We start from the raw sequence: 144,179 nt of genomic DNA on the forward strand, positions 1-144,179 counted from the left end.
CGAACGCCGAAACCTGCCCGAACAAGGAGGGGAGGCAGCCTCGGCGGAAGTCGTGACACAGTGATTTATGATGAAAAAGACAGAATAGCAAAGTCTATTCATAAAATATTTGGAAACCAATGTTTTGGGGTATAAATATACACAAAAGACTACAATATTATGCAACGTTAGTATTGATCATATTGAACAATATGTATTTATTACCGTTTACATTCTGTATAGAGGGAGTGCTATTTGTGATACTTGTGACGAGTACTGGGTATACGAAGAGGCAGGACGCAGACGCAGGAATTAACAAGGTCAAGGTTTACTTAACAATGACAAAGAGAAATAACAACGATAGCGTAAACGACACGAAGCTAAACAACCACACACAACATCATCCAGTCCAGGGCTAAATAGGGGTGGTGATGAAATGAGGTGCAGGTGCGCTGGAGGTGATTAGGGTGCGTTGGGTTTCCATTCCGGTGTTGCCGAGGTGGTGCACTCAGTCCGGTGGCTCAGTAGACCGGCGCTCGGAGGGGAGCAACGGGAGGAGACGTGACAGTACCCCCCGGACGCGCAGCTCCAGCCACCGGCCAGGAGGACGACCCAGAGGAAGAGGAGCGGGCCGGTCAGGGCGGCGACGGTGGAAGTCACGAATTAGGTTGGGGTCCAGAACGTCCCCAGCCGGAACCCAGCTCCTCAGGACCATACCCCTCCCAGTCCACCAGGTAATGGAGCCATCCCCCACAGAACCTGGAGTCCAGCAGGTCCCTCACCGCATACGCCGGACTCCCATCAATGTACAGGGGCGGAGGAGGCCTACCCCGGGGGACGGCATCCGCCAGAGGACCAGGAACCACCGGCCTGAGGAGATACACATGAAAAGTGGGTGAGACACGGTAGTGAGGGGGAAGGAGCAGCCGGTATGATACCTAATTTATCCGCCAGAGGACCTTAAACAGCCCCACAAACCGGGGGCTCAGTTTCTTGCAGGGCAGGCGGAGAGGGAGGTTTTTTGTGAACAGCCAGACACGATCCCCAGGCTGGAATACAGGACCCTCACTGCGGTGGCAGTCGGCTTGGTCCTTCTGCCGACAAATGGCCCTCTGGAGATGGACGGCGTCCCAAACCTGTCCGGCCCTGTGGAACCACTCGGTCTGGCTGGGTGTCCAAGGGGCCAGGGCGCACTGGAAGGTAGTGAGCCCCGTGGAGGAGTGAACGATGGAGTTCTGGACATATTCTGCCCAGGGAAGAAACCTCGCCCACTCACCCTTCCGGTCCTGACAGTGGCAACGAAGAAACCTCCCCAGCTCCTGGTTCACGCGCTCCACCTGCCCATTTGACTGAGGCCTATACCCGTAAGTGAGGCTGGCCGTGGGCCCGATCTTCTCCAGGAATGCCTTCCACTCTCAGGAGGTGAATTGGGGGCCACAGTCCGAGACGATGTCTTCCGGAAGTCCATAATGCCGGAAGACCTGTTGGAACAGGATCTCAGCGACCTGGAGAGCAGAAGAAAGACCAGTTAGTGGCAAAACACGGCATGATTTGGAAAACCGATCTACGACCACCATGACTGTGGTGAAGCCGTCAGAACGTGGAAGTTCGGTGACAAAGTCTATGGGCAGGTGTGACCAAGGTCGCTGAGGCACTGGGAGAGGAACTAGTTTGCCTGCCGGGGCGTTCCGAGGTGTCTTCGTTTGGGCACATACGGAACAGGAGTTGACATAGCGGGAGACATCAGAAGCCGAGGTGGGCCACCAGTATCTTTGGGCTAGAGAATGCAGGGTGCACGTAATACCAGAGTGCCCTGCCGTAAGGGTAGTGTGCGCCTAGATCAGCAGGTGGTCACGGACACTGGTGGGTACATACACGCGCCCCGGTGGGGCGTTGGCAGGCGTTGGGTCCTCCTGAGCTGCCAGGTGGATGTCTTTGTCCACATCCCAAATGACAGGTGCAACGATGAGAGACGAGGGCAGGATAGGACCCCCCAGATCCTTCCTCTCTCCGGTATGGTGCATCCTGGAGAGTGCGTCAGCCTTCACATTCTGGGATCCTGGGCAGTAGGACAGAATGAATTGGAAGCGAGTGAGAAATTGGGCCCACCTGGCTTGACGAGAGTTCATCCGTTTCGCTGCCCGTATGTGCTCCAAATTCCGGTGGTCAGTAAGAATCCGGAATGGATGGACTGCGCCCTCCAGCCAGTGTCTCCATTCCTCCAGAGTGAGGACCACCGCCGCCAACAGCTCCCTGTCTCCAACTCCATAGTTCCTCTCTGCGGGGGTAAGCTTTTTAGAGAAAAAGGCTTACCCATGTCTTCACTCCTTCCATGAACACCCCCCTGAGGACTGATCCGGTATCCCAGGAAGGAGATGTCCTGTTGGTGGAATTCGCATTTCTCCCCCTTCACCAACAGGCTGTGTTCCCGGAGGCGGAGTAGGACAGCTCGGACATCCCTGACATGTTCCTCGAACGTAGCCGAGTAGATCAGGATATCATCAATGTACACCACCACCTGTCTACTCAGCATGTCCCGGAACACGTCATTGACGAAGGACTGGAACACAGAAGGTGCGTTGGTGAGGCCGTAGGGCATGACGCAGTATTCATAGTGGCCTGAGGTAGTGCTGAATGCAGTCTTCCACTCGTCTCCTTCCCGGATTAGGATCAGGTTGTAGGCACTCCTCAACTTGGTAAAGTACTGGGCCCTCGTAGCTGCTCGATGGAACTAGAGGGAGGGGGTACCGGTACTTGGTGGTGACTGCGTTCAGCCCCCTGTAGTCAATGCATGGTCTCAGTCCTCCGTCTTATTTGGCCATGAAGAAGAAGCTGGCGGAGGCAGGAGAGGTAGAGCGTCTGATGAACCCCTGTTTCAGGGTCTCTGCCACATACTTCTCCATGGCCTCAGTCTCCGCCATGGAAAGGGTGTAAATGCGACTCAGCAGGTCAATGGTGCAGTGCCAGGGCCTGTGAGGAGGGAGACACGTAGCCTTTAATGAAGAGAAGACATCGGAGAGATTTGCGTACTCACGTGGAATGTTGGGCTGGAGGGCGGACTCCGGACTCTCCACTGACGTGGAACAACAAACTACTGGCAGGCATGTCTTCCGGCATGAGGTGGACCAGGCTGTGATCCTCTTGGTGCTCCAATTGATGGTGGGGTTGTGTAGTCTGAGCCAGGGCAATCTCAAGACGATCCGGTGAAGGCGTGACATGACGATGTGGAATGACAGCTCCTCGTGGTGCTCCGGTAGTGTGGGAATGGTGATGAGGTGAGTGACGTGCGTAATGGTGCCTGATCCAAGGGGTTTATTGTCCAGTGAGGTGACGTGTAGCGGAGATGGTAGTGGCACGGTGGGCAACACCCATTCAGAGACCAGCTCCCTATCTATAAGGTTCCCCGCTGATCCGGAATCTATCATTGCAGTAGAGATGGAAGAGAAGGAATAACCAGTCACCGTTATGGGAACTAAAAACATTGGTTTTGTGATAGGAGCTGATGTAACACTCACGGAGGGGCGCCGGGAGTCATACCGCCTAGATAGGGAGCCGCCAGGAGATCTGTGGTGGTGTAGGGGGTGCTGCCCATCTCCATGGGTGAGGACTTGGAAGCAGGGCGGCTTCCATAGCTCAGATGGGGTGAGCGTCGAGGCTCCGGCAGGTGTTGGGAACGCTGTCTCTCTCAACATGTCCTCAAGACGGATGGACGTGGTGATGAGGGTATCAAGGTCCACCTCGTCGTCCCGACATGCGAGTTCCGTCTTGATGTCCTCCCGTAAGCCTCTCCTGAAGGCCGTGCGCAGAGCACGCTCATTCCAGCCGGAAGATGCCGCCACCGTGCGAAAGCTCAGAGCGTACTCGGATGCGGGCCCCTCTCTCTGTTGTAGATGGAGGAGATGCTCACCCCCGTCCTTTCCCTCCGTGGGATGATCCAACACCGCCCTGAACCGAGCGAGGAAGGTGGGGTACGGTAGTGCCACTGCCTCCTCTCCTTCCCAGACTGCCGTGGCCCAATCCAGCGCCTTTCCTTTAAGTAGCGAAATCACCAGCGCTATCCTGGCTTGGTCAGATGGATATGCCCCAGGCTGACACGGCAGATAAAGTGAAACCTGTAGCAGAAAGCCGCTACATTTAGTAGTTTTACCGTCATAGCGCTCCGGTAGGGCGAGGGTTCCCGCAGAAGTGGGTGATAGCACGGGAACAGATGGATTGGGGGCACTTGTCGCTCCCTGAGGTGGAACCGGAGCGCTGGGCAGATTATGCAGAGTTTGGAGCACTTCCTGCATGGCGGCGTTCAACTGGGTAAGCTTCTGCTGGTCGTGGCACTGGGAAACTCCTGCTGCGTCCATTTTCGTTTGGTGTGTGATTCTGTGACGAGTACTGAGTATACGAAGAGGCAGGAATTAACAAGGTCAAGGTTTACTTAACAATGACAAAGCGAAATAACAAAGATAGCGTAAATGACACAAAGCTAAACAAACACACACAACAACATCCAGAACAGTCCAGGGCTAAATAGGGGTGGTGATGAGGTGCAGGTGCTGGAGGTGATTAGGGTGCGTTGGGTTTCCATTCCAGTGTTGCCGAGGTGGTGCGCTCAGACCCGTGGCTCAGTAGACCAGCGAATCAGAGCGCTAGAGGGGAGCAATGGGAGGAGACGTGACACTACTATACCCTTTAAGCCCACCTGAGATAAATGTCAAATTTACAAAAATACAATACAACAATGCAAGGTTCATTTAACAGTAAAATAAGAAAAAATGCATTTTAAAATGTAAGCTGTGAATGCCTGAAATCTATTATCTTGTTGTTTAGTTCACCAAGTGATGCTGCTACTGTGTTACTGTGACATGCAGGCACAACTGCTAGTGTAACAGTGTTGCTTCCGTCCCTCTCCTCGCCCCTACCTGGGCTTGAACCAGGGACCCTCTGCACACATCGACAACAGTCACCCTCGAAGCACCGTTACCCGTCGCTCCACAAAAGCCGCGGCCCTTGCAGAGCAAGGGAAACAACTACTTCAAGGTCTCAGAGCGAGTGACGTCACCGATTGAAACGCTACTAGTGCGCACCGCTAACTAGCTAGCCATTTCACACCGGTTACAATAGCATGAAAAACACATATTTTCAATTGGCAAGAAATAATAATTAATGCCCATTAAATATGCTATCATGTGCATATATCAGAACATTCATCTCTTAATTGTACATGAAGTATGGTCACTTATCAAATATCTGAAAAATGAGTTTATCTAAAGGGTCGCCTCACGCCAAAGTTTTTTTTGCAGCGTACAAATTGGCCACTACTGGGAGGTTACACATAACTGTCAATAACTTCATAATAATACATCTGATTGGCTTAGAATCAAAACCGTTATAGAACAACCAGATTAATTGGTTGAAACATTACACAGCAGGAAATGTTTTTCTTTTTTCTTTGAATCCAAAGATGGAAGTGGCTTTAATAGGTACGTGGGCGTAATAGGTACGCTTACCCTAGGCCTTTTTACATTGTTTAAATATCTGTATAGATACTATATTTCAACTCCTAAATGTTTTATTAAGAAACATGTCTGAATATAATCTGCAGATAGGCGTTTTTAATTTGACAATCCGACTTTTTTCACACTAGTTTAGAAATAAATAATGCATGGTTGATACTGTGGCGAAGTTTTGTTTGTCTATTGTGTTGCATTGAAATGTTCACTCTTCCTGTGGGGTTTTGCGTTTCTGCTACGCACTGTGAAAAGAGTGGAAAACTAAAACAGCGGGATGTCTTGAAGATTGTTATGTTACGCCCGCTTGTGTCGATTCTCGGGGCTGCATCCACTCGTACCTTTTCCTAGAGTCGGCACATCATCAAAGCATCCTTCATACGGAAGTCGATGTAGAGATTTTTTTTTTGAAGTTTTGACTTGCGCAGTAGATGCTAGGGTGTAGTCGGATAGTTATTTTCATTCTGAAGTTTCTCCATGGCGGTGGACAGAAAGCACTGAGACCGTGGAAGTCTGCGCAAGAGCAAGGACAATAATTCTGGAAGGAACATACGCATTTTTAAAGGAGAAGCGATTGAAAGTTTCCCGCATGGTTTTACTTGTTTTATCAAGATCGCGGTAACTGGGTAGTTACCAATACGTTTGAAGTTCAAAGGTGTAGAAGAGGGATTCGTGTAGTTGTAGGTTAAGTTTGAAACGTTTGCTTTTAGAATAGCTGAGAATGCGTTGGTTTATTCAAGTTTTGTTTTCATGTACTTGTTTGGCTGTCTTCAGCCACAGTGCTATGGATGAATGCACTGATGATTCGAGTCGTCCTCAGCGATGCATGCCAGAGTTTGTCAACGCAGCTTTCAATGTCACTGTGGTAGCTACCAATACTTGTGGCTCTCCCCCAGAAGAATACTGCGTACAAACCGGGGTTACGGGGGTCACCAAGTCGTGCCACATCTGCGATGCCAGGGATCGCAGACAACACCACAGTGCTGTGTTTCTCACCGATTACAACAATCAACAGGACACCACCTGGTGGCAAAGTCAGACTATGTTAGCGGGCATCCAGTATCCACACTCAATCAATCTAACTCTTCATCTTGGTAAGTGTTGTTTTTATTATGTTTCAAGCACATAAAACAGTCCAATATGTTTAGCTACCGTTACCATAAGAGCACTATTCATCATCTCATCTGCAGACGGATTAGGTGGCGACTTTTTAACTCTGAGCAAAGATTGACCTCGAAACAACTGTTCATATAAACCATGAATAGAATAGGTTTGATGATTACAAAGTTTCAATTTGAAAACAAAGCCTAGCTGACAAGCCGAGATGTGCAACAATGTTTGTCTGGCAATCACACACTGACTGCTTAGTTCTTTGTGGCAGACATAAGACAGCTTCTGACACCATCAGTAGATACACATTGAGTTCTATCTGTGCGTAAAATATGCCTTAAATATATATTTGCGTTTCCTTTGTGTATTCAGAGTCATGAAAACAGTTATCATGCTCTTCATGCCTTACATTTAACCAGAGGAATGGATTCCTCAGATATAGTTCTACTTGTACGTAATGGGATTTGCCTGAGCTGCCGCACAGCTGAACGTTCTAGACTCAAGCTATGGATATCGGGGGTTTGTCTAACTCCTAATGCTCCATCTGGGTCTTGTTAGTTTTGACAAATTAGTATTTTAGGGATTTTGTAGAGTACGCCAGATGAAATGCACGATGAAGCAAGACATTTTAATTTAAACTGGGGGGGTCACATGTTGTGGAGACCCATCTACAATGTACTGAAAAATAACTGTCCTTCCAATAATGATTGGAATGGGAATATTAGTGCTTATTCCAGAGATACTTTATGGAAAGTTTCTTTTGAAATTATTTGAGAGGAGTTTCAGTATTCACCCAGCACTACTGTTTTTAATAGTGCTGGACATTCCTCAGTGGTGTAGTCATAGGTCTCCTTGTAGCTTATTTGTACCCTAAGGTAACAAACTTTGATAAGCTGGTGGAGGCTGTAATCACCTATTCTATGCTGAAAAAATATATAAATGCAACATGCAACAATTTCAAAGATTTTACTGAGTTAGTTCATATAAGGAAATCAGTCAATGGAAATAAATTCATTAGGCCCTAATGTATTTCACATGACTGGGAATACATATATGCATCTGTTGGTCACAGATACTTTTTTTTATTTTTTTAAAGGTATCAGAAAACCAGTCAGTATCTGGTGTGACCACCATTTGCCTCATGCAGTGTGACACATCTCCTTAGCATAGATTTGATCAGGCTGTTGATTGTGGCCTGTGGAATGTTGTCCCACTCCTCTTCAATGGCTGTGCGAAGTTGCTGGATATTGGCAGGAACTGGAACACGCTGTCGTACACGTCGATCCAAAGCATCCCAAACATGCTCAATGGGTGACATGTCTGGTGAGTATGCAGGCCATGGAAGAACTGGGACATTTTCAGCTTCCAGGAATTGTGTACAGATCCTTGCGACATGGTGTCGTGCATTATCATACTGAAACATGAGGTGATGGCGGCGGATGAATAGCACGACAATGGGCCTCAGGATCTCGTCACGGTATCTCTTTGCATTCAAATTGCCATTGATAAAATGCAATTGTGTTCATTGTCCGTAGCTTATGCCTGCCCATACCATAAGCCCACCGCCACCATGGGGCACTCTGTTCATAAAGTTGACATCAGCAAACCACTCGCCCGCACAACGCCATACATGGGGTCTGCGGTTTTGAAGCCGGTTGGACGTACTGCCAAATTCTCTAAAACTATGTTGGAGGCAGCTTATGGTAGAGAAATTAACATTACATTCTCTGGTGGACATTCCTGCATTTAGCATGCCAATTGCACGCTCCCTCAAAACTTGAGACATCTGTGCTGTGTGACAACTGCATATTTTGTAGGCCTTTTATTGTCCCAAACACAAGGTGCACCTGTGTAATGATCATGCTGTTTAATCAGCTTCTTGATATGCCACACCTGTCAGGTGGATGGGTTATCTCTTGGCAAAGGAGAAAATGCTCACGAACAGGGATTTGTGCACAAAGTTTGAGAGAAATAAGCATTTTGTGCATATGGAAAATGTCTGTGATCTTTTATTTCAGCTCATGAAACATGGGACCAACACTTTACATGTTGGTTTATATTTATGTTCAGTGTATAAGTGGACAAAAGCTGGTGTAAACTGCACTTTGTCTAGTTTATATTTTGCTGTGAAAGACTTTATTCTATGCTTTGTAAAAGCTTTGATACAAACTAATCTTGATATTGGTTAATGGTTGGTCTACACAATCCTCCATATAACACACTCAAAGCACAATATACTTCAGGACATGTACACCATAGCCAGGGGTAGGCAACTAGATTCAGTCGCCGGAACACATTATTAGGTGAATTCCTGGTGATTTTAGTATTTTTTGACCCAAAACTAAAATCAGAAAAATTATATATAAATATATATATCTTTATTTATATTTATATGGCAGGGCTCGCCTGTTGCCGACCCCTGCCATATGCCATTGTTACTCAGCTGGGAGGACATATTCTGGTTTGGCGGTAACCCACTTGATAATACAGTGTGGTTTCTGTCAGTTTCAAAGATACCGGTAGTCACATTGACTGGCCCGTGTGATTACAGTATCTAGGCTATTTGATGCGTAAAGAGGGAGATTAGATTGAGCTCTGTAAAATGTCACTTCCTTTTGTGAAGTAGCACTCAAGTTTACAATTCCAATTGACTGTTGGCATTACCTAAGCTCCTGTTGCAATGAGCCCTAACATTCAGGATGGCTGATGCTGTCTTAGTGATATTAGTGTGATTACTAGAAATGGAATTAACACTACTGTGTTATCTGACATACAGGTAACTACCAAAATAATGGAAACACTTGAGTAAATGAGGGATACAACGTATATTGAAAGCAGGTGCTTCCACACAGGTGTGGTTCCTGAGTTAATTAAGCAATTAACATCCCATCATTCTTAGGGTCATGTGTAAAAATGCTGGGCGGGGCCATTATTTTGGCTACCATGGCTATGCCCCCATAGGATGACAATGCCCCCATCCACAGGGCACGAGAGGTCACTGAATGGTTTGATGAGCATGAAAACGATGTAAATCATATGCCATGGCCGTCTCAGTCACCAGATCTCAACCCAATTGAACACATCTGGGAGATTCTGGAGCTGTGCCTGAGACACCAAAGGATGAAAGAGTTCTAGCCTGCGCTTGGGCGATATACAGTTTAAACCGGGGTATTTCGAAATAACGATGGTATAATTTTCAATACCGTTAAAAATAACTTATTGTGTGTGCTACGCCACTGCTTATAACTATAAGTTAAGTATAACTATAAGAAAATGATATCCAGCTCAGGGCTCCAGCTAACTTGCTAGCTAAGTGGCTTGATGTCAAGATCAAGCTTCTTGGTTACAGCAGAGACATTCAATCCAAGATCCCTGTTGCCTAAATAGTTTTGTGCGTTTTTATTTTTAAATAGCGCCCCTCATGTGCACTCTGGTAATACCGTATACCCTGGTATGGGATAGAAACGGTATGACGGTATGAAAATATGCAATCAGCCAAACCCTACAGTGGGGAAAAAAAGTATTTAGTCAGCCAACAATTGTGCAAGTTCTCCCACTTAAAAAGATGAGAGAGGCCTGTAATTTTCATCATAGGTACACGTCAACTATGACAGACAAAATGAGGAAAAAAAATCCAGAAAATCACATTGTAGGATTTTTAATGAATTTATTTTCAAATTATGGTGGAAAATAAGTATTTGTTCAATAACAAAAGTTTCTCAATACTTTGTTATATACCCTTTGTTGGCAATGACACAGGTCAAACGTTTTCTGTAAGTCTTCACAAGGTTTTCACACACTGTTGCTGGTATTTTGGCCCATTCCTCCATGCAGATCTCCTCTAGAGCATTGATGTTTTGGGGCTGTCGCTGGGCAACACGGACTTTCAACTCCCGCCCAAGATTTTCTATGGGGTTGAGATCTGGAGACTGGCTAGGCCACTCCAGGACCTTGAAATGCTTCTTACGAAGCCACTCCTTTGTTGCCCGGGCGGTGTGTTTGGGATCATTGTCATGCTGAAAGACCCAGCCACGTTTCATCTTCAATGCCCTTGCAGATGGAAGGAGGTTTTCACTCAAAATCTCACGATACATGGCCCCATTCATTCTTTCCTTTACACTGATCAGTCGTCCTGGTCCCTTTGCAGAAAAACAGCCCCAAAGCATGATGTTCCCACCCCCATGCTTCACAGTAGGTATGGTGTTCTTTGGATGCAACTCAGCATTCTTTGTCCTCCAAACACGACGAGTTGAGTTTTTACCAAAAAGTTATATTTTGGTTTCATCTGACCATATGACATTCTCCCAATCCTCTTCTGGATCATCCAAATGCACTCTAGCAAACTTCAGACGGGCCTGGACATGTACTGGCTTAAGCAGGGGGACACGTCTGAAACTGCAGGATTTGAGTCCCTGGCGGCGTAGTGTGTTACTGATGGTAGGCTTTGTTACTTTGGTCCCAGCTCTCTGCAGGTCATTCACTAGGTCCCCCGTGTGGTTCTGGGATTTTTGCTCACCGTTCTTGTGATCATTTGGACCCCTCGGGGTGAGATCTTGCGTGGAGCCCCAGATCGAGGGAGATTATCAGTGGTCTTGTATGTCTTCCATTTCCTAATAATTGCTCCCACAGTTGATTTCTTCAAACCAAGCTGCTTACCTATTGCAGATTCAGTCTTCCCAGCCTGGTGCAGGTCTACAATTTTGTTTCTGGTGTCCTTTGACAGCTCTTTGGTCTTGGCCATAGTGGAGTTTGGAGTGTGACTGTTTGAGGTTGTGGACAGATGTCTTTTATACTGATAACAAGTTCAAACAGGTGCCATTAATACAGGTAACGAGTGGAGGACAGAGGAGCCTCTTAAAGAAGAAGTTACAGGTCTGTGAGATCCAGAAATCTTGCTTGTTTGTAGGTGACCAAATACTTATTTTCCACCATAATTTGCAAATAAATTCATTAAAAATCCTACAATGTGATTTTCTGGATTTTTTTCCCTCAATTTGTCTGTCATAGTTGACGTGTACCTATGATGGAAATTACAGGCCTCTCTCATCTTTTTAAGTGGGAGAACTTGCACAATTGGTGGCTGACTAAATACTTTTTTTTCCCCACTGTATATATCCAGACACTTGTAGAATATATGCCAAGGTGCATTAAAGCTGTTCTGGCTCATGGTGGGCCAACGCCCTATTAACACACTTTATGTTGGTGTTTCCTTTATTTTGTCAGTCACCTGTACTTTTCAAGCTTATTGAGTTGTTAATATTAATAAATGTGAAGCAGTATGTTCAAGGGGAAAAGTGAAACATTTCTGTTCAATCATATTCTCAACTTATTTCTTGTCATTAGCAACATTGAGCTTTTAATATCATTTTATTATTGACTAATATATTACAAAGCCTCACAACAAGACCACACAAGGCTGGCACTCTTGGCATGAATTGACCTCTGTTAGTTTCCCATTATCACTAAAGGCATAAGTTCACTGATTAGAATGTTCACATTACTTGAATCACTGATTTTCTGCCTCCCAAGCAAAATTATATTGTGGGGAGGTGACTAAGGGAGTGGGGAAAGATGTGCTTGAGCACCTACTCTGCTTGTCAGAAACTCAAAGCCACAATGGGTGAGGTGGCTGGCCTGTCTTCTTTTTAAGGCAGGCAGCCCTCTGTTTACATTCTGTTTGCCAACCTCACTCGAAGTATGGTTGTTGCTAGTTGGCATGTTGAGGTCAAATCAAATATTTTCATTCGAAATCTTGCTGTTTGTGTAGCTATGCATTTGATCATATTCTTTAGAGAATAATTGGCCTAGATGCAGGGCTCGACATTAACGCTTGACAAGAAAAATATAGATTTAAGGTGTCAAAAAAAATCTCACATCACAATATCAAACAATTACTCCAATCAGAATTTGTTAAGGGGCAAATATTGGAATAATATTCCAATCAAATTTGTTTGTAGGCCTACATAAATATAAAAGCTTACATGTCAAAGTGTAGGTGATATGCATATTGGCTACAGCCTCATGTCCAAACCGATGCTGACATGAGGGAGGCGCCAGAAAATGTAGCCAAACTTTAATGAGACTTTTAATTGCATAAATGTTTCTAAACGCCAGTCATGTTTGACAAGTATAATAAAGGATAATTAACAATAATGTCTAAAGGCTTGATTCTGTCGGCATACTCGAGGCACGGTTCGTTCAGATCAAACGGTCACAAGACCGAAGAGTGAAGGACAGTACCTGTTGTGCACCTCACCCACCTTGAATCTGAGCGGAGGCGGTCAGAATTTTGAAACTATTTAACCATTAACTTAATTGTTAAAACCTGGCCGTTTAATGTAATTTTATGAAGCATGTCTTACCTTGTTTCAAAATACAATACAACCATAGAAATGTTGAGGGAATTATTGAAACACTTAATATGCCATTGAAACCAGCATTTTTCTCATGTTCTATTGGTTTCCAAATCAACTTTATTGTATTGTCCAGCAGCAAAATGCATAATCCTATTTGTATTAGTAACCCATGCTAGTTGATACATCTTTAGATCTCCCCTCTTCTTTTTATTTCTAACAGATATTTTCATCTCTGTCACATGAAACCGCTCGCGCGTGCGGTGCGCTTTTGAGAACAGTGTTTTCCTGCTAATTGCATTTTGGAACATTTTATTTATTAATTTATTTAACCTTTATTTAACTAGGCAAGTCAGTTAAGAACAAATTCTTATTTACAATGACAACCTACACCGGCCAAACCCGGACGACGCTGGGCCAATTGTGCGCCGCCCTATGGGACTCCCAATCACGGCCGGTTGTGATACAGCCTGGAATTGAACCAGGGGGTCTGTAGTGACGCCTCAAGCACTGAGATGCAGTGCCTTAGACCGCTGCACCACTCGGGAGCCCATTGGCGCATAGCTTACAGCCATGTGCGCATTGTTGAGCTTAAAATATGAAGAATTGTATCAACATTTTAAACTAAACGGACTGATCTGTTGCATCAGCCTCATTGCTTTAAAAAAATGTTTTATGTGCAGTGGTTGTATGAATTTTGGATCTGTCGTCCCAGAACTGTCCCAGAGTCTGTTTTGAACTGTAGACATATTTTAAATCGGCCCAGGGATGACGGGTCGCCCTTAATTTCGAGCCCTGGAGGGAATTATTTTATAAAATACATAAAGTATTTGGTTGTAATTGTAATGTTGCAATATTTTATAGTCTACCAAAGGTGGCTGATCATCCACCAGGAGAGCCTTAAAGGGGCAGTGTTGTATTTTGAGACAGGCTTGAATAGGCAGTGTAGCCTACATTTTTGTCTGATTCTCTATGGTAAAAAAGATAGTAATGGATTTTATTTTGTACCATGATGTAAAAATGGTGTTAGACCTTTTTTGGGGAGGGACAAGTGACTTGAGCTTTTGGACAAGTAAAAAATCTATCCTACTTGTCTGTCCTACTTAATAGTGTTAATAGTAAGTCACTTAAGATAAAATTACTGGTTAAATGACCATATTTATTTTGTTAAGATTTAAGCTTTTGTTTGTATATATTCAAGGCTTTGATGACTTTCATCTCAGTATGCCCTTGAAGGGCTTGTTTGGGCAGGAAGAAGGCATGTCCCGACTTGTCAACATGGCAGACATTTAACTAGAGGTTGAAGATGTGTCCTGCCTCTCTGATATAGTATCCTCCACTCTTGAATCCCTAGGCAAATTATGTTCCCCAGTTTAGCCCACACTCAGTGCTGAAGATAAATTAATATTCATGGTGTGCCCATTTCTGAGGGGAATTCTCTTCACCTATGCCCTGAAATGTCAGTCTCTATGAAGAATGTGAACAATGAGGGAGACATCCCCTAGAGGTTTTTGTTTGAAATGTACTTTTAAAGGCATTTGTTGAGATCCTTAAAGGAGAAGGGAAGCTTTTTCCTAAATAGTGTGGATTCTCCCTACTTAGGCTATTTAACAGGGCACAAATGGTTGCCAAGGTTGGTTACAATTTGTATTCCAAGAAGCAGCACCATAATGTAGTAAAGGAAAAACTAACAAAGCAAACTGAACAATGTTTTACTCCTATGAACGTGCAGTGAACACCTGCAGGATATGAACAGTTCTGCCTATTATCCAGATAACAATCGTAAAATAGCTTATTAACCCAAGTTAGTGACTTTAATATGACAGAGACATGTCCACTCAAAAAAGCCATTCATTCTTATGTGTACGTCAAATAGTTAATGCTACACAGTTGTAAGATTGCTTTCAATGTACCATTGGCCAAATCTACTGAAGTTGTGCTTGAACTCTTTTGTATGCTCTATCCTCTGTAGGCTTACTTCTGAAACCATTCAGTATCAGGATGTGAAAAACTCTTCACCATAACTTACCCCTTTGTTTTGTTAATGTGACATATAGTAAAATGTACAATATGTCTTTCTCAGTATGTGAATCCTGTTCTTGGATTCTCCTGTGATCTGGGAGGTGGTTAACGGCCAGACTATAGCTTTGGCCAGCAAACAGGAAGTGGTTTGTCTGCGCCAGAGATGAGATGGTGCGCAGCAGTGTGGGAAAGCCTTTGGGAAAGTCATTCTCTGGTCCCTGGGGGTCTCTAGTCATAATTTTCGTTGTAGGCTTTCCCAAACACCTTAAAAAAACAGTCATTTTTTAAGACTGGCCAGCTGTTGCAAATTATACCAATCTGAACATGGTGGGGAATGGGGGGGGGGTGAGACGTCATCCTGTTAGATCCTATTGTTTTGCTGGTGAAGGAATTATCTCAGCGTGGGAACCTTATATTTCTAATGCCCTAGGTTTTTCTGATGGTCACACACAGGTATCTGAATTTAATTTTGAATTAGGAAAGGCTAAGGTACATTTAACAAAGCGCAAATAAGCTCCGAAACCCAATCTACTGAACCTATCCCAGTAATGAAGCTACTGTATCCTATATTTGACAAAATCGAGTTGATGATTAAACAGATAGCAGATCAGCTCATGAATAACAGAGCGATGAAGAGTGTAAATAGTTTAAATATCAAGTGATCTTAACGGGGACCAACTCTGTTTTTAAAAATATCCATGTCTATCTCTCATTGATCACAAATTCTTTACCAAAGCTCTCATATGGGCAGCAATTATGAGACAGCGCAGAGAAGCGGGGGAAATGTTATGGCGGTATTTTGACATGCATAGGCGAGAGACGTGCTTTGATAATGCAACCTATGGATTACAAAATAAAGTTAGGAAAGGAGTCGGGATTTGGGGTTTCAGTGGGATTGGGACTGGATAGGAAAGTATCCTCTCTAGGACAGGAGAAGATAGAAATCTTCCTTCATGCCTCTCTGAATTGTTAAGATTTCTTGTCTGTGACGGAGATGCCTATGTAGTGAATTGTGCATAGGCCTATCAAATTTGTGACTGTCTGAAGAGTCAGAATGAAAGCTCAAAGAGGCACATGTTCTTTTATAGGCAGTAGGGGTTTCCTGTAGGGTTTATTAACTACATTTGGGTTGCGTGTGCAGTCCGGCAGTGTCAATTATGCGTGTGCTTTGAATTTATAGCGATTTTGTGTGAAGTAAATCCGCTAGGCTTAAGGCTTCCACGCGACAACCTGTTTGGATAATTTGCTTCTTTTTTTTGCTAATCTGATGCTGCGCATGTTGTGTATTTAGTGGAATTGCATTAGTGCCGACATGGGGAATTTGTTTTGTAATTTCCCGGGTCTTGTCATTTTATTTTTGGGGAAATTTGAAGTGTTCCCGGTTACCCATGTTAATCCCTACTGTTGTTATTTTCTCCTCTGTATACAGTTTTAAGTAGAACAACAGATACCGATTTTTCAGGTCAAGGAGGGCAATGGCGATTTTATTTTAGGGCGATATTCAATATCATTAAATGTTAAAATTTATATGACAACATTTTCCAGAGACGGCTGTATATGCATTAATGGATCACTTTTAAAATCAAACAATACATTTGAAATGATTTTTACCAATCTAACTACATAACAACATTATAATTTTATTTGAATGTTAAATCTCTTGATAAACTGGGTAAATTAAGTTTGCATAGGCCTACTCACAATACAGGTGAATGCATATTCAATAGGAGTGTGTGCATGCATTGAGTTATTGATCTTGTTTTGGCTGTTCAGTGGAGTCTATGGTGCTACAGATGACAAACAATCTGTTTGCCTTCCATTTGGGATTTACACTGAGTGTACAAAACATTAAGAACACCTTCCTGATATTGCGTTGCACCCCCGCTTTTTCCCTCTGAACGGCCTCAATTTGTCAGGCATGGATTCTACAAGGTATCAAGTGTTTCACAGGGATGCTGGCCCATGTTGACTCCAATGCTTCCCACAGTTGTCAAGGTGGCTGGATGTCCTTTGGGTGGTGGATCATTCTTAATACCCACGAGAAACTGTTGAGCGTGAACAACCCAGTAGCATTACCGTTCTTGACACAAACCAGTGCCCTGGCACCTACTACCATACCCCGTTCAAAGGCACTTCAATGTTTTGTCTTGCCCATTCACCCTCTGAATGGCACACATACACAATCCATGTCTCAATTGTCTCAAGGCTTAAAAATCCTTCTTTAACCTGTCTCCTCCCCTTCATCTACACGGATTGAGGTGGATTTAACAAGTGACATCAATAAGGGATCATAGTTTTCACCTGGTCAGTCTATGTCATGAAAAGAGCAGGTGTTCCTAATGTTTTGTACACTCAGTGTACATCAATGGTGGTCAACCATCCTCCAGGAGAGCTAATGGGTGTGCAGCCTTTAATTTCTTTACTCCTCTAACAAACCACATTTTAGAAATTAGCTGCTCAACCAGACCTATGTTGTGTTTGAGCAGGGCTTGATCACTTGGGTTTCCGCAGACTAAAGTCAAGACAGGGGTATAATCAGATTCACTGCTGTGACTTCCCTTGTCTGCCTGGCCAAATATAATCTCTTCCTGTGGAACAACAAGGCCATTTCTTCACTTTGTTGTGACATTCCCTCCTTTGTACAGAGGACCACTGGACTTCAGTGGCTGATCACTGATATGTACAGTGGGGAAAAAAAGTATTTAGTCAGCCACCAATTGTGCAAGTTCTCCCACTTAAAAAGATGAGAGAGGCCTGTAATTTTCATCTTAGGTACACGTCAACTATGACAGACAAAATGAGGGAAAAAAATCCAGAAAATCACATTGTAGGATTTTTTATGAATTTATTTGCAAATTATGGTGGAAAATAAGTATTTGGTCAATAACAAAAGTTTCTCAATACTTTGTTATATACCCTTTGTTGGCAATGACACAGGTCAAACGTTTTCTGTAAGTCTTCACAAGGTTTTCACACACTGTTGCTGGTATTTTGGCCCATTCGTCCATGCAGATCTCCTCTAGAGCAGTGATGTTTTGGGGCTGTCGCTGGTCAACACGGACTTTCAACTCCCTCCAAAGATTTTCTATGGGGTTGAGATCTGGAGACTGGCTAGGCTACTCCAGGACCTTGAAATGCTTCTTACGAAGCCACTCCTTCGTTGCCCGGGCGGTGTGTTTGGGATCATTGTCATGTGAAAGACCCAGCCACGTTTCATCTTCAATGCCCTTGCTGATGGAAGGAGGTTTTCACTCAAAATCTCACGATACATGGCCCCATTCATTCTTTCCTTTACACGGATCAGTCGTCCTGGTCCCTTTGCAGAAAAACAGCCCCAAAGCATGATGTTTCCACCCCCATGCTTCACAGTAGGTATGGTGTTCTTTGGATGCAACTCAGCATTCTTTGTCCTCCAAACACGACGAGTTGAGTTTTTACCAAAAAGTTATATTTTGGTTTCATCTGACCATATGACATTCTCCCAATCCTCTTCTGGATCATCCAAATGCACTCTAGCAAACTTCAGACGGGCCTGGACATGTACTGGCTTAAGCAGGGGGACACGTCTGGCACTGCAGGATTTGAGTCCCTGGCGGCGTAGTGTGTTACTGATGGTAGGCTTTGTTACTTTGGTCCCAGCTCTCTGCAGGTCATTCACTAGGTCCCCCCGTGTGGTTCTGGGATTTTTGCTCACCGTTCTTGTGATAATTTTGACCCCACGGGGTGAGATCTTGCAAGGAGCCCCAGATCGAGGGAGATTATCAGTGGTCTTGTATGTCTTCCATTTCCTAATAATTGCTCCCACAGTTGATTTCTTCAAACCAAGCTGCTTACCTATTGCAGATTCAGTCTTCCCAGCCTGGTGCAGGTCTACAATTTTGTTTCTGGTGTCCTTTGACAGCTCTTTGGTCTTGGCCATAGTGGAGTTTGGAGTGTGACTGTTTGAGGTTGTGGACAGGTGTCTTTTATACTGATAACAAGTTCAAACAGGTGCCATTAATACAGGTAACGAGTGGAGGACAGAGGAGCCTCTTAAAGAAGAAGTTACAGGTCTGTGAGAGCCAGAAATCTTGCTTGTTTGTAGGTGACCAAATACTTATTTTCCACCATAATTTGCAAATAAATTCATAAAAAATCCTACAATGTGATTTTCTGGATTTCTTTTCTCAATTTGTCTGTCATAGTTGACGTGTACCTATGATGAAAATTACAGGCCTCTCTCATCTTTTTAAGTGGGAGAACTTGCACAATTGGTGGCTGACTAAATACTTTTTTCCCCCACTGTAGGTGATAGTAGATAAGGTCTCCCGAATGGCGCAGTGGTCTAAGCTGTGCCCACGGGGGGCCAGTATGAAAAAATAAATAATGTATGCACTCACTAACTGTAAGTCGCTCTGGATAAGAGCGTCTGCTAAATGACTAAAATGTAGCCAAACTCTGGTCTTTGTTCCTACTAGTTCATTTCACATGGATTAGGCCCAGTCTTCATAAATTGAAGTGTAGGCTATTCTTTCTGTCCATTAGGCAAAATGTTGTGCTTCTTGCAAAAAAAATCCAAAGTGAGCTGGCTAGCCTTTGCTTTACCTGTACTATTATGTTTTTAGCGCAAGTAATTGAAGCACTCCTGAATATTAGTCATTATAGCTTAGATATTAGGCCTATTTGATTTGAGTTGTTCGACGCACTTGCATTTGTATTTGAGTTGATGACCACCCTTGGTGAGCAAATCACTGCTCAGGGTCACTTAGTTCTTCAAATATTGTCAACCAGGAATAACTTTTCCAAGGACACATTATTAAAGCAAAAATGCAGCCATTTTAGGATTTCCACCAGTGGCAGTTTAAACTTGTAACTCTTTGAATAAACCCTCTCTCTATCAAAGGTGCCGCCAGAGTCTCTGACGAAGACAGAGTCCTATCTTTAGATCTGAGGCATGGGTGACTGCTCCCCACCTTCCCCTCCTAAAGTCATACAACCTCACAAAACTCCTTTGTCTTTTTCCTTTACCTGGGGAGGGGTTATTCAGTTGCTGGATTAGCCTTTTTGTTTAGTCATTCCTATCCGTCTGACCATATCGTCCCCTCTATCCCGCCCATCCTCCTCTCTTTCTCTCCTGGATCTCTCTGTTCCTTTAATTTACCTGCCTGTCTTTCCATCTTATAGGGAAAGTCTCTTACGCACAGCCCTCAAGACAGAACCTTATCTTTTTGGAGACCTTACACTCTCAAGATTCATTCTGTGATGGGGATCCCTAAAAAGCTTAATTACACCCTATGTTTGCTGTCCATTCATCATTGTTTACTTTGAAGTTGAAACTTAACATTCTTGCCGCTCTGAGCTAATTATAAGGGCAGTGGAAGGTTTAGGGGCAGTCCTTTGCACTGCCAAATCAAAGCACCTCTTGCTGCATTGTCACATGCTGTCACTAATGAGTTGTTCCTGCCAAGGTAGGCTGATAGCCGTTCGGTCAAATTTTTCTAGTTTGAGAGAAAAAAAGCTAGGAAGGATGCCTGTATCTTTGTAGTGACTGGGTGTATTGATACACCATCCAACGTGTAATTATTAACTTCACCATGCTCAAAGGGATATTTTATGTCTGTTATTATTTAATTTTTTACCCATCTACCAATAGATGCCCTTATTTGCGAGGCATTGGAAAACCTTCCTGATCTTTGTGGTTGAATCTGTGTTTGAAATTCACTGCTCGACTGAGGGACCTTACAGATAATTGTATGTGTAGGGTACAGAGATGAGGTAGTCATTCAGAAATCATGTTAAACACTATTATTACACACAGTGTGTCCATGTAACTTATTATCTGACTTATGTGCAAATTTTTACTCCTGAATTTATTTATGCTTGCCATAACAAAGGGGTTGTTTGACATTATGGGGTATTGTGTGTCGGCCAGTAACACAAAATCTCAATTTAATCAATTTTAAATTCGGGCTGTAACACAAAATTTGGAAAAAGTTGAGGGGCATGAATACTTTCTGAAGGCACTGTATGTCAACAATTTTCATTCAAAAGCCAATATAAAGTGGCAAGGATAAGAAAATAAAATGCTTTGAAGTCTGTGGCCGCAGCTATAATTACATTGGTTGGGTCTGATTTGCGGGAAATTTGGCCTGTGCACTCTCACGTAAGAGGCGTGGCCACTTGCCTCCTAAAAGTGGTTTTCCACAGGTGATGACAAGATGTGAGCATCGGAGAGGGAGCGTGAACAGGGCGGAATCAAAGTTGGGGAAAGCGGAACTTTATGCAAATACTCTGCAACATCGCGGTGCTATTGACCAGTCGAAGCTCATTATAGTTTCCAGCCCCTACTGGATTGGCTGTTGATACCTAGCCTGCTTGCTAGCACCAACATAATAATAATAATATGCCATTTAGCAGACGCTTTTATCCAAAGCGACTTACAGTCATGCGTGCATACATTTTTTGTGTATGGGTGGTCCCGGGGATCGAACCCACTACCTTAGCGTTACAAGCGCCGTGCTCTACCAGCTGAGCTACAGAGGACCACAACATGAGCATGGCTATCCAAATTATCGTATTATGTGGAAATCCCCTGTAAGGACCCCAGTCACTCACCCCACAACAAACATGGACAACATTACGGAGCGAACGAAAATAAGTTTCACCAAGGACTATGCTGTCAACCGCAAACAGATGGCAAACTATTTGCTAAAAAAAAGTTTGACCAGCAAAGAGTAAGTTGGATGAAGGTTGTGGAAAGACCAGGGTGATCGGAAGGAGTGGATAGGTACTTCGGGAACTGATGGACGGACCGTAACAATAATCCACTCAAAGCTGGTAAGCTAGCTAGAACTCAAAACTAACGTTAGCTTAGCAGCATTTACTAACTATTCCTCTCTGTTATAAATCATACTAGTCATCTAACGTTATTCATACTATGTTCCAGCTAAGCATTATATATTTTACTGACTTGATGTAAAAAGCTAGCCAAGCTAGCTAGCAAAGCCTAAAATTAACATTTTGGTCCACCAGCCACTGTGGCAGCCACAAAGATTTTTTACCAGCCAAATTATTTATTTTTCAATACAATTACACCAACAAAACACACAAAAAAACATGAGTATGCTTTGTAATGTTTCTAAAACAATAAATGTATTACTAGTAAGAAGTAATGTGGTGTGTTGTTTCATTTCATTTTTTTTGACCTGAGTCTTTTAACCAAAATATCACAAATGAGACTAACATTTTCATCTGCCCCTTTAAGGGCGGGAGGTTACCGTGGTAACGCGACTCGAGTCATGTTTGTGCCTGTGAGATTGAGTCTGACTAGTAGAAGCTCTTCCCTAGCAGTTGAAACTCAAACATTGAAAAACAACCTAGCTTGTGAACAAAACAATGTAAATAGCCAAGAAACACAAGGACAAAGTCTCACTGCAGTAGACTTTCGTTTAAAGTAAATTAGACCAACTTTTATGCATGGGCGCAGCACTTCTAAAAAATAATATTACACTCAGCTCTTCACGCACCTTCCCCAGCCAGGCATTGTTTCAGCGCGAGGTGGGATAGGCTATATAGGATTCGTAGTTCTTTGACTTTGTGCGATTAATTTACCAGCTATGAAACAAAACAGCAGAAATACTTTGAAAACAGCTACTGCAGCATTTATTTTACTATAAATGTGATCATACTTTACTATTTTTACTCACAAAGGCCAGTGGAATGCTCGCACTGTGTATCCCTGACCACCCACCAACGTGGCTAATGAAATAGACATCTTACCCGCTAATGCCAAAATCTACCCGCATTTGGCAAGTGGCGGGGTGTTAATTTGAGCAAAGTTAGCTAGCACACTTTGCTAAGCACCACATAAATTTGCTATGCAGACTGTGGTTTAAATATTTTAACAAATTAAATTTTCAGAGGTCCATTTCGGCCCATGTAATGTATTTAGCTAGCTACCTAACTAGCTAGTTAGCCAACTATGTGTGTAGGCATTCATTAGTAAGCAATTAAGCATATCACTCTGACTGTCATATTCCATTCCATTCCATTGCAGCCTTTAGTCTGGTCTGGTCTTGGCCAGCTCTGAAATAACTAGCCTTAATCGAGATAAGTTGTGTTTTATAACATTAGCTAGGCCCTTATAACAAGTGTTAATGTGTGAAGAGGTGATCTCGTTAGTAATGTAAAGGGGATTCCATTTAGAATCCGTTTCTAATTTATTCCAGAACCACATCCCCATTTTGGCTATGCAAGTAGCAAAGCGTGTGTATTTGTAAGACAAATTATCTATGCATTGAAGACACAACAACTGCATCTACACCCCAGACCTCCACAGAGCAGTTTTGGGGGAGCCGGCCAACATCTGACCAGGGGATGCCAAGATACCTAGGCCTGATAACCTAACTACTGCCATATTGTACAATTTATGTCACTCACATATGTCACTCAGAGCAGGGTTTCCCAAACTCGGTCCTGGGGTCCCCCCTCGGTGCACGTTTTGGTTTTTGCCCAAGCACTACACAACTGATTCAGATAATCATAGCTTGATGATGAGTTGGTTATTTAAATCAGCTGTGTAGTGCTAGGGGAAAAAAACAAAACGTGCACCCAGGGGGGCCACAGGATCAAATTTGGGAAACCCTGACTGAGGATAGGATGGTAATACAGTAATGTTACTGCTACTACATAAGATGTCTAAATTGTCTGAAATCCTATGTTGAGTTGTGGGTGGTTAAATTTGATCAATTGTTGTGTGTCTGTATAATTTGCTAGTCTTCTTTATACAATGTTTTTTCTTATGCAATATAGGCCAATATATAGCTTTGCAAAATAATTTTCATTGCTAAAGTATCAACATTTCTGGCATCAGATTGGATGCACATTTATTTCATGTTCCAAATGTATGTTGATGTTTTTGCTTTAGCCAATTGTTTCATGCTAAAATGTATTTTTTTTGCCAACGACAGACAGCTGATAGGGGCATGAGACAGCCAGGCTGCCGCAATAGAAAGTAGTTTCACCAAAGCTGTAAACTTTAATGTGTGTGAGATGTTATGTCATCAATTTCCATTATCGAACTTCTGCTCGACGAGAGCCCAAACATTTTTCTCCGTCAATGGGAAGTCCACGCATTCTAAGCAGGCAGTCTGTCAGACAGCCCTGTCAGTCTAGCACGTGCTCGCAAAAAGCATGGCGGGACGAGATAAGCACGTTCCAGAGTCCAACATGCAATTACTCTCACTGCCACCAGCGTTGACATTGTGCCAAAGTCCATCCAGACTTGTCTATTGTACCTTTAAATCTCAATCATGTGTTGATGCTGGCCTAAATGGGTTAAAAGGTTTAGGCCTATCTCAGTATTTAGTACTGGCACGATCTCCTGAGAAATCTGTGAGAATGACACCCTAAGGCTGGAGTTACACAAAGCAACTTTCACGCAATTTGAGTTGCAGTTGCAAGTGACATCTCAAGCAACTTTGCTGTTACATGAAGCAACTCAAACCCGATGAATCTAAGTAACATTTGTAAAAAAATCCCATCAAAACCCATCAGTTTAAACTAGAGAAATCAGGTTTTTTGCACGGGCTGCGTCTCAATCCACAGCATCTGCCTATGCGCCTTCAGCATATGCGGTGAAAGGTGGCAGAGCTAGAGCGGTGTTTGTCAGACCATGAGACGTCCTGAAAATCGGTCTTATCACCTAAACGTCTGTAGAGTCCGAACGGTTTGGCCTACAAACTATTATTGTTTTGCTCTACAACCCCCACGTGTCACGGGACACGTCTGAAGGTAGCCCATTCAAACAAATGGAAGTATGGAGGTAGTTTTGTGCCAACAAAAATAAGGGGTTAAATATGTGTCCAAAAAAACAATTAAAAGCCTTATTCCGTATTATTTATATTTTTACTATATATTTAAAAATGTTGCCGCTAGCTAGCCAAAATTACATTGCAAACACTGACACAGCTAGCTGGTTGGCAAGCTAGCTAGCTAGCAACAAGCTAACCAAGCTAGCAATGAACTAAGCTAGCTAGCACAGTTCATGGTGGACACTTTCAGTTGAAACTGGTCAGGGAGAGATTTGGGTTCACTTCGAAATTACATTTATTGACTGCTAAACCATGTACAATAATTTGCATACATCTCCTGTTGTGCTAGTCTCTGTTCTGTCAACGCTGATCGTGGGTTGTGCTGCGCAGCACTGACAGCTGTGTTGACATGACAACTGGGTTGGAATTCTGAACCTTTCAATGGATCATGTGACAAGTGTTGGTTTTGATTGGCTGTTGCTTGCAACTAGTTGCATAAAGTTAAAACGTTTCAACTGGATGCAACCAAGTTGCTTATTAGTTGCGGGGGGAAGCAACTCATGCAAGCAACTAGAAGTGCGTGCAAGTTGCGCCGTGTAATGGCAGCCTAAGAATGATAGGATTTGAAAGTGCGATGCCCTCAAACCTGTCATTGTGTTTGGCAAACAACTGAATACCTAATGAAGGAGCTTTTCTCTGACCTCTGTTTTAGCCTCCCCCTACCAATTAGCATGGGTTGATTGTCAACTGTTAAAGTCCCATGTAAAAATATATATATATATATATAATTGGATGACAAACTACTTCAAAATAATCTAAATAAAACATGTTGCGTACTCTAATTGGTATTAGATGATCTAAATGCTTATTTGATAACAGTGCGTTACACCCAAACACATTTATCTGGTTAGCCTTGTTTTAGTCTCAGCAGCTGTCCAATGCCCACTTATTTATTCATAGACCATATTTAGCAAGGAATGGCCAGTGAATGTTTGGAAATGCTGTGCCATCTAATTCAAGGTGTCTATCATGACAGCTCAGGTTTTTTTCTGTGCGCTTGCTTCTTTTATTCATTCCTCACTGTAACACAACATTGATAACAGAAAGCCTTTTAAACGGTGCATGTTAAGTCATTAGCTAAGTTGTGAAAGCTTCTATAAACAAAATGATTTTATGACCAGTTATCATATACCTGATAATGTCTAGAAAAATTTGCAGGTCTACTGGGTTAACTAAATATTTTTTTTTTTTGTGACCACTGACTGAAAATGTGAATCCTCTCTTTTGCTTTCCTCATGCTGGTTTAGACTCAACAATCTCTGTTCAAAAGATGCGACGATGGAATCTGAAAGCTCAGAAGTCAAGTTCATCTGCTGTGAAGCGGAGGAGGGTGTGCTTAACATTTTTGATTTTGTCTAGTAGGGAGAATGTCTCCTTGCTTATCTCTTGGAGAGGAGCCTTTAAATAGTACTATTCTCTTGTATCTGAAATTAAAGTTTTCTCTTTTAGTCTAACTTTTATCATGGCTTGATCTGTTCTCTAGGTTTTCTGTTATTTCAGTGGCTGGATTCACTTTTTGTATATTGCAGGGTTTTTAAACGAGCATTTCTCGGTGGAGATCTGTCAATAAAAATGCCTTGCTGGATGAAATTGCCATCTTTGTGCCAACATAATGTATTTTAGACCTTTGCTTGGCTACTATCCCTAAGGTGTGTTATCTCCAGGGGGGTATTTTGGGCTATGGTCGTCGAAGCTGGTAGATCCCAATTTCTACCAGCAGAGTTTAAGTTCTTTACCCCAGGATCCAAAACATATACTGTGGCTTAAATACATTTTTGAAAAAAGTGCTTATTTAAACAACATTCATATTTATCTATATATCCTAGACCAGTGGTTACCTAGAAAGAGCTACTGGGTGTGCCAGTGTTTCCAAGCATTGACATGTAATCTTCGCTCCAATGTGTAATCAGACCAGCAGTTTTTAATATGACTTACCATATTGACACAGCATTAGTAGCTGGCGACCTTGCTATGTGACTGCGCTTGTCGCCCTTTCCACACACTGACTGAACCTGCATTGCTATCCACTTCCGCCCTGCCAGAACCTAAGGCTGTGGGAAATAGACTTGACAGACTTGGCTTAGGCAACACACTGACCTCCCAAAAAACAAATAGGAAGTGCACTTGAACTGTGTGGTGGGGCCAGGTTGTTGTTGTTGTCTACATTGAGAAATGGGTATTTTGCTGTGCCAGGAAATGATTAAATCCCTAAAGGAGAGGATTTTCTATTATTTTAGACTGTGTGCGTCTGTGAAAGAGATGCATTACACAGGCATGCAGATGCTTGCAGGGTAATTTTAGCCTGTGCTGAGTGTGGAAGGATCCCCTTGTGGGGGGGAGGGAGGGGTCTTTCAAGGCACACTGCAAATAGTAGTAAACAGATAATTATGGGTATGGTGTCAGGCTTGAACTGATTTATACATAACCCAGGTAGAAACGTGATATTTGGAAACGTGATATTTTCCAGCTGCATTTTATAATTGTATTAATTGATGGAGATGGGCGATAATACAGAAGACCTCCAAACTTCATTAATTTCCCACAAATGTTTTGTTCATTTCGGAGAATCCCAAAGTTATTACGTTTTGATGCTTCAGTGAGATTGTGGTGGTGGCTTGGGGTGTGTGACAGTTTTGTTTCCTGTCTGAACAGGCCGTTCCATCAAAGGACGTGAACTTTCATGATGCCCTGTTTTATTAGATGATCAAGATTCTTCCCTTTTGAGTAGTGTTCAAAACCCATACAGCCCCATACAGCTAATGATTGAATCTGTATGTTTGTACTGTCAACATTAGGCCAGTTGTTTGTAGTTAGTCTGTGACACCTTTATCTGTGTAAATGTGTTATTGATAACTGCAGGCCTGGAAATCGGAAGTAGAGGAGTATTTCATGCATAAATCAGGGATTATTTCTTGCTACGACTCCCACCCAGAGGCAGTGATGGTAGTCTCACTGTCAACCCCATTAGAATGGTATTTGAGGAGGCCGGACATAAGGTTTGGCGTGACTCAGTAACTGTTTATGCAGCTGTTACATGTCTGACATCCATGTTAAAACATGCGTCTGGGAAAACGGTTTTGTATAGTAAGAACTAAAGACCCATGTTTGTTTGATTATCTTTTGATTTACTTTGATGCATTAAAGTCTGTCCTCAATTCTCCCCAAGTTCAACACTGGTAAGCCCGTGCCTCTAAACAATTCTTATATGGATTGTGGGTCTGGGTGATAGGTCAGGGAACGGAAATATCTAGGTCAATTAATGCTAATACTTTGTAGAGTCAACACTAGCACCCTTTTGGAATATATTTTTGTTCTTGAAGTGCTTTTACATTTATCTTTAACTATGAGGCTGGCTATGCAAGTACAGACAAAGTCGAGAGGAATGGAGTGAGGCAAAACCCCTTACCACTCCTGTCTTCCTCTAAATGAGATCCTCATTTTACATTTACATTTTAGTCATTTAGCAGACACTCTTATCCAGAGCGACTTACAATTAGTATATTCATCTTAAGATAGCTAGGTGAGACAACAACATCACAATTATAGCAAGTACATTTTCCCTCAATAAAGTAGTTATCAGCAAAGTCAGTGGTAGGAGGAAAAGACAAGTGCCTTTTCTTTTTTGGGGGGTGGGGAGCACCGTGGGATTTATTTAAGATACTCTTTAAAGGGGCAGTGTAGTCAAATGTAATTTGCCTGTTTTTTATGATATTACCACACTGAGGTCGAAATAACACTCTGAAATTGTGAAAATGATGATAATGCCCTTTTTGTGTAAGAGCTGTTTGAAAACAAAAATGCCTGGAACTTCAGCCTGTTCAGGTGGGATGGAGTTTTTGGCCCAGATCATGACATCACAATCTGTTCTGAATATTCTGACCAATGACCACTCACCTTTTATTTGCATATGTATCCTCCTACTTTGAAGGGGTAAGCAGAGTAGGCTCTAGAGTCTAGACGATCCTATCCGCCAATCAGGGCTGTGTATGTAAAGATTTAAATTTGTATCAACACGCCAACATGATCTGACTGAGCATTTCAATGGCAAATGGAGGCTCAGGTCTGAGCGGGAGCTGCTCTTCCGTTGGGGTGGGAGGGCCAAGAGACCAGATGTGGCAGAACAGAGTTATTTTACGAGCCTATTAGTCTATACTACTACATTGTTTGTTTGCTGTAAATTCTCTGCATGAACAGTTGAAGCGGAAAGCATATCACACACTTATCACACCCATCGCTGGCTTGCCCTCAGTCTGCCCTTGCTTGAGCAACTTCAAGAAAACTGCAGATGTATGCAGCACTACTGCCAGATGTGCCTTATCAGACCTTGAATGTTTCCATTTAATCTTTGTGGCATACTTCTTAATTATTTAACATCCCTTATGGTCAGCCTCACAAGTACCCAATTTTGAAAGTCCAATGCAGCTGTTTTTATCTCAATATCAAATTTCTGGGTAGCAATGAAGTACCTTACTGTGATCTGTTTTCAATTAAAATGGTCAAAAATAGCTTAATAGCAAAGAGCAATTCTTCAAGCAAGAATTGTGCTAGGACTGTTTGGGAGTGGTCTGAGTGGGAACTCTCTTTCTTATTGGTCTATTAACTAATTTACCGCATGGTGATGTCACAATGGAAAGGCAAAAGCTCCATCCCACCAAAACCGACTGAAATGTCATGCAGTCTTTTCAAACAGCTCTTACATTAAAAGGGCATTGTCATGATTTTCACAATTTCACAATATAATTCCAACCTCTTAGGGTGGAAATGTATATAAAACACAGGAAAATCACGTTTTTGACTGCACTGGGTCTTTCAAGATCAAATGTGATCAGATTGTGATTTAATTTGAACAAGGAAACAAAGCACACTGGCATAACCTTTTACACTTACACAGTACAAGCAGTTATATATTATTACGTTTTATTTTTACAATTTTAGACAATCCAAATGTTTCAGATGAAAGAAAAACCACATAGTAATTTACAAATCCCCTGGCAGTCTCACTGCATACCACCAGCATGCGTATTGTTATACGGAGCAGAAAAGCCAATTTTTATGACTTGTTTGGCTTTCTTTCTTTTTTAGAAATAGATATCTGGTGAGATGTCTGTCTAATGTGGTTTTTAAAAGAGATTGGCAGACAGTGAGTGAGCATTCATCAGACTACTGTACGTGGCCTATTCAGTGCAGCGCTATAAGATTCGAGGCATTAGGCTATTCATACTAACGTTAATATATAATTAAAAGAAACATAAACGCAACATGTAAAGTGCTGGTCTCATGAGCTGAAATAAAAGATCCCAGAAATGTTCCATACACACAAAAAGCTTATTTCTCTCAAATGTTGTGCACAATTATTTTTATATCCCTGTTAGTGAGGACCACGAGCACGCAGATGAGCTTTCCTGAGATGTTTTCTGACAGTTTGTGCAGAAATTCTTATGTTGTGCAGACTCACAATTTCAACATCCGGATGGCTGGTCTCAGACTATCTCGTAGGTGAAGAAGCCAGATGTCGAGGTCCCGGGCTGGCGTGTTTATACGTGGTCTGCGGTTGTGAGGCCGGTTGGACGTACTGCCAAATTCTCTAAAACGACGCTGGAGCCGGCTTATGGTAGAGAAATGAACGTTCAATTCTCTGGCAACAGCTCTGGTGGACATTCCTGCAGTCAGCATGCAAATTGCATGCTCCCTCAACTTGAGACATCTGTGGCATTGTGTTGTGTGACAATTTATAATAATAATAATAATATGCCATTTAGCAGACGCTTTTATCCAAAGCGACTTAGTCATGCGTGCATACATATATATTTTTTTTGTGTATGGGTGGTCCCGGGGATCGAACCCACTACCTTGGCGTTACAAGCACCGTGCTCTACCAGCTGAGCAACAGAGGACGGATTATCTTGTCAAAGGAGCAATGCTCACTAACAGGGATGTAAACAAGTTTGTGCACAACATTTTTGAGAAATAAGCTTTCTGTGCATATGGAACATTTCTGGGATCTTTTATTTCAGCTCATGAAACATGGAACCAACACTTTACATGTTGCATTTATATTTTTGTTCAGTATAGATACATTTGTTGTTCTGTAAGTTACCTATTCCATAGTAGGTTTTCATAAAGCCACATACATTGATTACACTTGTCCAACTATAGTATTCAGAGGGCTGTGGAGCGACGTTGTGAGCAAATTGTTCCTGCTGTGTCTAACTGAGATCTTTTGTCTTGATTAATTTAGGTGGGGTGGGCAACGCGGGCCATTTTTAGTTTGTCCTGTCATCCTCGTGTTGTAATGCCTGTCATCCTCGTGTTGTAACGCCTATAGGCTGAGTGGCTTCATCTTAGGTGGCCTGAGCAATTAAAGCTTAGCCAAACAGGGTCTCCGTTTTGTGACCCCATGGATCTAAGCCTACATCAATGACAAAACAAAGCAGCGTAGGGTTTTAGTTTGCTAAGTTCTTAATATTTTGAAACCAAATAAATCTGTTTTTGTGTAACTTTGTTTGTTTGTTTCCGGTAATGCATAAATAGAATGGCCTACAGCACTGTCTGTAAAACTTTCTCACAGGTTTTATTAACCTAGTTTGCTCAAGGCATATACATATTTTAATAAATCTCTGTATTTATCGGATTACCTCGATCTTCCCATGATGTAGCCTACCAAAATAATTCAGTAGTCAAGGGACAGTAGCTAGTGGGACAGTCACAGGCTTGCCAGCATAGCACAGCTAGTCTTTTTCTTTTCAGACTGGTAACTATGGAGATGAGATCCCGCCCAAAGTTTGAATGAATGATGGGGCACTGTCTTTAACCATTAAAAGCAATCATTACCTCCCTTCCACCCTTGGTCCCTGCCTGTCCTCCTCTGCCTTCCTTAATTGGAGACCCCATGGTGGACACTGGTTGTATCCCAAATGGCACCCTATTCCCAATATAGTGCACTACTTTTGACCAGGGCTCCCAAGGGTTCTGGTCAAAAGTAGTGCACTATATAGGGAATAGGGTGCCATTTGGGACGTGACCTCAGAGAACCTCTCCTCCACCCACCCCCCAGGATACTACATTGTTGTTCAGTATTCTCACCTCAACAATGGTCCACTACGACTAGTCTACCTCCGTCTTGGGAGGATGTGCAATGATTTTAATCCCCTCACCACCAATCTGTTCCTGCAGGCAGGCTGCTTCTGTGTTTACTGCTAAAGCAGGGGGGAGATTGAGTTGATAGGAACAGCATTCCACTATCATGTGAAGGATTGCTTATAAGTACAAATAAGCCTACATTTGTCCTAAAAGTTTCCCACTGAATTGAATTAGACTAGAATTAGGCAAATTTAACTAGAATGCAAAACATGTAGCCCAAGTCATGTGAGAAAGGAACAAATTGAAACTTGGTTATATATTTACAAGAACATTAATGTGTAACTATCAACAGTATTACAGGATTCCACATGTCTCTAATATACCAGCCAAGTTACTCAGAACCCAGGCTTAGTTAGTCTGATTTCCTCTGCAACGTACAGCAGTGTTTGAAAGATAATAGCATGGCAACCTTTTCATGTTTGCATGTTGTTGTCCCTTGGATTTCAACTGTTCGGAACATTTTGATTGACCACCTAAAGTACAACAGGGGCAATGATTCCACTGTTTGGTGGAAATAAAGAGCTGTCAGCTTTTTGGCATCATTGCGATGTTTCTCATATCCCTTTCAAACCAAGAAGAAAACCTGCCAACTTTAGCATTCTGCCAACTTTTCTTTATATCTGAAAGGTATTGCCGGCAACAAAGCCTAGTTTATTTCCACCAACTGACCTAGTCCCGCCAACCCCTCAGTATAAATGTCCCCTTTCATCTTACCGGCTTTGGCACGCATCGTGAACATTCTATTGTTGTTGTCCGACGTCATCAAACTTGTCGTTGTCATTTGTGAAAAAGTATAAACAAAATGGCAGTCTGCATGCAGCAGCCTGTTTCAAACAGCAACTTCACCTGTTAAAAAAATTGCATTACAATTTTTATTTTTATTTTTCTCAATCTAGCAAGTCAGGCAACTAAAAGCAACTTTCTAGACAACGTTTTGGTTTGTTGCTAGCTTGTTAGCAGAACATATAATTACCAGAACATATCTGAAAACGTTTTGAATTTAACAGTAACCAACTTTTTATTCCCCATAAAAGGAAAATCATGTATGGCGAGCTGCTAATTTACTGTCGTGAATGTGAAGAAACGAACGCAGTGCATTCTGTCCTATCGGAGGAATTTAGAACTTGATTAATAGAGGCGTTAAAGGAGTCAATGCAGACGTTCCATTGACCAGATTGACACACATTCAACATCTGATCTAACAAAGTGGATATTCGTCAAATCCGTCATGATTTATGTATTGTAACAGGCCCACAATGTGGTTACTTAGATGTATTTGGCTGTTTTCGCTGCATAACATGTAGAAGTTATCCCTTTTCATTTTTAGAAGAAGTGACTGCTAAATGCTAACTCTCTTTCTTATAAGTTGGTTAGCATAGCTAGCATACAGAAATCGGAGATCGTAGTCAGTTGTTTTTAACTGTAATGCAGTTGATTGGTAACGATGACATGAACATGTGTTAGTGTTGAAATCCATACAAGCATTATACTTGGATTTTTACCTCAACATTGTGTTGAATACACATACAGTGGGGAAAAAAAGTATTTAGTCAGCCACCAATTGTGCAAGTTCTCCCACTTAAAAAGATGAGAGAGGCCTGTAATTTTCATCATAGGTACACGTCAACTATGACAGACAAATTGAGAAAAAAATCCAGAAAATCACATTGTAGGATTTTTAATGATTTTATTTGCAAATTATGGTGGAAAATAAGTATTTGGTCACCTACAAACAAGCAAGATTTCTGGCTCTCACAGACCTGTAACTACTTCTTTAAGAGGCTCCTCTGTCCTCCACTCGTTACCTGTATTAATGGCACCTGTTTGAACTTGTTATCAGTATAAAAGACACCTGTCCACAACCTCAAACAGTCACACTCCAAACTCCACTATGGCCAAGACCAAAGAGCTGTCAAAGGACACCAGAAACAAAATTGTAGACCTGCACCAGGCTGGGAAGACTGAATCTGCAATAGGTAAGCAGCTTGGTTTGAAGAAATCAACTGTGGGAGCAATTATTAGGAAATGGAAGACATACAAGACCACTGATAATCTCCCTCGATCTGGGGCTCCACGCAAGATCTCACCCCGTGGGGTCAAAATGATCACAAGAACGGTGAGCAAAAATCCCAGAACCACACGGGGGGACCTAGTGAATGACCTGCAGAGAGCTGGGACCAAAGTAACAAAGCCTACCATCAGTAACACACTACGCCGCCAGGGACTCAAATCCTGCAGTGCGAGACGTGCCCCCCTGCTTAAGCCAGGACATGTCCAGGTCCGTCTGAAGTTTGCTAGAGTGCATTTGGATGATCCAGAAGAGGATTGGGAGAATGTCATATGGTCAGATGAAACCAAAATAGAACTTTTTGGTAAAAACTCAACTCGTCGTGTTTGGAGGACAAAGAATGCTGAGTTGCATCCAAAGAACACCATACCTACTGTGAAGCATGGGGGTGGAAACATCATGCTTTGGGGCTGTTTTTCTGCAAAGGGACCAGGACGACTGATCCGTGTAAAGGAAAGAATGAATGGGGCCATGTATCATGAGATTTTGAGTGAAAACCACCTTCCATCAGCAAGGGCATTGAAGATGAAACGTGGCTGGGTCTTTCAGCATGACAATGATCCCAAACACACCGCCCGGGCAACGAAGGAGTGGCTTCGTAAGAAGCATTTCAAGGTCCTGGAGTGGCCTAGCCAGTCTCCAGATCTCAACCCCATAGAAAATCTTGAAAGTCTGTGTTGCCCAGCGACAGCCCCAAAACATCACTGCTCTAGAGGAGATCTGCATGGAGGAATGGGCCAAAATACCAGCAACAGTGTGTGAAAACCTTGTGAATACTTACAGAAAACGTTTGACCTGTGTCATTGCCAACAAAGGGTATATAACAAAGTATTGAGAAACTTTTGTTATTGACCAAATACTTATTTTCCACCATAATTTGCAAATAAATTCATAAAAAATCCTACAATGTGATTTTCTGGATTTTTTTTTTCTCAATTTGTCTGTCATAGTTGACGTGTACCTATGATGAAAATTACAGGCCTCTCTCATCTTTTTAAGTGGGAGAACTTGCACAATTGGTGGCTGACTAAATACTTTTTTTCCCCACTGTATAAACAACCTGAATGTAGGCTAATTTTGCTGGGGGGCAATGAGGAGACTCTGGATCTTTCCCCCACGCCCCTTTTCCTGACGCATTTCCATTGCAATTCCATTGTTTTGGTTGAGTTCGATTAACCTCTTTGAATGTTTCTTGCTCATTTGCCGCTAAGCAATGGCTAAATAAAAGGTGAATGTCGACAAGAGAGGTAAAAATGGGGCTGTTTGAAAGGGGATCATATAAACATTGCCCAATTGTTTTTACAAGCAACAGAATGTATCAGAATGCTGGGAAAGCAACTCTTTCAGACAGGGAGGGGGCTCCCTGTGAATCGCTGGACCTGCCCGGATGAGGGGGGGATCTTTACACCCATCTGACAGTTCTCATAGAGGCAGTTAGTAACGGGCTATCTGCCCTTCAGATGATGAACTCAGGCACATTCCTCAGATTCCTCAATTGTAATGTTGCCCTCCCCCATCCTTTCCGACTAGAACTCTCAATTTGTTCAGGTTTTTATCTCGGGAGGTTTTACTTGTCAGACTCTGACCTGACATGACACCTGTTAGAGAAAAGGAAAATAGCCCTAATGAGTTGGCCTTTTCTCTTCTCCTGTTGAATGCAGAAGCACACGGCCATCTTCTCCCCTGCAGCTCACGCTTTTTTTCTTTGATTACATAGACGGGGGGGGGGGGTTGGGTATACAGTGGGGGAAAAAAAGTATTTAGTCAGCCACCAATTGTGCAAGTTCTCCCACTTAAAAAGATGAGAGAGGCCTGTAATTTTCATCATAGGTACACGTCAACTATGACAGACAAAATGAGAAAATCACATTGTAGGATTTTGAATGAATTTATTTGCAAATTATGGTGGAAAATACGTATTTGGTCAATAACAAAAGTTTCTCAATACTTTGTTATATACCCTTTGTTGGCAATGACACAGGTCAAACGTTTTCTGTAAGTCTTCACAAGGTTTTCACACACTGTTGCTGGTATTTTGGCCCATTCCTCCATGCAGATCTCCTCTAGAGCAGTGATGTTTTGGGGCTGTCGCTGGGCAACACGGACTTTCAACTCCCTCCAAAGATTTTCTATGGGGTTGAGATCTGGAGACTGGCTAGGCCACTCCAGGACCTTGAAATGCTTCTTACGAAGCCACTCCTTCGTTGCCCGGGCAGTGTGTTTGGGATCATTGTCATGCTGAAAGACCCAGCCACGTTTCATCTTCAATGCCCTTGCTGATGGAAGGAGGTTTTCACTCAAAATCTCACGAACATGGCCCCATTCATTCTTTCCTTTACACGGATCAGTCGTCCTGGTCCCTTTGCAGAAAAACAGCCCCAAAGCATGATGTTTCCACCCCCATGCTTCACAGTAGGTATGGTGTTCTTTGGATGCAACTCAGCATTCTTTGTCCTCCAAACACGACGAGTTGAGTTTTTACCAAAAAGTTCTATTTTGGTTTCATCTGACCATATGACATTCTCCCAATCCTCTTCTGGATCATCCAAATGCACTCTAGCAAACTTCAGACGGGCCTGGACATGTACTGGCTTAAGCAGGGGGACACGTCTGGCACTGCAGGATTTGAGTCCCTGGCGGCGTAGTGTGTTACTGATGGTAGGCTTTGTTACTTTGGTCCCAGCTCTCTGCAGGTCATTCACTAGGTCCCCCCGTGTGGTTCTGGGATTTTTGCTCACCGTTCTTGTGATCATTTTGACCCCACGGGGTGAGATCTTGCGTGGAGCCTCAGATCGAGGGAGATTATCAGTGGTCTTGTATGTCTTCCATTTCCTAATAATTGCTCCCACAGTTGATTTCTTCAAACCAAGCTGCTTACCTATTGCAGATTCAGTCTTCCCAGCCTGGTGCAGGTCTACAATTTTGTTTCTGGTGTCCTTTGACAGCTCTTTGGTCTTGGCCATAGTGGAGTTTGGAGTGTGACTCTTTGAGGTTGTGGACAGGTGTCTTTTATACTGATAACAAGTTCAAACAGGTGCCATTAATACAGGTAACGAGTGGAGGAAAGAGGAGCCTCTTAAAGAAGAAGTTACAGGTCTGTGAGAGCCAGAAATCTTGCTTGTTTGTAGGTGACCAAATACTTATTTTCCACCATAATTTGCAAATAAATTCATAAAAAATCCTACAATGTGATTTTCTGGATTTTTTTTCTCAATTTGTCTGTCATAGTTGACGTGTACCTATGATGAAAATTACAGGCCTCTCTCATCTTTTTAAGTGGGAGAACTTGCACAATTGGTGGCTGACTAAATACTTTTTTCCCCACTGTACACTTTACAGTGAGGACTAGGCTACATAGTGTGTAAGCACACAAGCAAGTAAAAATCAACTTCCAAAGTGCTTTAGTTGCCATTTTAGAATTTGATAATCATTTGATATGAATACATTTGCCCAATAGGTTACTAGGTCCTACTGTGATCATATTAGCGAGGTGATAACTGAATTGGATTATGCCCTGAAATAAATTGATCGCTGTATCCTATCCGCATGTCTGTCCGTGTATTGGTTCAGCCCGTGGGAGTGTTGAGTTAAACAGATGTTCTACATATCTCCCGAGCAGATGGAGAAAATCGTGTACAAGAAAAAAAAGTTGTCATGCCCACACATTAAAAGTCAAAGCGGTCATTGTTCATCTCCCACGTAAAGCATATGATGAGGTCATGGGAGGAAATCTAATTGGACAATGCTGTGGCTTGGGGCCTTCCCCTGGACATTAACCCACACCCCACAACAACCCGTAATATTCCCTGCTACTCACCCCCAGGCCGTGCTCTACTGGGTGTAAGGGGATGGAGGCCCAAATCACACAGGCAGATCCTCCCAGCAAATCCTGGAAAAGGTGCAAATAAGAACACACCTTATAAGTAGCATGTAGAGGGAGAAGTTTCTAAATGACACCTCGATGATATCAACCCAAAGATTACTTGAAAATGTATGTCTTTTAAATGTCTGATTTGGCTGTTTTCCCCTTAAGAATGTAAATGGTGCTAAACATATTCAGACAAGAGTTGAGTTTAGGCTATTTCTACTCATTTGGCTGAACTAATTATGTTTTTCTAATGATTTTCTGAAATAATTAGGCAAAAAATCAGAGTTCTCAGCCAAAAAAATCAGAGTTCTCAGCCATTAGAAAGGGTGACAATCATCACCCCAGTTTTCAAATCAAATTTTATTTGTGTAGACTAACAGTGAAATGCTTACTTACGGGGCCGTTCCCAACAATGCAGAGAGAAAAATAAATAATAGAAAACTAATTACACAAGGAATAAATACACAATGAGTAACGATATCTTGGCTATATACACATGGTACCAGTATCGAGTCGATGTGCAGGGTTACGAGGTAATTGAGGTAGATATGTACATATACAGTGGGGAAAAAAAGTATTTAGTCAGCCACCAATTGTGCAAGTTCTCCCACTTAAAAAGATGAGAGAGGCCTGTAATTTTCATCATAGGTACACGTCAACTATGACAGACAAATTGAGAAAAAAAAATCCAGAAAATCACATTGTAGGATTTTTTATGAATTTATTTGCAAATTATGGTGGAAAATAAGTATTTGGTCACCTACAAACAAGCAAGATTTCTGGCTCTCACAGACCTGTAACTTCTTCTTTAAGAGGCTCCTCTGTCCTCCACTCGTTACCGGTATTAATGGCACCTGTTTGAGCTTGTTATCAGTATAAAAGACACCTGTCCACAACCTCAAACAGTCACACTCCAAACTCCACTATGGCCAAGACCAAAGAGCTGTCAAAGGGCACCAGAAACAAAATTGTAGACCTGCACCAGGCTGGGAAGACTGAATCTGCAATAGGTAAGCAGCTTGGTTTGAAGAAATCAACTGTGGGAGCAATTATTAGGAAATGGAAGACATACAAGACCACTGATAATCTCCCTCGATCTGGGGCTCCACGCAAGATCTCACCCCGTGGGGTCAAAATGATCACAAGAACGGTGAGCAAATATCCCAGAACCACACGGGGGGACGTAGTGAATGACCTGCAGAGAGCTGGGACCAAAGTAACAAAGCCTACAATCAGTAACACACTACGCCGCTAGGGACTCAAATCCTGCAGTGCAAGACATTTCCCCTGCTTAAGCCAGTACATGTCCAGGCCCGTCTGAAGTTTGCTAGAGTGCATTTGGATGATCCAGAAGATCATTGGGAGAATGTCATATGGTCAGATGAAACCAAAATATAACTTTTTGGTAAAAACTCAACTCATCGTGTTTGGAGGACAAAGAATGCTGAGTTGCATCCAAAGAACACCATACCTACTGTGAAGCATGGGGGTGGAAACATCATGCTTTGGGGGCTGTTTTTCTGCAAAGGGACCAGGACGACTGATCCGTGTAAAGGAAAGAATGAATGGGGCCATGTATCGTGAGATTTTGAGTGAAAATCTCCTTCCATCAGCAAGGGCATTGAAGATGAAACGTGGCTGGGTCTTTCAGCATGACAATGATCCCAAACACACCGCCCGGGCAACGAAGGAGTGGCTTCGTAAGAAGCATTTCAAGGTCCTGGAGTGGCCTAGCTAGTCTCCAGATCTCAACCCCATAGAAAATCTTTGGAGGGAGTTGAAAGTCCGTGTTGCCCAACGACAGCCCCAAAACATCACTACTCTAGAGGAGATCTGCATGGAGGAATGGGCCAGAATACCAGCAACAGTGTGTGAAAACCTTGTGAAGACTTACAGAAAACGTTTGACCTGTGTCATTGCCAACAAAGGGTATATAACAAAGTATTGAGAAACTTTTGTTATTGACCAAATACTTATTTTCCACCATAATTTGCAAATAAATTCATAAAAAATCCTACAATGTGATTTTCTAGATTTTTTTTCCTCATTTTGTCTGTCATAGTTGACGTGTACCTATGATGAAAATTACAGGCCTCTCTCATCTTTTTAAGTGGGAGAACATGCACAATTGGTGGCTGACTAAATACTTTTTTTCCCCACTGTACAGTGCCTTCGGAAAGTATTCAGACCCCTTGACTTTTTCCACATGTTGTTACCTTACAGCCTTATTCTATAATTGATTACATTATTTTCCCCCCTCATCAATCTACACACAATACCCATAATGACAAAGCAAAAACAGGTTTAGACATTTTTGCTAATTTATTAAAAATAAAAAACTGAAATATCACATTTACGTAAGTATTCACACCCTTTACTCAGTACTTTGTTGAAGCACCTTTGACAGCGATTACAGCATTGAGTCTTCTTTGGTATGACGATACAAGCTTGGCACACCTGTATTTGGGGAGTTTCTTCCATTCTTCTCTGCAGATCCTCTCAAGCTCTGTCAGGTTGGATGGGGAGCGTTGCTGCACATCTATTTTCAGGTCTCCAGAGATGTTCGATCGGGTTCAAGTCCGGGCTCTGGCTGGGCCACTCAAGGACATTCAGAGATTTGTCCCCAAGCCACTCCTGCGTTGTCTTGGCTGTGTGCTTAGGGTCGTTGTCCTGTTGGAAGGTGAACTTCGCCCCAGTCTGAGGTCCTGAGCGCTCTGGAGCAGGTTTTCATCAAGGATCTCTCTGTACTTTGCTCCGTTAATCTTTGCCTCGATCCTGACTAGTCAACAAGTCCCTGCCGCTGAAAATATCCCCACAGCATGATGCTGCCACCACAATGCTTCACCGTAGGGATGGTGCCAGGTTTCCTCCAGACGTCACGCTTGGCATTCAGGCCAAAGAGTTCAATCTTGGTTTCATCAGACCAGAGAATCTTGTTTCTCGTGGTCTGAGAGTCTTTAGGTGCCTTTTGGCAAACTCCAAGCGGGCAGTCATGTGCCTTTTTACTGAGGAGTTGCTTCCGTCTGGCCACTGTACCATAAAGGCCTGATTGGTGGAGTGCTGCAGAGATGGTTGTCCCTCCAGAAGGTTCTCCCTTCTCCACAGCGGAACTCTAGAGCTCTGTCAGAGTGACCATCAGGTTCTTGGTCACCTCCCTGACCAAGGACCTTCTCCCCCGATTGCTCAGTTTGGCAAGGTGGCCAGCTGGTTCCAAACATCTTCCATTTAAGAATGATGGAGGCCACTGTGTTCTTGTACCTTCAATGCTGCAGAACGTTTTGGTACCCTTCCCCAGATCTGTGCCTCGACACAATCCTGTCTCAGAGCTCTGCGGACAATTCCTTTGACCTCATGGCTTGGTTTTTGCACTGACATGCACTGTCAACTGTGGGACCTTATATAGATAGGTGTGTGCCTTTCCAAATCATGTCCAATCAATTGAATTTACCACAGGTTGGACTCCAATCAAGTTGTAGAAACATCTCAAGGATGATCAATGGAAACAGGATGCACCTGAGCTCAATTTCGAGTCTCATAACAAAGGGTCTGAATACTTATGTAAATAAGGTATTTCTGTTTTTTATTTTGAATAAATTAGCAACAATTTCTAAAAACCTGTTTTCGCTTCGTCATTATGGGGTATTGTGTGAAGATTGCTGAGATTTAAAAAAAAATGTAATCCATTTTAGATTAAGGCTGTAACGTAACAAAATGTGGAAGAAGTCAAGGGGTCTGAATACTTTCCGAAGGCACTGTAGGTAGGGATAAAGTGACAAGGCAACAGGATAGATAATAAACAGTAGCAGCAGCATATGTGATGAGTCAAAGGAGTTGGTGTAAAAAGGGTAAATGCAGAAAGTCCAGGTAGCTATTGGTTAACTATTTAACAAACAATTTAGCAGTCCTATGGCTTGGGGGTAGAAGCTGTTCAGGGTCCTGTTGGTTCCAGACTTTGTGCATCGGTACTGCTTGCCGTGCGGTGTCAGAGAAACAGTCTATGACTTGGGTGGCTGGAGCCTTTGACCATTTTTAGGGCCTTCCTCTGACACCGCCTGGTGCAGAGGTCCTGGATGGCAAGGAGCTCTGCACCAGTGATGTACTCGGCCGTACGCACTACCCTCTGTAGCGCCTTGTGGTCAGATGCCAAGCAGTTGCCATACCAAGCAGGGATGCAGCCAGTCAAGATGCTCTCAATGGTGCAGCTGTAGATCTGAGTGCCCTTGCTGAATCTTTTCTGCCTCAGAGATTGAACAAGAGATTCTGAAGGGATTCTCTTATTCAATAAGAGATTCAGTCTGCAGAGATTGAATAAGAGATTGGGTATGACTGAGACTTTTCTCCCAGGAAGGCGCTCCGACTTTCGGCACAATTTTCACTTACAGCCTCGCTCTTGATGCTAACACACTCAGCCTGAAGCCATCAACTTTGTGGGATGTCAATGAAACCTTATCCCAAATCCAATCACTAATCGTACGTTTTATCACCTCTCATCTCTGACAACTGAGAGGTGTGTTGAAAGACCCTTCATCAATTAGCCAACAGTGAAGGATACCACCTTTGTTTAACCCAAGGATGTCAACAATAATACATTCAAAGGAATTTGACATCAAAAGAACTGGCCTCGTCTCAAGGGGTGGGAAGCCACCATATCATAGCCACTTTCAAAAAACTAGCCTATAACCACATATTATTAATTCTCTATAATCCATTGTTATGGTTGACAAATAAATGCATCTACTTCCCCAGAGTCCGATGAACTCGTGGATACCACTCTCTGCATCCAGTATGAAGGAAGTTATAGGTAGTTTTGCAAGCCAATGCTAACTATTGTTAGCGCAATGACTGGAAGTCTATGGTAACAACTAACATGTTCATATCACTCTGGGGAATTAGATAAAGAGCTTCATTGCCAAAATAAACTGTTGTCAAACATTGTAGGTAGTGTCGAGAGGGGAACTATGGCAGAAACCACCTGGCACTGAAAATGTCGGAAAGAGTCTTCCAACAGCCACAGACCGTCAAGGACAAAATGTTATATATATTGAATTAATGGCAGTGTGTGGGATTCTTCCTCTTGACTGTTATGTTCTTAAGGAAGGATATCTTCTGTGTTAAAATAGATTCATGAGATTGTCTTCGGAAAAAGCTACCATCTGTTTTCGTCCTATGTTCACGGCTTATGAGTATAGAAATTGCCTATGTGATTAACAGATCATAAGCTCAACAAAGATATTTCAACTTGTGACAGTGACGTCATGCTATGATATGAATCTACTGCCTTTTCAAAGACGCCCCCTGCTGACCCCCTGGAATGTCCCCCTCGGTAGTCATCTACAGAAAGGTCCCAGATCTGTTTGTTGAAAAACTTTGGTCTTATGAGGTTTGTCTGCTTACAAGTCCAAGCTTGCAGTGATAACACACAACTCGTGTTCTAATGACATGTTAGAGACCCTAGGAAACCACAGTGTGGCTTGTCAGAATGTTTGGAAATGTAAATGCGGATTTCACATTTCCTCCAAAACCAGCCGACTGCATCTTTGAGTGTCGGAATATATGAGTGCAATGTGCATATAATTACATGATGAATATTACATTTTACTTTCTCTTAGTATGTGATAAAAAGTCCTTGTTTAGTTCTGGCCATTCATGGTTCAGCAATTGTAAGCCAGGCAGGAATTCTATGATTCAATCAATGCTTGATTTGTTGAACATGCATGTCTTCTTCTCCAGAACTTTTGAATTGCTGATCAAAGACGATCCTCTTTTTAGAACAGTCATGAGCTTTCATTCACATTTCAACAAGAAATATGTCTCCCAACACAGCCCCTTTTCCCTAACTTAGTTGTCTGTGTTCTCCCTCTCGAGTCCTTCTCTTGTCAGCCCTCCACTTTACTGGCATCACTCTTCCTAGGTTAAGGAGCGTTGAATTTGGTCAACAATTTTTTTTTATTGCTACATCAGGCTTATTTGATCGAATAGAAGTTTCAGAATGGTTAGGTTTGGTTTTTTCGAATGCACGGATATAAGTGGACACGTGGCATTTCGACAACTTTGGAAAACAAAAGACTATCGGAGTTGTGCCAGTTGTCAGAGATAGATGGAGGACTCATGGATATAACCTGTTGAAATTGCCATTGAGGGCTTCCACCATTTTAAAGTAGTCAACTGGATGGTGATTCCTTTGAGTTGGGAGCAGTCAGCCAATGATAAATAAGAAAATTGACTACTTTAAAATGGAGATAGCCTCAATGATGCTGCCAATGCTGTCGCAGACGCTATAATGGCACAGATACAAAGATGAGTCCTCTATCTATCTCTATGGCCTGTTGTTCACACACATCTGCCCTCTCATTGGCTAGAATGGTCCTACCTGATCTCGCCTCCTCCCGCTTGCCTTTCATCTTTGAGTACATGTACTTCCATTGTTAGAGCAGTCACTTGACTATCTTGTCAATATAAAAGACACTCTTTGATTCCGGACAGTTCACGCTCAACCTCCCCTCCCCCAATCACCACGTCACAGCCTCACTCTACTGGAACATGCTTGAGGAGTGGGCAGGTGCACACATGGTTGAAGTCCCCTCCTTTAGTTCTCAGCTGTGACTCACAGGAGTTGCTTTTCATTTAAAACATTACTGAGTTTGGAGCCCTCAAGTATTTCACAGGGTCAGCATCTTACAATGGTAGGGTTTAAGTCGGGTTTAACCTATACCAGTTTATTGAGTATTAGGCTATAGCATAACTAGAGCCTGACCGATAAATCTGTTGACAGATATTATCGGACGATATTAGCCTTTCACAGAAATATTTGTCTGTCTTTATTCCACCGATAAAGCACCGATATTATATACATAGAATTAACAAATACTTGTGCTCATTTGCTGTCATTTTTTGAAATGTTCAATGGTTGCGTGAAGACGGCGCTCTACGAGCTGCTCATTGAACATCATTCAGCCTGTAAGTCACGAAGTGAGAGTCAGAGTGGGTATAGTGGTTTGACGGTGAGTAGGTTGACAGCGTATTTGAATAAGTAAATAATCAAAAGTACACTTCACCAAGCAAGCAGTCCTATCCTCATCACACGCTCACTTGGTTAATGTTAGCTGGCTAGCTAACCAGCATTGTAGTTAGGCTCTATCTAGTCAGCAAGGTAGATAGCCTAGCAAGCAATCTGTGCTACTTATGTGCAAACACTGGACTGGCGCCAACAGACTCCTGTGGTGTCGTCGGATGCTGGTGGGTATTGCTGTCGATCAAAGAATCCCTTACGCTGTATCGTTGGTTTAGAGACTTTTATTAAGACCACGAGGTTACAGCCTAAGTACAGACGCGATGTCCGGAGAACCAGACCCAAATAAATCCTACTGCATTCTAACTCTCCGTCGTTGCTCCCCCCTTTATATAGCCTTCCAAGAGTTGAATGGCTCCCTCTACTGTTCAATCCCCGTATCTTACACCCCACTTCCTGTCTGTCATATATGACGTCACGCTAAAACCTTCCCTCGATAGCAACAATCAACCTTCTTTCAGTTCCATTTAAACAACATTTAACACCATCATATTGTCAATACACTACATTCCCCCCTTTCGAGACAACCTAAACGTCTCGAAACCAAACAGAATAAGATTATACCAAGTAACAATTTATCTCATTGAATATCTTTAACATTAAACCAAAACATTCTTCTCTAGAGCGTAAATTCCTTTCTATGCAATAACTGTTTATGAAGTGGGAATACATTACTATGGCATATGAAGAAATCTCTATGAAGTGTAAGAGCGAAAAACTGTCCGGCAGCCATCTTTTCAGATATCCATCCATCAATCAAGACAGTAAAATTCTCTTACGGTCCCTCTGCCCCAGGCAACCACCTCGGTACTCCAGATAACCTCATAAACCATGTAAATACATTTAAACTATGATGCAATTAAATACACATGTAAGGCCCTGCAAACAAAATCCTATCCATAAACATCCACTCTAAAGGCTGGTCAACCCATTGGACCTCAAAAGTGGACCTCTCCCTACCTAGACTTTCTGTCCCTAAGCATTCACCGAAATAAACAAAAACATCTAAGATCCTTACATGTAGTCAATAACATCAAACATCATTCTACAAAAATTAATACCTAAAAATATGACACAATTATGTATTACACATGTCTATATTTCATTGCAGACACTGGAATGTAGACCACTACACTTCATCTCCCTGTAGTCCCGACTTCCAATGGATTTGTTGATGGAATCGGCCACACCCTCCTTGTTTCATCTCCTCCAGTCATATTGTCGTTTCATATTGTCTTTGTTTGAGTATTTGAATCTCCACGTCATCCAAATGCTTCTGGAAGAAAAAGAAAAAGACCAAACAGTATCTTTTCCAAAAAAACACTTTCAAATTAAACATCAATATCCACTAAGACTATAAAACTGATATATAAATGATGCATGAATCACATAAACCCATTCCCCCCTTGATTCATACATCATACTAAAAATCACACTAATATTGAAAAAAAAATTGAAAAATGATCAAATAATCAAAAAGGATATTTATCCATCAGTAGTCCATCTAGACCCCCTCGTCCATCTTCGTCCAGATCAGGAACAATCAACAACGGCATCTGAGTGTTGTCTCCAGGCATCACAACACCAACCCATCTTAATATCATAGCTTTTGCAAAGGTCAGTAACAAAGTACAAAAGCAAAACATGACACAACGCTATCAGAGCTGCGACTAAAATCTGAACCATCACTGCTCCTATTGGGCCTAACTGATCTTGCAACCAAGACTTCGCTGACCATCCAGCTTTCTCAGATCTCCCAAAAGCATCCCTTATATTCTTCAAGGCATCTATAACACTCGTGATATTATCGGAACTATCTGGGATCAAAGTATAACAATCATCCCCCGTCAGATTCATAGCCAAACATAAGCCACCTTGTCTTGCCAAAATATAATCAAGAGCCATGTCATGTTTCAACAACGTCAGTCTGTGACTTCTTTGAGCATTTGACAGAAGGTGAAACCCTCTTATTGTTTCATTTGCAAAGCCCTGCAACGTATATGTAATATTATCAATATGATCTGCTAAGAATGTTACACCATACCATGGAAAAAGACCAAGTCCCCACTTCTCTCCCAGACTTATTCTCCAATGGTAAGCTTCAAGATTAGTAAATTTAGCCATGTCTCGTTTAACCCTATTTTCAACAGTAGTTTCAGATTGATCTGGGGTCGGTGCTACTCCTCTTCTTATTGTAAAAACCTCATATGGAAGCTTCAACGTGGACATGTAACAACACCCTTTCCATCCATAGGGTAAAAATATATATGCTTTATCACCACAAACCCACCAAATATCTCTAAAATTCCCAATAGTTGCATTGATAGGGAAAAATTGATCCATCACCATCAAAGTCTTGCCCTTCTTACTACCTGGTGCATAAAAAGTTACATTATATTTGTCACCTTTACCCTTTCGTCCGTGTTTACCGAACGTCAACATATACCCATCACAATCTGATATTCCCATGAACATACCATTTACCTCATCTGTATTATTAGAACAAATACAAGTTTTAGCTCTCACTGCTCTCACCTCAAATGCTTCAGGGATCACTGTCACCTGACTTTCTTTACCACCCACCATATTCACATAGGGAAATTCATTTAACCAAGAACACTTATAACTAGGCTTATACAAATGGTGTGACAACGACATGTCTTTATCTGTCAATACTCGTTGATGATACAACAGCCATCTCAACGCATAGGCCTGACACCCACCCGCCAATGGTTGAGCGATCGTCTGTAAAATTGAACCCCACGTCTCTGGTGCTGGAATTCTCAACAGACATGGACCCTCAAGATTCCTCACTGATCTTACAGCATGAGTTAATTGCTGGAACCAAAGATTTCTCCCTGCCCATTGATCTTTAATTTTCAAAACCGCCGAATCAAATCCATATGCTTTCCATTTAGCGTCTCTTTTCCCTACCGAGCGGGATTGATCAGATGTATCTTCTGATGTTAAGTTGAACCCAAAAAACCCATCCTGTTCTTCCATGATATTATCCTGTACTATTTCAGATGAACCTATATTGTTTTCAATGACTACTTGCTGAGTCATTTCAGTTACATCGTTTACTTTTAGAAAAGTTGTTGTTGGTGTCGGTATCATACCTCCTACATTTGTTATTGCCGTCGTACCCCCAAATCCTTCCAAAGTCACCATTAAAGTAGTTGATTTAGTTAATGTCTTTTGTTCTAACATTGGTGCTGACACTATTGGATCCCTTGTAATCGAATGCGCTATATTTATGGCTTTACCAACTGTCAATGTTGAAAGAGTTAAATTGCTTCCCACTGTTGTTCTAACAGACTGACGTGTTGGTGTTATTGTTGTTACTTCATTCCTAGTTTTCGTAACGTTTTGGTCTGACTTTTCTCCTAACTGGTCTAGGCCTATTTTGTCCAACCGAATCACTAGCTTCTCCTTTACCAGAGTTGCCCTTGGTGGCCTCTGCTGCTTCACATCCCACTGAAATATTCCCTGTTGCTTCTGGGACGTATTGGAAATCAATTTCTCCAAATCCTCCTTCCTTTCCATCCCCTGCATAGTCATCTCTGGCATCATCAGAAATGTCACCATTATCAATGTTAACCCCAACACTGACAATCTCTCCCTCTTCCTGTTCTCCCCTATCTCCATCCTCTCTCTCTGCACGTGGCACCTCTTCTGTAGGTGCTTTAACACAATGTGACAAATGATACCACGTAGGAGACCCCTTAACCTGGACAGCTGTTCCAGTACTACGAACCACTTCAAATGGTCCTTCACGACGTTCGTTATACCACTTCCTTCTGAATACCTTTACAAATACTTTGTCTCCCGGTTGTACTGTATTCCTCTTATCCTCCTCAGGCGCCTTCTGCACCTCTTCTTGTTTTTGCCTGTCAGAAACATATGTGGACAACTTTTTATGAAAATTGGCCATATATGTAACGTACGCTCTCATTTCATCTTCCAACAGGGCCAAGCTTGGACCCTTTCCGTTGTTCGCAAAACAAGGCGTTGGCATCCTTCTTCCTGTTACCAACTCATGGGGTGTCATCGTAGATCACGTAACTCACTTGAGCGACACACCATTAGTGCTAAAGGAAGCGCCGCTATCCAGTTTAGACCTGTATGTTGACAAATCTTCACAATGCGATTTTTCAAGACACCGTTCATTCTTTCACACATCCCCTGACTTTGTGGGTGATAAACTGCTCCAAGACGTTGCTTAATTCCCAATTTTTGCAACATCAATTTTACTGATTTATCCACAAATTCTCTTCCATTGTCTGAGGATATTCGATCGGGTAATCCCCACCTGCTTATGACCTCTTTACATAAGAACTTGGCAACTGACTGAGCATCCTTACGCTTGGTTGGACAAGCTTCCGTCCATCGTGAAAATCTATCTACAACCACCAACATGTATCTTTTCCCATCAACTGGTTTTATCATATCAACAAAGTCAATGACCAACTCACGCATAGGACCCCTGGGTGTAGGAATGTAACCTGGATGAACAGGTATCCCTCTTCGAACATTATTTTTAAGACAGATAGTGCATCTTCCTATCAAATAATCAATTTGTTCAAACAAATATGGAGCCCAAAAACCATATTCCTTTGTGATCTTTCTGTGAACCTCCCCCTCGCAACATGAGCTAAGCCATGTGCTTCCTGAATCATCAGACCTAGAAGGTCTAGAGGCGCTACTATCAACCCCTCATGGTTTCTCCACAGACCAGTAGCATCTTTGACCGCTCCTCGGTCTAGCCATAACTGTTGGTCGATCATAGAAGCGGCTTCTTGCATCAAAATTACATCTCGAAGCGTAATTTTGTCTTCCAAGTCCACTACATGAGTGACCAGAAAAACTTTCCCCAATTTATCCGCTCCTGCGACGGCTTTTGCAGCTTCATCAGCAGCTTTGTTCCCTTGTGTCACCCTTGACATATCTGTCTTGTGAGCTGCACACTTAGCTATCGCTATCTCTGTAGGCTTCATCATAGCATGCAACAATTTCATTATTTGTGCATGATGTTGTATCGAAGAACCATCCGATTTCTTGAACCCTCGACCTTTCCATACCGCCCCAAACAAATGACATACACTATGTGCATATGCTGAATCAGTGTATATGGTTACTCGCTTACCTTCCGCTAACAAACATGCTTCTGTTAGCCCCACAAGTTCAGCAAGTTGTGCAGACGCAGGCTGTGGTATTACTTCAGCCTTTTCAACAACAAATCCCGTCCTCTGCCTCTAACTACTGCATAACCAGCACATAACTTATCTCCTACCCGATAGCAAGACCCATCAGTCCAATACTCCAGGTCTGCCTCACGTAATGGAAAGGCTTGTAAATCTGATCGAAGCCTCGAATATCTCTCTGCCTCTTGAATACAATCATGTGGCTCACCATCCTCGGAAGTTGGTAAACTCTCGGCTGGATTTATTGTATCACATCTCACAAGGGTGACATCCTCCTGCTCTAAGAGTCTATGATAGTCTCTGAGCCTAGGCATTGTCAATGTATACTTCCCATAGTTCAAAAGATTTCTGAGACTATGATGGGTAAGAATTGTCACGGGGTAGCCCATCGTGACCGATGATGCTTTGTCATACATGGAATACACCCCCACCATTGCTCTGTAGCATAATGGTAACCCTAGTTCTACCTCTGAATAAGCAGTAGAGTAGTAGGAAATAGGCTGAGGATTCGTCCCCATGCCTGTCGGTTGACAAAGAACCGCGCATGCATATCTACCTCCAGCAGAAGTAGACACATATAGCAAAAAAGTTCCTTGAATAATCTGGTAGTGCAAGTGCAGGTGCCTCCTGCAACCTCTGTTTGATAGTTTCAAATGCCACATGGCCTTCCTGTGTCCAGGAAAGATTGCTATGGAGTTGACCACTCTCAGTACCCCTCACCATAGCCCTCAATGGGGCCATCAAACTAGTATAATCCTCTACCCAAGCGGAGGAATAACCAGCAATACCCAGAAATGTCATCATTTCTCTGACTGTTCTAGGTTTTGGAGCCTTACGAATAGTTTCCACCTGCTTGTCCGAAATGTTTCTGTGGCCATGAGTTATGTTTTGACCTAAATATACAACTTTCTCCTGACAATATTGCAACTTTTTCTGTGACACCTTGTGTCCCTTTTCTGCCAATACCTGTAGTAATTTAATTGAGTCCCTATGACATGTTTCCTTATTTTGTGAGCAAACCATTATATCATCCACGTACTGAATGACAGTGCTCTGCAATATCTGATCTATCCCTACCAAATCTTCCTTCAGTACTTTATTGAAGATATGCGGCGAATGCCGGTACCCTGTGGCATTCTATTGTACTCATAGAACTGTCCCTTATAGGTGAACCCAAATAAATCCTGACTCTCTACACTAAGTGGAACACTGAAAAATGCTCCACATAAGTCCAGTACTGTAAAATGTGTCGCATCTGGAGGAACTTGAGCTAACAAGGTATGAGGATCTGGCACTTCTGCTGGAAAGTCCATCACTATTTCATTTACTGCTCTCAAATCATGAGCTACACGATAACTTCCATCTGGTTTTTTTACAGGCCACAAAGGCGTGTTACTCCGAGGGTGTTTTGTTGTCCTTAAAACCCCTACTGTCGAAAGTCCATCAATTTGTGGTTCAATCCCTTTGATTGCTTCCTCTGTCAATGGATATTGATTTTTCCATGGAGGTTTGGCTCCTGGTCGAAGTTCAACCTTCACAGGTTGGGCTGATTTCACAAGTCCAATATCAGTACTATGTTGAGACCACAATCCTTCTGGAACTTGTTGCAACATCTCCTCTTTCATAGGATCTGAATCAATCTTCATATTGCAAATAGATTCATGTGTCATTCCTACAGCCTGTGGCTCTCCTTGTCCTTGAGCCGAAATCATTATTTTGAGAAATCGTTGATCTTTACTTCTCCAAATCGCCAAATTTTCTTTAGTTGGTCTGAAAGTAAGTTTCTCTGCTTCTGTCATCATTTCTCCTATTTGCTTTTGCTCATAGCCTTCTGAAACCAACAAGGTAACATGTGGCACACTCTTCTCAATCTCAAATTCTCTATTCAGATAATCATCGGTGTTTATCTTCATAGCTGCTCCTTGTGGTCCTAAAATAATGCAACTTGAGCTAAGTTGAACATTCTTCGGTTGATGACTCAACCATTCCTCTGATTGTGGTTGAGCAGCCTTCTTGAAATACTTAAGCGTACAATGGAATGGATATTCCGGAAGCTTCGCATCCGGCATATTTGCAACAATAAATCTTTCCCATATCTTAGCCTGTTTCATAAAATCTTCACTGAGATTTCCAATCCAGAATACTGAAGACGAATCCATCTCCGTCATCATCGACAATTGGTAAACCCTTTTCCTTTGGCATTTCTATCAGACAGCCGTCTGGTGTACATCTGATTGTACAGTTCAATTTACACAAGGCATCTCTTCCCAATAATGCAACAGGTGTATGTTCTGATACCAGTATGGGTATTTTAATTTTGTGATCTTTATAGCAGAGCTCAATTGGTTCCGTAAGAGGAATCAGCTGTTTTACTCCTCAAATCCGATTGTCCTAACGAGTTGATTGGACATAGGGAGATGTGTAGCATCTTCAGGTCGAACACAGGTGAACGCTGCTCCGCTTATCCGCCATTACTTCCAATGGTCGGTTGTTTATTTTCACCTCAATTGTTGGATCTCTTTCCGATCCTGACGCTACCAGCTGACACCCCCCCCCTCGAATCATCTAGGCACCTCTAGAATCCTGGCTCCGGACCCCTGTAGGGGTTCACCGGTCCTCTAGATGATTTTGCCTGGCCCCTGTATCTTCCTCTGAAATTCCCTCTGATGTTTCCTCCTGACCAATTGCAGTGCCTGGCATAGTGACCATCCTGTCCACAATTATAACACACATCTTGAGATTGCTGGAAGTGTGGCTGAAACCTTCCTCTTTCTTCCAAGCCTTCTCGTCCTCCTCCTCTCCAATTTGGTGTCTGTCCAGAAATTGGCTGTGAATATGACTCAACTGGTGCCGTCCTTGGTGACTGATACACTTGCGGTTGGAACTCTTCTGGTTGAAGCTGTGGCAGTGATTGTTGGTTTGGTGCGTACTGACTCTGCATCACCACAGCTTGTTTCTTATCCTTTTTATTCTCCCCCAGTTGTAGTTGATTGAGTTTTCTAAGAGTTTCTTCGTCCTGCTCTTTCTGGTTGAGTTCCTTCTTCCTGTACAGATCCACTTGATGAGCTATGTGATCTGTATAGACACCTTTGTCATGCTTCCCAGTCCAACCACTTCTGCCAATTTGTTTCTTACTGAGGTGGGCAGTCCCATTTGCAGTTTAGCTCTCAAAATTGACTGCTCAATTTGACTCACATCTGGATCATTTCCAGTAATATTTCTCCACACTTGATGAACTCTTGACACATAGGCTCTCGGATTTTCTTGTTGTCCTAGTGGGTCAATCAGAATATTATCAGGATGCACATTTGTTGGAAATGTATCTTTCAATGCTCTCCACAGACGATTCCTACTTGCAGCCAACAATTCAGGATCGTTCACTGCCGTCCCAACATATCTCATGAGTCCAGCCCTCTGGAAGACTTCTTCCATATCCGGAATCCCAATGAGATTAGCCAACAGTCTCTTAACGTCTCCTATGGCAGACTGTGTTCCCACCGTAATTTCCTCCAATTTCGAAATCCAAGGATAGGCCCCATTCTGAAGAATAGGCAGCTTCTCAAGTATGTTCGACATATCGGTATTTTGCAACGGCTTATATTCAAAGTTTTGACCTCGAATGATAACTGGTACCATTTTGCTCGGGGTATCTTTCCTTGACCTTAATGCATATTTTGTCTCATCTTTTTCAGATTCTCTTCTCAGCTGTCTCTCCTTCCGTATGGTCAGCGTCTGAAGTTCTTCCTGTAACTCTCTTACTTCTCCTGCAGTCCTTGCACTCTTCAGTTCTGATAAGCATTGGTCTATATCTCCATCTATTTCTTCTGCAACAGTCTTTGCCGGAGAAACTCCTTTCGAATACGCAGCACCTTCAGTCTTCTCTTTATCGCTGTCTTCATCTTTGCTTCCCTCAGCACTCGAATATATTGTATCCTTCTTCTTCGAATCTTCCTCAGCACTGTAATATCTTGTATCCTTCTTCTTCAAACCTTCCTTACCCCTTCTCTCCGTTCTGGCCAACCTCCGTTTGATGACCGGATCATATCCACCCATGATCCCCTCTAAATCACTCTGATCATCATCGTCCTTCTCCAATTCCATCCTACTTAACCTCATACCACCCTTAGTTTTCAGACTTCTCGTTTTCTTTCCACCTTTGGTGCTTGGATGCATTTTTACGGTCGTTTCTGCTTGTCCTCTCTCTATAATTTGTTCATCTTCATCTCTGATGTAATAATCCCCCCTGTTGGAGGATTACTGGAAGCTGTGGATAAGCATCCCTAAGCTCAACTTCCTTCTCATACGGTGGGGGTCTTCTCGCCGAATCCGTATGTGAGAAAGGTATACCGACCTCTACCCTCAGTTTCTCTGTCGACGTCTCTTCCTTTAGCTTTTTCTCCATACCTTTGCTTCCCTTGTCTTTGGTATCTTTCATCAGTTTTTGTCCTTCCTCTTCAAACAATTTAAGAACACCCAGCTCCCTCTGTCTCTTCTCTTTACGTCGTTCCTTTTGTTTTCCCTTCTTCTGATCTGCCTTGTAAATTGACAGAAGTACTTTCATGATGTTGATAACATCCGGATTAAGAGTCCCTTCCTCTGGCCAGGGTTGTTCAATGTCAGGCCAACGTTTGTTCCATTTGCCGGATAATCTCGCAATACCCTTAACTAAAGGATTACTATGTTCGACTATATTAACTGGTGTAATAACTTTCATAGCCTTGCTATCCTTTCTCCCCATTGTAAGTCCTCTTTTATCTTCCTTTATTGTGAACTATTTATTTTAACCTATGGCTTCCCCCCCTTTAATTATTAATATAACCTAAACAACCAGAGAATTACTAAATAAAAATAAAAATGAAAAAAATATGACTATTAAAAAATTTTAAAAATCTGAATTCAAACTTTTTCAAAAAATATGAATATTAATTTTTTTTTGAAAAATATGAATAATTAAAAAAAAAATCAAAATATGAATATTAAAACTTTTTGACAAATATGAATAATTAATTAAAAAAAATTAAAATATGAATATTAAAACTTTTGGAAAAAAAATATATGAATAATTAAAAAATTTAAATATGAATATTAAAATTTTTAATCAAAAATAAACCCCCCCCCAAAAAATCCATTAAATTATTCAATTAAAATTTTAATTAACAACTATGAACAATTATGAATAATCAAGACCAATTTTTATTTCTACACCTATTTTACCAATTTAGGACCCACTTACCTTAACCCCTCCGGAAAGTGAATACCAGTAGTCAACTTCCACAGCAATCCAAACAACATGGAATTCCAATCTACAACACCATCACCCCAATAAATTCCATTGTTTAATCTGCACCCAAGTATTTTACTATCACAGAATAAAACAATATGCACCCAAGTATTTTAATATCACAGAATAAAACAATATGCACCCAAGTATTTTAATATCACAGAATAAAACAATATGCACCCAAGTATTTTAATATCACAGAATAAAAGACTTCCAATCTACAACAATACCACACCAATATAAACCATTGTTTAATATGAACCCAAATATTTCAATATCACAGAATAATGTCAGTACCTGCTTTCCAACCGAATCCCCCAGTCAGGCCCAGTAATGCACAGAGACCCAAAACTGCAACTTTTATTCCCTGATCAGTCCGTTGCCAAGCGTGTAAGAGAGTATCATTGCATCCAACATCCTAGGGAAAGATTTGTAGACAAAAAAGTACTAGCCTGATTTGGAATGATCCTCTGCCTGCGTCACACCTTGTCACGTCACGTCACGCCACGCACACGTTAGCCCCCCTCTCTCTCCTTCGCTCCGTTCTATAGCCTCATATAACAAGGGAAGAAAACGGTACAGACCAGCATTTAAAGTTTATACACTTAACCAAGTTATTACATTCAATATTCCCCACTCATATTTGCTACAAAACTGAACCCAGGAACAAATAAATCGCTCAGAACATTTTAAAACCTGAATTGAAGAATAAACAGATCGCCCAAAACATGTTAATTTCATTTTAATCCGCCATCCAATTCAATGCATTATACTTCGTCAACATATATTTAATTTATAAATGTACTACATCTCAACAAATAGTTTAACGTTCAAACAACAGTTACTCTAACGATTTTTAAAAGATTCGGTCCACCTGTACTTCTCGGTAGCTATTAAACCCTAAAAGGAAACCCCAAACATCATATGACCTTACGCCACCATTTTGTTTCGTCGACTCAGCACGACCGCATGTCGTAGCTCTAGCCCTGTAAAATCACGCATGCGCACATCTAAATCAAGCCCATGCTTACTACACAATAGAACGCCCCAATAGAACGCCAGCATCCTACCTCAGTTTCTCTATTTTACACTTACAATCAGACAATTACACAACAGACCTTACATTTGCGTAGAACTCTGAATTCCACCCAAATGCAAACAAATTTAAGAGGCTTGAATCCATCGCAATGGACCTCCAAGGATACGTTAGCATGTAGCACACAACACAATTAGCATTAGCATTTACCTTAGCCACTATGTAGAATGTAGCATGATTCACACTTTAGCATTCAACAATTAGCCTTAGCAACGAGGCACCACGTGACCTGAAACAATCAAGCATTAGCCACGAGGCACCACGTGGCCAAAACAATCCAGCCTTAGCCTCTAGCTAACTGCGGCCTAATACACAATCCCACATCCTGCGCTTCCCTTAACATATAACCATAACCATATCCTTGCACATAGTTACCAATGAAATATAACTTAATCATTTTCCCTCTACTAAATCCTCATTGTCTATAGTTACCAATGAAATATAACTCCATCATTGTCCAACGTTACCAATGAAATAACCCCATCATTGTCTATAGTTACCAATGCACTATAACTCCATCATTGTCCAACGTTACCAATGAAATAACTCTCTACCGTTCCGTTTGCTCTAAATTTGTCATTGCCACCAGTTACCAATGAAATATAAATTTTAGAATATTTTTAAAGACCCATAATCGACCGCAATACCCCACATCAACAACAATCCAAGTATTTTTAATCTGTACACCTTCACTGCCCTCTCCCCAATCAACGAAATCACTAATGCCCAAAGTTTGAGTAATCTCACCTTTAGCCGGCTTGGACAGTAGTCACCTCGCGTCTCAGGCAGGAAACAGCACAATGCAATCAGAATCTCGGTAGGACCTCCATTTGTGGTGTCGTCGGATGCTGGTGGGTATTGCTGTCGATCAAAGAATCCCTTACGCTGTATCGTTGGTTTAGAGACTTTTATTAAGACCACGAGGTTACAGCCTAAGTACAGACGCGATGTCCGGAGAACCAGACCCAAATAAATCCTACTGCATTCTAACTCTCCGTCGTTGCTCCCCCCTTTATATAGCCTTCCAAGAGTTGAATGGCTCCCTCTACTGTTCAATCCCCGTATCTTACACCCCACTTCCTGTCTGTCATATATGACGTCACGCTAAAACCTTCCCTCGATAGCAACAATCAACCTTCTTTCAGTTCCATTTAAACAACATTTAACACCATCATATTGTCAATACACTACACTCCTTAATACAAAAATAACACTGTTACTATCTGGGCTTTATTATGTTAGTGGGTTAATTTATTTAGTTGACGCAGATCTATCATTCAGGCCATGTGCTTCATTCATGATGAGATAAGATTGTTAGCTAGCTAAATTAGAACGTGTGACTAAAACCAGTGCGGCAAGCATTTTACATTTATGTCATTTAGCAGACGCTCTTATCCAGAGCGACTTACAAATTGGTGCATTCACTTTATGATAGCCAGTGGGACAACCACTTTACAATGTTATTATTTTTTATTTTTTTGTATATACAGTGGGGAAAAAAAGTATTTAGTCAGCCACCAATTGTGCAAGTTCTCCCACTTAAAAAGATGAGAGAGGCCTGTAATTTTCATCATAGGTACACGTCAACTATGACAGACAAATTGAGAAAAAAAAATCCAGAAAATCCCATTTTAGGATTTTTAATGAATTTATTTGCAAATTATGGTGGAAAATAAGTATTTGGTCACCTACAAACAAGCAAGATTTCTGGCTCTCACAGACCTGTAACTTCTTCTTTAAGAGGCTCCTCTGTCCTCCACTCGTTACCTGTATTAATGGCACCTGTTTGAACTTGTTATCAGTATAAAAGACACCTGTCCACAACCTCAAACAGTCACACTCCAAACTCCACAATGGCCAAGACCAAAGAGCTGTCAAAGGACACCAAAAACAAAATTGTAGACCTGCACCTGGCTGGGAAGACTGAATCTGCAATAGGTAAGCAGCTTGGTTTGAAGAAATCAACTGTGGGAGCAATTATTAGGAAATGGAAGACATACAAGACCACTGATAATCTCCCTCGATCTGGGGCTCCACGCAAGATCTCACCCCGTGGGGTCAAAATGATCACAAGAACGGTGAGCAAAAATCCCAGAACCACACGGGGGGACCTAGTGAATGACCTGCAGAGAGCTGGGACCAAAGTAACAAAGCCTACCATCAGTAACACACTACGCCGCCAGGGACTCAAATCCTGCAGTGCAAGACGTGTCCCCCTGCTTAAGCCAGTACATGTCCAGGCCCGTCTGAAGTGCATTTGGATGATCCAGAAGAGGATTGGGAGAATGTCATATGGTCAGATGAAACCAAAATATAACTTTTTGGTAAAAACTCTACTCGTCATGTTTGGAGGACAAAGAATGCTGAGTTGCATCCAAAGAACACCATACCTACTGTGAAGCATGGGGTTGGAAACATCATGCTTTGGGGCTGTTTTTTCTGCAAAGGGACCAGGACGACTGATCCGTGTAAAGGAAAGAATGAATGGGGCCATGTATCGTGAGATTTTGAGTGAAACCCTCCTTCCATCAGCAAGGGCATTGAAGATGAAACGTGGCTGGGTCTTTCAGCATGACAATGATCCCAAACACACCGCCCGGGCAACGAAGGAGTGGCTTCGTAAGAAGCATTTCAAGGTCCTGGAGTGGCTCTAGCCAGTCTCCAGATCTCAACCCCATAGAAAATCTTTGGAGGGAGTTGAAAGTCTGTGTTGCCCAGCGACAGCCCCAAAACATCACTGCTCTAGAGGAGATCTGCATGGAGGAATGGGCCAAAATACCAGCAACAGTGTGTGAAAACCTTGTGAAGACTTACAGAAAACGTTTGACCTGTGTCATTGCCAACAAAGGGTATATAACAAAAGTATTGAGAAACTGTTGTTATTGACCAAATACTTATTTTCCACCATCATATGCCAATAAATTCATTAAAAATCCTACAATGTGATTTTCTGGATTTTTTTTTCTCATTTTGTCTGTCATAGTTGACGTGTACCTATGATGAAAATTACAGGCCTCTCTCATCTTTTTAAGTGGGAGAACTTGCACAATTGGTGGCTGACTAAATACTTTTTTTCCCCACTGTATATATTTTTTATTTTCCTGTATTATCGTTTTCAGTCAACAGCGCATGCCATTTGCAGTTGAAATGTATAGCCAATACATTTTGTATCGAATAACAGTGTAATTTACATGATGGTTTTCAGTAAGAACCTTTTCATAATGAACTGCTAGCGTGTGTACCAACTTTGATGTAATGTCCTTAAAACAAGTCAAAATGAGGCTCAGTAGTGTGTGTGGCCTCCACGTGCCTGTATGACCTCCCTACAACGCCTGGGCATGCTCCTGATGAGGTGGCGGATGGTCTCCTGAGGGATCTCCTCCCAGACCTGGACTAAAGCATCCGCCAACTCCTGGACAGTCTGTGGTGCAACGTGGCATTGGTGGATGGAGCGAGACATGATGTCCCAGATGTGCTCAATTGGATTCAGGTCTGGGGAACGGGCAGGCCAGTCCATAGCATCAATGCCTTCCTCTTGCAGGAACGGCTGACACACTCCAGCCACATGAGGTCTAGCATTGTCTTGCATTAGGAGGACCCAGGGCCAACCGCACCAGCATATGGTCTCACAAGGGGTCTGAGGATCTCATCTCGGTACCTAATGGCAGTCAGGCTACCTCTGGCGAGCACATGGAGGGCTGTGCGGCCCCCCAAAGAAATGCCACCCCACACCATGACTGACCCACCGCCAAACCGGTCATGCTGGAGGATGTTGCAGGCAGCAGAACGTTCTCCACGGCGTCTCCAGACTCTGTCACGTCTGTTACATGTGCTCAGTGTGAACCTGCTTTCATCTGTGAAGAGCACAGGGCGCCAGTGGCGAATTTGCCAATCTTGGTGTTCTCTGGCAAATGCCAAACGTCCTGCACGGTGTTGGGCTGTAAGCACATCCCCCACCTGTGGACGTCGGGCCCTCATACCACCCTCATGTAGTCTGTTTCTGACCGCTTGAGCAGACACATGCACATTTGTGGCCTGCTTGATGTCATTTTGCAGGGCTCTGGCAGTGCTCCTCCTGCTCCTCCTTGCACAAAGGCGGAGGTAGCAGTCCTGCTGCTGGGTTGTTGCCCTCCTACGGCCTCCTCCACGTCTCCTGATGTACTGGCCTGTCTCCTGGTAGCGCCTCCATGCTCTGGACACTACGCTGACAGACACAGCAAACCTTCTTGCCACAGCTCGCATTGATGTGCCATCCTGGATGAGCTGCACTACCTAAGCCACTTGTGTGGGTTGTAGACTCCGTCTCATGCTACCACTAGAGTGAAAGCACCGCCAGCATTCAAAAGTGACCAAAACATCAGCCAGGAAGCATAGGAACTGAGAAGTGGTCTGTGGTCATCACCTGCAAAACCAGTCCTTTATTGGGGTTGTCTTGCTAATTGCCTATAATTTCCACCTGTTGTCTACTCCATTTGCACAACAGCATGTGACATTTATTGTCAATCAGTGTTGCTTCCTAAGTGGACAGTTTGATTTCACAGAAGTGTGATTGACTTGGAGTTACATTGTGTTGTTTAAGTGTTCCCTTTATTTTTTTGAGCAGTGTAGTTCTGAAATCATAATTTAGAGTAAAAAAATTTTTTATCAGCAGATACAGTGAGGGAAAAAAGTATTTGATATCCTGCTGATTTTGTACGTTTGCCCACTGACAAAGACATGATCAGTCTATAATTTTAATGGTAGGTTTATTTCAACAGTGAGAGACAGAATAACAACAAAAAAATCCAGAAAAACGCATGTCAAAAATTTTATAAATAGATTTGCATTTTAATGAGGGAAATAAGTATTTGACCCCTCTGCAAAACATGACTTAGTACTTGGTGGCAAAACCCTTGTTGGCAATCACAGAGGTCAGACGTTTCTTGTAGTTGGCCACCAGGTTTGCACACATCTCAGGAGGGATTTTGTTCCACTCCTCTTTGCAGATCTTCTCCAAGTCATTAAGGTTTCGAGGCTGACGTTTGGCAACTCGAAACTTCAGCTCCCTCCACAGATTTTCTATGGGATTAAGGTCTGGAGACTGGCTAGGCCACTCCAGGACCTTAATGTGCTTCTTCTTGAGCCACTCCTTTGTTGCCTTGGCCGTGTGTTTTGGGTCATTGTCATGTTGGAATACCCATCCATGAACCATTTTCAATGCCCTGGCTGAGGGAAGGAGGTTCTCACCCAAGATTTAACGGTACATGGCCCTGTCCATCATCCCTTTGATGCGGTGAAGTTGTCCTGTCCCCTTAGCAGAAAAACACCCCCAAAGCATAATGTTTCCACCTCCATGTTTGACGGTGGGGATGGTGTTCTTGGGGTCCTAGGCAGCATTCCTCCTCCAAACACGGCGAGTTGAGTTGATGCCAAAGAGCTCCATTTTGGTCTCATCTGACCACAGCACTTTCACCCAGTTCTCCTCTGAATCATTCAGATGTTCATTGGCAAACTTCAGACGGGCCTGTATATGTGCTTTCTTGAGCAGGGGGACCTTGCGGGCGCTGCAGGATTTCAGTCCTTCACGGCGTAGTGTGTTACCAATTGTTTTCTTGGTGACTATGGTCCCAGCTGCCTTGAGATCATTGACAAGATCCTCCCGTGTAGTTCTGGGCTGATTCCTCACCATTCTCATGATCATTGCAACTCCACAAGGTGAGATCTTGCATGGAGCCCCAGGCCGAGGGAGATTGACAGTTATTTTGTGTTTCTTCCATTTGCGAATAATCACACCAACTGTTGTCACCTTCTCACCAAGCTGCTTGGCGATGGTCTTGTAGCCCATTCCAGCCTTGTGTAGGTCTACAATCTTGTCCCTGACATCCTTGGAGAGCTCTTTGGTCTTGGCCATGGTGGAGAGTTTGGAATCTGATTGATTGATTGCTTCTGTGGACAGGTGTCTTTTTATAAAGGTAACAAGCTGAGATTAGGAGCACTCCCTTTAAGAGTGTGCTCCTAATCTCAGCTCGTTACCTGTATAAAAGACACCTGGGAGCCAGAAATCTTTCTGATTGAGAGGGGGTCAAATACTTATTTCCCTCATTAAAATGCAAATCAATTTATTACATTTTTGACATGCGGTTTTCTGGATTTTGTTGTTGTTATTCTGTCTCTCACTGTTGAAATAAACCTACCATTAAAATTATAGACTGATCATTTCTTTGTCAGTGGGCAAACGTACAAAATCAGCAGGGGATCAAATACTTTTTTCCCTCACTGTATATCGTAATCGTTGACTTTTGCCTCCCTAGAATCGGTATTTGACCCAAAAATCCCATATCGGTCAGGCTCTAAGCATAACAGTTCTAGGGATTTCTTGAGGCAAATTATTGTGTACAGTTATAGCTCTTCTGAAGCTGATCGATCGTGTGTCATGGTTTCTGTGGAAGAAATGTTGTTTAATGTAAATCTGACAACTTCCCCACCCTAGCCTACCCCCACTGTTGCTAATGTGTAAAACGACAAGATACCTTCCCACTGTAAACAGAGTTAGTCTTTATCTTACGTCTTTTTAATACTTTTTAATACTTTCTTCTTATAGAAGAACACAAGGGGTCCCCTCAGCCTGGCCTTTGTTTGCACTCTCAACTGTAAAGGATTTTGCTTATCAATACACCAATTGTTCTGTAAGGAAAGCCGGAATTCCTCTTGGCTTCATGCTCTAGACTACTCTGGTCAAAAAAACTGGGTAAACCCATAGATCGCTGCCATTCTTGAATCTGAAATAAAGCTACTGTCCTGTGTTAGTCTACTTTTGGATTAGTTGAGACATAAATGGGAGATGAATAGGGCTGGGAATTGCCAGGGACCTCACGATACGATATTATCACGATACTTAGGTGCCAATACAATATGTATTACGATTCTCGCGAAAATATTATTGCGATACTGTCAAAACGATACAATACGATATATCGTCAAAAATAATATCCCGATATGTAACTGTATCGATTTTTGTATTTAATACATTGATTATTATTGGCCTTTAAAAGCTGCAATATGTGGCCAAAATTGGGCGACCTGACAAAATTCACAGAAATGTGTATTATAGGTCTTGAAAGCATGTCTAAGAAGCGTTAGAACTGTTCTATGTGCTCTATTTCTATGCTTCCCGTTCTCAAGTTTTGTTTTTGCATCTTTTACTTTCGGTTTTGTACACAAGTTTCAAACAGCTGAAAGTACAATCATTTTGCGTATGAAAAATATATTTCACAGCAGTTTAGATGGTACAGTGATTCTCTACACTCTACTTGTTTTTTTTTGTCGCATAAACTGAAATTAGGCGAACTATTAGAATTTTAGCAACCAGGAAAGGACGGAGCGATTTCTGCATAGTGCATCTTTAAGTGCATCAGCTCAATCATAAAAGCGATCATTGCATTAGACTACAGTTTTAGTTCAGACTGAATTGTTAGCTATTCCTGCGCACTATTGATTTTTGTTACTGCAGGCCTACATCACTGAAATTACGGATTCAAAGGGCATAGCTGGCCATGTGGGCCTATGGGTATTACTTTGTACAGTTTTAGCTAATCAGTGAAAGAATGCACCTAGGACTTGAAAGCTAAAAGTAGGCCTACAGTGCCGATCACAGCCACAGTGTACTGTAAAACTCATTTTGGTTGAAGGTACTAAGAACAAACCTTGGCCACCCAAGACTCTTAATAGGTCCCACACCAGTAAGATTGTATAATGTTTGCTTGCAGAGAGTACTTAGCGCCTCTGAACAGGGTCAGCAGTTAGTCTCTTTTGTGTTCACACCGCACAGACTTTGAACACTCATTCTTGTTAAAATACTCCAAACCAGAAGGTGGCAGTAGCGTTGCATTCTTAAGCTTAGTTTGGCAATGCGAGTCCCTGTGTATTTTGCTTTGTAGGTATCCAATGTTGGCTAACTATCTACCTGTACTAATGTTGCTATTGTTGTAAAAAGCAGTTGTTGATACTAGCCAGATAGCCACAGCTAGATAACTAGCTAGCAAGATGACAAATAAACAATTTAATTCACTCTCCATAATCCCATACTGCCAGTGCCAGCCCATAGTCAATTATTTAGCTAGCAAGATAACATTAGCTAAACCGTTATAATGTAATTCGCTAAGCACATGTTTTTTCCTTTTTGTTGTCACTCCTGTCGGTTCCCCAACGTGGAGGTTCGTGCTCTCTGATTGGCTCAAAGTCAAGTTGTCGGCCACTGAGGAGCATTGCGATTCTACAAGTAGAAATGACAGGTTCGTCGGTCCCAGGTCGGTACGCAGCGGGTACGTCTTTTGTTCTAGCAAGAGAAGAAAAGGCCTCCTACTGTGATAAGTACCTATCGGCAGTCAGATTCTCTTAATGATTAAAACCCCAGCTGCCAAAGAGTAACCATGTCCTTGTTCAAGGCTAAATCATAATTTCCATTGCCCTTTCCTCATTATCTTCAGGACTTGCCTTGCCTGTGAACTAGACTACTAGTCTAGTGACTGCCTGACCACCTGTATTCACTGTTGAGGCTTCCTTTGTCTCCACTGAGTGGCTCCTCCATGTTGGGTTGACGAGAGGCCCTTTTGTTGTTTGCCTCTGCTTGCCACTTTATTGCTGTGCCAACAGATGCTTTTTGTCTTGTTTGCGAGGATGTGGGGGTGGTTTTAGAAATTAGATGTCAATGACAGTCTGTTCCCAGTGCGATTCCCCGCTGCTCAGGCCCTCTTAAGATTGCTTGTTCACAGAATGTCACATTCAGATGCTTTGGTGTCATGCCTGTGCATCATAATGGAAGTGGCTAGTAGAAAAAGTGGGCAAATTGGTTGTAAATGGTCAGACAAATGGTCGGCTGGCAAATGTCAATGCCATGTTATGGAAATGTCAACTAGTCAAGTAGGCCTGTGTCTCGTTGCACTTGTGTGATTTGAGTTTTTTTTCCATGTTTTAATTAGCAACTTTCTCAGTGTTAAGCTTTTTTTCTACTTAAATAGATTTATGAGGAGAAATTGAACACGATCTAATGGGTATAAGCGCAAATAAACGACATCATTGTATTACTTCCTGCTTTTATTTCATTTTAAAATATTTCTCTAGGTGTTAAAGCAGACCTGTTGAAATCCACGCCTAGTTTAGTGACTCACAGGCCAGTTGAGGTAAACATTTGTACAAGTCTTATGTTTGAATAGGAGACTCACACAGGGCCAATGCAGGCACTCCAGAACATTTATAGCATACTCGACTATTCCCTTTAATCTCAATGTAAACGTATGAATTCATGACAAAACCAGGTCACACCCTGCAGTAAAATATATATTGCTTTCAGATTCATCTTGACCCACAAAGCTTGCTGAGTTAAAAGATAAAGGAAACTATATTTTGTTATTTGTTTCAATAGTCTATTGTTGATATAGTCCCAAAATTTTTTGCTTGTCAGCAGTGAAGTTTTTCAAGATATATAACTTTCAAAATACAGAAATACAGCCGACAAAATGCATCATAACGGCTGTATTTTGAAAGTTGCAGATCTTGAAAACTTGCTTGTTGACATGCAAAACATTTTGGGACTATATGAACAATGGGCTAATGAAACAAATACCAAAAGATAATTTTTGGGTGGTATTTATCTTTAACAGAGGTCCCTCAAAAGTCAGCAAGTTCATTGTCATGGTGACTGCAACAACATACACAGAAACTCACTCAGAAGGAAATTAACTGATTAATTTAAATCCTGCTATATTTTTCCAAGCCCTTCTGCAGTTGAGAAATCTATATTTATCAGTAAGTTACATGGCTTCATCTATATTTGCACACGCCACAATGGTTCCTGTATAGATTTTTGTATTTTCTTTGCAGGTCTGTTTAGAGAGCAAATTCTTTGCTAAAGCAAACAATTGTATCCCCTGTCGCCGTGTTGAAAGATCATTTCATTTCTTTACACAAAATAAATGAAGTCTCCCCATACCATTCCCCTAGCTCCTAGCAGATATAGGCTGGTGTTCATCCCCCTTCAACTTCTAGCCTGCTCAGACATGCCAAATAGGTTTTGAAAGGCCGTCTAGTATTACTGGAGGACACCGGAGAGCTTCGGAAATCCTCCTTTGTCTTGGCTTAAACAGACAATGCATCTGGAAAAGGCTTGTTGTGACTGGTTAGCTTTTGGGGTTATGGGCAGCATAGCCTAATATTTGTCTATGCATTGGGCAAGACATTTTTGCATCTTTATTAACTGCGTAGTTGAACAGTTATGGTAGCTTGTATTGTTCACTGTGAAACGATGCACTCATCTTTTGGCTAAAGGATCCAAAGTCTCATGTTTCTTTTCTGTTCTTCTTCAGGCAAGGCTTTCGACATCACTTACGTGCGTCTCAAGTTCCACACCAGCCGCCCAGAGAGCTTCGCCATCTACAAGCGCACAAGTGAGGATGGACCATGGACGCCCTACCAGTACTACAGTGGCTCCTGTGAGAAGACCTACCAGAAGACCAACAGGGGCTTCATCCGCACCGGACAGGACGAACAACAGGCCCTGTGCACAGACGAGTTCAGCGACATCTCACCCCTGACGGGAGGAAACGTGGCCTTCTCAACCCTTGAAGGCCGGCCCAGTGCTTACAACTTTGATAACAGCCCAGTTCTTCAGGTAAATAAAAAACTCTGCTGTTTTATAGCGTTCTAGAGACCTTGATAAAATGACTTTGTGTGATTGTCTCTAATACTGCATTTTCCAGCCCAGTTCTACAGGTTAAAAATAGCTGTTTTATAGTGTTCTAGAGACCTAGATAAAGGAACGTTGTGTGATGCTTTTTGTTCCAGCTCCACATGTGATATCCCAGACGTGTGTGTGTCCCTGGGTGGCTGTTTTTATTTGTGCTTTATTTTTCCAAGGTTGTCTGAGGCACAGAGTTAGTAGTACATATATCAGTAGCGTTGAGGCAATCAATGATGTGGAGGAGTAGGTGGACAGAGTAATGATAAGTTAGTCTGTAGACTTTAGATATTTTGGCATGGACATGTGCTGTTGGCAGGCGTGCCCAATGGAAGGTAATATCACACTAGTCCAGTTGGGAAAGTGTGAGAGCCAGACCAGTGCCAAGTGCTGCAACATGTTGCTAGGTGACGCCCCCAGATTTCCCACTACCGAACTGATTGAGGCACAGCTGGAAATGTTTGTTGCGCATTGCTTTCAGCGAGTGAGAATTTGTGTGTGTGCATCCAGACAAAGCACAGTGATACTACTAGACTATAGGGCTGGGAATTGCAAGGGACTTCACGAGATGATATTTATTGTGATTCTCACAATTCTATATATGTATTGCGGTTCAATATTACAATTTGATGTTCCAAACATATTGCTCATAGTGCTGAAAACATGTTGGCTCACTATTTTTAAAAATAAGACGGAGAACAATCTATAGGATTAAAAATAAAGGTACAGCCAACTAGCGCTAGCAATTGTTACCTAGCAACAACAAAAAAGCTAAAACATGTTTATTTTTACAAATCAATACTTAGAATCAAAGTATCTATATAATATTGCAATATACAGTGCATTCGGAAATTATTCAGACCCCTTGACCTTTTCAACATTTTGTTACGTTACAGCCTTATTCTAAAATGGATTAAATAAATGTTTTCCTCATCAATCTACAGACAATATACCCCATAATGACAAAGCGAAAACAGGTTTATTTAAAAATAAAAAACAGAAATACCTTATTTACATAAGTATTCAGACCCTTTACTCAGTACTTTATTGAAAGCACCTTTGGCAGCGATTACAGCCTTGAGTCTTCTTGGGTATGACGCTACAAGCTTGGCACACTTGTATTTGGAGAGTTTCTCCCATTCTTCTCTGCAGATCCTCTCAAGCTCTGTTAGGTTGGATGGGGAGCGTTGCTGCACAGCTATTTCCAGGTCTCTTCAGAGATGTTCGATCGGGTTCAAGTCCAGGCTCTGGCTGGGCCACGCAAGGACATTCAGAGACTTGTAAGAAAGTTGTATCTGTATTTCTAAAGGGTTTATCTTGATGTAAGTGCCTTCTTAATAAAAAGTTGTCTGCAGATGCCTGGTAACTTCAGATATATTATCATGTTTTTATTATTCTTGTTTATAAAAAGTAGTCAGCTAATGACTCATAGTACGTATTTATTATCTGCTATTGGAATACCCTGTGTGGAATAGCCTGGCTTTTAAACGTAATGCTCTACCTCTAGCAAATGAACAAATTTAGCTTTGGCGCCATATACTTCCATATTTGACTTCCTCATGTGGCATATAGCTATTTATACCAAAGCCCAAGACTCTTTTTGGAATGGATACCTTTGAGGCGTCATTGGGCTACGTTGCAGGGATAGTTGTAGTTGACACTACAAGCTTGGCACAGCTGTATTTGGAGAGTTTCTCCCATTCTTCTCTGCAGATCCTCTCAAGCTCTGTCATGTTGGATGGGGAGCGTTGCCGCACAGCTATTTTCAGGTCTCTCCAGAGATGTTCGATCTGTTTCAAGTCCGGGCTCTGGCTGGGCCTCTCAAGGACATGCGTTGTCTTGGCTGTGTGCTTAGGGTCGTTGTCCTGTTGGAAGGTGAACCTTCGCTCCAGTCTGAGGTCGTGAGCGCTCTGGAGCAGGTTTTCATCAAGGATCTCTCTGTACTTTGCTATGTTCATCTTTCCCTCGATCCTGACTAGTCTCCCTTCCGCTGAAAAACATCCCCACAGCATGATGCTGCCACCACCATGCTTCACCGTAGGGATGGTGCCAGGTTTCCTCCAGACGTGACGCTTGGTATTCAGGCCAGAGAGTCCAATCTTGGTTTCATCAGACCAGAGAATCTTGTTTCTCATGGTCTGAGAGTCCTTTAGGTGCCTTTTGGCAAACTCCAAGCGGGCTGTCATGTGCCTTTTACTGAGGAGTGGCTTCCGTCTGGCCACTCTACCATAAAGGCCTGATTGGTGGAGTGTTGCAGAGATGGTTGACCTTCTGGAAGGTTCTCCCATCTCCACAGAGGAATTCTGGAGCTCTGTCAGAGTGACCATCGGATTCTTGGTCACCTCCCTGACCAAGGCCCTTCTCCCCCGATTGCTCACTTTGGCTAGGCGGCCAACTCAGATCTGTGCCTCGACACAATCCTGTCTCGGAGCTGTACGGACAATTCCTTTGACCTCATGGCTTGGCTTTTGCTCTGACATGCACTGTCAACTGTGGGACCATATATAGACAGGTGTGCCTTTCCAAATCATGTCCAATCAATTGAATTTACCACAGGTGTGCTCCAATCAAGTTGTAGAAACATCTCAAGGATGATCGATCGAAACATGATGCACCTGAGCTCAATTTTGAGTCTAATAGCAAAGTCTGAATACGTTTTTTTATGTTAAGTATTTTTAATACATTTGCAAAAATTTCTAAAAACCAGTTTTCGCGTTGTCATTATGGGGTATTGTGTGTAGGTTGATGAGGGACATTTTTTTTATTTAATCAATTTTAGAATAAGGCTGTAACGTAAGAAAATGTGAAAAAAGTCAAGGGGTCTGAATACTTTCCAAATGTACTCTAAATGTCTGCCTGGATACAGCTGGAAATGTATAAGCTGATGGAGTGATAGTGCCAGAGTCAATAAAGGGAAAGACGAGCAGAGCCTTTGGCCCCGTGCCTGAGACAGACGGAACCTGCTCTGACTCATGGCTGCCCTATGGATGTGTCAGACTGTTCTAATAGAGTAAGGCTATAAGTGGCAAAACATTGGAACTGTTGTCAGCAAAAACTCTAGCCTGATATATGTTTTGAATTAGTCTACTGGTAGTAGTTAGGCTACAACTAATTCTGCAGAATGTTTGTTGGCAAATAATTTTGCTTGTGCAAGCGTGTGATACACACTTGACTTGGCTGCATTTACAACTCCTGTTCAGAAATAATCAGAACAGTAGCTCCAGAGTGGCGCAGCGGCCTGCATCGCAGTGCTTGAGGCGTCACTAAAGCCCCGGGTTTGATCCCAGGCTGTGTCACAGCCGGCCGTGACCGGGAGATCCATGAGGCGGCGCACAATTGGCCCAGCGTCCGGGTTAGGGGAGGGTTTGGCCGGCCGGGATTTCCTTGTCCCATCACGCTCTAGCGACTCCTTGTGGCAGCCCGGGTGCCTGCAAACTGACTTCGGTCACCAGTTGGACGGTGTTTCCTCCAACACATTGGTGCGGCTGGCTTCCAGGTTAAGCGAGCAGTGTGTCAAGAAGCAGTGCGGCTTGGCAGGGTCGTGTTTTGGAGGACGCATGGCTCTCGACCTTCGCCTCTCCCGAGTCCGTAGGGGATTTGCAGCGATGGAAAAAGACTGTAACTACCAATTGGATATCACGAAATTGGGGAGAAAAAGGGGTATATAAAATAATAATAATCAGAACAGTTAATTAAAATGTTGAACGTAAAACATACAGTGAGGGGAAAAAAGTATTTGATCCCCTGCTGATTTTGTAAGTTTGCCCACTGACAAAGACATGATCAGTCTATAATTTTAATGGTAGGTTTATTTGAACAGTGAGAGACAGAATAACAACAAAAAAATCCAGAAAAACGCATGTAAAAAATGTTATAAATTGATTTGCATTTTAATTAGGGAAATAAGTATTTAACCCCTCTGCTAAACATTACTTAGTACTTGGTGGCAAAACCCTTGTTGGCAATCACAGAGGTCAGACGTTTCTTGTAGTTGGCCACCAGGTTTGCACACATCTCAGGAGGGATTTTGTCCCACTCCTCTTTGCAGATCTTCTCCAAGTCATTAAGGTTTTGAGGCTGACATTTGGCAACTCGAACCTTCAGCTCCCTCCACAGATTTTCTATGGGATTAAGGTCTGGAGACTGGCTAGGCCACTCCAGGACCTTAATGTCCTCCTTCTTGAGCCACTCCTTTGTTGCCTTTGCCATGTGTTTTGGGTCATTGTCATGCTGGAATACCCATCCACGACCCATTTTCAATGCCCTGGCTGAGGGAAGGAGGTTCTCACCCAAGATTTGACAGTACATGGCCCCGTCCATCGTCCCTTTGATGCGGTGAAGTTGTCCTGTCCCCTTAGCAGAAAAACACCCCCTAAGCATAATGTTTCCACCTCCATGTTTAACGGTGGGGATGGTGTTCTTGGGGTCATAGGCAGCATTCCTCCTCCAAACACGGCGAGTTGAGTTGATGCCAAAGAGCTCGATTTTGGTCTCATCTGACCACAACACTTTCACCCAGTTCTCCTCTGAATCATTCAGATGTTCATTGGCAAACTTCAGACAGGCCTGTATATGTGCTTTCTTGAGCAGGGGGACCTTGCGGGCGCTGCAGGATTTCAGTCCTTCACGGCGTAGTGTGTTACCAATTGTTTTCTTGGTGACTATGGTCCCAGCTGCCTTGAGATCATTGACAAGATCCTCCCGTGTAGTTCTGGGCTGATTCCTCACCGTTCTCATGATAATTGCAACGCCACGAGGTGAGATCTTGCATGGAGCCCCAGGCCGAGGGAGATTGCCTGTTCTTTTGTGTTTCTTCCATTTGCGAATAATCGCACCAACTGTTGTCACCTTCTCACCAAGCTGCTTGGCGATGGTCTTGTAGCCCATTCCAGCCTTGCGTAGGTCTACAATCTTGTCCCTGACATCCTTGGAGAGCTCTTTGGTTTTGGCCATGGTGGAGAGTTTGGAATATGATTGATTGATTGCTTCTGTGGACAGGTGTCTTTTATACAGGTAACAAGCTGAGATTAGGAGCACTCCCTTTAAGAGTGTGCTCCTAATCTCAGCTCGTTACCTGTATAAAAGACACCTGGGAGCCAGAAATCTTTCTGATTGAGTGGGGGTCAAATACTTATTTCCCTCATTAAAATGCAAATCAATTTATAACATTTTTGACATGCGTTTTTCTGGATTTTTTTGTTGTTATTCTGTCTCTCACTGTTCAAATAAACCTACCATTAAAATTATAGACTGATCATTTCTTTGTCAGTGGGCAAACGTACAAAATCAGCAGGGGATCAAATACTTTTTTCCCTCACTGTATGCTATTATTTATTCTAAACCTGCATGTGTGGAAGAGAACAGAGAATCTTATAGATGTTACTCTATGGTTTCCAACTTTCTTGGTATTACTGCCTGAGTGATCTTCTGTTGCTTACACCGGATTTGTCTTCTGCTGTAATTCTAAACAAGCAAACAAAAGGCTTCCATATCTTCTGATTCCAGAACCAGTCTGATTCTTTGAGAATGTCTGAGGTTTGGTTTAGATTAGTTTGGCTGTATTTATTTTTCTTCTAAACAGCTGCACTAGGACCAGGGATAGGGCTAAATCTCTCATTTTTTAAATGTAACCCTTCAACCCGATAAGAATTCCTTTTACGTCAAACAAACCTATCGTGCAGTTCACTTTGGAATCTCCAATCCTCTCTCCCTTTTCTCATCCGTCAAGCAAAGTTGTAAGTTAATAACTCTCCATACGTATTTAGCAGGCAAGGCCTGGCAGACGTTTTTATAGAGTCTGACCTGGCTGCATTTTAACACTGTGTCCTTTTGTATTTTTTTCAGGAATGGGTGACAGCCACAGATATCAAAGTGACCCTGAACAGGCTCAACACATTCGGAGATGAAGTTTTCAATGATCCCAAGGTCCTGAAATCCTACTACTATGCTATCTCAGACTTTGCAGTGGGAGGAAGGTGAGAGTGGTTCCCTCTGCATTATGCTATCTCTATCTTGCAACAGCTGTTGGCAGCTTCCACTGCCTGGCTTTTCCCTTGTGCACAGATTATTTTCTTTTCTTTTACCAATACCATTGAATATAGCAATTTCACACACACACACACACACACACACACAAATATATTTTCTATGAATAATTAATTGTACACGTTTTTAATTTGGTGTTGTCTACTAGAAATGTTAGCATAAAAAGGAAAAATGACAGCAAATAATTTATTCCTATAAAATTCCTTTAAAGGATGAGGCCCTGTCTGTTAGCCACACAGCGTGTTTTCTTTAGTGCAGATTCACAAAAAAAAAAAAATGGGGATGAGTATATGGAATGTCTACAAGGATAGGATTCAGTCTGTTGGATTAAAGAAAAAAAGTATAATTCACGATCATTATCAAACCTCAAGTGCTGACAACAAAGATGTTTTTGTCTGGGTGGTGTTAGCTAAATCAATCATCTAAAGTAGCATAGTCTGTTGACTTCAGATCAAGTTCATATCACATATCTGGCCCCATTTTACTTTGTGTGGGTTCATTCTCAGGGGCTCAACCAAAAAATATCCCTCCCAAGTTTTGAACTGAAAAGCCAGAAGAGAAGAGAAGAGAAGAGAAGAGAAGAGAAGAGAAGAGAAGAGAAGAGAAGAGAAGAGAAGAGAAGAGAAGAGAAGAGAAGAGAAGAGAAGAGAAGAGAAGAGAAGAGAAGAGAAGAGAAGAGAAGAGAAGAGAAGAGAAGAGAAGAGAAGAGAAGAGAAGAGAAGAGAAGAGAAGAGAAGAGAAGAGAAGAGGGGATCAGACACTTATTTTTTATTTAACCTTTATTTAACTAGGCAAGTCAGTTAAGAACAAATTCTTATTTACAGTGACGGCCTACACCGGCCAAACCGCCCTATGGGACTCCCAATCACGGCTGGTTGTGATACAGCCTGGAATCGAACCAGGGTGTCTGTAGTGACGCCTCAAGCACTGAAATGCAGTGCCTTAGACCGCTGCGCCACTCGGGAGCCAAGTGTTAAACTGCCCCCTTGCCGCTGCAGTGTCTTTTCACCTTAATCTGTTTTGAAATATAGAGCAGATTTCCATTACACAGCCACATTGTTGGCATTCCTGCTTGGGAGTTCTGGATTACAGTGCACAGAAACCGGAATGGGGCGGGCCCCGATATGACGACAGAGTTGAGTCCAAAGACCAAGCCGGGCCAAGCTCTGGTGTAGTAGGACTACTCTCCACCTGTCAGGGCACCAAGTTCACTGTCCACCGGTCAGCCATGTCAACACTTCTACCAGCTAGCCTATATATCTGGCTGATTGTACAGATACTACAAAATGGAAAAGACAGTGAGAGAGGTTTGCTTTGGTTTTTTAGATGAACAAACAGCCTATTCTGTTTAATAGGCCCCTAATGCTTCCTTCCTGTTGTCACTTTTTCCACACTTCGCTGCCAAGGAACACCTGAAACAATACCCAAAGGTTGCTGCCATGCAAATCTTCTCTTGTTCGGAAGGGCTCTGTCGAGGTGTCTCAGGTGGAGAATGTTCAACCCTTCTGCATTGGGCAAACACCATGGAGTTATCAGACCAAATAAAACTCTCCCAGTGTCAAAATTGATTTGGCTAAAGGTGTAATAGGAATGTATTTGTTGATGGATCATGAAGTCAAATTATATTTAAGTGTTTTTGGTGATTTCCAACAACACAAACTTAGAGTAATGACTTAAAAAACAAAAACAAGATGTAGGCTACAAATAGTGGTGTGTTATAGATGGGCCTAGATGGAGTCCACATTGACGTCAAAGTTGCTGCTATCTGTCAAATGCTGATTTTAGATGAATACCTATTTGTAGAAGATTGTAAATATAACCATGCTGCTATCATGTGATAACAGGTCACCCACTTAAAAAAGCTTGCATACAAAGGACAAAGGTGACTGACTTATATGATTGCACTGGAAATCAGTGCAGCTGATATACCATATGGTTGGAGTGTTAGACTGTTTAACCAAGTAATCACGTCTGTTAGGTTAATCAATAACTGAGTCCCAGTCGATGCTTACAGTCCGGTCCTCTAAGACCAGAGCAAAAGACCACTGGTCAGAGACCATATTCATAAAGCGTCTCAGAGTAGGAGTACTGATCTAGGATCAGTTTTTGCCAATTACATCATAATGAATAATATGACGTAGATAGCGGGGACTTGATCCTCCTACTCTTAGAGGCTTTGTGAATACGGCCCAGATGTTTGAATTGTGCGTTGTAACTCTCATGATGACTAACAGACTCCACTGTTCCAGGTGCAAGTGCAACGGCCATGCGAGTGAGTGTGTGAAAAACAACGGTTTCGTCAAGCCGGTTTGCAACTGCAAGCACAACACGGAGGGCGATGACTGCAATGTGTGCAAGCCATTCTACAACGACCGTCCCTGGAGGAGAGCTACAGCCAATAACCCTAACGAGTGTCTGCGTAAGTCAGTCCCATGCCGTCCCTAATGGCACCCTTTTCCCTATGTAGTGCTTTACTTTTGACCAGAGCTCTATGGGCCCTAGTAGGGGCCCTGGTCAAAAGTAGTGCACTACATAGGGAATAGGATACCATTTGGGACACAGACCAAGAGATTAGTGTCTGCTTAAGTCCCAAAGCAAGGGATCCTTCCTGTTTCTGTGCAGGCCAGGCCAGGCAGACATTAATATCATACTGCAAATGCATAACTAATTTGGTTCAGAACAGTCCACACCCCACTTCTCACACTCAATTCCACACCCACCTCAATCTGCTTCAGGCCACATAATCTGCCATTTAGGGAAAAGTACACCTGATATGTAAAATGTGCCAAATGAAATGCCCCACCTTTTAATGCAGGGAAGATTCAGTATGATATTTCTGTTCCATATTGGTATCTGTCTCTACCACCTCCTTTCCCCTATACAGTACCTATACATTGAACCCATACATATGTTGTCCCTAAAACGGTATGGTGTTTACCAAAGCCTGGTATGGCAAATTTGCTTTTCCCACTCTGAAATCCGGCAGTTTAAATTCTACTGCTCCCTCCCCAATATACACATACATTGATCTCACCCACACATTGTCCTTTAAATTTGAATGGGATAAACTAATGGCTACTTTTGCTGATGTTCCCAGCGTGCAACTGTAATGGCAAGAGTGCAGAGTGCTACTTTGACCCTGAGCTGTACCGTGCCACTGGCCACGGAGGACACTGCCGCAACTGTGCCGACAACACTGACGGGCCCAACTGTGAGCGCTGCCTGGACAACTACTACAGAGACGGATCTGGCACCCGCTGCCTGCCCTGCAGCTGCAACCCAGTAGGTGAGTGTCTGGGGTCTATACCAATAAATACTTATGTGCATCCAAAATGGCACTCTATTCCCTACATAGTGCACTACTTTTGACCAGAGGGTTATGGGCTCTGATCAAAAGTTGTGCGCTACATAGGGAATAGGGTGCCATTTGGAACGTAGACTTACTGTTTCTATTAGGGTTAAAGGATAAGTACAGTATGAAGCCAGGCTTTGTTGTGAAGGGACTGCCCTTGGTGCTGTTTTATGGGATTCAGCGACGAACCACAAGTCTTAATTAGGGCTGGGAATTGCCAGGGACCTCACAATACGATACTATCACGATACTTAGGTGCTGATACGATATGTATTGCAATTCTCACGATTCTATATGTATTGCAATTTGATACTGCAATTTTATTGCAATTTGATGTTCCAAACATATTGTTCCATATACTGTATGTCTGCTGCAGACAGACAAAAGAGAGCGTGAGAAAATTTGTTTTGATCAGTCATGGAAATAAAAGCGCTGAAAACATGTTGACTCACTATTTAAGAAAAAGGGAGAACAAGCTATAGGATGAAAAATACTGCCGTTTTGGCACAGGTTCAGCCGACTAGCACTAGCTACCTAGCAACAAAAAATATATATATATACTTTGAGTCAAATGTTGTCCAAAATAATATCTTGATAAGTAACTACTGATTCCCCCAATCACTGGTCTTAATGTTTCATTAAATACTGTTTCAATTGGGGTAAAAAGAGAACTACAAATAAAAAAAACATGTCACATGCACCGAATACAACAGGTGTAGACCTTACTGTGAAATGCTTACTTACAAGCCCTTAACCAACAATGCAGTTCAAGAAATAGTTAAGAAAATATTTACTAATAAACTAAAGTAAAAAATTAAATAAAAAGTGACACAAGAAAATTACATAACAATAACGAGGCTATATACAGCATGAAGGTAGGCTTTGTTTTGTAGTGCTGTGGGTTACGGTTTTATTGGATTGAGAGACGAACCCCAAGTCTTAATAGGTTACAGCTGCGGTTGTCGCCAGTATGTTACGTTTCATACATCCTCTGCTCTGTAACCTCATATGCTACCTTATTGTGCAATGTTTAACCTAATGAAAATCACTGCAAAACACATGTGACATCGATACCACTTTAGCTGCCAATACGTGTTATTAGAACAAGACTGTCCACATGTGGTGTGAATTAAACCATGATTGCCTGCATGTGTGTAGCAGTGTGTTGAAATGATGAACTGAGGTTGATCTGTGCTTCTTCCTCTTCCTCTCTACTGCCAGGCTCTCTGGCCACTCAGTGTGACAACACGGGACGCTGCAGCTGTAAACCAGGTGTGATGGGGGACAAGTGTGACCGCTGCCAACCTGGCTTCCACACCTTGACCGAAGCAGGCTGCAGGTATAAACCAGCACTAACAAGCCAATCACTCTTGCCAGCCACTCAGCTACATGTCATATTTATATTTTTACTGCTCCAGATCAAACAATCTTAACGTTTTATTATGGTTCGTTCGGATGTATTTATCGTTTGCGCTTCATGTGTTTATTTGGGAGTGAGATGGAGCCCGTCAATTTTGGAGTGTATCCCAAATGGGACCCTACTCCCAATATAGTGCACTACTTTTGACCAGGGCGCTGGTCAAAGGTAGTGCACTATAGAGGGAATAGGATACCATTTTGGATGCAGTTTGGAGTTCTGTGCCAGGCCAGCAATGGTCCTTTTACTTTAAGTCAGGATATAAACAGGCTCGCAGCAGGCCTGCTTTAGATGGTGGCTGTCAGATCCATGCTGTTTATGTGAATGGCTGTGCTTCCCCTCTCCCCTCCCCCATCCCTCTGCTCTCCAGACCTTGCTCCTGTAACCCTTCCGGAAGCACACAGGAGTGTGATGTCCAGACAGGCCGTTGCCAGTGCAAGGACAACGTGGAGGGCTTCAGCTGTGACAGGTCAGCGTCAGACCTACTCGGTCTCTCCGCCACAGGGATTCATTACACAGACACACACACACCACAGAGGGACAGTACACACAAAAACATGATTTCCTTATACCGAAAAGACACGGTGTCTTTTCAGTTAGGAATGTCTTTGTCTGGGAATATTTATGGATTTAGAGTGAAACAGGGTTGCAAAAGTCACTTAGGCAGTGAAATACGAGTTGGCTCCATTCAGCTAGTGCAACACAGTTTGCGGTATTGTTCATTGGGGAGGGAAACTGTTTTAAAGCTACTTCGCATTGCAGCATTTCAGCTCCTCTTCTGTTATGACATCCTTAGGTTAAACTACAGATGTTTAAAAGCAGCCCCTGACACACAGAAACACAGGAGAGTACCCCTCTCTCAGTGAAAGAATGCTCTGTATGTGTGCAAAATGGAATTAGACCGGCCACATGGCTCCCCTAGCAGCGAAGGAGAAAATAGCCCATAGATAGCTCACTCCTCCCCACTGAGACAGACTGGCAGCCAGGCCTTCTATGGCTTCTCCCAAGCCCAGTCAGTCACCACTGCCTTGTCTGCTGCCTGGAACAGTCTTCCCTCTGCCTTTGTGCAATGGCCACCACCTAACCCCCTCTCATCCCTCTACCCCAGATCTCCCACCCCCAACAACAGCACCTTTCCCCTCCACAACCCCAGCTCCACAGATGCTGGTGGGTGTAACATTCCTCCCAGCCACCCAGCTGGGTCACAGATGGAATTAATGATCCCCCCCAGTGTGGATGCATCCCAAATAGCACCCTATTCCCTATAATGTGGCCTGGTCAAAAGTAATACACTATATAAGGAATAGGATGCCATTTGGGACACATACAGTTTGTCAGATGCTGCATGGTCACTCACAACAAGAGACTGAAATTACAGACCGGTGTTTGTCTGTCTGCCTTTTAGGCGACAGCAGTTTCACAGTCTAATAAATTGTCATTCTCCCTGGCTGTCATTCGATTAAACTGTCAACGCATTTTAATCTCTGTTGAAATGTATACCCATATCATATGAGGACGAGAAAGGCGATATGGGACTCATTATAGAATATAGCCCACGCCTCAAACTGAATGTCAATAGTTTCACATACAGTGCCTTCAGAAAGTATTCGTACCCCTTGACTTATTCCACATTTTGTTGTTACAGCCTGAATTCAAAATTGATGAAATATATTTTTTTTCTCTCACCCATCTACAGACAATACCCCATAATGACAAAGTGAAAACATGTTTTGAGACATTTTGGCAAATTTATTGAAAATGAAATAGAGAGAAATCTAATTTACATAAGTATTCACACCCCTGAGTCAATACATGTTATAATCACCTTTGGTAGCGATTACACCTGTGATTATTTCTGGGTAAGTCTCGGAGAGCATTGCACACCTGGATTGTACAATATTTGCATTTAAAAACATGTTTTATTCTTCAAGCTCTGTCAAGTTGGTTGTTGATCATTGCTAGACAGCTATTTTCAAGTCTTGCCATAGCTTTTCAAGTAGATTTAAGTCAAAACTGTAATTCGGCCACTCAGGAACATTCAATGTCTTGGTAAGCAACTCCAGTGTATATTTGGCCTTGTGTTTTAGGTTATTGTCCTGCTGAAAGGTGAATTCATCTCCCTATGTCTGGTGGAAAGCAGACTGAACCAGGTTTTACTCTAGGATTTTGCCTGTGCTTAGCTCCATTCCGTTTCTTTTTTTATCCTGAAAAACTCGCTAGTCCTTAACGATTACAAGAATACCCATAACATAATTGAGCCACCACTATGCTTGAAAATATGGATAGTGGTACTCAGTAATGTGTTGTATTGGATTTGCCCCAAACATAACACTTTGTATTCAGGACAAAAAGTTTAATTGCTTTGCCACATTTTTTGCAGTGTTACTTTAGTGCCTTGTTGCAAACAGGATGCATGTTTTGGAATATTTTATTATGTACAGGCATCCTTCTTTTCACTCTGTCAATTAGGTTAGTATTGTCGAGTAACTGCAATGTTGTTGTTGATCCATCCTCAGTTTTTTCCTATCACAGCCATTCAACTCTTAACTGTTTTAAAGTCACCATTGGCCTCATGGTGAAATCCCTGAGCGGTTTCCTTTCTCTCCGGCAACTGAGTTATGAAGGACGCGTGTATCTTTGTAGGGACTGGGTTTATTAATAAACCATCCAAAGTGTAATTGATAACGTCACCATGCTCAGATATTCATTTGTAGTTTTACCCATCTACCAATAGGTGCCCTTCTTTGCAAGGTATTGGAAAACCTCCCTGGTCTTTGTGGTTGAATCTGTGTTTGAAATTCACTGCTCGACTGAGGGACCATACAGATAATTGTATGTGTGGTGTACAGAGACGAGGTAGTCATTCAAAAATCATGTTAAAAACAATTATTGCACACAGTCCATGGAACTTATTATGTGGCTTGTTAAGCAAACGTTTACTCCTGAACTTATTTAGGCTTGCCATAACAAAGGGGTTGAATACTTATTGACTCGAGACAGTTCAGCTTTTCATTTGTAATTAATTAGTAAACATTTCGAAAAACACAATTCCACTTTGACATTATGGCCAGTGACACAGAATCTCAATTTAATCCATTTTAAATTCAGGCAGTAACACAACAAAATGTGGAAAAGGTCAACGGGTGTTTTACCTCCGTTTTATACAGTTAACTTTTTATGAAATCAATTAACTATATGTTGACTATCTACAGTATTTGCAGATTTAGACTTACCCATTGCTCATATCCATTTTTATGGAAGTTGCTATTAAAAGGCAAATGTGGTTTATTTTAGGTGTAAGCTGGGCTACTTCAACATGGACCCCCAGAACCCTCAGGGTTGCACTCCATGCTTCTGCTTCCAGCACTCCTCTGTCTGTGACAGCGCTGAAGGCTACAGCATCGACACCGTCTCCTCCACCTTCGACAGAGGTGAGCCCATTTTCACCTTTTCATTATGGGCTGTTCTGGCTCGGACAAGGCTTTGATTTTATTAAGCTGGAGTAAGTTTCTAGAAATATTCAGAAAGTATGCAAATATCACTTAAGTTTTGGTACATTCGGAGAGGTTGTTGTGATGTAAAGATATGACTTCATAGAATTGAATGTAACAAACATGAAACCTGTTCCTAGATGATGAGCAGTGGACAGGCCAGCAGCGTGACGGCTCCAGTGTTTCAGTCCAGTGGTCCGCTGGTGGAGAGGAGATCTCCCTCATCTCCGAAGACTACTTCCCCATGTACTTTGTGGCTCCAGGTACTGTGTGACTGACACTAACTCAAATACTTTTATTGTGAAAGAGGCTTTCTTTTTCTTCTACTATTTGAATAATTCATTGGAGTGAGCCTATGGGGAAACTGTGATTGCCCCAAAGACCAATGGGAGATGGTGTCTTATCTAAATTGTGGTGACTTTGTTGAAGTGATTTTATCAAGTATTTTCTTATCTCATTACTGTAGAGAGGTTCCTGGGCAATCAGCTGCTGAGCTACGGCCAGAACCTCACCCTGAACTTCCGGGTGGACAGGAGAGACACGCGCCTCTCAGCTGAGGATGTGGTTCTGGAGGGGGCTGGCCTCAGAGTGGCTGTGCCTCTCATTGCTCAGGGAAATGCTTATCCTGGAGAGAACATGCAGACATTTGTATTCAGGTGGGTGGAAATCATACAACCGTAACCCAGAGATGTGTATAGAATACCAGCACAACAAAAGTTAATCATTTGAAGTATGAAAGGTTACTTTTTACAGCATATTCTGTGGTAATAACATAATGTAGAAATTGTCACATAGAAAGCAAACGCATAAAAAAAGTTGTCTTATGTTATCTGATGTTGTGAATGCCCCACTAACTGTGTTCTGGTTTTTTTCTGTCAGGCTCCACGACAGCACAGACTACCCCTGGAGGCCCACCCTCACTCACTCAGAGTTCCAGAAGCTTCTGCACAATCTGACGTCCATCAAGATCCGTGGCACCTATAGCGAGAGAAGTATGCACCCACTCTTCCACCTCACCTCATTTCACTATGTAAACCATACATACATCCTGGTTCAGGGCCTGTTTTCATAAAGTATCTCAGAGTAGGAGTACTGATCTATAATCATGTTTCCCCGGTCCATATAATCTTATGTATTATGATCTAAAACACAAAAAAACTGATCCTAGATCAGCACTGCTACTTAGAGACGCTTTATGAAATAGGCCCAGGACTACAGTAGTATCTGTAGGATTGGACCATGACAAGCAGCATGTTAGGTAGGTCTAGTGAACTGATAAGCTTGGATTTCATATCCTTTTATCAGTTCTGAGGACATCTCTCAGCTAATCACGGAGAGGATTTTGAAACTCCTTTCTAGTCATAATATTAGTGCGCAGGTAATGGCTGAATTTTTCTCATTTCCCCTAAAGACACAACGTGGTGATGTTTTCCCCTGTTATTGAAGTCATCAGATCCTCTCAGAACAAATATCCAGATAACTCTAAGGACAAAGACATAGTAATATTCAGTTACCCCACTACTTTAGACATGACCAATGAGGCCTAATCAATGCAATAAAAATGAAAAGCTGGGAGACAAGAATGTTGGTGGTCGGTCTGTATCTTTGATTCCATGTTCACAACAGTGGGCAAGTCACTTTGGTCACCGTTTCGGCCTAGTGGCCTTTCTCAAGACAAGATGCATGATCTAATCAATGCTCATCGTTCCCCAGGTGCTGGTTACCTTGACGATGTGAAGCTGATCACGGCGAGGAGAGGTCCCGGGAGCCCGGCTCGCTGGGTAGAGAAGTGTACCTGCCCTCAGGGCTACGTGGGACAGCACTGTGAGAGGTGCGCCCTGGGATACAGGAGGAGTAGACCAGACCTAGGGCCCTTCAGTTCCTGTGATGCTTGCAACTGTAATGGACACAGTGACAAGTGCAACCCCGACACAGGTCAGTGCAATGACAATGACAGTCCCAAATGGCAGACTATTCCCTATGTAGTGCACTACTTTAGAGCAGGGCCCATAGGGAAACGACAAAGCCCAGAGGAGTAGGGGTTAGAGACGAGTCCTCAATCACCACATGACTGGTTGGGTAAATGTCCCAGACAGGAGTCATGCAGTGGACTTGGGCCCTACTGTATTTTTATCTGCTATGGCTATGGCTAATTGTGTCTGTGTTTGGAACCGTGGAATGTTCAACATTAAATGTCCTCTTTTATAGTAGAGTGGAACAGAACAGAGATTAACAGATCACACTAACGTCAGCCAGTAATAACACTCTGCTATAAAGAGATGTATCTGTGTGCCCAATGGTTTAAAACATGACTGATGGGCAGCCTACTCTCTCCTCATCTACTCTAAAGATGTGTCTGGATGGAAAACTCTCATCTGTCTTAGACTCCCCTCTGCTGGCTGCTAAAGACATGACGTGTGTGTTTTTGACGTGTCTGTTTGAAGGGATGTGTGACTGCGGACACAACACAGCTGGGCTCAGTTGTGAGAGGTGTAAAGATGGATACTATGGAGACTCCACTGTGGGGAGTTCCAGCGACTGCAAACCCTGCCCCTGCCCCGGAGGATCCACTTGTGCTGTTGTGCCCAAGACCAAGGAGGTTGTCTGCACCAACTGTCCTACTGGAACCACAGGTAATAATAAATGATTTGGTGTACACTTTTTTTATTAAACATATAAATAATCTGGGATTGAGACAGACGATCGACTTTACAGTTAACCCACTTTGTAGAAACATAGAACCACGAGTAATTAGAACTGGTTGGAGTACTCTGTTGATTTGTTTTGAATGTCTTTAAAAATACTTGTTTAATTATTACTATTCATTCCCAAAATGTTAGTGTAAACAGTTAAAAACATAAATAATTTTCCAAAGTGTCTTTATTGTATGTGCTTATTTCTCTATTTAGTTTAGAAGTTGTTGGTATGGAAGCTTATATTCACATATATTCATAATCATGTAATCCAAACTATGAATTGCGTCTTTCCCCAGGCAAGCGCTGCGAGCTGTGTGATGATGGTTTCTTCGGAGACCCCCTGGGGGAGAATGGGCAGGTAAGGGTGTGTCGGGCCTGTAAGTGTACCGACAACATCGACCCCAACGCTGTGGGCAACTGTGACAGAGAGACCGGGGAGTGCCTCAAGTGTATCTACAACACAGATGGCTTCTTCTGCGACCGCTGCAGAGAGGGCTTCTATGGAAACCCTCTGGCCACCAACCCCAACGACAAGTGCAAACGTAAGACGAGAAAATGACGACCAGCATGACCCTCCTGTATTAATGTGTGTCTCTTCCCCCTCCTGTATTAACGGGTGTCTCTTCCCCCTCCTGTATTAACTGGTGTCTCTTCCCCCTCCTGTATTAACGGGTGTCTCTTCCCCCTCCTGTATTAACGGGTGTCTCTTCCCCCTCCTGTATTAACGGGTGTCTCTTCCCCCTCCTGTATTAACTGGTGTCTCTTCCCCCTCCTGTATTAACTGGTGTCTCTTCCCCCTCCTGTATTAACAGGTGTCTCTTCCCCCTCCTGTATTAACGGGTGTCTCTTCCCCCACCTGTATTAACGGGTGTCTCTTCCCCCTCCTGTATTAACGGGTGTCTCTTTCCCCTCCTGTATTAACGGGTGTCTCTTCCCCCTCCTGTATTAACGGGTGTCTCTTTCTCCTCCTGTATTAACGGGTGTCTCTTCCCCCTCCTGTATGAACGGGTGTCTCTTCTCCCCTCCTGTATTAACGGGTGTCTCTTCTCCCCTCCTGTATTAACGGGTGTCTCTTCCCCCTCCTGTATTAACGGGTGTCTCTTCCCCCTCCTGTATTAACGGGTGTCTCTTCCCCCTCCTGTATTAACGGGTGTCTCTTCACCCACCTGTATTAACGGGTGTCTCTTCACCCTCCTGTATTAACGGGTGTCTCTTCTCGCTCCTGTATTAATGGGTGTCTCTTCTCGCTCCTGTCCCCAAATAGACAAAGTGTTCTATTCCATTGTATCCTGTGTACAGTTCAGTTCCATGTACAATACAGAGATCATGCCGTGATGCTTGCCGTGTTAGCCATGGGTTTCTCTTGTCTCTCCTGTCCCCAGCCTGCTCCTGCTCTCTGTATGGCACAGTGGACAGACAGACCAGCTGTCCACAGGTCACAGGCCAGTGCCAGTGTTTCCCCCACGTCACCAACAGGGACTGCAGCACCTGTGAGCCTGGCTTCTTCAACCTGAAGAGCGGAACAGGCTGTGAAGGGTCAGTAACAGTAACCACTCTGCCAACACCTCAATATGGATATTTAGTATAAATATTTCTTAGTAGGAATAGAGGTCTATGAAGCTTTTACCTGACTGATTTTCATCACTGTACCTCAAATATCGATGTTTTCTTATTGGAAATAGAGGTCTGTAATACGATATCTGTCGTGTTTCGATCGCTGGTATGTTTCTAAGTTGAAATGTGCCTTGACGTTCTTTGATATCATGACAGATGCAACTGCAATCCTACTGGGTCCACCAACGGTCAGTGTGACATCGGTTCCGGTCAGTGTGAATGCCAGCCCGGTGTCACCGGTCAGCGCTGTGAACGCTGCGAGGTCAACTTCTTTGGATTCGGATCGTCAGGCTGCAAACGTACGCTTTCTCTTTCTTAAGTCTCTCTTTAATCTCTCTTTAACATGATGAAACTCTAAGAATGCGTCATAATGAGCCATGCAGCTGTGTGACTATATCACTTGAGTAGGTTGTGATATGGTCTAATGGGAAGAGAATATCATCATAACCTGAAGACTGTCTTACTGTATTTATTGTCATTATAGATTTTCAACCTGCACTCTGAAATCACACTCATATTTCAAGAGCCTCTTTAATTTTGGCCAGTTTCTCATTTCTCTCTCTTCTTCCTCTACTCCAGCGTGCGACTGCGACCCAGAGGGCTCCTCGACGGCCCAGTGTAAAGAAGATGGCCGCTGTGAGTGCCGTCCAGGCTTCGTGGGAGCCAGGTGTGACATGTGTGAGGAGAATTACTTCTACAACCGCTCTACTCCTGGCTGCCAGCAGTGTCCGTCCTGTTATTCCCTCGTCAGAGACAAGGTAAAGACTCTTGGTGTTGTTTTCATCAGTGGATTATTTTTGTCAATAAAGTTTAGTTCTAGTACACCATCTCTCTTCCTTCCTTTCCTGTCTCTCCACAGTCTCTGTCCAATAAACTTGAAAAATCCCCCAAAAAATATTTAAGAAAGTTGAGTGTGCTGTATAGCTGCATAGGCAACCACTCTAAACATTGTGGTATTACTCTTACATAGGTGAACCAGCAGAGACAGAAGCTGCATGACCTGCAGACTTTGATTGACAACCTGGGCTCCACGTCAGAGACTGTGAGTGACAAGGCGTTTGAGGACCGACTGAAGGAGGCAGAGAAAGCCATCATGGACCTACTGGAGGAGGCTCAGACCAGCAAAGGTACAAGCCTTGACCCTTTCGGGGATTTTATGATATTGAAATGTAATGTCTCGCTTGCTTGAAGGAATGCTGTTCTATTCAATAGCTGTTAGATGAAATTGATCATGTGAATTTTGTAGGACATAATGGATCAATCAAACAAACGTTAGGGGAATTTGATGGTGTCACTAGGTTGAAGCAATGCTGTTCTAGTCAACTAGAATTAGATCAAATGAATCATGAATTTGAGTTGTTTTTTTAAGATATTGGAAGATGGGTGTAACAGAGTGAAGGGTTGAGGCAGGGATTGAACCCCGGTCTCTGGGGCCGTACATGTACATATATACATGGGAGTATTTCCGCTCAGAATGGGAGTTGTGAATGCTGCTTTTGTTTTTTCAGATGTGGACAAAGGCCTGCTGGAGCGCCTGGGGAACCTGAACAACACACTGACCACTCAGTGGAATCGTCTGCAGAACATCAGGAACACCGTGGACAACACCGGAACCCAGGCCGACAAGGCCCGCAACCGGGTCCAAGACGCCGAGAACCTGATCGGCCGCGCCCGCGAGGAACTGGACAAGGCCAAGGATGCCATCAGCAAACTGGTGGGTCATCCTGTAATTAATTTAGAAAAATGTGACGTCAGTAACTAAAGATGCGTCCCAAATCGTACCCTATTCCCTATATAGTACACCACTTTTGCTCATAGGGCCCTGGTCAAAATTAGTGAATTATATAGGGAAAAGGATGCCATTTGGGATGCACCCTAAGACATTTGGAGCACTGATTGCATGATCTCACCGCATGATCTAATTTGGATGTAGTATATTTTTACTGTTACTATTCTTGTTGCATAAACCCTTAGTCCATGTTTGTTTCCAACCATAGCACAATGATGAATGCCTTCTTCCTGCATGAGAAAAACAACAGGAAGTTAATTGATTCCCTACTTTATTATTTTTCTCCTCCAGGACATCAAAGCACCCTCAATCACTGGAGATCCTAACAACATGACCCTTCTGGCAGAGGAGGCTCGCAATCTGGCCGACAAGTAAGGACTGTAGCTACAATGATGAAATAATTATGTTGTTCTCTGACATGTATTGCTCCATACAATCCACCCTGAGTTCCTGGATATGCAATTCTTCTTAGTGGAAGGGGGGAAAGTGCACACGCCAAATAATACAAAAAAATTATTGCTTTGTAATTACTTAGGCCTGTACACCCTATCACTTTTGATCTTATTATTTGATTATATTATTGCGCTGCAAGAAACCAAAAGACTGCTTTCTGCTTCGTCTATGAAAAACAAATCAAATCCCTCTTTTTCTTCTGCAGACATAAAATGGACGCGGATCAAATTGAGAAGATCGCCAAGGATGCCAACGACACGTCCACCAAGGCTCTCAACCTGCTGATGAAGACTCTAGATGGCGATGGCAAGACCAACCAAGACATTGATGAGCTCAACAGGAAGTATGTCACTGTCTGCAACAGCACCTTTCTGTGATTCCTGTCTCTCTCTCTCTCCTAAAATCTACAATGAAATCATACTAACGTTGATCCTGTCCGGAACATGTCTCATAAGCCAGTACAGGTTCAAATCCCCTCAACAGTTTTATAATTGAACTATCATGTTCATCCACTCAGGTACAATGAGGCAAAGGACCTGGCCAAGAACCTGGAGAAACAGGCCAACAAGGTGCATGCTGAGGCAGAGGAGGCAGGCGACAAAGCCCTGAAGATCTACGCTAACCTGACAAGCATGCCACCTTTCAACACCAAATCACTGGAGGTCAGTTACATGAAGTGACCGTAAACCTCTTTTAAGGGGAGACAGTGTCTCCATCCAAAACGGCACCCTGTTCTCTATATAGTGCACTACTGGTCAAAAATAGAGCACTAGAAAGGGAATAAGGTGCCATTTGGGACGAAGACACTATCATCAGGAATCATTTAATTTATTTTATGTATTAAACAAACCTTTGAAATACAGTGGGGGAAAAAAGTATTTAGTCAGCCACCAATTGTGCAAGTTCTTCCACTTAAAAAGATGAGAGAGGCCTGTAATTTTCATCATAGGTACACGTCAACTATGACAGACAAATTGAGAATTTTTTTTCCAGAAAATCACATTTGTAGGATTTTTAATGAATTTATTTGCAAATTATGGTGGAAAATAAGTATTTGGTCACCTACAAACAAGCAAGATTTCTGGCTCTCACAGACCTGTAACTTCTTATTTAAGAGGCTCCTCTGTCCTCCACTCGTTACCTGTATTAATGGCACCTGTTTGAACTTGTTATCAGTATAAAAGACACCTGTCCACAACCTCAAACAGTCACACTCCAAACTCCACTATGACCAAGACCAAAGAGCTGTCAAAGGACACCAGAAACAAAATTGTAGACCTGCACCAGGCTGGGAAGACTGAATCTGCAATAGGTAAGCAGCTTGGTTTGAAGAAATCAACTGTGGGAGCAATTATTAGGAAATGGAAGACATACAAGACCACTGATAATCTCCCTCGATCTGGGGCTCCACGCAAGATCTCACCCCGTGGGGTCAAAATGATCACAAGAAAATCCCAGAACCACACGGGGGACCTAGTGAATGACCTGCAGAGAGCTGGGACCAAAGTAACAAAGCCTACCATCAAAGCCTAACATCAGTAACACACTCAAATCCTGCAGTGCCAGACGTGTCCCCCTGCTTAAGCCAGTACATGTCCAGGCCCGTCTGAAGTTTGCTAGAGTGCATTTGGATGATCCAGAAGAGGATTGGGAGAATGTCATATGGTCAGATGAAACCAAAATATAACTTTTTGGTAAAAACTCAACTCGTCGTGTTTGGAGGACAAAGAATGCTGAGTTGCATCCAAAGAACACCATACCTACTGTGAAGCATGGGGGTGGAAACATCATGCTTTGGGGCTGTTTTTCTGCAAAGGGACCAGGACGACTGATCCGTGTAAAGGAAAGAATGAATGGGGCCATGTATCGTGAGATTTTGAGTGAAAACCTCCTTCCATCAGCAAGGGCATTGAAGATGAAACGTGGCTGGGTCTTTCAGCATGACAATGATCCCAAACACACTGCCCGGGCAACGAAGGAGTGGCTTCGTAAGAAGCATTTCAAGGTCCTGGAGTGGCCTAGCCAGTCTCCAGATCTCAACCCCATAGAAAATCTTTGGAGGGAGTTGAAAGTCCGTGTTGCCCAGCGACAGCCCCAAAACATCACTGCTCTAGAGGAGATCTGCATGGAGGAATGGGCCAAAATACCAGCAACAGTGTGTGAAAACCTTGTGAAGACTTACAGAAAACGTTTGACCTGTGTCATTGCCAACAAAGGGTATATAACAAAGTATTGAGAAACTTTTGTTATTGACCAAATACTTATTTTCCACCATAATTTGCAAATAAATTCATTAAAAATCCTACAATGTGATTTTCTGGATTTTTATTCTCATTTTGGCTGTCATATTTGATGTGTACCTATGATGAAAATTACAGGCCTCTCTCATCTTTTTAAGTGGGAGAACTTGCACAATTGGTGGCTGACTAAATACTTTTTTTCCCCACTGTATGTTCCCAGTCTTGAATAAGTGACAGGTTACACTTCAGAATCATTGAAAGGGTTTGTGTATCACAAGACATACATGTAAATGTAAAGGGCCATCAAGACATTACTGAAGTCGTTTCCAAGTCTTGAAAGATAACTTATCTTGACATCCGATTACAGGACGAAGCGAGCAAGATCAAGAAGGAAGCGTCTGACCTGGACAATCTGATTGACAAGACAGAGAAGGAGTACAACGACTTGAGGGACGACCTGAAAGGGAAGGAGTCTGAGGTCCGCAAGCTGCTGGAGAAGGGAAAGACTGAGCAGCAGGTAGGACAGGAGACCTTTACTTAGGGTTGCAAAGTTCCGATAACTTTCCCAAAATGTCCAGGTTTTCCAGAAATCCCAGTTGGAGGATTCCCAGATGTCCTGCTAATTCCCTCCTGATTCCAGCAATCTTCCAACCAGGATTTCAGGAAAACCAGGCAATTTTGAGAAAGTCGCCAGAATTTCACAACCCTACTTTTATTTTCTCTTTCTGGTGTCTATAACCTCTGAATAGATCTGTCTCATGTAGAGCTTGTGATGGTTTCACCCCCTTTGAAATAGCTAGGGTGTATCTCCGTTTAAGATTAGCGTTATCATGCCTCATTAAACAAGGCATGAAATTGAAAATGACCACATCGCTTATGTGACGAATTACCACAGCATTGATTGGCCTCTTCACTTGTTCAGCCACTAAGTATAGCGATAATGAGCAAGTCGTAAAGTCAGAATTATTCAAATTAATTTAGCTGTTTTGTCTATTTTTGTTGTACACTGACTGCGTCCCAAATGGCACCCTATTTCCTATAAACTGCACTACTTTTGACCAGAGCCCTATGGGGAATATGGTGCCATTTGTTACACAATGGAACTAATGACTGTATCTGTCCCTGAAGACTGCCGATCAGTTGCTGGCTCGTGCCGATGCTGCCAAGGCGCTGGCTGAGGAGGCTGCCAAGAATGGGAGGACCACCTACAAGGAGGCCCAAGACATTCTGGGAAATCTGAGAGGTACGTAGGAGCAGGACTGGTGGAGAGGCCAGGGAAAAGTCCCTTTCTGCCTGATAGTGGAGGTTTTATTCAGAATGGTGGGAGTGAAAACCATATCAAGACCACTATGCTTTAAACACAGTACATTTTGCCTCTCAGATGGATGTTAAAGAGAAAATACCATTATTGTATAAAATATGGTTATAGTATTGAGATATAGTGTATTTAATTTAGTTGTTTACTCAACCTTTCTTCTCATTGTCCTTGGTGCGTCCAACACAGACTTTGACAAGCGGGTGAATGACAACAAGACGGCAGCTGAGGACGCCATGAAGAGAATCCCAGAGATCAACGCTACCATCATCGCGGCCAATGAGAAGACCAAGCAGGCTCAGGGGGCGCTAGGCAACGCAGCTGCAGACGCCAAGGAGGCCAAGGGCAAGGCGGAGGAGGCAGAAAAGATAGCCAGCGCTGTGCAGAAGGTACATGATATTACTGGTATATTGTTGTATTATAGCGAGGTAATTTATGACCATTTATGCTACAGTCCTGAAATGACGTGGATGAAATCAGTGGTGGCCTCTTGATATAAACGTTGTGTCTCAGTAGATTAAATGTTTTGAAAATCAATTAATTTTGTGGTAATCTAATGTGATGTTTCACATAGAATAATAAACTCACTTTCAAACTGTCAACATGCACTAAGCCCCCTCTGTCCCCCTCTCATCTGATGTATCAAATAATAAACTATTCAACCTGTAAGAAGTTATATACCTACGTTCAAATTGTCAACATGCACTAATCCCCCTCTGTCTGTTCACCCCACAGGGTTCTGCTAAAACCAAGGCGGATGCAGAGAAGGCATTTGAGGACACAATGAAGCTGGATGGGGAGGTGAACGGCATGATGGACCAGCTGAGTGCAGCCGAGGCAGAGCTGGCCAAGAAGAAAGCTGAGGCCGACCAGGACATGATGATGGCTAGCATGGTGCGTGTTTGTCTGGTCGCATCCCAAATAGCACCTTATTCCCTGTGTAGTGCACTAATTTTGACCAGGGCCCAAAGGGCTCTCGTCAAAAGTAGTGCACCATATAGGGGAATAGGGTGCCATTTGGGATGCATATTCTGTGTCTAGGGCTCTGTTGTTTAAATCCAATGATATCATTAGATTCTCATAACCTTAGGAACCCAATACTTAGGAATTCCTAGAAGATCTCTTTAGGTTGGAAATCAGAGAGCTCTGAGAATGTTTGTGCATAGAAGCCGTCTACACAGAGCTTGAGTTGCTCAATGTTTGTAGTTCTTGTCAAAGTTGTTTAGACACATAAGAAACAGTGAGGCTAAACATTAAGCAATAGGAAGTGGATGAACACTACTGAGGGTTAAGGAAGTCTCACAAGTGTCTACTGAGTTACAACTGTTTATGTTCGTTGTGGTCTGGAATTCTGACTCTGACATGTCAACTATGTTGTTTTGGTATTTCAGGCATCAGACAATGCGAAGGAAGCGGAGGACAACGCCCGCAAAGCCAAGAGCGCTGTCAGGACCGTTCTCAATACCATCAACGACCTACTGAAGTCACTGGGTGAGTGATATTTGATTAAGCAAACTGGTTATTTCTGTGGAGGTAAGAATACAAGCAGGGATATAATTAAGTATTGTGATTTTATTTAATCATTGTTTCTGGCTTGTGCATTGTGTGTAACCAAACTATATTCCATCAGTCAGGGCTTTACTTGCACAAGTCAAAATGACTCTACTGACAGTCTTATATCATTGAGCTAAAGCTTACAGCTCCTCTGTCCCGGTTCAGGCAACATTGACAAGGTGGACCTGAGCAAGTTGGGCTTGATTGAGGGGTCGCTGAAGCAGGCCAAGGACAAGATGGCGAACAGCGACCTGGACCGCAAGCTGGCGGAGCTGAATGACGTGGCTAAGAGCCAGGAGGAGATGATCACCGACTACGACAGGCAGATCAGGGAGATCCGGTCCGACATCGCCAACCTCAACGACATCAAGAACACGTTACCTGGCGGCTGCTTCAACACCCCATCCCTAGAGCAACCTTAACCAACTCTCTCTCCACCCCCTGTACCCTCCTTCCTCATAGCACGTCTGTACCACTCCTTCCCACATCTAACACTCGGGCAGAATGCCACCTTTTTACCAAAATGTTTTTTTTTTGTCTTTTTTTTTTAACAAGAGAGAAGCCAAGTTTCATGGTTTTAAAGAAAGAGAAGAAGCAGCTTTGACATGCAGTAATGCAGAAACGTGAAATGAACTAAGGGCAGTCGACAAAAAAACGTGCATCCATTCTCCTTAGGTGCAGCAGGTTAGGAGAGGGGCTATACCTGGCTCCAGAGTAATGAAAACCCACATGCCTGCACCACCTCCAGACTGTTCCTACACTTCTACGTGGAGGACTGGTACACCGTCTTGTTTCATCACAACCTAAACCACCCCAACAGAGAAAACAAGGACAAATGTCCTCAGCCTTTTCGGATGGGTCTATGTGTCATATGATATACCTTTGTTTTTATTTGATATGGTATCAAACAAGTTATCCTTACCCATCATTCTAGACCCAAGGGCATGCTGGGAATGGTTTGTCTGTGAGATATTTTTTAGCTATAGGTATTGTGCAACTTCCAATACATATGTGCCATCCTTGGTGTTATCAATCATTTTGTTTTAAAAAACAAGCAGTGAAGGAATTCTCACAAGTTTATATCTTTGATTTGCCTCCATTCGCTTCCAAAGCTACATGGAGAAAGTATTCCTGTTATTATTACAAATGTTTACAGTATTCAACTCTACTACACATTCTGCTCCACACCCACATGAAATAACACTACAGTTAACTATAGAATACTACAGTACTTACTATAGAATTCTGTAAAAAAAAATACTGTAGTATACTATACTACATATTGTACTACAGCGTGTCCCAAACTCTGTCCTCTGGACACCAAGGGGTGCACGTTTTTGTTTTTGGCCCTAGCACTACACCGCTGATTCAAATAATCTACTCATTATCAAGCTTTGATTATTTGAATCAACTGTGTAGTGCTAGGGTTCCCCAGGACCGAGTTTGGGAAACGCTGCTGTAGTATATCTCGATCATTGGTAGTACTTACTATAGAATGTTGTAGTATACTGTAGAATACTATAGTAAATACTACAGTATACTACAGACCACAAAAACACTACAGTAATGTCTGCAAAAACACTACAGTAAATACTATAGTACTGTCCGCAAAAACACTACAGTAATTATTATAGTATATACTACAGGATTTAATTTGCATATACCTTGCCAATTCCCATATCCCAATTTTTGCCACCCATAAGTGAGCAACCTACATGCCAAGTATAGACCATATATTGTGTTCTCTACAGGTTATAAAAAGGAGCAGAAGCTCTGAACTGTCCGTTCAGACCTCAGTCCTACCTACAGGTTATGGAACATTTTCTCTTGTGTATTTTTTCCAGTAGGTTTCCTCAAGGATAACATGTCAAAGATAATAAAACAAAAACACTGTAGTAAATACTACAATAGTTTCCGCAAAAACACTACAGTAAATACTACAGTATACTACAGTCTGCAAAAACACTAAAGTAATTACTATAGTATATACTACAGTTTTCTTACTACAGTATTTACTATAGTAAACAGTAAATACTACAATATACTACAGTCATGTCTGCAAAACTACAGTAAATACTACAGTATTCTCTGTATTTTCGTGCTACATTCACTTTTTTCACTACAGTGAATACTACAGTAAAGTCTGCAAAAACACTACAGGGAAAACTATAGTATTTAACCATAGTATACCTTAGTATTTGTTCATGTGGGCATGCACAACTGAAAAGCCGTTAAATGAAACCAGCTAGTGGGTCTTTAAAATGGCTCTGATATCTTTGACATTTGAGACAGGCCTGTACCGCCCAGTGAAACAGTGTGGTTAAATATAATTGTATGTAAAAAAAAATAATAATAATAATAACACAACAAATCTTGTTTTTTGTTTGATGTTTTTTCCTCCTTAAGCTGCTGCTTAATACAGGTGTACTGCAAATCACACATTAAAATTTAAGGCAAATTTCTATACTATGCAACTTTGTACAATTGCGTAGCAAGACTTTATCTGATACACTGGTGCTAATAATTATTTCAAATGTTATATTTTTGTGTGAATGTTTTTTATTATGATATAGAGTGAGGAATTATTATTTGTGTAAATATATACTTAAATGATTCAGGGCTGGCTGATTGTTAAACCCAAGACCCAGCAGCCACCTCGTATAGGTTCTATCGCAAAAAAATCAACTGAAACCTCCACATAATATATAAATATATATGATAAGTTCTGTGGTATAATATGCTTGCTTGTATACATGGCTCAGTGTTGTTGCCTCATAGCTCTGCCATTATTCATTTGTGTTTATCAGTGGGTGGTCACCAATGAATTGAATGCTTTTAAAACAAGAACCTTTATCCTTGACTAACAAGATCAGGACTGTGTAAGGGATGGCCCTAAAGAAGCCATCGTTCTACATTAAGCCTATCGTTTCATTTGACTGAATTTATATCCTTGACTCCAAGAAAATAAGCTTGGTCACAAGTTGGTAGTTAACCATTTAGTGTTTTGTGCCTTAATATGTGGTCAATATTCACATCACTTATTCCCTAACAAGGGCGTCACATTTATCGCACACATTCCGTTTCAGACAAACACTAGTTTCACGCATAACATCGTTCACTACGCGGTGTCCTCCCATTTCAGTAGAACAGCAGGAATTTTGTTGATGGGTCCAGAACATCAGCCAGCCAGCCGCTATACAGTAAATGAATAGGTTATAACCTGGTAACTACTCATCCTTCCCATTCAACATCTCTCATATCCTCAATACACCAATACTCACTCCTTTTCTTAGCCTGCCTTCTATCATGTTATCTGTTGGATAGTTATGTTTAGCGACCTTTTTACCCACAATTTTATAGATGATGTGGCAGTGACTAAAACGATGTACTCTGCAGTGAACCATCTTTTGCGGTCTCTTACCCCTCCAGGCCACCACACTGCTGTGGAAGAATGTGCAGCACATACTGTTTTGATGTATAAAACAGTATTTCTAATTTATAATGTCTCAAGTATTTGTATTATTTTGTTGCAGTAGATGATGATATGTATGTGTTGCACAATCTTTTTGTGGTCCTTTGGCTATGGAGGGCATCTTCTGTTTTGTTTGTGTTGTACAATATAATACAAAGGCACCTATTCACTGCAACATTTCATTTGTGAGGACCTGAGAAAACCCTGTTTGTGACCCAATTGCCTGTCAATCCAATCGTAACATTTAAATAATAATAAAAATATTACAGGAACTCCTTCCGTTGATGTGTGATTGTATTAAATGTCATGCTGCCTCAGGGTTCTGTACATTGCATTTGCTGAAATATTACATTTCTTATTAATCTTTTATAACTGCAATTGAGTTTTATATTGAGGTTATTTAGTCTTTAGGACATGCAGGAAAATCTATTTCAGTTTATTAGTTATGGTTGGTTTTTCTGCCTTGTGTAGTGATCGTGAAACACTGTGTTATAAATCATTATTTGATGATAATCTTGAAATTACTTTAAAATAAATGGAAGAGATCTCAGCAACTGGTGTGCATAAAAATATGTACTTTGAATGAATGCCTATTGATGCCACAATGTCCCTTGTCTGTGCAGTGAAACATGCCAGTGTATTTGCATAAATAAGATGCAACCTTCATTTTCAGCTGCTGCATTCATGATCCCAAAAAATATTTTAAAAAATCCCCTTGTTCACCCTCCAGATGAGTTTAGCAGCCAAGTCTTGACTGCACGTTGAATTGACACAAACAGAAATATCTATTGAACAGTTTTAATTTTTTTATGTGTGTCTAGATGTTTTCCTTTAGAATTATTTCTGTACATGCAGGAGGGGCCCTAGCAAATCACCGCTCCTGTGTGTTTGTGTGTGTATGTGCTGAGGGTGTGGTGTTGACAGGGTCCTGTGCTAGCGGGAAGGGCGCGGCTTTTAGGGCGCGTGTGTGACTAGTGCACACCTCAGTCGGTCTGACTACCGTGTCAGAGCATGACACTATAAGGGTGTGGCAGCCATTTTCAAACATTACAAAACTCATAGCCCTTAGGCACCCTTTTCCCCTTATCAGGAATGTACTCATCGCTGAAGGATGTCTTGCTGTTTGTCTGGCCGCAAGTCTGATTCCAAGGGTGTGGCTATAGAATGTTAAAAGATGCATTCAATTAATCTGTACAGTATTTAAATCATGGAAAGTTGTTCAAATGAGGCATAGGAAAAATATCAGATTGATTGAACAGGTGACTAGAAAAGTTGCCTTGTGAACTGAACAAATATGATAACGTATATGAGGTGTGAAATTCAGATTTTCAAGCTTTGTCTGTTCTTTCACCTGTAAAATTGTCCCTTTTTATGGTGTTATTATGCTGAACTGTTTAACAGGGTGTTCCCCACCCAAAGTCTAACAATACTGTCCATATGTTCAAACACGAAGTGGGTGAATCATTCTTGTTGTGGATTGGTAAATAAACTGCCAACCCTTGAGGAGATGGAAAAAAGTATTATTACTACGGGGAATGTTCTATCCAAAGTGCTGTTGCTCAGGAACATATTTATGTTTCCAAATAAACAGACTTAAGTGATGTTGGCAGATGATAGATATTGAATTGAACAGTTCCCAGTTTGCTTGTAAAGTAGGTCTTCTGACCTCAAAGGGACTTCCTGGATAAATAAAGGTTGATATAAAAATTAAAAAGGGGGGGGGGTTGCACATGGTTGAGCTTGAGAAAAGCAATGAAGTTGATCCTTTTATTGAAAACCATTGAACACATTGAAGAAACGTACAGCTTCAACTTTTGGCTTGTAGTGGGTGCCTCATGTTAGATTTTTACAGGATCTTTATCAGGGTGTTCTTGGCTACTCCATTGTAATCATCAGCAAAACAATAACAAACCCTTTAAAGTAAATTGCAACAACTACCAATGTCAGGTCTTTTGGTTTGAGGTTTCTATTCTCTAATTTGCACTGTAGAAATATTGCAGATGATTTGTAATGATGCTTTTGCTGAGAAGGTGAAAATACACATGCATTATAATCCAGTTGGAAGCACTTTTGTAGTAACACAACTCAATCTATTAGGATACATATTTCTGTTAAGCTTTGTTTCTATTTAAAGTCTTCACTTATTAATGTAACTGTTCATATGAGAATTAGATCTTCTAGATTCACATTTTGAAATGGTCCTTCGAGTATGTCTAGTGAATTGTAAAGCGGATGGAAACATTTCTGGAAAAATCCTGAGTGAGTGACTATTGATCATGCTGCATCAAACAACACTCTCCTTTATTCATGTCTTGACAATGTCCACAGTAGTGATACAGAGCCAGACATTTCCTGTGAGAGTGGGCACGGCCAGTGTTTGGCCTCTGAATCACACGTGAGTAGCCTTCCAGCTGTGAGACTGTACTCGACATGCCACAGCCTGCCTCGGGGGAGGTGTTAAAAGAAGCTTACCTGGGGATGTTGGGCAGAAGCATCAGGTGTAGCGGGCCTGTTTAGTTTGATTGTACTTATATGAGAATATTGATCTACTTAATTCCCATTAGATTTTCTGTGACCATGAAGAGCAGTTGGATATTTCTGTGTGGACTTTCTCTTTGTACCTGGTCTATCCAAGGAACCTACATATATGGAGGATGTGAGTGTTTAACTTGTTGTCTTTCCTCTCACTTTGCCTAATGAATAATATCAACATCCTAAATTATTTTAGTTATGTCTGCATATATAATCAGCCTTAAGCATTTTCAAATAGGTTGTTGCTCTTGAATTGGGGACAGGAATTTAGAATTATTTGACCTCTTTCAGACTCCGAGGAAAGGAGGTAGCCGACAAAAAACACAATTTTAGCTAATTGGCCTGCCTGCAGCAGTTGTTGTGTTCCTGTAAATCTATATTTGTGTTTTCTGTCTTTGTAGCTAAAGTAGATATCAAAATGACACATTTGATCTAAGGATATTTACCACAGGGATGCTTTTAGAAGAAAGGGGATTTATGATTGGAAGAAACATGATTGTACTACAGAGTTACAGAGACTATACTATATTACAGGGGCAGGGGGACCTGATCCTATTGTGGTCCTCTGTAGCTCAATTGGTAGAGCATGGCGCTTGTAACGCCAGGGTAGTGGGTTCGATCCCCGCGACCACCCAAACGTAAAAATGTATGCACACATGACTGTAAGTCGCTTTGGATAAAAGCGTCTGCTAAATGGCATATTATTATATTATTATTATTATTACTATAGTCTATGAAGGTCTCCGTAGATCTTGATGTGAAACTGGATATGTTTACTTGTGGTACTCTTAGCAAAGTCCTCAACACTTTCCTTACTGTGTGGTGCAGTGGTAAATATATCTAAAGTGACTTAGTCATGCGCGCATACATTTTACATACGGGTGGTCCCGGAAATCGAACCCACTATCCTGGTGTTGCAAGCATTATGCTCTACCAACGGAGCTACAGAGGACCACCCGTGATAAGGTGTGGCAGATATACATTTTGAATCAAGTTGCTGAGGTGAGATTTGTTGAGCCTTTTTTTTGTTGAGAGATTTGTTGAACCCTACCGACCTGGAAGCCCTGAATCACTGCATTGTTGATGGGTCTGTCCCAAATGGCACCCTATTCCCTAGATAGTGCACTACTATGGGCCCTTCCCAAAAGTAGTGCACTATATAGAAATAGGGTGCCATTTGGGATGTAGACAATAACTCATGTCTCCTCTTAGGGCAGCATTTCCCAAACTCGGTCCTGGGACCCCAATGGGTGCACATTTTGGTTTTTGCCCTAACACTACACAGCTGATTCAAATAATCAACTAATCATCAAGCTGTGATTATTTGAATCAACTGTGTAGTGCTAGAGCAAAAACCAAAACGTGCACCCCTTGGGGTTCCCAGGACCAAGTTTGGGAAATCCTGCCTTAGGGCGTGACGACTTGAGGTTCTGAGCTCCGTGTACCTTTCTATAATACCCCATCGACATAAACGGCTACATGCAGCAGCCTGTCAGCAGAGTTATCATTTAGTCCGTGAAAGGAGAATTTCATATCCTCAGGATAATTTATGCTTAGGAAAATGTTCATCAAATAATTGATGACGGAAAGTATTGGTTGGCTATGATGGTACAAACCATTACCATAGCAAACAAACAGACATTTGCTTGGTTGTAAACATGGTGTTGCCCACAGTGGGTGTGCTTGATATTAGAGTGAACATCTTTCGTCTCTCATTGCTTGGGAATTAGGTATTATGAGATCTGGGTCTGCTGACAGTGGTTTAAACAGTGGTTTAAACTTTACACCCCTATGAGAAAAGACTGAGGCTGTGCAACTCCCAACCCCCACTTACATTTTATAAAGATGGTAGCCTACATAATTATAAAAATGTTCTGTGTTGTGTTGACTGTCAAAGGGCTATATTTAACTCTTCATGGTCAAGAAGATTTGTGAGGGGAAGACTGCTTATCCCATAGCCTGGCAAATACACCCCAATTAATGTTTTTATGATTTTAGAAAAGGTTAGATCTCATCTAAAACACAGTTTTCACTTCACAAATGTCCCAACAATGTGTATTTCACCCCTGTAGCAGACATCTGTGAGTGCAATGGAAAGTCACGTTATTGCCTGCCAGACTCTGGTGGCCTCCATTGTGTGGACTGCCAAGACAACACTGAGGGAAGGCATTGTGAAAGGTGCAAGGAGGGATTTCACCACCAGAGGGCAGGAGACAGTTGTCTGCCGTGTAACTGCAGCCCTATAGGTGAGTGAACAGAACAGGACGGAACATGAAATGATAACAAAACCTGGGCCCGTATTCAAAAGCGTCTCCGAATAGGAGTTCTGATCTAGGGTCATTTTAGCCTTTTAGATCATAATGAGTAAGATGACAGGGGCAGGGGGACCTGATCCTAGATCAGTACTCTTACTCTGAGACTAAATGAATACGGCTCCTGGTGTATTTTAGAATGGTTTCCCAGATGTCCAGGTTGTGAGGTGATCTATGGTGTTTCTTCCAGGTTCTGTAGGCTCACACTGTGACAGTAGAGGACGCTGCAGCTGTAGAGCGGGAGCACATGGAGAGAAATGTGACCGATGTCTGAATGGAACACCGATCAGCTCAAATGGCTGTGCTGCTAATGGGTAAAACAAAGATCATTTCACTTTTTATCCACACTTTGTATTCCCTTCACTAAACCTTAATGTTGAGCTGTGGATTAGATAGATTGCTGACGATTCATGTATTTCTTGTGCAGTGGCCAGCTCACTGACAACTCAGTGACAGCTCAATCTCTACCTTGCTTTTGCTATGGACACTCGACTGAGTGCTCCACAGCCAAGGGATACTCAGTTCACACAATCACCTCAACCTTCGACGATGGTAAATTTACACCCATTCACCTGATCATAAAATAAACAGCAGTAATATATACACTAGTTCATTTGGTATAGTATCAGTAGCTTAAATGTCTTCCAATCTTCTGTTTTTCAGGGCCAGAGGGGTGGCGAGCTGCCACAGCTAATGGTGTGACCCCGTCTCAAGTCCACTTCCGCTGGTCCCCCACTCATCATGACATTGAGGTCATCTCCAAAGACATCCTGCCTGTTTACCTCTATGCCCCTGGTGAGAGCTGCTTTCTCTGCTCTCTGCTATTGATATTGATCCCTCACTGCCTTACTCAGGAGAAACTTTGTCTGCATCCCAAATGGAAACCTTTTCCCTAAATAGTGCACTACTTTTGACCAGGGACGATAGGGCTCTGGTCAAAAGTATTGCACTATATTGAAAATTGGATGCCATTTGGATGCATCCTATGCTTCAACTCCACAAAAAATAATGGGGGAAGTATGAAAGTATGCAATATTATAGTGAGTACTGGATGTGTTACACCACACGCCTCACCATACAGTCACCATTCATCTTTTATTATGATCCTAAAATAATCTGGTTTTCTTTCTTATTTTGTGATGGCTAGACTCTTACCTGGGCAACCAGGAGCTGAGCTACGGTCAGAACCTGTCCTTCTCCCTGAGGCTGGACCGAGGGGTTCGCCACCCGTCCACGGCTGATGTGGTGCTGGAGGGATCTGGGCTGAGCGTGGCAGCTTCCCTGGGAGACCTGAGGACCATCGTTCCCTGTGGACAGAAGATCACCTACACATTCAGGTTGGAATCACCCAGAGCACTGTGCCAGACAGATAAGCTTGATTTTAACGTTAAGCAAAATGTAAAGTTATAAACTTTTTTTAAACTACTGTTCCCTGAAGGAAGGAAAGAAGATACAACACATAGCTATGGGGGTCTCGCGAGAGAAATTGCGTATCCCCATAGCTGTGTATCCCCATAGCTGTGTGTTGTACCGAGTGTACTGACTGATAGGGAACAGTCTGTCTCAGGGCAGGTACAAACTTAATTTGATCTGCGGGAGATAAGTATGCAGGTGTGGTGGATAGTGAGATGGATGCCAAAGACATAACAATTAGAGACGATTTCACATAGTGGATGTGGAGTGTGAAGGGGTCAATGTTTATCTCACACAACTGATTGAATGTAAAAGCTTAATAACAGTTAGTAAGCCAGAGGGTCATCTGCTTGTCTGATTCAAATTAATTACAATTAAGGGGAAAATGGCTAGTTGCCAAGCAGCTTATCTTTAATGGTCAAATCCAATCCTGTCTACTACAACAAACCGCACCATACCAGGACTGGGGTCAATTCGAATTGAAGGCAGTCAATTCCGGAATTGATTTTAATAAAATAAAATAAAAACGTTTAAAATAAATAGTTTCTGGTCCTCAGTTTATTTAGAAGTCATTGAACATTTTCACATCTTTAATTGTTATTTAAGTTTACTTCCTGAATAAACTGTATTCAATTCTAATTGACCCAAGCCCTGCACCATACAACACATTATTGTGACCAATATAGTAGCCTAATACAGTAACAACACAATTTTTTGCTTGCGTAAATACATATGTTTCCATATTTATTCTCATATTCATTATAGCTACAATATATTTGCAGGAATAATTACATAGTAATAAGGAAATGGTGGTGTAAAGTGTGACTGTGAAATACTCATGTTTCCTCAGGCTTTATGAATCTGTGCACTTCTTAGGTAAACATAGCATGCTTTGTCTTTCATTCTCAGACTGGATGAGCAACAGAGCAGTAAATGGAGGCCCCTCCTTTCATCTTTCCAGTTTCAAACACTCCTCCAGAATCTGACTGACATCAAAATCCGTGGGACATTTGGAGAAAATGGTCAGTGCTTATTTTTGTATCTCTCAGATTATGAGATTGGTTACTGTGTACATAAACAGATCCTTGGTGTTACTCCTTCTCCTGAATATGTTGTTGTAAATAAGTACTTTGGAACTGTTTTAAATCTAGTTTATTTCAGTAGTTGTTTTTTTTTTTAGAATGTAATCTTTCTAAATCAGTTATAAAAAATGACAGTTGTACACATCCTCATCACATTGCCTTGTCTTTATCTTTTGTCAATCACTCAATAAAAAGCTATGCTTACTGTCCTCTGTAGGGCGTGGTTACCTTGACAACGTGCATATGGAGTCTGCCCGTCGAGGTGCCGGGTCCCCAGCTGCATGGGTACAGAAATGTAGCTGCCCAGTGGGATATGAGGGCCAGTTCTGTGAGAAGTGTGCTGCAGGGTATAAAAGAAGTTCCCCAAGCAAAGGTCCATACAGCTCCTGTGAGCCCTGCAGCTGTAGAGGAGGAAGCTGTGACTCTGAAACAGGTCGGTGACATTTGAACTTTGTCCAAGTGTTACTGTATGTTTGTCTTAATAGATTTTGTTATTTTGCTGTTAATGATGAGATTTGGGACAAAGCTCCTTTTGCAATATGCACTTCCCTGTATAAGTTATAGTTATAGACATGTTCAAATCAATGCTTGAAATATAATGTTTATTTGTTGTGAAAATGAATTTGAACATGCACTAAAGTGATATGTGATTTTGTGTTGTGTTGTTCCACAGGAGACTGTTACTCTGCAGATGAGACCCCTGGTCGCCGAACCTGCCCGCCAGGGTATTATAATGATCCTGCCCAGCCACAGTCCTGTCTGAAGTGTCCCTGTCCCAATGGAGGTGCCTGCTCTGTGAGCCCAGGATTCCTTAAGGTCAAGTGTGACCTCTGTCCACCTGGCACCACTGGTGAGTCACAGTCACAAATGGCACCCTATTCCCTATATTGTGCACTTGGGTCCTGGTCAAAAGTAGTGCACTATATAGGGAATAGGGTACCATTTGGGACGCAACCACTGTCACAGACCATTGCTGTTAGATGGAATAGACTATTAGGGCATTCATCTTTCAATGTCAGCTTCAGTTGAAGTCGGAAGTTTACATACACTTAGGTTGGAGTCATTAGAACTTGTTTTTCAACCACTCCACACATTTCTTGTTAACAAACTATAGTTTTGGCAAGTCGGTTAGGACATCTACTTTGTGCATGACACAAGTAATTTTTCCAACAATTGTTTACAGACAGATTATTTAACTTATAATTCACTGTATCACAATTCCAGTGGGTCAGAAGTTTACATACACTAAGTTGACTGTGCCTTTAAACAGCTTGGAAAATTCCAGAAAATGATGTCATGGCTTTAGAAGCTTCTGATAGGCTAATTGACATCATTTGAGTCAATTGGAGGTGTACCTGTGGATGTATTTCAAGGCCTACCTTCAAACCCAGGGCCTCTTTGCTTGACATCATGGGAAAATAAAAGAAATCAGGCAAGACCTCAGAAAATATTTTGTAGACCTCCACAAGTCTGGTTAATCCTTGGGAGCAATTTCCAAACCCCTGAAGGTACCACGTTCATCTGTACAAACAATAGTACGCAAGTATAAACACCATGGGACCACGCATCCGTCATACCGCTCAGGAAGGAGACGCGTTCTGTCTCCTAGAGATGAACGTACTTTGATGCGAAAAGTGCAAATCAATCCCAGAACAACAGCAAAGGACCTTGTGAAGATGCTGGAGGAAACAGGTACAAAAGTATCTATATCCACAGTAAAACGAGTCCTATATCGACATAACCTGAAAGGCACCTCAGCAAGGAAGAAGCCACTGCTCCAAAACCGCCATAAAAAAGCCAGACTACGGTTTGCAACTGCACATGGGGACAAAGATTGTACTTTTTGGAGAAATGTCCTCTGGTCTGATGAAACAAAAATAGAACTGTTTGGCCATAATGACCGTCGTTATGTTTGGAGGAAAAAGGTGGTTGCTTGCAAGCTGAAGAACACCATCCCAACCGTGAAGCACGGGGGTGGCAGCATCATGCTGTGGGGGTGCTTTGCTGCAGGAGGTACTGGTGCACTTCACAAAATAGATGGCATCATGAGGAAGGAAAATTACGTGGATATATTGAAGCAACATCTCAAGACATCAGTCAGGAAGTTAAAGCTTGGTCGCAAATGGGTCTTCCAAATGGACAATGACCCCAAGCATACTTCCAAAGTTATGGCAAAATGACTTAAGGACAATAAAGTCAAAGTATTGGAGTGGCCATCACGAAGCCCTGACCTCAATCCTATAGAACATTTGTGGGCAGAACTGAAAAAGCTTGTGCGAGCAAGGAGGCTTACAAACCTGACTCAGTTTCACCAGCTCTGTCAGGAGGAATGGGCCAAAATTCAACCAACTTATTGTGGGAAGCTTGTGGAAGACTACCCGAAACGTTTGACCCAAGTTAAACAATTTAAAGGCAATGCTACCAAATACTAATTGAGTGTATGTAAACTTCTGACCCACTGGGAATGTGATGAAAGAAATAAAAGCTGAAATTAATCATTCTCTCTACTATTATTCTGACATTTCACATTCTTAAAATAAAGTGGTGATCCTAACTGACCTAAGACAGGGAATTTTTACTAGGATTAAATGTCAGGAATTGTGAAAAACTGAGTTTAACTGTATTTGGCTAAGGTGTATGTAAACTTCTGACTTCAACTGTATTTGCACATTATATACAGTACCAGTCAAAAGTTTGGACACAGCTACTCATTCAAGGGTTTTTCTTTATTTTTGACTATTTTCTACATTGTAGAATAATAGTGAAGACATCAAAACTATGAAATAAGACATATGGAATCATGTAGTAACCAAAAAAGTGTTAAACAAATCAAAATATAAACTAGCCACCCTTTGTCTTGATGACAGCTTTGCACACTCTTGGCATTCTCTGAACCAGCTTCATGAGGAATGCTTTTCCAACAGTCTTGAAGAGGTTCCCACATATGCTAAGCACTTGTTGGCTGCTTTTCCTTCACTCTGTGGTCCAAATCATCCCAAACCATCTCAATTGGGTTGAAGTCGGGTGATTGTGGAGGCCAGGTCATCTGATGCAGCACTCCATCCCTCTCCATGGTCAAATAGCCCTTACACAGCCTGGAGGTGTGTTTTGGGTCATTGTCCTGTTGAAAAACAAATTATAGTCCCACTAAGCGCAAACCAGATGGGATGGCATATTGCTGCAGAATGCTGTAGTAGCCATGCTGGTTAAGTGTGCCTTGAATTCTAAAAAAATCACTGACAGTGTCACCAGCAAAGCACCCCCACACCATCACACCACCTCCTCCACGCTTCATGGTGGGAACAACACATGCAGAGATCATCCATTCACCTACTCTGTGTCTCAGAAAGACACGGTGGTTGCAACCAAAACTCTCAAATTTGGACTCATCAGACCAAAGGACAGATTTCCACCGGTCTAATGTCCATTGCGTGTGTTTCTTGGCCCAAGCAAGTCTCTTCTTCTTATTGGTGTCCTTTAGTAGTGGTTTCTTTGCAGCAATTCGACCATGAAGGCCTGAATCACACAGTCTCCTCTGAACAGTTGATGTTGAGATGTGTCTGTTACTTGAACACTGTGAAGCATTTATTTGGGCTGCAATCTGAGGTGCAGTTAACTCTAATGAACTTATCCTCTGCAGCAGAGGTAACTCTGGGCCTTCCTTTCCTGTGGTGGTCCTCATGAGAGCCAGTTTCATCATAGTGCTTAATGGTTTTTGCGACTGCACTTGAAGAAACTTTCAAAGTTCTTGAAATGTTCTGGATTGACTGACCTTCATGTCTTAAAGTAATGATGGTCTGTCGTTTCTCTTTGCTTATTTGAGCTGTTCTTGCCATAATATGGATTTGGTCTTTTACCGAATAGGGCTATCTTCTGTATACCACCCCTACCTTGTCAAACCACAACTGATTGGCTCAAACGCATTAAGAAGGAAAGAAATTCCACAAATTAACTTTTAACAAGGCACACCTGTTAATTGAAATGCATTCCGGGTGACTACCTCATGAAGCTGGTTGAGAGAATGCCAAAAGTGTGCAAAGCTGTCATCAAGGCAAAGGGTGGCTACTTTGAAGAATCTCAAATATAAAATATATTTTGATTTGTTTAACACTTTTTTGGTTACTACATGATTCCATATGTGTTATTTCATCGTTTTGATGGCTTCACTATTATTCTACAATGTAGAAAATAGTAAAAATAAAGAAAAACCCTTGAATGAGTAGGTGTGTCCAAACTTTTGACTGGTACTGTATGTACAGTGTGTGTGTGTGTGTGTGTGTATATATATATATATATATATATATTTCATATTGTACCTACCTCTTCCTCCCTCCTCACTCTCAACAGGCTCACGTTGCCACACCTGCCAGGATGGTTTCTATGGTGATCCCTTGGGAGAAGATGGCGTCCAGAGGCCTTGTCGGCACTGCCAGTGCAACGGGCACATGGACACCAACACTGTCCGTAGCTGTGACCCACGGACAGGGGAGTGCCTGAAATGCCTAAATCATACCACTGGCTTCTTCTGTGAGAGCTGTCTGGAGGGCTATCACCACAGCATCCCATCAGAGGCATGCAAATGTAAAGACAGCACCTTGTTCGCTCCCCATATCCAGCTCTTTCACACTTAGACATGTGACACATAGCTCCTCCTTTAAATTCCAACAGTTAAATATTGTCTACAATATTATATACATTTTAACAATTGTTTTCATTTTGCGGTCTAGCTTGTGGCTGCAATTCCCAAGGCTCTCTGTACAACAAATGCAGTAACCAGGGCCAGTGTTCATGCAGGGAAGGCTTTGAAGGTCTGAAGTGCCAGCATTCTGCATGTCCCTCCTGCTTCAACCTTGTCAAGACCAAGGTAAAACCCACTGGGATTATTTGATCAATGCCTCATCTTTCCATTGAGGTCAAACATGTCACAGTGCTCTCTTCAATGATTAAATGGCAGCACTGTGTTCATCCCAAATGGCACCCTATTCCCTATATACAGGCCCTGGTCAAAAGTACTACTCTATAAAGAGAATAGGATGCCATTTGAGACGTAGATGCAATAACTGGTCCAGAAATTAGGCTACAGGCTGTGATATTTATCCTGGCTTCACTGTGCTCACCCTGTCGCTGATTCAACATCCTTAAAGCTTAGTGGGTTAATGAAGGAATAGCTAGAATGTTGGTATGAAAGGAAGAGGTTTACAGAGTTGTGATCTGGCATCAGTATTTCTTACAAGAGAATAATTCACAAGGTCCTCTCAGTAAATATAGCCTACTACCACCTGGGAGGAGAAAGTACTTGCCAGATAAATGAAAGAGTTGTGTTGGGGTGCAAACACCACGTAATCTGGAGCTGCTCGGACTGTATCCCAAATGACACCCTATTCCATATATAGTGCACTACTTTCGACCAGAACCCTATGGGCCCTGGTCAAAAGTAGCGCACTAAATAGGGAATAGAGTGTCATTTGGGGTGCTCCCTGTCCTCAGGATGTAGTGTGGAAGGAATTACAAGGAGCACTATGTGAAGCATTGAAACACAACAGTTAACCTATGAAGTTATTTCATTATCATAACACCTTGCAGGGTTTGAATTTACTGCTCCATCTCACACTTTGCCTCTAATTACATATTCTGAATGTAATATATTGTCCTACAGTATAGTAAAGCAGAGGTATATGTATATATTTTTTGTAAACCTTTAATTAGTATTGCTAACCCAGACCCAAATAGTTTGTGAATGCTGGCCTCCAGCCAGCTATCTTTTTGGGGACTCCGTAAAAACACGCCACTTTGATGCAGCTACGACCGGAAGTGACTTTTCGTAGCAGGTTAGGAGAGCATTTTTGCTAACCCTAACCCTTTTCCTAACCTTAACCTAATTCTCCTAACCTGCTACGTTAATTCTCCTAACCTGCTGCGTAAGTTCTTCTAACGAAAAAGTCACTTCCGGTCGTAGCTATATCAAAGTGGCGTGTTATTAGGGAATCTCATATTCTTGTCTATCACCAGAGATGAACCTTTCATAAGCCCTTTTTAAAGCTTTCCTATCCCGTTGGGTAATGTGTTGCAGATGGCGGGGTACACTCATAAACTGCAGGAGATAGAAACTATTTTTACGGGCATGGAGAGTGGCAGTCTGCCAGTTAACAACGCCCAGATGGAGAAAGCCATAAGAGCAGCAGAGGACATAGTCACAGACCTGCAAAGGAATGCACAGACACTCTCTGGTAAGTCATACATAAATGGTTATACAACGTAGATACTTAAAGTGTCAGAGGATCACTCATTTGCTAATGAATCAACATATATTAAAACCATTCAGGATAGTTATCAGGCATCTGAAACATGGTGAAGCACCGTCCATGTACTGTGTCTCTGTCACACCCCAACGTATCTCACACTCAATTTGTGATGCATTTGGTTTAGAAAGTGCGAGGCAGATCTCATGTTGGTGGTTTGTTTTGTTCTATTGAATAGAATCAGAGAAAGACTTACAGGCCCGGCTCTCAGACATCAGTGCAACCCAGCTGAGTGAAGGCAGAGACATCCAGGCGATCTCCAACACCATCGACAACATCAAGCTGCAGGACCAGAAGTACCAACGTCAGGTATCTGATGTCCAGAGACTCATCAGCGATGTGCGGCGCAAACTAGAAGAGGCAAGATTCAACATCAAACAAGCTGTGAGTAATACAATAGTACAGTAGTATTCTACTTTTGTCACTGATGTCATTGTCATCAAATAAGGAGAGAGTAAGGAGAGACAAATATATCCAAATGTATGCTTGTTAATGATCCATTACATTAGTGTTTACCTTCCACCCCCATGTTAGGAATTCCCCTTAGGTGATGCAGAGGCGGGCACGGACACCCTCTCTTCTCTGGTTCAGAGAGCAACAGACCTGGCTGAAAAGTTAGTACTGCACCCCTCCATATCACATTCATACAGACTGAAGAATCCCATGTTAGAAAATGACTTGTGGTGCTATGGATGACTCAATGTTGTGACTGTTTATTAGACACCAGAGCAAAGCGGGGACAGTGGAGAAGGCAGCAAACAGTGCCCTTGCAAAGTCAGAGAAGTCCCTGGCACTCATGAGATCTGTCATGACAGGGGAAAACAAGATCAAGGAGCTTATCAGTGATCTCAAAACCAAGTAAGAAACTCATATCTTCATACAGTACAATACCCATGATCTACTGTGAAAATACAGTAGAGGATATATCCTCTACTACCAGCCATGTAATGATCTCCATAATAACATAATTGATGAACCGTTGTTGTTAGATTGATGATGAGATTAACCCTTAGATTTTTCTCTGGTCAGGTATGATGAGAACTCAGCCCAGGTGAAGGCCATGGAGAGCCTGGCCACTCGCCTGAGCAGCTCTGCCCGAGATGAGAGCAGGATGGCAACTAACACTCTGGAGCAGATAGCCTCCCTGGAGCTGGGAATCCCTGGTCCTCTCAAGGTACTGAGCAGAACAGGCCTCTCATCAGGCTCATTTCTCTCAGGTCTCTATTTGGTGACTACTCCCAGGTCATGTCTTTTGAGGTATCTTTAAAATTATAATAAGCATACATTGGAAATCAAGGAGAGAAAAAAAACATTCAATTTCAACACCTTTCACTATGAACATTATGAAATCATTGTTTCTAACTATTGGCAGCTGAACCTGTCTCAAGGCATGTCTGTAAAGCTAGATCTCTAAATTGTTTCCTTGCTATGCTACATTTAAACATAACAAAGCAATTAATGATCAAGAACATGAGTCATCAAAAATTACGACATAATTAAAACCTGGCTGGTGAGGAATCTAGGGCAGTTCTCCACAGATTTGTAAGCATATGTAATTACACTTGCACAACACACGGAGTCTGACTGAGCTTCTTTTTCTGGCAAAAGGACATTGACGGTGTGGTGGCCAAAATGGCTGGCCTGAGAGAACGGGTGGAGAAGGACCTCATAGGGTACCAGGCACTGCAAGAGGACACCCAGGAGGACAAGGCCGCAGTAGAGGATCTCCTGGCCCAGGGGAAGGCAGCTCAACAGGTACACTAGAGGCCTTTCACTATTCACTCGTCAACATTTAGACATTTTAGACATTTTTATGTAGGATTGGTAGTATATAAAATATTATTACTTATATTCCAACTTCAAAGGTTTCTGAGAACTATTTTCATGCGACCTCTGAAATGCACTATTAGATTATCCAACTGAACTATTTAAATAGTGTATAATTAGCTTATGACTTCACTAAACCTTATGAATGGTAATAACTGACACAGTGTTGATTGTTGGCATTTCTCTCCTACAGAAATATGACCAGCTCCTTGACAGAGCAAATGCTGCGAAGGCTGACACAGAACTGGCCCTGAAGGATATCACAGATAATATTGATGGGGTGGATAATGTACTGGAGATGCTAAGAGGTATGAAAAGCCTTTCATATTTCTATAGGTCTTATTCCCACTACAGCACAGTAGAAATATTAATGAACTATCAGCATTTTATCTGACAAGGCTGGTCCACATATTAGAAAAGCAGTTACACAGCAACTATAATTATATCTCAGAGCTTTTACATTGAGTGTAAAAAAACATTAAGGACACCTGCTCTTTCCATGACATAGACTGATAAGGTAAATCCAGCTGAAAGCTATGATCTCTTATTGATGTCACTGTTGTTAAATCCACTTCAACCAGTGTAGATGAAGGGGAGGAGACAGGTTAAAGAAAGGAATTTCAAGCCTTGAGACAATTGAGACATGGATTGTGTATGTGTGCCATTCAGATGGTGAATGGGCAAGACAAAATATTTAAGTGCCTTTGAAAGGGGTATGGTAGTAGGTGCCAGGCCAAGCGCACCAGTTTGTGTCAAGAACTGCAACGCTGCTGGTTGTTTTCACGCTCACCAGTGTCCTGTGTGTATCAAGAATGGTCCACCACCCAAAGGACATCCAGCCAACTTAACACAACTGTGGGAAGCATTGGAGTCAACATGGGCCAGCATCCCTGTGGAACGCTTTTGACACCTTGTAGAGTCCTTGCCCCGACGAATTGAGGCTGTTCTGAGGGCAAAAGGGGGTGCAATTCAATATTAGGAAGGTGTCCTTAATGTTCTGTGCACTCAGTGTATTTCTCAGTTTAATCAATAATGAAATTCAACAGCACTACAGGCAGTTACAGTAGGTGAAAGTTTATCATTAAAATGTTATTTTACTTTTCACCAAAAACAATGATTCTCTCACCTAGAAAGCGTTTAACATATTTATTACATAGTATCTACGACATAGCAAGGCAAATATATTTCAAACGGTATAACTATTCATAGGTTGCACCTCCGTCACATCATGTCATTGTTATGAATGTTCTCCAAGCCGCGCTCTACCGGTGACGCAATAGTGGTGCCCTAAAGTTGTGATAAGCCCAGTCATTCTGGACGGAAGCTAATGACAGTTTAGTCTAAATTACTATTACAATTGCCTGGAAATACGATTAAATTGCTAAAGTAGTCAAATGTTTAGTAGGAAACAACTTTGCCAGCATTATCATGTTGTCAAATTTACTTTAGACAGATGGCAATGTTGTCATTAGCTAGCAAAGTTCGTAAAAAATAGCTAGCAATGCTAACGTTAGTTAGCTAGAATCCTCCCCTCAATCTTAGCTAGCTGGCTAACGTTATACTGCATCTAAAGTCAATCTGGTGACATCAAAAGGTTGTCCTTCTAATTATTTGTCTCCATTTGAATGGCATTGTATTTCCAAGCCACTGTGATGCACTTTTGCTGAGATCTCCATCAATGCATTGAGTAGAATTCTCAGTTTGGCATCAGTCCAAAACGAATGTTGAAAACAATATTGTGACGAAACATGCAACCCATGAATAGACATACATGCCAGAAAACACTGATGGTTATGTCTGAGTCTCTTGTATTCTGCAGGGTTTGATGGCCAGATCAACAAGAACAAGACTTTGGCCGACGAGGCCATAAAGAAACTCCCTGGCATCAACGCCACCATTCATCAAGCTGTTGGCAACAACTCAGAGACCCTATTCATCATAGGCAGTGTGTCTGTAGACTACAATGATGCACTGGGCACTGTCAGCAGCCTGGAAGCTGTGGTCTCTCGACTGGAGGTACCTTAACAGACCCCTTCCTTTCAATAGAAATATCCAACTGGGGTTCATATGATAATCCACAGCTTGTGCCTTTAGCTAGAAGCTCTAGAAGGAGAATGTCAGTTGGGCAAAACAATGAGGTTAATGTCTCGAGTCACTTATGCTTATGAGTCTATTTGATTCCAGACATGGCCTATTCACAACCAAAATACTAAAATCTTAGGTTACCAGGCATGATTCCAAATGTATTTTACAAAGCACACATGGAAACTTCAAGATGAGCTCATTTGACTGTTTCTTGATCTCCGCAGGGAATGTCCGGCTCGTTACCAGTTCCTCCTGCTGGTCTGTTGAAGGACGCCACTAAGCTGAAAGAGGACGTGCAGGGACTGCAGAAGCAGGCAGTGGCCACCGTGGCCAAAGTGGCATCAGAGAGGGCCAACGCTGAGATACAGATAGACAGAGCTGCAGAGGTCCGTTTCAGTGTGATGCTCTCAGACATAACATGCTATACCTAAACAAACCTTGGTCAATGTAAAGGCTTGACGTGAAACACTCCAGTACACCACTCCAGTACACACAAATGGTTCTTAAAATAAATAGATTTTTTCCCAATTAAAGGTCTGTTTTTAATGCTTTGTAATGTACTTTCCTCATCAGGCTTTATTGGGAGCAACTGGTGCTTACAACAATGCCAAGCACATCAGAGACGCTGTGGGCGAAACACTCCTGGTCATCAATAACCTTCTGAGCATGATCGGTATGTTCCACCAACTACAAACAGCTAACTCACACAAAACAAAGTCACTTGTATTTTTGTCTTATTGCCGCATCATCCCATCTTCATATGACCACTGTTTTATGACATTATTATGAAGTTTGTTGGTGCTGACAATTGGTACTCTCCTAACAGGTAATCCAGGCAGTGTGGACGAGGAGAGGCTAGGTGAGTTGGAGCAGTCCATCGCCAGCGCTCGTGGCCAGGTTAACCAGCAGCTACGGCCTCGACTGCAGGACCTGGAAGAGAAGGAGGCCGGCCAGAGGACCAAGTTGACTGGCCTCAACCTAGATATTGATATGGTCCTGGACGACATCAGGAACTTGGAGGACATCCGTGCGAACATCCCTAAGGGCTGCTTCAACTCCCCACCTATTGAGAGACCTTAATCCCCAACTATTGAGCGATCTAAGTTTACGTACCAAATGGCACCCTATTCCCTATATAATGCACAACTTTTGACCAGGGCCCATAAGGCTCTAGTCAAAACGTAGTGCACTATATAGGGAATAAGGTGCCATTTGGGACACAGATTTAGAGTCTGAATTTATGATGGTATTATGTGAGAGAAAAATGAGTGTTTAACTAAATGTATGTATAACTGTCTGCCCCCCCAAAAAAATCTGTGACATTTTCAGACACGAGGAGCAATATTTTGTCAATGGTAATGCGATATTTTCAGTGATCTAGTAAGTGTTAAAAACAATGTATTTTCTGTTGTATTCTGTAAAATAAACTGCAATATTTATTCCTTAACGTCATAAACCAGGTGCTACTAAATGCAACACACACAATTAATTAATTAATGTCAATTAATGTGGATGTGTTTCATGTGAGAGAAAAAAGCAATATCCTTTTGCTTTTCAACAAGGGAATTACTAACAATGTAAGCAACTACAAAATATATTAGTTTATTTTGGAGGTATTGAAATACTCAGAATATATGTTATATTGTGTCAGTCCAATCAGTCCACAGTCTAAGATGACAAAATACTAATAATTTCCAACCCAGATCTGAAAGTGGAATCATATTACATAGGATTCCCAAAAATATACATTACCGCTCAAAAGTTTTAGAACACCTACTCATTCAAGGGTTTTTCTTTATTTTTACTATTTTCTACATTGTAGAATAATAGTGAAGACATCAAAACTATGAAATAACACACATGGAATCATGTAGTAACCAAAAAAGTGTTAAACAAATCAAAATATATGTTATACACTGCTCAGAAAATAAAGGGAACACTAAAATAACATATCCTAGATCTGAATGAATGAAATAATCGTATTAAATACTTTTTTCTTTACATAGTTGAATGTGCTGACAACAAAATCACACAAAAATTATCAATGGAAATCAAATTTATCAACCCATGGAGGTCTGGATTTGGAGTCACCCTCAAAATTTAAGTGGAAAACCACACTACAGGCTGATCCAACTTTGATTTAATGTCCTTAAAACAAGTCAAAATGAGGCTCAGTAGTGTGTGTGGCCTCCACGTGCCTGTATGACCTCCCTACAACGCCTGGGCATGCTCCTGATGAGGTGGCGGATGATCTCCTGAGGGATCTCCTCCCAGACCTGGACTAAAGCATCCGCCAACTCCTGGACAGTCTGTGGTGCAACGTGGCGTTGATGGATGGAGCGAGACATGATGTCCCAGATGTGCTCAATTGGATACAGGTCTGGGGAACGGGCGGGCCAGTCCATAGCATCAATGCCTTCCTCTTGCAGGAACTGCTGACACACTCCAGCCACATGAGGTCTAGCATTGTCTTGCATTAGGAGGAACCCAGGGCCAACCGCACCAGCATATGGTCTCACAAGGGGTCTGAGGATCTCATCTCGGTACCTAATGGCAGTCAGGCTACCTCTGGCGAGCACATGGAGGGCTGTGCGGCCCCCCAAAGAAATGCCACCCCACACCATGACTGACCCACCGCCAAACCGGTCATGCTGGAGGATGTTGCAGGCAGCAGAATGTTCTCCACGGCGTCTCCAGACTGTCACGTCTGTCACATGTGCTCAGTGTGAACCTGCTTTCATCTGTGAAGAGCACAGGGCGCCAGTGGCGAATTTGTCAATCTTGGTGTTCTCTGGCAAATGCCAAACGTCCTGCACAGTGTTGGGCTGTAAGCACAACCCCCACCTGTGGACGTCGGGCCCTCATACCACCCTCATGGAGTCTGTTTCTGACCGTTTGAGCAGACACATGCATATTTGTGGCCTGCTGGAGGTCATTTTGCAGGGCTCTGGCAGTGCTCCTCCTGCTCCTCCTTGCACAAAGGCGGAGGTAGCGGTCCTGCTGCTGGGTTGTTGCCCTCCTACGGCCTCCTCCACGTCTCCTGATGTACTGGCCTGTCTCCTGGTAGCGCCTCCATGCTCTGGACACTACGCTGACAGACACAGCAAACCTTCTTGCCACAGCTCGCATTGATGTGCCATCCTGGATGAGCTGCACTACCTGAGCCACTTGTGTGGGTTGTAGACTCCGTCTCATGCTACCACTAGAGTGAAAGCACCGCCAGCATTCAAAAGTGACCAAAACATCAGCCAGGAAGCATAGGAACTGAGAAGTGGTCTGTGGTCACCACCTGCAGAACCATTCCTTTATTGGGGGTGTCTTGCTAATTGCCTATAATTTCCACCTGTTGTCTATTCCATTTGCACAACAGCATGTGAAATTTATTGTCAATCAGTGTTGCTTTCCTTGTGGACAGTTTGATTTCACAGAAGTGTGATTGACTTGGAGTTACATTGTGTTGTTTAAGTGTTCCCTTTATTTTTTTGAGCAGTATATTTTAAATTCTTCAAATAGCCACCCTTTGCCTTGATGACAGCTTTGCACACTCTTGGCATTCTCTCAACCAGCTTCATGAGGTAGTCACCTGGAATGCATTTCAATTAACAGGTGTGCCTTGTTAAAAGTTAATTTGTGGAATTTCTTTCCTTAATGCGTTTGAGCCAATCAGTTGTGTGGTGACAAGGTAGGGGGGGTATACAGAAGATAGCCCTATTCGGTAAAGTTTCTTCAAGTGCAGTCGCAAAAACCATCAACCGCTATGATGAAACTGGCTCTCATGAGGACCGCCACAGGAATGGAAGACCCAGAGTTACCTCTGCTGCGGAGGTAAGTTAATTAGAGTTACCAGCCTCAGAAATTGCAGCCCAAATTAAATGCTTCACAGAGTTCAAGTAACAGACACATCTCAACATCAACTTTTCGAGGAGACTGTGTGAAGCAGGCCTTCATAGTCAAATTGCTGCAAAGAAACCACTACTAAAGGACACCAATAAGAAGAAGAGACTTGTTTGGGCCAAGAAACACGAGCAATGGACATTAGACCGATGGAAATGTGTCCTTTGGTCTGGAGTCCAAATTGGAGACTTTTGGTTCCAACCGGCGTGTCTTTGTGAGACGCAGAGTAGGTGAACGGATGATCTCTGCATGTGTGGTTCCCACTGTGAAGCATGGTGGAGGAGGTGTGATGGTGTGGGGGTGCTTTGCTGGTGACACTGTCTGTGATGTATTTAGAATTCAAGGCACACTTAACCAGTATGGCTACCACAGCATTCTGCAGCGATACACCATCCCATCTGGTTTGCGCTTAGTGGGACTATCATTTGTTTTTCAACAGGACAATGACCCAACACACCTCCAGGATGTGTAAGGGCTATTTGACCAAGAAGGAGAGTGATGGAGTGCTAAATCAGATGACCTGGTCTCCACAATCACCCTACCTCAACCCAATTGAGATGGTTTGGGATGAGTTGGACTGCAGAGTGAAGGAAAAGCAGCCAAAAGTGCTCAGCATGTGTGGGAACTCCTTCAAGACTGTTGGAAAAGCATTCCAGGTGAAGCTGGTTGAGATAATGCCAAGAGTGTGCAAAGCTGTCATCAAGGCAAAGGGTGGCTACTTTGAAGAATCTCAAATATAAAATATAATTTGATTTGTTTAACACTTTTTGGGTTCCTACATGATTCCATATGTGTTATTTCATAGTTATGATGTCTTCACTATTATTCTACATTGTAGAAAATAGTAAAAAGAAAGAAAAACCCTTGAATGATTAGGTGTTCTAAAACTTTTGAGCGGTAGTGTATGTTTTCAGGACTCTTTACCAAATAAATCAATGAACAGAATAAAATCTCAATCAAACATCTCTTCATATGATATCTATAAATCATCTACTCATACAATTGCCTCAGGTTCCATGAGACCTTTTCTCCCACTGGGCAAAAACTGGTTGAATCAACGTTGTTTCCACATTTCAACAACACAAAATCAATATGATGACGTTGAATCAACGTGGAAACGTGATTGGATTTGCAAAAAGTAATCAACGTAAGGGAATTTTGTATTTTTTTTCACCCAACTTTTCACCTAAATTCAATGACATGATGATTTTGTATTTTTATTTAGCGTTGAATTCACGTTAGTTGACAACTCAACCAAATGTAATTCCAAACTAGATGTTGAAATTATGTCTGTGCCCAGTGGGCTGAGACTATCATACCAAAGATTGTCCCATTACTACGACCACGACAATTCTTATTTTTAATATCAGATTTTCCACTACATCTTCTTTATCTAAACCAAATAACTGACGTTGCGTATGTAAAGGAAGTACCCTGCTGAGATGTTTGATAGAAAGACTCAAGGGATGCATGTACAAAGACCGTCTGCTTGAAGGGATATTGGACCCAGTTCAGTTTGTTCATTACACTTGGATGACACACAAAGAAGCAATATTGTTTGTCTGGAGCATCTTACACACAGTATACTATTGATAGTCTTGCATCATGCCAGGCTTATACAATACTACTATATTGACAACTAGTAGCACTTGTGTGTCCATTTCTTATAAATCATGAACTGTGAGATTGCAGGAAGCAGTGGAATGTATTTTGCTTTTGCATCATCGGATATTAAGATTGAATAACCTAATATTCTTCGCCAAATGGACACATATAAAGCTAAATATGAATGCAAGATGCTTTGGTCACAATTTGAGACACTTATTAAACAAAATAATCGTCATTATTTTGCATTGACCAATTGGCCACAATGTGCACCACAGGAGGCTGCTGAGGGGAGAACGGATCATAATAATGGCTGGAATGGAGCGAACGGAATAGCATCAAACACCTGGAAACCATGTGTTTGATGTATTTGATACCATTCCACTGTTTCCGTTACAGCCATTACCACAAACCTGTACTCCCCAACTAAGGTGCTACCAACCTCCTGTGATGTGCACATACTGTATACACCCTATTACCCTGTGAAATCATTACTGCACAAATCAATGGTTACACTCAATGCTCATTAAACTAAACTGTCTAAAGTGTCCTGGCACTGAACATGAGAAACTATTGATCAGAGGCTATGTCCCCACTTCCTTTGCAGAACAACATTAGAGCACATTTTATTTCAGGTTGATGATATTATGACAGTATTGAGTGCAAGGGAGAGGGAGACTGTTGTATCTGTGAATTCATCCCCAGGCACATGGACTGCACTTCTGTAGTTTGTTCTGTTGTTTTTTTCCACTACTATACATTTTTTAAAGAATCTCGAGTAGCTAGCTACATAGCACATAGTAAGAAACAGGTTCATTGCATTTGCTTTAGGAGTTGTGGTAATTTGCTCAGTGGCAAGCAGAAGAAACGTGCAAAATCCTTCACACACAAATAAAATCTATGTACAAATCGTTGTCTTATGTGCAAACAAATGTACATTTTTCACGAATTCCCACTGAAGACAAAACATTTAGGCATTGATTTGCAATCGCAGATACATCAATACAGATATTGCTGTACATACAGTAGAATTAGAGTGAATAGAAAATTAAGTGAGAGGTGGGTACCCACTATATGTTTGTCTTTTTGCAAACACTTTCACAACATATATCTACAAAGTGAGTAAGTACTCATGCCAAAACAAAAACGTTCTAAGCATGCAGTCTAAGAACCGACAGATTTAAATCAAACAGCAAAAGCCAACATTCATTAGATAACAATCTCTGCGCCCTCTCTTCATGACACCAAGGCTACATCCCAAATGGCACCGTATTCCATAAAAAGTGCACTAGTTTTTACTAGAGCCCTATAGGCCCTGGTCAAAAGTAGTGCACTATATAGGGAATAGGGTGCCATTTGGGACAGACCAAAACACCATCCCCCTCTCTATCCTACGCGGCCGGCGCAGCCTACACAAAGTCAGTTGTGAAGGTGGTCCACACGTACACACAGCTCTCAGGCACCTCGCTGTACAGTACATCCACAGGTCCAATGAGTCACTATGATACAGTAAGAAGGGACATGGATATCTAACGCTCCTTTGAATGGAAAAGCAATAGCTCAAGAGGAGTTTACATTTCACATGAAAGACAGACAGACAGGGACAATATGACAGTAGGCAGGAGCAGTAGTTCCTATCCAGAAGCATTGATGTAGAGCTGACTCTGCAGGATGTAGTCGATGACTGTCTGGTTCAGGTAGTCCACCACATGGCCGTCCCCGTGCTGCAGGGCCAGTCTGATGGAAGGGACATAGAATTAGAATGTGATATGGGAACAGCTTTGTTCAACTTCTAGAGGCGGTTTCCCGGGCACAGACTAAGCCTAGTCCTGGATTAAAAAGCAAGCTCAATGGAGAATATCCATTGAAAAAGCTTTTTAGTCGAGCACTAGGCTTAATCTGTATCCGGGAAACAGCCCCCTAATGTTTACCAAATGTTTTATACCTAAGAGCCTAAACAGCTACTGAAGTGGTACATTAAAGGGAATATCCACTCAACAACTATCTTTTGGTATTTTTTTCATTAGTCCACTGTTGATACAGTCCCAAAATGTTTTGATTGTCAGCAGTCAAGTGTTCAAGATATTGGTCTTTCAAGAAGCAAAGTGTCACCGGCCACATCATCATGATGATACGAAATGCATTTTGCATCATCAAGATGATGTGTCCGATGACACATTTTGGAACTGTATCAACATTGGACTAATGAAAAAAAATGTTTGAGTGGATTTTCCCTTTTTTTTAAATAACCTAACTTTACCAGAGTCCACAGTGAATAAAAGACAGTAGATTCCATAATTATTTATTATTATTTATTAAATAGGCCTAATGGAGGCCCAAAATAGGATGGTTGATAAATTATAATTCACATTTACCTGCTCTTGGTTGAGCTGACAATGGACATAGGGTGGTTGGCATCATGTTTTACTACTGTGATGTTGTCCTGAAGAAAACACACAGAGAGAAAGTTTTACATGTTATAGAATGAATAAATTGACATTTATCATTTTCTATGGTACAGAGTTGGTTCCATGTAAAGACATGAACATAATAAGCTTTTAACAGATTACATTATCAAGCTTATTGGGTTTCCACTTTTAACTATGACTCATATAGGCTCATAATGTAGATATTACCTTGTTCTTGCGCAGCACAGAGGAATGGTTCATTATCCTCTCTGTATCAACTCCATCCCGAGGCACAACAACAATCCCAAAGTCTCCCACAATCACCTCCATCTGCAAACCATTTGTATGACACATTTCAGTATTGCCTTACAATGCTGATTAAATGGGTCACTAATAGTTATGGTAAAGTATCTTGGATGCAACATTATGCTCATTAGGGTATTAAATAATTTGTATTCATGCCTCTAAGTGGAGACTGGATAGATTAAAATGTCAACATTATTCAAAACTATTAGTCTTGCAGTGTCACCTTTGGCCTCTTTACAGGCTGTACTATGTCTGCTTAGAACTTCAGTGCAAGCCATTGGAGCTAGTATGTATACTATGCAAAGTATGAAAAGAACTAGAAAAAAAACTAAAAGTGTTATTATTTTCTGTGGGAATGACAGTCTTACAACAGACTTAAGAAGACATAGAAGAGAAAGAGCAAGAGGGCCTACTTACATCACTGTCTTTCCATAAGCCAGGGATGCAGAATGACTCCAGAAGATCACTGCCACACAGAAGCAAGATGCGCAACTCTGGACAATAGACAGGAAGACAGAAATTAGACACCCAATAAACAAAGAGTACATGGATAAGATAACTTCCTGTTCAATTATTCGATAATGAAGAAAGTTACTATGGTTTGTTGAGGGAAAATATAATGACCTAAGCTAAAAGCTTTTGTATTCTGACAATATACAGACTGTATGCAATATTGGTAATACATCAATCTTATGGAGACATACAAAAGAGTGTTAACTCACCAATTTCCTCATATCGCATTGCAGTGCCAAGGTTGGCATTTTCATCTTTTGAAATCAAAGAAAAAATATCAAAGAAAAGGTTATTAATCAATCATTGTGAATTTACCATACAATTACAAATGTACTGTATGTTTTTCAGGAAGCTGCTTGTGTAGCATACTACTTACCCACAAAGGTAAAACGGTCAATGTTTGGGCGAACACAGCAAATTTTGCCCAAGCTCTCACTCATCTTCCCCCACAGCTTAACTGTTTAGGTATAAGGAAGCAAACATCAGACATTTTCTAGTAGCAAATTATATCCATTGAAAAAGTTATAGAAAGCAGACAATCCATTTCTTGGTACATTACAACAACCTTCCCTCTTTTTTATCAATCATAAATTATATTTAAGATTCTAAGTACCAGACCTTTATTGTCAACCTAATGAAAATGGCATAAATTATATCTGAAAGACATTTGTGTAGTATGTATGTACATAATCCCTCACTGGCAATGGGCTTGTTGTTCATTGTGTTGTGGTTTTGATAGATGCCAGTCTGAGTCTCATTCTGTGGTTGGCCGATCACTGGAGTTGTGGACGGTGTGTTCACATTGGACAGAATGCACCCTGTGACTCTCTGTGGACAGGAAAATACAATGATTGACACCTTCAGTCCCAAAAAATGGCATTTGATCCAGCTTAGGTCAGCAGCACAAATAGATTGCTCACATTCTGATGGAAGGATTGGATTTGTCACATATTACAGCAGTGGTTTGATATACTGTAGTGTTCTAAATATGTAATGTTTTGTTGCCATGGAAACAATCGCAGCATACTTTAATGGTACAGGCTATTTCTAAAAACAGTTCAAATTGCTCTCAGTCTTTATAAATATTTCCACCACACACTTCAACTAGCCAGTGGGCCGTGCAGGAATGTATCATCTATGAATAAGTTCCAGTAGCTAATTATGTTGCATCCAATGTAGGCTACCTTGAACTCTCTTCTCTCTGAACTACCACAATTGTATCTTGATATTATCCTTCATTGCCAAATGTACAGCTCATGCAATACATATAGCCGTGGGAAGTAGGGGTGCTGAAGGTGCCCCTGATTTAAAATATATATATATGGCAATAAAGTGTGATTTGAGTAACTGGTCCTTATTCCCTGAGTTGGCCTGGCTTACCTTCATGAGGTCACGATGATGCTCCAGCACGCTGCATGTAGTCTGCCATGTGTCCTGGTAGCACTCCCAGGGATCCACTCTGCAGGAAAATAACACATGATAGATGAACAGCTGTGTACATCTAGGCCCGTATTCATAAAGCGTCTCAGAGTAGGAGTACTGATCTAGGATCAGGTCCCTCCTGTAGATTCATCATAATCTAAAAGGCAAAACTGATCCTAGATCAGCACTCCTACTCACGCTTTATGAATACGTGCCCTGATCTCTATCCTTTTCATTTGTAGGGTAATAGAACTGATGATAATACACATCTGCTAAATACCTCACACATTGTGTCTTGATAGTAACATTGCCAGAAAAACATCCTGTCTCAAAGGACTAATAGAGGAAGTGATGTCATCCTGTTTACTGATAATGATACCTATTTTCACCAGGTCTGTGTCCCAAATGGCACCCTGTTCCCTATATAGTGCACAACAAAAGCAGTGCAGAATGTAGGGAATAGGGTGCCATTTGGGACACACCTTGTTGTTCTGGACGGATAGCCACTGACTCACCTGATCCAGTCGGAGGACTGGACTGCCAGTTGACACATGATGAGACGATGTCTGCTGGGGACGAGGCCCTGTGAACACACGGTGGGATCGATAAAGCTTTCAACCAGTCATTGTGTGCATTGTGTGTGTCACATTGTGTGCACCCTATTCCCTATATAGCGCACTATATCTGGTCAAAAGTAGTGCACTACGTCGGGAATAGAGTGCCATTTACAACGCATACATTGTGTTTATTCTCTTTATTGTATGTCTCTGCATGGTAATCGAATGGTTTGACATGTTTTATTTGTGAGGAATGTACTGTAGGTTTGTTGGAAATTACTGATGACATTCTGTGGCTAATGTCAATCATTTATGCAACCACAAAAATTATAACATACTAATCCAATCCTCATTCGATCTATGTCTTTATCGTGCGAGAGACACAATTATTTAAAAAATGCACATAAGATTCATGATCTGACTGAAACGTCATTTCTCTTACATTTATTATTCATGTTTTCTGTTTCTTATAGAGAGAGAAACTGGGACAAGCTTTTCATTCATTCCAGAAACGGCTCGGGAGAATAGATGACGATAGTATTAGAGGTGGCTTATGTAATCCGAATGCAACACTTACTCATGTCAGTCAGATAAGATTAGGTGATTATTTGTTAGTTACTCAAACTTCATAGATACCAAACGAAGCAGTCTGTGAATATACTGTTAAAGAAGTTCTTACCGGTTTGCCATAGGAGTCATGTACAGGTGAAATGATACCCCCAATCACAATGAACTTCCCTGTTTTGTGCAGGTATTCTCTGGCTTTTTCTGTAAAAGCAGATACAGTACATAACTGTCAACATACTTATCATAGTTCATAGTGTGCACAATATTACAGTTTTAATCAGGTAACCTGTGTCTTATTGTCTGCCATCAGCAAAATGTTTATAATTCTGTCATGAGAAGTTTGGTAACTGAATTTCTTCTTGTCATAAACGGTATTTAACTGTGTTGTCATTCAAAAATGAATAAATGGTTTTCCACAGGGCACTGTTGTGAATCAATCTGATGTATTGCTGAATCTTTTGCTTAAGGTAACCCAAAAATGAATTAACCCTGGCTTGCCAGTATCCATGCAAATTCATTCTTACAGTTTATCTCCAGGGAGACAAATCAAAGAATTCCAGAAGCCATGCTTTAGTTTAGGCTACAAATTAGGTATATAATAACAGCTGTTTTCAATTGGAAGTTGATTGATGAGGACTTTTTGTTTCGACCACAGGGCAAGAATTCATATTTGTATCTATTCACTCTGTTATTGTGGAGTAACGTTACCGCCTGCATGCCACCAATAGAGAAACTGATTATATGAGTCATCTTCAAGCAAGCCTGTCTGTGGAAACTTACTGTAGACTATGTGTTGCAAGTCACCAGCTCAAAGTCTGTGATATACAGTCGTGGTCAAAAGTTTTGAGAATGACACAAATACTAATTTTCACAAAGTCTGCTGCCTCAGTTTTAATGATGGCAATTTGCATATAGTCCAAAATGTCATGAAGAGTGATTAGATGAATTGCAATTAATTGCAAAGTCCCTCTTTGCCATGAAAATGAACTTAATTTCCACTGCATTTCAGCCCTGCCACAAAGGACCAGCTGCCATCATGTCAGTGATTCTCCCGTTAACACAGGTGAGAGTGTTGACGAGGACAAGGCTGGAGATCACTCTGTCATGCTGATTGAGTTAGAATAACAGACTGGAAGCTTTAAAAGGAGGGTGGTGCTTGAAATCATTGTTCTTCCTCTGTTAACCATCGTTACCTGCAAGGAAACACGTGACATCATCATTGCTTTGCACAAAAAGGGCTTCACAGGCATGTATATTGCTGCTAGTAAGATTGCACCTAAATCAACCATTTATCCGATCATCAAGAACTTCAAGGAGAGAGGTTCAATTGTTGTGAAGAAGGCATCAGGGCGCCCAAGAAAGTCCAGCAAGCGCCAGGACCGTCTCCTAAAGTTGATTCAGCTGCGGGATCGGGGCACAACCAGTGCAGAGCTTGCTCAGGAATGGCAGCAGGCAGGTGTGAGTGCATCTGCACGCACAGTGAGGCGAAGACTTTTGGAGGATGGCCTGGTGTCAAGAAGGGCAGCGAAGAAGCCACTTCTCTCCAGGAAAAACATAAGGGACAGACTGATATTCTGCAAAAGGTACAGGGATTGGACTGCTGAGGACTGGGATAAAGTCATTTTCTCTGATGAATCCCCTTTCCGATTGTTTGGGGCATCCGGAAAACACCTTGTCCGGAGAAGACAAGGTGAGCGCTACCATCAGTCCTGTGTCATGCCAACAGTAAAGCATCCTGAGACCATTCATGTGTGGGGTTGCTTCTCAGCCAAGGGAGTGGGCTCACTCACAATTTTGCCTAAGAACACAGCCATGAATAAAGAATGGTACCAACACATCCTCCGAGAGCAACTTCTCCCAACCATCCAAGAACAGTTTGGTGACGACCAATGCCTTTTCCAGCATGATGGAGCACCTTGCCATAAGGCAAAAGTGATACCTAAGTGGCTCGGGGAACAAAACATCGACATTTTGGGTCCATGGCCAGGAAACTCCCCAGACCTTAATCCCATTGAGAACTTGTGGACAAACAAAAACCCACAAATTCTGACAAACTCCAAGCATTGATTATGCAAGAATGGGCTGCCATCAGTCAGGATGTGGCCCAGAAGTTAATTGACAGCATGCCAGGGCGGATTGCAGAGGTCTTGAAAAAGAAGGGACAACACTGCAAATATTGACTCTTTGCAAAAACTTAATGTAATTGTCAATAAAAGCCTTTGACACTTATGGAATGCTTGTAATTATACTTCAGTATACCATAGTAACATCTGACAAAAATATCTCATAACACTGAAGCAGCAAACTTTGTGAAGACCAATACTTGTGTCATTCTCAAAACTTTTGACCACGACTGTACACTGCCTGTGCAAATTGAGCAGAGCCACTACAGATAGAGTCATTTTAGTATGATTAGAGAATGTATTATTGAGAGAGAAAAGTACAAAAGCTAGGTTGAGTTGAGTGTTAATAAGAAAGTCAGAAATCTGGGATGGGTTGAGGCAAAAAAAAAATAACTAAAGTCTTCGTCCTAAATGGCACCCTATTCCATATTTAGTGCACTACTTTTGACCAGGGACCATAGGGTTCTGGTCAAAGTAGTGCACTATATAGGAAATAGAGTGCAATTTGGGACACAGACAAGGAATCTAGTGAAGACATGCAACTATTGAATGAGGTAATAATGAACTACTACCATTACATTCTCAAGAGAATCACAATTCTTCTCAACAATGACTTGAAAAATTGATGAAACTGAATCACTATTAAAATGTATGATTTGACACCATCCACAAGTTTTCATATTCAGTAGTCCTAGTCCTTGATATATGTATGTATTTGCTACTTCTCTTTCTGTTCTTTCATGTAATCCTTTTGTGAGTCAGAAGGGCTCACTGGGGGAGTTTCAACTGCTCCCTATGAGCAACTAGAGTACTTTCATTTTTCTTTAACTGCCACTCCAAGGCATGCAGAGAGGTGGTTTGAAAAATAGGTCATGGAAACATGGATGCTTTCCCCCTCTGCCTCATAATATTCCAGGTTCACTTACTACTGCTGCAGCATAATGATTTCACTCTATCTATTCTAATGACTATCTCTTAGGATTTAGTTATTTTTCAGGGTACTAGCCTATGGTGTACCCTCATATTCCTAATTTTGGATGACAGTCATTTTAACTCTCTTTTATGATAATGGTTTGTATTATAAAATACAGTACTTTACTAGTTCTTCTGTGATTGTTTTCGTCAATATACTGATGCATCTGGCTGGCTGTTGAAATGTGATCTCCCTAACTGTGGCATTGTGCCTTTACTGAATTGTGTGTACTGGATCAGTAGCCTAATGTTTCAAGCAACAGGAAAACCATGATGAAATAGTCCACAGATATTTCATTGATGAAATGTCCGTTGAAAACTGATAACAGGTAGGGCAAAGACAATAACGCAATTGCCTCTATGAATTAATCAAATTGCAAGTCTGCAGTCACAGAACATGAAAAAGAAAGTATATGCAGGACAACAATTATGTCAAAAATTAGAAAATATTTAGTCAGGAGATTTAGATTTGCCATGTGTTTTCTTGACATTTTGCTGCATTTCCATGAATTGGTGAAACCCTGTTGTGTTTAGCCGATTATTTTTACATTATTGCTCGGCTGCACGGAAATATTGATTGTATGCTATTATGATTTGAGATACGATTTCTCATTAGTTATGAGTGACGCAGTATCTGCTATCAGGCAACCAATGCCCAAACATGCTCAAGATGCTCCCTGTGTCCAGTGGCTCAACATCCGTATACTGATACTGCATTACTATCTCAAAATAGCCTAGCCTACTTTTTCAAATCCATTTGCTATTGTTTTTAGGGCTGGTCGGCCTATGCAGCATCCACCTACGTAGACTACACTGAAATGGTACTGTGCGCTTAATATAGTAATAATAACCTGTAGATGGAATGGTTCTGTTGTTAATTCAAGTAATTATTTTAAACATCCGTGGTGTTCAAAAACACACAGCGAAATAAAGACCCCCACGTGAAATTCAATGATAAGACTTTAACTTAATTGACATAATCATATTTCCGTCACTGAGGCCGTCGCCCATTTCAGCACCCCTCTCGTGGACAGCGAATACCATAAATGGCAAAACGCCTACCCAACATCACGCAATTCTGACATTATAATACTGATATATAGGTTAATTGCCATAGTAATCTTGACTCCTGAACGCCTTCTCATTCTTCTACCCACAACATCTGGAGCACAAAACAGCCCTTCAAAATATACAGAAGAACGTATAGGTAATGCTTACCAAACATATGAATGTGTCCTTTAGTGATGGGGTTAAAACTTCCACATGACAGCAAAATAACGTGAGTTTTAGTGTTGTCCGTCATGATATGACTGGATATGAGTCTCTTTTTCTGCAACTACCGATTTGTTCTTCTTTGTTTTGCTGTTAGCGACCGCAGAGAGAGGCGAGGTTCATTTGGATGCGGCAGTATCCCAGTCTCCTCGCAGGATACAGAGCGTCACTGCACTCTATATTAAAGGCACAGTACCAAAGGCACTCACAGCACTGGAAAGGCACAGGACCAAAGGCACTCACAGCACTGGACGTTTGAAAATGTATTATTTTACAATACAATTTAAAACAATAGGTAGGCTACATTGGCATTTATTATAGACTTCGTGTGGCCTCTGGCAAATTTGCCACATAATGGGGCATGCCACTGATCTAAATATTTCTTCCGTTTTTTAATAGACCTTCTACTACCAGTATTCATTTGCTTCTGACTCCAGTAGCCTAGACGGTCTAGACATGGGATTAAGTGAGAACACTGAACTAATTGTTGTTAAAAGGGCTGATGGCCTTGGCCTTATAGGCTTACTTTAAATGAAAAGTCCACTCAAAACTATATTTTGGTATTATTTTCATTAGTCCACTGTTAATACAGTCCTAAAATGTTTTGAATGTCAGCAGTCAAGTTTTCAAGATATTGACCATTCAAGAAGCAAAGTGTCACTTGATGATGCAAAATGCATCATTTGATGATGTGGCAAGTGATTTTTCCTTTAATGTAAAGAACATTCCATCCTGTCTTTGCTGGCACTAACCATCAAGTTGCAGTTATGGTTTGTGTGGCCTACGGACAATTTACATTTTAGTCATTTAGCAGACGCTCTTATCCAGAGCGACTTACAGTTAGTGAGTGCATACATTATTTTTTTTCATTTTTTATTTTTTCATCGAACCCACAACCCTGGAGTTGCAAAGGCCATGCTCTACCAACTGAGCTACATGGGGCAATTTACCATTATAATAATAATTAGGCCTATACATTTGCTGTGATAGCTTTGCATAATCTACAGTATATGACCCTATCATGCATTTAATAATCTAAAAAATAATTGAGTTTATGTTAATTCGTTATATACTGAAATAAAACTTTTTTTCCTCATAGCCTCCATGAATGTGAGTGTAGACTACCATGTTCTCTGTAAATAGGTCTGGTCTTGGGCGCCCTGGTGCTGTGCTCGCCCCATAACAGAAGAGTCGCTGGTTCAAGCCCCATTCTGGCTGTTCCGAATTCGCTTTGTCTTTGAATCACTACACTGGTGGCAGAGGTGGGATAATTCTGCTGCCTTTTTTTGGTTGTGTTCCCCTGTTCGCATTGGGGTTGGCTGTGTGCAGTATTGCAACCTCCCTGTTGTAAACGAGCATAGGCCTACTATATCTGCCAAGAGGCCAGGACCCTTATGGCAAAGTTGACTCGGCTTGTGATGTGAAATAGGCAATCGAACTGTAAATGTCTGGGTGATTCCATTCTAGTATAGCCTAGAATTAACCTCTTGGTTAACCTAGTTATCCTAGGTTAATTTGGATAATTTTCCTAATTCTGACCAAGGCAATTGAGGTCAGAATGGATATATTATTGTAGGTCAATGTGACCACGAAGCAGGCCCACTGGCTTGAAACACAATTTGAAAGCTGGCTAACCATACCTTGAGCTGCTCATAATTTGCATGGTGTATACTTGCCGCGTTCAAAACAACTCGGAACTCGGACATTTCCGACTTGGAAACGTGTAGAAAGATGAGGTCCGACTTTCCCACTCGGAAAGTATCAGAATCAACCAATAGGAAGCTCAACACAAAAACCTTACGCAAATTTTAACTCGGAGATTTTAGAGTTTCAGAGTTGTCTAGAACCCAGCAACTGGGCCGGTGGCTCTGCTTGTGACAGAGTGACGAACAATATGGCGCCGGGAGTAGCGCTTGCTTTTGGACCAGTCGTTGTCTAAAGACCGTAGATCGGACAGGATGAACCTCTGCGCCCAATATTTACGGTAAATGTAAAATTATACATTTCTGAAATAGTTTTTTTCTCACCTAACGTTACTGCTTAATCTTATTTGTGTTATCGCCATAAGTTGCCGTGCTGCTATCTAGCTAATTAGCCAACGCAGCGTTAGCAACGCGTTATTTGAGCTAGCAGCTAACTAACGTTACCTATTTGAATGAAATTTCACTAAAGGTGCAATCCTTGTTGTTTATTCATGTTAAAAACGTGTGTGACTATGAGTAGGGCCAGTTATTAGCTAGCTATGGCTGTTACTGCTAGCATGTTAGTTTGCTAAAATACACAGTAGTATTCTAGCTAGCTAGTAACGTTAGGATGACTAGCTAGTTCACGTTAGCTTGCTAGGTCGATACGATAACACGTTAGCGAAGCTTTTACTAACCACCATGGTTATTTCCATAGAGAAGGAAAAAGCTAGTCAGTAGTATGTGTCGTGAAGAAAATGGATAGCTAGGTACTACGTTAATTCTCGAGCGCGTTACGTAGTTAACAGCAAACTAGTTTAACCATAGCCGTTAGCTAGCTAACCTAGTAGCGCCCCTGCCCTTGTTTGGTAGTTAGCAAAGGTTAGCCTGTTGGGCATGTCGTAGCTTGGTAGCTAGTTAGCTACTGGATGTCGGACTGAGTCCGGATGTCTACCATTTAACTAGCTAAACTGAACTAGTTAGTCACTGCAGTGAACCTTTCTGTCCACATTGCTTACTAACAATATTCAAAAAATGGCTGGCTAAATGGGCTTTGGCTTTAGTAAAACGTTACAGCTGAGACTAGTGTCATTGGATTAACCAGGCAAGGATGTTGTAAATCAAACGCCAAGTAAAGTCAGCAAGCCAAATATAACCAAAGATTAATCCACTATAATCAATCTAAAGTCGTAGCCAACTAGCGACTGGTGACAGTCGTTGGCTGACGCTAGATGAAATGTGGTATACATGCATTCCAGTTTGGCCTGTTTGAATGCGAGTTTGCTGGATTGACACTTCACTGTGCATGTCTCACGAAATGAAACCAAGAATTTGCTGTTTTTATGAAAATATACAGGTCCTTTGTTATATCAGAGAGGATTTGGCGAATGTTTGGTTGTTGCCAGATATTGGGATGTCATAGCAAGTCGCGCTCTCTGGATAAGAGCGTCTGCTAAATGACGTAAATGTGCTTTAGCAAGCACAGGGGCAGAAACACTGCGAGCCCTGTCTATTATTATTCTTCATCCCTAGCCCGACCATTGAGCTACACCACGAAGGTGCCCGACCATTGAGGCACACGATGAAGGAGAACAGCAACAGTATATGGCCAATCTTGCTTAGTTTACGAGATACCAGTAGGATTGTATAATTTGAATGCATTGCAATCCAACAAAGCAGTCTATTGGCGATGGAAAGATGCGATAGTGAGAAGTAGTCAATTGCATAAGACGACAATCTATGTTTCCTCCTATGTTTTCCATTGAAACTAGTAGTAGCTGTAGTTTTTAGCCTATCCCTTTCCAGCATGTCAAACCAGGAATACAATCTCCAGTTACAGGTTTGATTGAATTTAGGAGTTAGTGGCAGATGACTTTAATCCCCATAGTTTTAATGTTAATCTTTTTAAATGTGCAATACAGTACTTTGTTTAAATCACTGACCTTAATTCCTTATGGTTTATACTAGGTAGCAATGTAGGATGTGGTTACATTTGACATTTTCCCCCCCCAGTGGGTCTGTATTGATTGACTTAGCTTACCTCCTCTTTTGTTTACATCCGAGCAGGCAGGCAGAGGCCCTGAAGGCTGACATGACAGGTATGTTCACACCTCAAATTTGGGCTTCCTTTGTTGTTTTAATCCACAACCCCTGCATATAGAGTCTATGAATTGCAGACAGTATTGCTTTTGATAATATCTTCTCTTAATGTCGATAGTTTTGGTCTTGAAAGCTTTTATACTTGTCTGTTTTGGATGTTGATCATCCCCATAGCTGGGACAGGGATTGCATATTAATTTGTCATATTCTGCATATGTACCCCAAGGTATCTATGAATAGTCTCACTGTTGTAGGCCTATTTGATGAAGGATGTTTAGCCTATAGAAATATCTCATTCTAGTGGTTTAGTCTACACGGTAATCCATTTGAAGTGTATAAAATATCAGTGAGAGGAGTGCCCATAATGTTCTCCTTTCCCCTAGATTTTAAGCTTGGTGCAGCAGAGGTTTGGACTTCAAGGCAGGCGCTTCAGGACTTGTACCAGAAGATGCTGGTGACTGACCTGGAGTATGCTTTGGACAAGAAAGTGGAGCAAGATCTGTAAGCCCCAGTTTACATGACATTGATTATGTTATGAAACCGATCAGCCAGCCTACTACTCTTGCTAGGTCTAGGTGTCTTAGTCTCGCTTCTTAACTTTTAGATGGTCCTAATTTTATAATGAAAAAATGTTTTGGTGTCTTTCTGAAACACATCTGAAGGTCACATAACTATATGTTGTGGTATGTATTTCTGTTTCATTGACAGTCATTTGACCCATATGCCTAATGTCAAAATACTGTCTTTAGTCCAGTAGTTCTTAAGCTAGTTGAATGACCTTATAACTGGAAATTACATTTGTAAGATTGCAAGACAACTATAAAGAAAGTAGATAAGTTTAGTGAGTCAGCTTGCGTTCAAGCACAATACAGCTATTGTATTGTTGGAATTAGATGGATTATCATCAGCTGTTTGATTAAACTCTGAAACTAGAAATTATACGTTGATTTGATTTTCTCACAATTTTTCAGCTGGAACCATGCTTTTAAAAATCAAATAACAACACTACAGAGTCAAGCCAAGAACCGAGCCAACCCCAATAGAAGTGAAGTGCAGGCCAATCTGTCCCTATTTCTTGAGGCAGCTAGTGGATTCTACACACAAGTAAGTTACAACTACAATGTAGCCTAACTAGGGTTGGCATAATTGCCATATAACTGTGTAACAGATGTTTATGGATGAAGACCGTCATGAAAATAAAATGTAATAACCGTAAAAACAAGTGTGGATAGATAGATATAGAGAGAGATGTATATATCTCTATATAGTACATTCGGAAAGTATTCAGACCCCTTCACTTTTTCCACATTTTGTTACATTACAGCCTTGTTCTAAAATGGATTAAATTGTTTTTCATCAATCTACACACAGCACCCCATAATGACAAAGCAAAAACAGGCATACATTTTTGCGAATTTATAAAAAACGGAAATATTACATTTACATAAGTATTCAGACCCTTTACTCAGTACTTTGTTGAAGCACCGTTGGCAGCGATTACAGCCACGAGTCTTCTTGGGTATGATGCTACAAGCTTGGCACACCTATATTTGGGGAGTTTCTCCTATTCTTCTCTGCAGATCCTCTCAAGCTCAATCAGGTTGGCTGGGGAGCGTCGCTGCACAGCTATTTTCAGGTCTCTCCAGAGATGTTCGATCTGGTTCAAGTCCGGGCTCTGGCTGGACCACTCAAGGACATTCAGAGACTTGTCCTGAAGCCACTCCTGCGTTGTTTTGGCTGTGTGCTTAGGGGCGTTGTCCTGTTGGAAGGTGAACCTTCGCCCCAATTTGAGGTCCAGAGCGCTCTGGACCAGGTTTTCATCAAGAATCTCTCTTTACTTTGCTCCGTTCATCTTTCCCTCGATCCTGACTAGTCTCCCAGTCCCTGCCGTTGAAAAACATCCCCATAGCATGATGCTGCCGCCACCACACTTCACCGTAAGGATGGTATTGGCCAGGTGATGAGCGGTGCCTGGTTTCCTCCAGACGTGACGCTTGGCATTCAGGCCAAATAGTTCAATCTTGGTTTAATCAGACCAGAGAATCTTGTTTCTCATGATTTGAGAGTACTTTAGTTGTCTTTTGGCAAACTCCAAGCGGGCTGTCATGTGCCTTTTACTGATGAGTGGCATCCGTCTGGCCACTACCATAAAGGCCTGATTGGTGGAGTGCTGCAGAGATGGTTGTCCTTCTGGATAGTCCTCCCATCTCATTTACATTTACATCATTTAGCAGACGCTCTTATCCAGAGCAACTTACATCTCCACAGAGGAGCTCTGTCAGTGACCATTGGATTCTTGGTCACCTCCCTGACCAAGGCCCTTCTCCCCCGATTGCTCCATTAATTTGGACAGGGACAATGTACAACATAAGTCACAAGCTTGATGTATTCATTGCGTGCTATGAATTTTGGACCAATACTTTTGGTCCCCTAAAATGGGGGGGACTATGTACAAAAAGTGCTGTAATTTCTAAATGGTTTACCCGTGATGGATGAAAATACCCTCAAATGAAAGCTGTCAGTCTGCTATTTAACCTCATAGTCATTGTAGAATTTCAAATCCAAAGTTCTGGAGTACAGAGCCAAAACAACAAGAATTGTGTCACTGTCCCAATACATTTGTAGCTCCCTTTCTAAACATGAAAACATTATATACAAAAGAACAACATTCATACATCAGACATTTAAAAGCAAAAGTCAGGACATAGACAAGTGTCAATACATTACACATGAAATGATGTTTGAAGCTCTACAACGTCAGAATGACAGATAAAGCACAGCTCGTCTGCTCTTAATAATACTTGATCCTGGCCTCTAACAGTTACTACAGGAGCTGTGTACTGTGTTCAACGTGGACTTGCCTTGCCGTGTGAAGTCATCTCAGCTTGGAATTATCAGCAATAAACAGACCAACACCAGCACCATTGTAAAACCCCAACCCAGCTCTTGCTCTTATATCTGCCAGCATTGTCTCGTCCACCTTGGAGACATCGGTGAGTGTTTTCACATTATCGCTACAAAATAAATTCACTGGGCAGATCATTTTGTGGTTAATATTTTTTAGCAGACACTGAAGCAGTGCTTTGAGGTGTTTTGCTTATATGCTTCTCCCCCCCTTCCAGCACGATATCGCAACCAAACCAGCCAAGCAGAGTCCTATTACAGACACGCAGCTCAACTTGTCCCTTCAAATGGTAAGTACTTTATACAGAAGTTTTAATGTACAGTATTTGTTTAACGGTACACACAGCATCAATGTGCTTCTTTGCACATTCCCAAATTTCACCTGACAAGGAAATCATTTCAGGATATTAAGTCTTCTGTCAACCTGTTGATCTGTCAATGTCTCTCCTCTCCAAAAGGTCAGCCTTACAATCAGCTGGCCATCCTGGCCTCCTCTAAAGGGGACCACCTCACAACGATATTCTACTACTGCAGGAGCATCGCCGTCAAGTTCCCTTTCCCTGCAGCCTCCACCAACCTGCAGAAAGCTCTAGCTAAAGCTGTTGAAAGGTATCATTGAGCGTTTTTATTGTAGCCTCATTTCAAGCGGTGTTATGCTTAGCTGTATCTATTTTCCCACCTTTATCAACCATCATTTGGGATGGGACTAATGAGCAGTTTGATTTCCATCTTAACCGGTGTTGATATCACCCAGCTGGTTTACAGTGTGTAGACTTTAGGAACTGAACTTGTTCTATGTATACTTAATCCCTGTCTCTTGTCTTCAGCCGCGATGAGGTCAAAACAAAGTGGAGTGTGTCAGATTTCATCAAGGCCTTCATCAAGTTCCACGGTCACGTTTACCTGAGCAAGAGTCTGGAGAAGCTTAACAACCTGAGGGAAAAGCTGGAAGAACAGTTTCAGGTAATGTTTTAAAGTAAAGTTTAAATCCTCGCATACTTTGTGAAGGGGAACTAAGGATATAGACCTTTCAAACCAATATGTTTTTCAAACAACTTAACCATCCAGACAACTTTTTGCAGACTTTTCTTTATAGATGAAAGGTATTGCTGGTGACAAAGCATCTACTTTTATTTCCGCCAACCGACCTAGTCATGATTGCGGTAATGTTCTGCCTATGGCTTAGTATGAACTGTAGCTGTAATGCTGAGGCGGCATTGGCACGCACTATGCTCTTAAGGTCTTGATGGTTGCTAGGCAGCGCCCGTTACTACTATCCACCTGGCAGTTCTAAACTTTGCAAGGGATGTCTCTTCACTTATCTTTTCGCATAGCCCACCACATGCACTGTTTTCTTAACCACAACTGGATGGATCCATATATAATTCCTGTTGGAATAAATATCACTGAATTACAAAAATATTGAATAAAGTAGGCTAATGCAATTGAAGGCATCAAATTGTTGCTTACTGAAATTGGCAAAGTTATCCAATTGTTATAATACATTTGAAGCAATAGCCTATACCCGCGTGTGGTCCATTATTTCAGCACCGTTTCGCGTTGCTTTGAGACAAGCGTGGGGACTCGATCGTCTTGATAAATCAATCAATGTCAGATTTTTCTTTTCACTGAATCGCTGTTTGGATATTGGTTAGGCTACAGTTAGGCTGGGGAAATGTTAGCTAGGTTGAGCTGAGTGCTGCTCATGGTCATCTTGTCCAGCTGGCTCATCTATTAGAAAATGTTGCCATGTTATGTACACTGAACAAAAAATAAACGCAATAAGTGCTGGTCCCACATTTCATGAGCTGAAATAGAAGATCCCAGAAGTTTTCCATACGCACAAAAAGCTTATTTCAAAAAATTAATATGCACAAATTTGTATACATCCCTGTTAGTGAGCATTTCTCCTTTGCCAAGATAATCCATCCACCTGACAGGTATGGCATATCAAGAAGCTGATTAAACAGCATTATCATTACACAGGTGCACCTTGTGCTGGGGGCAACAAAAGGCCACTCAAAAATGTACAGTTCTGTCACACAACACCACAGATGTCTCACGTTTTGAGGGAGTGCGCAATTGGCATGTTGACTGCAGGAATGTCCACCAGATCTGTTGCCAGAGAATTAAATGTTTATTTCTCTACCATAAGTAGAGATATGTACCTCTTCTATGAAAGTCTTTGCATTACTGCACTAAACAAGCTATGGGCCGGTTTCCCAGACACTGATTGAGCCTAGTCCTGGACTTAAAAATATTCTCAATGGAGAATCTACTTTGCAAGTACTTTTTAGTTCAGGGCTTAATCTTTGTCCAGGAAACTGCCCAAAGATGTCTGAAGCTACCCCAATTCCATATATAACACCATTGTTTTTTTTTGCAGAGGCTGATTCTGCAGAAAGCCTTCAGCTCCCAGCAGCTGGTCCACATCACAATTATCAACATGTTTGAGCTGCACCATCTGAGGGACTTCGGCAACGAAGCAGACGACCAGACCTTCAGCTCCGAGGAGCCAATCGGCTGGTTCCAACTTCTCGGCCTCTTCAGTATGTCCCCCAACTCCAATTGTCTCTCAATATGCACGAGACAACTTACCTTGTGAATGACATGCCTGTTTGTGGTTATGCAGCTGCTGTTTTTAGATTTGGAGTTTTACTTGCTTTATTTTATAATCTGGAAGTACGGATAACTGATTTGATAACATCCATCTTAGATTTAACTGTATCAACTGCAGGGTGCTTTCTCACGGCCCCACTAGTAAGATTACCTCTAACTCTTTTCTCGACCTCACTCTCTGTGGAATTGGAATTATTCAAGGAGCCAGGTTGTTGGTGGTGGTGTTTTAATGTGGTGGTTAATCTTCCTTTCCCACAGTGTCATTTCTGGGTGTCATGTGTAGCCGGGCACTGCTGAACAAGAACCGAGGAGAGGAGATCATGGGAGAATGTCCATTGCCGGCCATCAAGGTGTCCCTGGACTGGCTCAAACTACGACCAACCGTTTTTCAGGACGGTGCCGTGGACAGACGACAGTAGTATGTGTATCTTTTCTCTTTCAATGTCACTGTTTGCCCTCTAGGTGTTTAGTTAGATACATTCTGCCTGTCTGATATTGTAGCATATTGTATTGTTTACTAGTTTTGGACTCTTTCTTTTAGATCTTAGCAATAGCAGTAATACTTTTGAATGTGGTTTTGGAATGTCTGTATTTAGTTAAACAAGATTTTGCTCTTATTTCACCTTAGTGTTTGGCCTTGGCTGGTGTCCATTCTGAACAGTTTCCAACCGAAGGAAGATGATGTTTCCTGTGCATCAGGTAATGGCCATGCTTTTGATACGCACATTTTATCACATTTTGTTGATTGTCTCTAATGTCCCTTACCTCTCTTCCAGTGACTCCACTTCCAGAGGAGTTTGAACTGCAGGGTTTTTTGGCTCTCAGACCAGCTCTACGGTACATACACTACATACCCTTTTGTCTCAGCCTCTCTTCCATATAGAATGTGGGGTTGTGTGCATACCATGTTCCACGTTTTCTTGTATTAACCCTGGTCTGTTTTGGTGTACTCCTTTTCCAGGACCCTTGACTTCACTAAAGGCCACCAGGGTGTTGCTGTGGACAAGGAGGGTCTGCCAGTCCGTGCCCGTCACCAGAGGCTCATCAGCCTGGGGAAATGGGTGGCAGACAACCAGCCAGGGTGAGTCTTCCTCTCTCTACCCACTACTGTTTTAAAGACTTATTATGAACTACCACATCCATATTGACAATATAAAAGTAGTTTCCATCTTCGAATAATTGCGTACTTTTAAAAGATGCAACAGTATTTTACAAGGCCTGTGTTTACGTTGGACTCCCATGTACATTGGACAATAAAGTAATCTGTGTGTTTCAGGCTGATTCAGTACAAAGTCAGCGACGGCCTGCTGCTGTTCGTCACCGACATCGAGGAACTGGCCATCGAAGAGCCCCAAGAGAAGGATGCCCCTGTGCTCCAGGAGTCCTCCAATGGAGAGCAGACCCCCAACGAGGGCAACATGGGCTTGAAGTCAGTCCTGTCCATCGGCAAGACCCAGAACAGCGTGTTGGAGATCGGCGAGAGGCCCGTGGTGACCTTCAAGGAGAACATCAAGCCCCGGGAGCAGAGCAGGGATCCCAGCCGCATCCACCACCAGAAGGAGGCAGGGAAGGAACGGAGGGAGTTCGGCAAAGGCAACGGCACGCCGGGAAAAGGAGAGCTGAAGCGGGATGGCAAGAGGAAGAGTGAGGTGAAGAAGAACAGCCATGAGAAAGCTGCAGACGCAGGGAAACAGGTCAAACAAATGCATTGTTTTTCTTTAAGTTGGGATATATCCTGTGATTGTATGTATGTGTCCCAAATTGCACCCTATTATCAATATAGTGTATTACTTTTGACCAGATCCCTATGGGATGCAGACATGTTTACTGTGGTTGAAGGCTTAACTACCTTACTGAGTTTGTGTGTCTTTGTGCAGGTGAAAGCCCAGCCGGAGATGAGGAAGACGCCAGTGTCTGAGGCCAGGAAGACTCCAGTCACTCAGACCCAGACTACCTGCTCCTCCCAGTTCATCCCTATCCACCACCCGGGAGCCTTCCCTCCCCTGCCCAGCCGACCAGGTACCAGCGCCACCTCTCACAGTGATCACAGTGCCTAGATTGAACAGTTTCACACGTAAAATATTTTTTGGATCTGAGAGTAGCGAATAACCCTCTCTGTTTTATTTGTAAACTGTTCGCAGTTCAATTGTATTCTGCCATGTGAATTAATTAAATGAACTTGATCTTTCCAGGTTTCCCCCCTCCGGCCTATGTGATCCCTCCTCCCGTGGCGTTCTCCATGAACCCCGGCTTCACCTTCTCTACGGGAATGTCTGTCCCCGGGCCGTTCCTGCAGTCGTCCTCCCACCCTCAGCAGCCCGGTGCCCAGCAGGTAAAGGGAGACGTGCTCAACTCTAAGGTCCAGAATACAGGACACAGTTTAAGCTTAATCCTGGATTTAAAAGGACTTTTAATGGAGAATCTCCATTGAAAAGGCCTTTTAGTCCAGGACTATGTTTAATTTGGGAAAACACCACCTGATCCTCTTGTGTAAACAAATACAAATGTGCTTGGAACCCAAAAAACTACAGCATAAGAAAAATGAATAATGTATTTTTCATGGCATCCAGCAGGTGCAGGTTCAGGCTGGGAAGCCGTCGCACATTCCATACAGCCAGCAGAGGCCGTCAGTGCCGGGGGCCATGAACCAGGGGCCCCCACAGGGCCAGCCTCAGCAACAGCCTTCCCAGGCCCAGCAGGCCATGCAGCAGGTGCAGCTCCAGGTCCAGGCTCTTGTCCAACAGCAGCAGTCGCCCACCAAGCCTGTGCAGCCAGGACAGCAGGGCAAAAGCCCACCTCACCATCCTGGGATGCAGCAGGTACATTTATAGATCACAATGGTTCTGGGCTGGTAAGGAACTAATAGATAACATCAGTCCAGTCTGTTGAGAGCCAAAATTGTTATTTACAGGAATGATATTGTATTCTGCTGGAATGAATGAGCTTGTCTGTTAGAGGCAGCTTTAATGTTTTGCGTTGCAACTTGAAATGTATGACGAGCGTCATGTTTTTCCTGCATAGATAGACTGTTTTTGTGCTACAGGGGAAAATGTATGACAAGTGTACTGTTTTCCTCCTGACCAACAGTACATGCAGGTAGATCAGGCTGGACAGATGTGGGGCCAGCACCAGGCCCAGCAGCACCAGGCCCAGCAGCACCAGGCCCAGCAGCACCAGGCCCAGCAGCACCAGACTCAGCAGCACCAGACCCAGCAGCACCAGACACAGCCCACCATGCAGAAGATGCAGGCCATGCAGATGCCTGTCAAGCAGCCCTACTACATGGGAAGCGCCCAGGACCCCCTCAAGCTCTTTGAGCAGCAGCCGTATGCCATGCAGACGGTGCCCCAGCAGCAACAGCAGAACAGCATGGACAAGAAGATGAAGTACCCGGATGTGAAAATGCAGGATTTTTACTGGGAGCCTTCCTACCGCATGGGGGATAGCAGACAGATCGTGGGGGAGAGGATGGGCAAGCGGCCGCCCCCCGGGGCCTTCCACCAAGACCAGGACAACGCACCCAGAGGGCCTCCCTTTGAGGTGAGTTTTGGTGAACTCCTCAACCACCTAGACCTAAATTGCATACCAAATGGCACTCCATTCTTTATTTAGTGCACTACTTTTGACCGGGTGCCATTTGGGACAAAGCGCTGCAAATTAGGGAATGGAGCGTTTAAGGAGAAGAGAAGGAAGGGTTGTCGAATAGGGTTGTTCTTATACGCTTTATTTTCTATAACCAGTTTCCATCCAACCTTTTTATTGAGTAAAGTATGTCGGATTAAAAAAGTCATGACCGGCCTGATGGAAACAGAACATTTGTCGGTAAACTTTCCAAATGTCGACAAAACAAAATACGCTGTTAAAATTAATTATGCGAGATGTCTGTGGAAATGCTTTTATGTGCACATTTTGAAATAATAATAATAATAATATCGACGTAAACTTGGAGTCAGATGATGACGTGGTCCTCCCACTATGTCGGGAAAGCATGCAGTTTATTAGGCTACAGATAAGGCTAGAAATAAGTTATGATGTACTTCACAGTGTGGTGAAAGTGCAAGGTGATGAGCTTGATGCTCTTTTCCAATATACAGCTCTGGAAAAAAGTAAGAGACCACTGCAAAATGATCAGTTTCTCTGGTTTTACTATTTATAGGTATGTGTTTGGGCAAAAATAACATAAACTACTGACAACATTTCTCCCAAATTCCAAATAAAATATTGTCATTTAGAGCATTTATTTGCAGAAAATGACAACTGGTCCAAATAACATAAAAGTTGCAGTGTTGTCAGACCTCGAATAATGCAAAGAAAATAAGTTCATGTTCATTTTTAAACAACACAATACTAATGTTTTAACTTAGGAAGAGTTCAGAAATCAATATTTGGTGGAATAACCCAGATTTTCAATCACAGCTTTCATGCGTCTTGGCATGCTCTCCACCAGTCTTTCACATTGATGTTGGGTGACTTTATGCAACTCCTGGCTCAAATATTCAAGCAGCTCGGCTTTGTTTGATGGCTTGTGACCATCCATCTTCCTCTTGATCACATTCCAGAAGTTTTCAATGGGGTTCAGGTCTGGAGATTGGGCTGGCCATGACAGGGTCTTGATCTGGTGGTCCTCCATCCACACCTTGATTGACCTGGCTGTGTGGCATTGCGCATTGTCCTGCTGGAAAAACCAATCATCAGAGTTGGGGAACAATGTCAGAGCAAAAGGAAGCAAGTTTTCTTCCAGGACAACCTTGTACGTGGCTTGATTCATGCGTCCTTCACAAAAACAAATCTGCCCGATTCCAGCCTTGCTGAAGCAACCCCAGATCATCACCGATCCTCCACCAAATTTCACAGTGGGTGCGAGACACTGTGGCTTGTAGGCCTCTCCAGGTCTCCGTCTAACCATTAGACGACCAGGTGTTGGGCAAAGCTGAAAATTGGACTCATCAGAGATGACGACCTTACTCCAGTCCTCTACGGTCCAATCCTTATGGTCT

General features: G+C 42.3%; 4 protein-coding genes across 8 annotated transcripts in view; 3 read left to right on the plus strand and 1 right to left on the minus strand.

Annotated features, from left to right (window-relative positions):
- Positions 1-5,936: 5,936 nt before the first annotated feature.
- On the plus strand, positions 5,937-94,589 carry LOC121580899 (laminin subunit gamma-1). The gene is made up of 28 exons (XM_041896063.2): positions 5,937-6,571; positions 66,880-67,184; positions 73,095-73,225; positions 75,545-75,714; positions 76,393-76,581; positions 77,869-77,986; positions 78,435-78,533; positions 81,359-81,495; positions 81,696-81,818; positions 82,022-82,211; positions 82,435-82,547; positions 83,269-83,490; positions 84,000-84,188; positions 84,548-84,793; positions 85,634-85,787; positions 86,022-86,164; positions 86,445-86,623; positions 86,836-86,992; positions 87,374-87,579; positions 87,946-88,025; positions 88,313-88,450; positions 88,625-88,769; positions 90,715-90,864; positions 91,476-91,590; positions 91,852-92,051; positions 92,398-92,556; positions 93,054-93,153; positions 93,382-94,589. Exons 1-28 carry the CDS (start codon positions 6,199-6,201, stop codon positions 93,636-93,638), a joined length of 4,788 nt encoding a protein of 1,595 aa, XP_041751997.2. The 5' UTR covers positions 5,937-6,198; the 3' UTR covers positions 93,639-94,589.
- Positions 94,590-99,174: 4,585 nt separating this feature from the next.
- On the plus strand, positions 99,175-115,685 carry LOC121581498 (laminin subunit gamma-2-like). The gene is made up of 22 exons (XM_041896997.2): positions 99,175-99,344; positions 101,293-101,466; positions 101,723-101,846; positions 101,960-102,084; positions 102,196-102,327; positions 102,680-102,869; positions 103,855-103,967; positions 104,245-104,460; positions 104,701-104,877; positions 108,375-108,608; positions 108,755-108,891; positions 110,098-110,254; positions 110,505-110,710; positions 110,861-110,940; positions 111,047-111,184; positions 111,356-111,500; positions 111,935-112,081; positions 112,347-112,461; positions 113,973-114,169; positions 114,463-114,624; positions 114,812-114,911; positions 115,065-115,685. Exons 1-22 carry the CDS (start codon positions 99,221-99,223, stop codon positions 115,316-115,318), a joined length of 3,447 nt encoding a protein of 1,148 aa, XP_041752931.2. The 5' UTR covers positions 99,175-99,220; the 3' UTR covers positions 115,319-115,685.
- A 4,648-nt stretch (positions 115,686-120,333) lies between these two features.
- Positions 120,334-130,033, minus strand: LOC121580898 (nicotinamide/nicotinic acid mononucleotide adenylyltransferase 2). The gene is made up of 11 exons (XM_041896062.2): positions 129,824-130,033; positions 125,623-125,711; positions 124,902-124,969; positions 124,345-124,423; positions 123,663-123,792; positions 123,341-123,421; positions 123,174-123,218; positions 122,869-122,945; positions 122,374-122,475; positions 122,113-122,180; positions 120,334-121,474 (listed from the first exon to the last, which is right to left on the minus strand). The coding sequence occupies exons 1-11, from the start codon at positions 129,906-129,908 to the stop codon at positions 121,372-121,374; spliced, it is 927 nt and encodes a 308-aa protein (XP_041751996.1). The 5' UTR covers positions 129,909-130,033; the 3' UTR covers positions 120,334-121,371.
- Positions 130,034-131,689: 1,656 nt separating this feature from the next.
- Positions 131,690-144,179, plus strand: part of LOC121580897 (protein SMG7) — a 28,821-nt gene continuing 16,331 nt past the window's right edge. For 2 of the 5 annotated variants that reach the window (XM_041896060.2, XM_041896061.2), the window contains exons 1-18: positions 131,692-131,861; positions 133,627-133,658; positions 134,043-134,160; positions 134,631-134,763; positions 136,481-136,652; positions 136,782-136,853; positions 137,022-137,172; positions 137,391-137,526; positions 138,950-139,112; positions 139,441-139,600; positions 139,811-139,881; positions 139,959-140,019; positions 140,144-140,263; positions 140,459-140,876; positions 141,060-141,201; positions 141,375-141,514; positions 141,753-142,001; positions 142,270-142,722. In XM_041896060.2, the coding sequence (XP_041751994.2) occupies positions 131,836-131,861; positions 133,627-133,658; positions 134,043-134,160; positions 134,631-134,763; positions 136,481-136,652; positions 136,782-136,853; positions 137,022-137,172; positions 137,391-137,526; positions 138,950-139,112; positions 139,441-139,600; positions 139,811-139,881; positions 139,959-140,019; positions 140,144-140,263; positions 140,459-140,876; positions 141,060-141,201; positions 141,375-141,514; positions 141,753-142,001; positions 142,270-142,722 (2,817 nt within the window). In that variant the 5' untranslated portion in view covers positions 131,692-131,835. Of the gene's footprint in view, positions 131,862-133,626; positions 133,659-134,042; positions 134,161-134,630; positions 134,764-136,480; positions 136,653-136,781; positions 136,854-137,021; positions 137,173-137,390; positions 137,527-138,949; positions 139,113-139,440; positions 139,601-139,810; positions 139,882-139,958; positions 140,020-140,143; positions 140,264-140,458; positions 140,877-141,059; positions 141,202-141,374; positions 141,515-141,752; positions 142,002-142,269; positions 142,723-144,179 lie in introns of all 5 variants that reach the window. The other 3 variants (XM_041896056.2, XM_041896059.2, XM_041896057.2) reach the window with 3 other exon arrangements.

This window comes from Coregonus clupeaformis, chromosome 14, assembly GCF_020615455.1.
Source record: "Coregonus clupeaformis isolate EN_2021a chromosome 14, ASM2061545v1, whole genome shotgun sequence".
In the NCBI taxonomy this organism is placed as follows: Eukaryota; Metazoa; Chordata; class Actinopteri; order Salmoniformes; family Salmonidae; genus Coregonus; species Coregonus clupeaformis.

Coding starts and splice junctions, on each gene's coding strand:
- LOC121581498 (XM_041896997.2), top strand. CDS start 99,221: ATGAGAATATTGATCTACTTAATTCCCATTAGATTTTCTGTGACCATG. Junction 102,085..102,195: donor CACCTCAACCTTCGACGATG/GTAAATTTACAC, acceptor TCTGTTTTTCAG/GGCCAGAGGGGTGGCGAGCT. Junction 104,878..108,374: donor CTGTCCACCTGGCACCACTG/GTGAGTCACAGT, acceptor CACTCTCAACAG/GCTCACGTTGCCACACCTGC.
- LOC121580899 (XM_041896063.2), top strand. CDS start 6,199: ATGCGTTGGTTTATTCAAGTTTTGTTTTCATGTACTTGTTTGGCTGTC. Junction 82,548..83,268: donor TGGCACCTATAGCGAGAGAA/GTATGCACCCAC, acceptor ATCGTTCCCCAG/GTGCTGGTTACCTTGACGAT. Junction 92,557..93,053: donor ACATGATGATGGCTAGCATG/GTGCGTGTTTGT, acceptor TTGGTATTTCAG/GCATCAGACAATGCGAAGGA.
- LOC121580898 (XM_041896062.2), bottom strand. CDS start 129,908: ATGACGGACAACACTAAAACTCACGTTATTTTGCTGTCATGTGGAAGT. Junction 123,422..123,662: donor GAACAACAAGCCCATTGCCA/GTGAGGGATTAT, acceptor ATACCTAAACAG/TTAAGCTGTGGGGGAAGATG. Junction 123,219..123,340: donor TGACCGTTTTACCTTTGTGG/GTAAGTAGTATG, acceptor TGATTTCAAAAG/ATGAAAATGCCAACCTTGGC.